At 35.0% G+C, this 121,806-nt stretch overlaps 1 protein-coding gene across 2 annotated transcripts; it reads right to left on the bottom strand.

Annotated features, from left to right (window-relative positions):
* Positions 1 to 4,647: 4,647 nt before the first annotated feature.
* LOC149791334 (uncharacterized) lies at positions 4,648 to 106,059 on the bottom strand. 2 transcript variants are annotated; one of them, XM_089969875.1, is made up of 7 exons: positions 105,948 to 106,059; positions 85,295 to 85,481; positions 46,387 to 49,120; positions 43,032 to 43,150; positions 25,075 to 25,218; positions 12,903 to 13,088; positions 4,648 to 12,069 (listed from the first exon to the last, which is right to left on the bottom strand). In XM_089969875.1, the coding sequence occupies exons 2-7, from the start codon at positions 85,466 to 85,468 to the stop codon at positions 11,896 to 11,898; spliced, it is 3,531 nt and encodes a 1,176-aa protein (XP_089826001.1). In that variant the 5' UTR covers positions 85,469 to 85,481; positions 105,948 to 106,059; the 3' UTR covers positions 4,648 to 11,895. The 2 variants fall into 2 exon arrangements, with proteins under 2 accessions (XP_089826001.1, XP_089826002.1); XM_089969876.1 differs by lacking the exon at positions 105,948 to 106,059 and adding an exon at positions 100,155 to 100,484.
* Positions 106,060 to 121,806: the final 15,747 nt, after the last annotated feature.

The following is a 121,806-nucleotide window of genomic DNA, read 5'->3' as shown; positions in this document are numbered from 1 at the left end:
AAATACCTTTGTCACAAACAACGTCAATAGCTTTCATAGATAATTGTTTTGCAATCGGTATTGCATTTGTGACCATTCTTCTAAACAGATCCTGAACAACATTACCAAGTCCATCACCATGTATCGCTTTGTATGTTGATAATTTCGAATTCATCACCCTGACCATTACAGGTCCACATTGAGCATCTTATTTTCTTGTCACTGATCTAATTGCATACCCTCAATCACTGCGGTAATCATCGGCGATTTCATCAATGAGAGACCGATAAACATTAATGTCCATGATACTATCTGTAAATAATCGTTCACAAATATCAGCTGCTTCAATGATAATATCTGGGGAATTATTACCGGCTCGTCTTCCGTCAGTCAGAATTTCTAATCGTTCAACATCGGCAAGGACATTATTGGAACATGGATTAATAAGACCACTTCCTCGAGTAACAAGACCACTTCCAGTTGCTCCTTCTTCCTCACTTGTTGTTTTATCTGGGTTTTTTCTTCCATGCTTTTGAGGCTGATTTCCTTTCTGAGTTTGCTTTTTCAAGTTGCTGCTTTATTTCTTCTTCTTTTAGTCTCCTTTCTTGCTTTACTTGTACAATATATGCATATACTGTACTGTTAAAGAGGTCAAAACTATTAGTATCTTCCTTAGATCTGATTTGAGGAGTATCAGTAGCGATGCTATATATGTCCCTGACCCAACCATCAGCTTTTAGAGTATTAACATATTCGGGTTTCATATACCTATTTATATCGCGATATCCACACACGGCAATATTAACTATTTGGTCTGGGTCTTTGATAGCGGTAATACCTTCGGGTTTGAATTTATCTATGATGTATGATGTTTATTCTGACTCTTGGCAGAGGTTGTGGTTGAACTTCAGGTTGTTGAGGAGGTTGCCCAGGTGGTGGTTCAGCTGCTTGAAGACGTCCAGCAATATCAACAGGTAATGTCTCAAGAACTTTTTGTGCTGCCTCAGTTGCTGTAACAATTTTCTTGGTTGGTTCGACAGTTGGTTTAAATAACTGTTCTGTACCACCTGCACATTCCATGAGACTCCTGACTCGCTAGTATTTGTTGCTTGACAGAATAACGAACGGGGAGATGTTTCTTGATTGCCTCTAGTCGCTCTCCAGCTAATATAGCTGTGTGAGATTCCATTATTGATATAATAATGATTTAATTACTCACACACAACAGCAGCAGGAAGGTTGACGAAAAACAATGAGTGTCAGACGGGTAAACAAACACAAAAACACAAGCGTCAAAAATAAAGTAACCCAATTAGAGAAATCTCGGTCGGTTAGAGGCTTCGGTTTGGAGTTATTGACCTTGTATTTTTCATTTTCGTAGGAAGCTTTGTTTTCGCGAATGGACTTTTCTAAATAGTGTTCTATTCACCCTCCCTGCTGCTTGAGATATCAAGTCAGGAGCTTCTGCAATTATTGATGGTAATTTGTTCCATGTCCATCAAAGGATGAGGAAAAAGCTGCTGCAGCCTTCATTTGTGGAAATAACACAACGCAAGTTCGCTTACCAAATGGAACATCAATTTTTACAGCCGAAATCAGAGCAATAGACCTTGCTCTGCAACATATAGAAAACAAACGTATTTTAAACAGTATCATCTTTTCCGACTCGCTATCAGTACTTCAGTCACTACACAATAGAAAACTGTTGAATCCATTATTGACAAACATACTCGTCAAAAATACCGACCTGAGTGTCTCCCACAATATAATATACTGTTGGTTACCTAGCCATATTGGTATCAAAGGTAACGAAAAAGCGAATCGCGCTGCTAAAATGGCCCTTACTCAAAAACCATCTGTTTTTAAAAATACCGTATACTGATTTTAAACCTAGTATTAGAAAGTCCTTACGTCAGAAGTGGCAGGCATCATGGAATGATGCCGTGAATAACACACTTCATGCAATCAAACCGACTCTAGAAGAATGGACTCCTTCCTACAGAACCATGCGTAGGGAGGAGGTAGTCATTGCAAGAATCCGAATTGGTCATACTTATATCACCCACTCCCACATACTGAAAGGTGAAGACCCACCAGAGTGCATTTCTTGCAATGAACCATTCACTGTTAAGCACTTTATGATAGTGTTTTAACCTGCAACCTACGCGCGATCGTTATTACATTGTGCATGACATGAAAGAACTTTTTGATACTATAAAAATACTCGTATTATAGAGTTCCTGAAAGCAGTAAATATTTACTCTAAACTCCTTATGCTATCACCTTGTGCAGTTTTATGCAATATATAATATACCATCCCGTTTTAATACCTTTTCATCATTTTTCATTAACATACAACGTTTACATCCCCCGTTGATCGGGAAGCTTTATTTTGCACCGGTACCATCTTACCGTTTTAATTTCAACCATTTCTTCTTTTATATCGCTGGTCGGTATAAGACCTTTTATAATTTTTAAAAGATTATACAAATAATATTTTGTTTGGCGCTAAATAGCCTAACAGAGCTGATGCGCCGTTAAAAATAAAATCAATTAATCAATATTCCATGTCCATATTGTACATTGGAAGAAGCTGAACTTGAAACAATTTGGCGATGTTGACTTTCATTGGAACTTTTTTTCCTGTGCTTTGCCATAGTTTGGCTATATGCCATGGTCAGGTCCGCTGCTATGACCACTAGGTTGTTTGCAACCTTGTACAACATGGCCAGCTAGTTCAACGTTCTAAGAAATCTCAAGAACAGGAAGTTAGTTCATCTAGCGCAGACAAGGTCTTTCCATGCAGATAGGTAAAAGCTTAATAATAATGACAGGTAAACATTACCGACATTACAACCATTTTTCTTCTCCAGTCAGTAATCTTGACCTTTTGATTCCATAATCAATAGGTTTCCTAATTGCCCAACGTGTTATCCACAAGCTTTGATGAAGCTCAATGGTCAAGAACTGAAATTTACGTGCAGCAATCAGTCAGACTTACTGACCCCAATTTGAGTAGGCTTCGTTTTTTTTACCCCAAGTCTAAGCCATCCACAAAAAGGCTGGGCTATGTCTTTGATACAGAATAGTATTGTGTAGAAACCATCTTTTGACCTTGACCATCAACCTTTTGAGACCAACATTGATGTTTCTTCTTGGTAAATGTAACTGCAGATGGTATAGTTCTCCATCTATTAGGCAGAAGCCACTGATCTTCTTTCAGTGAGCAACTTTGACCTTTGAACTCTAAATCAACATTTTTGTTTGTCACGATTGTATGCCATTTATAAAGGTTGGAAACTATATATAAATGGTGTACAAATCCTTATAATGCAAAACTCGCTTTTCTTCTTCCAGTGAGTAATTGTTCACCTTTGACCTTTTGATCCTAAAATTGACAGGCTTCTTCCCTACTGTAAGAGTATGCAATCTACACACATTGGTAGCTGTCAATGGTGGACAACTTGTGTGCAAAACCAATTTTTTTCTCTCGGTCCCATGAACTTGACATTCGACCATGAAATCAATACGGTTCTTTTATAACCCAAGTACAAGCTTACTGCCATCTACAAAATTTGGTAACTGAACCATGGACAACTTAAGTTATTAGACTTGGGGGACAGGGGACATTATAATATAATATATCCAAATTGTATTTTTTAAGGACTTTTATTCAAATTAGCTTTAACAAATTCTTTTTAAATTCACTTGTTCAATCACATTAGTCATTGTGCTTAGTTGGTGCCCATACACAAGTAGCTTTGAATTTCTAAATGCAAAATCAGGGAAAAAAGTATTTACTTATTTTCATATGGAACTGATTTTTAATAAATATTGAAATTTATTTTATTTACTCAGATTAAATAATAATATTAGTTAAGTTTTAATGCACTTTTGACACTGTTTATATGCATCATCTATGTTCAAGTAGATGCCAACCTATTTACGTTCATCTCCCTAACTTGTGGTACTAGTTGCATTTCTGAATTAAAATGCTGCAGTAGGTTTATTTCATTCACAGCTCTCCATGACTTTTCTCATTTTCCAAAAAGCCACTCGTACTAATATAGCTCGAAATAGATCTCCAAATTGATTTACAAATCTTGATACAATATATGCATTCTAAAAATGCATATCCCAAGTAAAACTCATTTATACATTATGCTAATCAAGATCATATTACAATGCTATATTAGTGGGACACCCACCCACCCCTTTTCACTTGAATGGACTTGCTTATCACCTACTGTTGATATCAAGTGTGTGACAGCTAACGATCTTCTCGATATCAAGTATGTATCATACCATCTAGTTTATATCAAGTCTACAACAAAATTAGACTGTAATAGTGCACTACCCACTACCCTGTAGATATAATGTGAATAACAGAGTTAACTAACCATGACTTTGTCAATATCAAGTTATTATACTAACCACCAACTTCATTGATATTAAGTGCATGACAGTTAACCATATCGCTGATATCAAGTCTCTAACCATTAACTGACCACCCTTATTTGTGATGGCATGACAATGATCATAAAAAGATCTCCATTTTGCTAAAAACACTTCAAGGAAGAAATAAATAGGTGAGACAGTGCCGATCATAAATGGATTTCCATTTTGCTAAAAACACTTCAAGGAAGAAATAAATAGGTGAGACAGTGCCAATCATAAAATGATTTTATTTGACATTTAATCTTTTAAAACACAATTCATATCAAAGTAAAAACGTATCTAAAACTTCTCAAGAGCCATTATGCAAAGGGAGGTAACCCAGCTTTGGCTTTAAGGAAAAGTTCATAGTTAATACTAAAGCACTGTTGGGATAAATTTCAAAAATTAAACAACTGTACAAAACTGAAGGTGAAATGAAAAGCAAGAACACACAAATCAAACTTCATTACAATGAACAGTCTGAAAGACAATACAATTCTCCAGAAGTGTTGTCTTACACTTTTTGTGGTAAAGAGGCCATACAAGTTTAGGCATAAAAAAATCAGTGAGTGTGTACTATGATCAGAAATTTTAATATAGCATTTGTAAACCAGTGGGAATCAATAACATGTTGATTGGGATCTATGTAATTATTCAGAAAAACGTTAACACACAACAATATACAATAATTTTTAATAAGGCTTAGTTTGGTTTTGTGGGATTTAATGCCATTTCAGCACATGATAGGCTATACACAGACCTGCCAACCCTGATGAGTCCATTTCAGTAAGGCAGTTGATTCTTTTCTATTTCACATGACAATGGCAATCATATCTCATGCCATGAGACATATACAAATTGGCATGTGATGTCCAATAAACATAATTGTGTCCTTTCAAGCCTGTATTAACAAGAATCTGAATATTCCTTTTATTCTTCTAATTATTAACTCTTTTCTAGAAGCTTATTTTCCATTTCGTTTCCAACTTGCATTGCTTTCTAGATGCCATTTAAAAAAATTCTATAATCAACAGTTTGATCATGCAGACGCTTCACATGAACAAATAAGTACAGCTTAAAACATCTGCTGTAAGGTTAATCTGGTTCCCTGACTAATTCACTTATTCTAAGATGAAACCCAGATCAAAATAAAACAAGGATGAACCAATTATCTGGATTTTTCAGCAATGATCATTTTTCGTAATTTTTACTAGTATGCTGCAAGTCTGTATTTAAAGGGTAATTTTCATAAGACTTACGGCAAAATCGTAAGAGTTGGCAGGTCTGTATACATGATGGTTGCTGAAGGAAGAACCTCCAAACCATAGGTAGGTGCTGGAAAGCAGTCTCACATGTTGGTCAAGACAAAATTCTATTTTCCAAGATAAGATTGGGTTTAATGCTGCAAAAGAAACTATCATCTAGTCTTTTCTTCAAATATAAGCCAATTTTCTTTAATAAAGTTAAATTATCTTAATAAATATCTGTAAATTTGCCCCAAAACATTATTTTATGCAGATATATACCATTCTGTCATATATCTTGACTAACATTTCGAAAAATAAATAATACAACTGACTTGGAAATATTACTCAAATGTATAATTGCAGCATTCTGATTGGTCAAAATATATCTAGTATCTTATTTTAAATCATGTAATGATTCTATAGGAAGACTTAACCTAAAAAAATCACTACTGTGCAAACGCATACAAAATTACTTTTATCACTGTATTTTATTTCCAGAACTGTTTGTATTCCTAAGATACAAGTTGTTTAGTTGTGGGTTAATGCCATTTCTTAATGCAAGATAGCCCAACCATGGCAGGCATTTTAAATGAAAGGATGTGAGAAAACCCCTGTAAGAAACAGAAACCCATGGGAAACCACAGGCAAGCTGTCTCACATGCTCACACTAGCCATGCCAGAGACTTGCGCCAATGCAAAATGAGGAGAGGTGATAGTGATTCATAAAGCCAAGCCCTTTAAACCACTTGGCCATCTATGGCCCCAATACAAGTTGAAATTCAACAAATGAATTAATAGATCAGAGTGGCAATCACTGATGTGATTTAAAAATGTATGATGAATATCACAGAGTTCACTTCATAGCAAAACTAATTATAGCAATAGTGAAACGGTGATATATAATGGTGACATTAAAATGCAATTTTTCTTTGATACAGAGAAAATAAACATCTTATTTGTTCTGTATTTGTTCATGTTTAAAATTTATATACAGAGCACAAGGATATTTTTCAGTCCTTGATAAAATGTACATGTGCAGAAAGTACAAGCACTGCTAAGTTAAAAGTTATGTAAATATACAATGAAAACTAACAGCCTTTTGTTGTGTCATGGTAGCAATTTTGATTCCCTCACATTGGCTCCATACTGGTACTTTTCAAGGATAGTTCAAGGACAGTCAAGGAGCTTGGTAATTATCTCGTTCTTTTATCTTACAAAGAAAGAAATCTTGTCTGACATATATTCCAAAAGACCATTCTATCCTTAGGGTACCTTAAAGTAGGAAATAAATTTCCTTTATTTTAAGCATTCCAATCATCAACATCCACCAAACATATTTAGATTTGTCAATGATATAATTGGCTAACAAAGTTTCATGGTTCCAGTCCATTCCAAATGATACTGCAGCATTCGCCGACTGAAAACATCACCATGTACAATCACTCAATCAATGATCGCACATGTAAACAATAAATAATGATATTCTATGCATGCATGACGAGTTTTTACTTTGCGAAGAATTAAAGGCACTTGTGTGTGTTTCTTAAAAAATATACCACATGATGCCTCCTGACATCTAAAAAATGTAATAAATATGAAAAGTATGTAGACCAAGCTGTTCTCTGTGTTCTTCATCAAAGAAAAAGTAAAAGAAATAACCATCAATAAAGCTAAGTGTTTGGATAAGGAAATATCACAACCTTGCAAAAAAAGTATTACATAAAATCTTGTTTAAGGCTTCAAAGTGATGGATGGAATAAAATGCTTAGAGACAAATAATTTTATTTTTATTTCACTTAGAGTAAAAATACATTTTTAGGATTAATGGATATTTGCTTGTACCATATAAATGCAATTTCTATGTCCTACTGGGCTATAAAACAAATCCAGCTGTTAAATATTTCTTGTATTGGAAAGTGCATGAATAGAATGTGAATTTGATTACAGTACGCTATTACCGAAAGAATAAGACAAATTATTTAAAGAGAAAATAAAAATAAATTATGGCTTTAAAAACAAAGACCAATCCGTGTCTGAGCTTATTAAGAAAACAATAACCCAAGTATAAAACTTCCAACATTTGCCAAGACAATTTCTTTGCCTTGTTATCAAACAAACAGAATGAAATTATATCACTAGAGAAAACTTGAATCAATAATTTCAAATCAGGCTGTTGTTGACTTTAACAACATTTTTTTAAAATATATATAAAATTCCAAGTAAGTTAAAAGTTTACTTTTCTATAAGAAAAGCGTGTATGCTATATAATTCATGTTCTATTTACAACATAAAAAAGTTAAAAATATATATATTTCCCCTATCTTAAGCAGGGGTTGTAACCCTAAATGTCTTGCTTTTGAAACATGAAAGACAACAGTACATCATGTTTTTATAATGGCGTACCAAATGCATGCTATATTTCTCTAAGTGAACAGTGCATTTATATCATAAATAACTCTAAAAGCTTAAGCAATATATTAATATTTACAACATGGCTCACAGCCGGAAAACAAAGGTGCACAAACTTACTGTAAAAACTGTAAGCTAATGTAGTGCACTATGGCAAATAAGATGGAAACAATGGAACATCCAACAGTTAAGGCACATTGTATGTCATTTGTACCAAGAATCTAATGTGAAAATATTGCTAATAAAAATTACATTATATAATCTAGCTTTATAACGATGTTTTCTGATGGCGTTTATGTCGACTTGCACCGCTGATTTCAACTGTTATCAGTTTCATTCACGAAAAAGGATTAACATCATGTTCTTTACTATCAGCCAACATAAACACACCACCAGACATTGAAAACTGAATCAAATATAAAACATAATGGACGGACTGACGGACAGATATCGGTAATGCTACTTGTCCTTACCACAAATGTGGCGCATAAAAAAAAACACATTTCAATTGAAATATTTTGATATTTTTTTTTTTGCTATTTAAATCTATCAGAACTATTGAATAGACATGAAATACATGAAGTGTGCAATTATACACAGATGAAAGCAATATGTTCATTTATAGCACAAAATTTAGACAAACAAATTTTTGCTGCAAAAAGTTGATTTTTTTTTTTTAATATAGGGCCAATTTGTGACATGTATGATGCAAATATTACAACTGTCAACCTAACTTAATGTAGTGATCAAAAAGTAATTTATGCAGTAGTTATGTTCATTACTTGCCCATAAATTATGGATATTTATTAGAATTGCATAAAACGTTAGAAGTCCAATTTCATTTCACATTTAGATACTATTTTTCCACAACACAACAAGAAATCAGATCTATATGAACAAGTGTTTCACAGAAAACAATGTTTGCCCATCATCATCACCAGCAGGATGAAGTATTTTTATCACAAAACAGGAAATATCAGCATATCACGGTACAAACATACATCTTAGCTACCAGAAATATGTATGCAGATATCAAATGTGAATAGTGTATAACATTTCATTCTTCCCAGCAAACTAACAAATTTATTACCTTATAAACTTTGCATAAACTGAAAATACAATGTGAATCTTTCATCTGCCATCATGTAGATGAGTGCTTACAAACAGGATGCTAGTTGTAGCAATTACCTCCCTTGGACCTAAAACACACTGCTACCAGACAACCTGAGAATTGTTTAATTAAAATGTAGCCTTCTTTTTGGGGATAATTTCCAGTGGTGTTCTATGCAGTTTTGTTTAGCAGTGGATATTGCCAGTAATCTTGCAGCTTTATTTACATCCCCATTTTAAGTCATGTGAACATCTTCGAGTTGGTAACCCCATTTAAATGTATTTTAATAGAAATTGTGGATTTTTTATCATCTGAGCAATCCTTTACCAAGAATTCAGTTTCTGAGGTAACAAATGCTGATGTTACATTAAAGTTTAAGCTGAATACAACAGGTGATGTAGAAGATTCTAGATTTTCAGTGACTTAAATATTGAACAGATTGCATTAACATTACTAATCACAACATTACTGCCTTTGCTGCCCACAAAGTGATACCTGCACAGGGAACGTTAACATTACTGATGACAACAGTACTGCCTCTGCTGCCTGCAAAGTGATACCTGCACTGGGAACATTAACAATACTGATGGCAACAGTACTGGCTTTGCTGCCCACAAAGTGATACCTGTACAGGGAACGTTAACATTACTGACGACAACAATACTGACTTTGCTGCCTGCAAAGTGATACCTGCACAGGGAACGTTAACATTACTGATGATGACAGTACTGACTTTGCTGGCTACAAAGTGACATTTGTATAGAGAACTTTAACATTATTGAAGTCCACAATGTGATACCTGTACAAAACTTTAACATTACTGATGACTACAGTACTGCCTTTGCTGCCTGCAAAGTGATATCTGTACAGAACATAAACATTACTGATGACAATAGTACTGCCTTTGCTGCCTGCAAAGTGATATCTGTACAGAACTTTAACATCACTGGTGATGACAGTACTGACTGCACTTCGCATTGCAATATATATGTATATACAGGGAACTTTAACATTATTAATGATAACAGACTGACTTTGCACTTGCACTCCACACTGCAATACCTATCAAGGGAACTTAACCTACGATGATAGTACTGCATTTGCTGCCTACACAGCAATACCGATACAGGGAATGTTAACATTATTGAAGTTCCCATAGTGATATCTGTACAGAACTTTAACATATGATGACAGTACTGACTTGCTGCCTGCAAAGGGATACCTGTACTAGACTTTAACATTACTGATGATGACAGTACTGACTTTGCAGTCACTGTACTGGGACCTTTATCATTATTCATGATGGCCTTACTGACTCTGCCGTCTGCGGAGTGACACCAATGTCCATTCACAGGCAAGACAAATCTATCTGCAAAGTGACACCAATGTCCATTCACAGGCAAGACAAATCTATCTGCAAAGTGACACAATGTCCATTCACAGGCAAGACAAATCTATCTGCAAAGTGACACCAATGTCCATTCACAGGCAAGACAAATCTATCTGCAAAGTGACACCAATGTCAATTCACAGGCAAGAAAAATCTATCTGCAAAGTGATACCAATGTCCATTCAAAGGCAAGAAAAATCTATCTGCAAAGTGCTACCAATGTCCATTCACAGGCAAGAAAAATCTATCTGCAAAGTGACACCAATGTACTTTAACAGGCAAGAAAAATATGTCTGTAAAGCAACTCCAATGTCCATTCACAGGCGAGAATACAAAATGCAACATAGAGGCTGAAATCACAAAAAAAAAAGAAAAAAGGAAGACATGATTTTTCTATCAGGATCTTATTTTGCTTACAAAATCTCATGCACTTATAAAAAATACATACAATCTGATTTCAATTTCGATAAGTATATCCTTTCACTTTAATGAGTAAAAGAGTTCACAGTTTACCCCACTTTTGCATTAAAACTGGATGTGTATTCTCAAATGTTTTTACTATTAAACCAACACCTTAACTTCAAAGACCTAATATTCTGACAGTCTATATCATATTCAAGTTGAAATAATGAAAATATTATGTGGTTCATCAATGTGCAATATCCATTTTAGCTTTCTGAGCTACTGGTTGGTGCAAAAAATATTTGTAACATGGGGCTACAAATAATTTAGTCTTCACTGTCTACCCGTGTTGAGGTTTGTTTACCTGTGTTGAGGTTTGTCTACCTGTGTTGAGGTTGTCACATGCACTACAAATAAAGCTCTGTTCAATAGGGACTTTGTTTTGCAGCCAAACTCTGCATTCTCAAAAGTATTTCAATGAGATGAAGTACAATACTGGGATGGCAGAATTATCTCCCTTGAAATATTCCTTGTTCATATGGATTTTTAAAATTAATTTTAGCATAATGCTGTCATGGCTGAAATACTTGGCTCCAAGGGTAACGTAATTTACGTAATACTGAGAACACTCATAATGTTTGATCTGAATTATTTTTAACTGCTTCATCAACATTATCCCTTGTGATCTGTCTTGTCACCAATTAATATATCAATTCAATCAATCAGCATTACTTCCTCTTCCTTTCTTCCTTCATGATACTTTTCCTTCTCCATCCAGATGTATTATTATGGGATGAATAGCATATCCATGATTAAGGGTTGCTACGGCAACTCTGTGTATGAGTTCAACCATTAATTGCTTCACATTTTGGCCACAACCTACAGACATTTAATCTCAGTCAGACGCACCATAGTTGTGATCATTTACACTGCTGAGCCCACTTTGGAAGGATCCTCCGTCTTGCATTTGTAAACCAATAGTTAATCTGGTTGATTGTGAGACCAGTCTGTTTGATCAACATTGCTTTTTCATCATCATTTGGATAGGGATTATCTTTGTGTTGTCGCAACCAGTCCAACATGATAGCCACTGCCTGAAATCACAAAAGTATCATGTTATTAGCAATTGTTTTAATTGAATTTCTAATTGTTACTAACAAGACTTTTATTAATTGCAGCAATACATGTCCATGAGAATCAAGGGTTGGTTTTGCTATTGTTGTTTTGATCATAAGAAATCCATTTTTCAAATAACCTAGAAAAAGACAGGAAACAAAAAGCATAACATTGGGCTTAAACCTATGACTCTTGCCTTCAGAACTGATCTGTCAAACCCATACTTCTAATCCACTCTGCTACTGGTGCGTACATCTTCCTGGTCAAGCATTCTGTACAGTTTATTTGGCTAAAAGTTCCCTTTTCTGTGGAGATCAAATGCCAGAAAAAAATCCAAATACAAATAAAAGGAGAACAATTAATGGCTGGAGTTTGATGAAACTTGAAAAAACGTGGTCTTATCAGAATCCAATAGACTATTTTTCTCTTCCTGCTATGCCTGTAGGTATACAGTTTGATCAAACTAGAAATGTGTCCAACGAACTGAGATACACCATCACAGTACCTAAATGCAAAACTTAATGATTGATGGATGGATTTATTCAAATAAGATATACAAAGGAAATACTATATGACTACTATTGGATAGAAATATTTGAATCCACTCACTACTGCAGATAGGGAAAGAAGTAAAATTACATTTTCCCTTTGCAACAAAATGCCTCACAGTACATAATTTACTTGTTTTGCCGCATTTGCTTTTTTTAAATTTGTATTTCTTTGCTGCCTTTTTTCAAACATGGCTAAGAGAATTCTTGATGTCGTGACATTTGAAGAAACTGACAAGGGAGACAACTCAATGGTTATTCACCTCTTTTGGCAGACTGGGATGTTTCTTGGACTCTGTTTTGCCACCATGGTTGCTACTGCTACTGACCATACTACCATTATCACTTGCACAGTCTGCCAGGTCATGGAGAGACTTGAATTGGGGGGAAATCATGCCCTGGAAATCCAAACCTTTCTTGGCCATCGGAGAAAACAGGTCACCTGGAAGCTGAAACAAAAGGCAATATATGTTATTGACAATCAGCAAACGCTTGCTAAGATCTAATGGTTTGAGAAAATTATGCACCCGCACCCCCACGTCAATATTTCCACCACCAAGTATCTGTCACAAATAACAACACTTTCTTGCTACATTTTCATATGTTAAGAAACTTTGACCCCGTAGTAACATAAAAGGTTTGCAAATGACTAAAGCTGTTCAAAAGGTACCCAAGTACCTGCCCATTCATAATTACAAGGGTATAAAATTTGCTATAGTGCACCCATTTAGTTCATGTAAGGTCAGATCTCAAAGATCATATCTGTCGATGTCAGGAGTGAGTGAAACAATAATGAGAATAGTTCAATGCTTGTATTGTGTGACTATTGTCAGATGCGCATTTATCCATCTTAGACCTACATCTACTGATCATATATTTTCAATGTATGCGACCATTTAGCTGTGTAAATCGAACAGTTCTCATACTTTCTTTTATAGTAACTGTACATGACAAATTTCCAAGAAAAATAGACGGGTTTCTTGAATTTGAGACCACATGTCACAAACTCATTATAGTTTGATAAAAACTAAAGTACCAGACCAGTGCATATTAAAAAAACATGGTGACAAATATTAAGTGAAACAGGCTTTTGTGATGTGACTTGTGGATGTTATATGACTGAAAAATGTTACTGAAGAGGGATTTTGTTAAATTTGAACATGTTGCATCAAGAAAAGGACCAATCAATAACACTTTACAAATTTTGCAAGACGAATTAGACAGTCGTGTTATACAGCATTCAAAATTTGTGGACTTGATTTCATGCTCTTTCAGTGAAAGTTAAACATGTAGACTATTTAAAGTGAATGATGTGTATAAATAATTTATCATTTTGTATTTTTGTCTGTATTCTTGTACTAATTCAGACAGATATAGATGATTTGTGACAAGAATTTTAACAAACTGCAGAACCAGGTTAGTAGCACAAATATGTTCTTCATGCGGCTTTCTGTAATTATGATATATAATAGATTAACCTTTTTATGTTCTTTACGCTTTTTCTTGCCACTTATATTGGTAATAAATATGGTCGTATCTCTCAGGGTGATTGGCATTTATGAGCTTACATTAAGCATTTCAGGTTTACATTTAATATAATTTCTGTTTGATCTGGGTAACCAATCATTAGAATAAATGGATACTCTACAGACTTTTCATAAAATCTTGACTGCAGTTCAATACTGTACAATACATTCTTGTTTTAACTTTTGCCAAATCAAGATTACTAATGAAATCTGCAGTTTGTGACTGAAAAAAACCTGAACTTGCAGTATCAAATTCTAGAAAACTGCAATTGCATGCATGGATGCACATACATTTTCAATAGATTCAGTGTCCAAGTTAACAATTGTTTCACTTTAACTGGACATGCATGACATGTCCTCATTCTTGTATAATCTAAGCATCTACTCTAGAATTTATTACAAAATTCATTATAATTTCAAATAAACTCACAAGGAAAACCCAGCTGAATGCATTAAAATTGTGCATCACATTTTCAAGCTCTATTTAATTCTATATTCCAGAAATTCCCCTTTTTTTCAAATGGTGGGGTGAACTTCCCTAAAATTTATCTATAATTTACCTAATTTATTCTAGAATAGACCCTGAATACTCTATGAACATAACATGTCTCAGTCTTGTATACCCTAAATGTACATATCTCCAATATGGTGCATACTGTATGTACATGACATGTCCCCAGTCCTGTATATACTAAATGTACCTTACATATCTCCAATATGGTGTATATCTTATGTACATGACATGTCACCAGTCCTGTATATACTAAATGTACATGATACCACTCCAATATATTGTATGTTGTATGTACATAACATGTCCCCAGCTCGATATATATAAAATGTACATTATATCCCCAGTTCTGAGCATAATGTATAGTCACTGAGTACAAAGTGCTCAAACAAAACCAACTTGATTTTCATACATGCTTCACAATGAAAAGTGCTACTGATCTATATAGCTTGGACAGTTGGTTTAAAATTAGTCCATAATTCAAAACAAGTTCACACCCAAGTGTTGTACCTGCCAGTGATAGCGAAAACTGTACAGTAAACCCTGACATGACATCACCACATGTCCTAGTAATATTAATACCTGTACAGTAAACCCTGACATGGCTATCAACTCTAAATATATATTGAAACCAATACAGAAAAATCTGTCCTGACTTCACAATATGTGCCATTAATAAAATGACACCTGTCCAATAAAAACTATGTTGACTTTACATGCCCCAAAAATAGTAATACCTGTCCAGTTAAACCTGTACTGACATAAGTACATCCCAATAACAGTAAAACCTGTACAGTTAAACCTGTACTGACTTAAGTACATGCCCCAATAACAGTAAAACCTGTCCAGTTAAACCTGTACTGACTTAAGTACATCCCAATAACAGTAAAACCTGTACAGTTAAACCTGTACTGACTTAAGTAGATGCCCCAATAACATTAAAACCTGAAGAGTTAAACCTGTATTGAATTAACTACTGTCCCAATGATACAGTGAAACTTGTACAGTAAAACTTGTAATGACATCCCAGTAATACAATGAAACTTTTAGTTGCTTAGCTACACATCCCAGTAATACAGTAAAACCTGTAATGACCTAAATAGCATCCCACTAGTACAGCACATGAACAACATGTAGGGTAAACCTGTCCTGCCTTTGCTACTCCACCCAGTGATAATGTAACACGTACAGTAAAATCGGTCATGCCTTTGCTCCTCCACCCAGTGATAGTGTAACACGTACAGTAAAATTGGTCATGCCTTTGCTACTCCACCCAGTGATAGTGTAATACGTACAGTAAAATTGGTCATGCCTTTGCTACTCCACCCAGTGATAGTGTAATATGTACAGTAAAATCGGTCATGCCTTTGCTACTCCACCCAGTGATAGTGTAATACGTACAGTAAAATCGGTCATGCCTTTGCTACTCCACCCAGTGATAGTGTAATATGTACAGTAAAATTGGTCATGCCTTTGCTACTCCACCCAGTGATAATGTAACACGTACAGTAAAATTGGTCATGCCTTTGCTACTCCACCCAGTGATAGTGTAACACGTACAGTAAAATCGGTCATGCATTTGCTATTCCACCCAGTGATAGTGTAACACGTACAGTAAAAATCAGTCCTGCCTTTGCTACTCCACCCAGTGATAGTGTAACACGTATAGTAAAATCGGTCATGCCTTTGCTACTCCACCCAGTGATAGTGTAATACGTACAGTAAAATCGGTCATGCCTTTGCTACTCCACCCAGTGATAGTGTAATATGTACAGTAAAATCGGTCATGCCTTTGCTACTCCACCCAGTGATAGTGTAATACGTACAGTAAAATCGGTCATGCCTTTGCTACTCCACCCAGTGATAGTGTAATATGTACAGTAAAATTGGTCATGCCTTTGCTACTCCACCCAGTGATAGTGTAACACGTACAGTAAAAATCAGTCCTGCCTTTGCTACTCCACCCAATGATAGTGTAACACGTACAGTAAAATCGGTCATGCATTTGCTACTCCACCCAGTGATAGTGAAACACGTACAGTAAAAATTAGTCCTGCCTTTGCTACTCCACCCAGTGAGTGTAACACGTACAGTAAAATTGGTCCTGCCTTTGCTGCTCCACCCAGTGATAGTGTAACAAATAAAATCGGGCCTGACTTAGCTGGCCATGTGAAATATGTACACTTAAGTCTGATAGAAAACCAATTTCACCAATAAAAGGTGGTCTCTTAAGACAGGTACAATCTCTTTTTAGATGTAAACATTAACTGTTAACCCATGCATGAAAAAATGATCTTTCTAATAATCAGTTCCAGAGTTATTGCAGGCACAATTACATTTTAAAAAATGTCATTTGTGAACTGTTTTTAAAATTCACTGCCACATTCAAGCTATATTAATACCTGTCTACAATTAAAGGACATGATTTTGTATTTCCCTAAAGTGTCCTTTATGGACAGGTTTGACTGAATTCGTACAAATAATATTCCTATCCAAAATCTTTCACTCACCAACACCTTAAGAAAACTACACATTAGTGAGGCTTACTAGACATTTGCAGCATTATCCTCACACAGTTATCCCTAACCTCCCACCAAGTATTCTCACTGTTATTACAAACCTCCAAGTATCCTCACTGTTATTACAAACCTCCAAGTATCCTCACTGTTATTACAAACCTCCCATCAAGTATCCTCACTGTTATTACAAACCTGTAAGTATCCTCACTGTTATTTCAAACCTCCCATCAAGCATCCTCACTGTTATTACAAACTTCCCACTATACAGCAAAGCAGCATTGGCCTTACTCAGCTATCCTCAACCTCCCACCATTGTACAACAAAAGCAATATTATCCTCGTTCAGTTATTACCAACCTCCCAACACTACAACAAATTAATATCATCCTCATTCAGTTATCAACAACCATCCACTATCGTACATGTACGCAAAAAAATAATAATCCCAAGCTCCACTCCCAGGCTATTAATTAAGGTGGGAATTAAATTCTGGAACTGTAGAGCACACAATCATATCCCAAGGTTTGACATCTTTATCTTCAACGGTGTAGGAGTTATTTGACATAAAACATTCATATCTGGATGGACAGGATAATAATAATCCCCATTTTACATTCAAAGTGTTGGAATAATAAACAAGAAAATGATAATATTGTGAATGATTGTGCTGTATCAATTTGCCATATCGACCTGGTGGACTTAATGATGTAGATGGATCACATGAACATGCAGATTTTAGCTCCAGATTATAAAAAAAAACAACAGTACTCCAGGTCTCTATTGTTTCTTCCAGTTATTTATTGATTTCCTAATGTTAAAGGACTGACACTACACAACCCCCCAACTTCTGTTAAGGTGTAAAGAACACAGGTAAAAATCAATGGTTCCCATGCTACATCCTGTGGGGTTCTCATGCTACAGTTTGTGGACAGGAAATAATCGACTGCATGTAAACTTTACTCAATTCCGAAACTTTGTGACGAAACAAGAAATGGTGTGTCTCACCAGCACCCCATGTTATGTGTATTTAATTAGGTATGCCCATATACATACTTATGTATGTATGCATACATCAGCACCACCCTAGCTACAAACTGACAGGTAAATTTTGTATTAGAAAAGGCACATCAAAGATATCAGGAAAAAAAGAATGTAAAACCTTTTTAAATGGGGCTGAAAATAGAAATGACCCATGGGAGATTAAAGCTTGTCCGAAAAATGTAAAAATATGACAATTAGAACAAAGGTTAACCAAGACTCATTAGAGTGGCTGAAGCTCTAATGGACAAGAAAGAATTTCTAGGAATCCAAGATACGCCACTTCTGTTTATTTCTTGAGCATGTAAAACCATCCCTGATCTTCAGAAACTCCAACATACCAAATTTTGGGTCCCCTGAGTGGTGGAGTGTTCTATGGCACTTGCCTTTACAGATCACTGACATCTCACCTCTGTCAGCATGGGTTCGACTCTTGGCTCTGCCAACAAGGGTATATGAGAAAGCATATAACTCCCCGCACGTCAGTGATATTTCATGAGGTTTTCCCAGGTTCTTCCTCCACCAGATATATTGGCTGCCATGTATAGCCTATGCTGTGCTGAACTTGGGGTTAAACCCACAAACTCAAATTTGGTAATAAAAATATTTTCTTATGCCAGAGTTACCTTTTCCCAAGGGCAGTTCAAAAGTCTTTCTACTGGCATGTTGACCCTGAACCCAAGATGATTCAATGTCAAGATACGACCATATGTAAATACTGACTAAATCTAAAAATCACTAAAATGATATCATTTAGGTATTTTTCACAAACTGGATTCAGTTATAGAAAACCCGAGTAATTAGTGATAACAAAAAGTAATAGCAATGCTGGAGTTAAGGACAGAAAGATTCGTAAAGGTCAGTGAGTTATTTGCTCGAATGTTGCAGAATGTTACGGCATTGTAATTGTAATTATGTGCAGTATGTATATTTACTTACTAGTATTGTTAGTACATAGAATTACCTTCGTATTGTTTAATTTACATGCGTACTTGAGAAATGAGCCATGATTATGTAGATTGCTAGCTCGTAGTCAGAATTAATATTGTAATTCGCTATCTGGTTACTTCGTGGTAAACTAGTGTATTTATTTATGTGATATTCTAGATTTTGCAATTGTTGAATTAAATTGTAACTTTGGAAATGGTTGCAGTGTAAATTTAAATAATATGGATATTTGAATATTTGCGTACACTTGTGGGAGCATAATGTACAGAAATGTGATTGTTGTGATATTGTTCAGAATAATAAGATTAAGAATATATTGATGTGACGCAATTTAGTGATGTCTGTCTGATAAGTAGGATACCGCTCTTTATTGCAACGTTGTTTTCTATAAGAATGTGTGTGGTTTTTTATGTGCACAAATGCGTGACCGAAGATGTAGATAGCCTCTATCTGATGATCGATTGTTGATTTAGTGTGAGCAAGATGGCTAACGAAACATGCGAATGTCCTTGTGTTTCCACAGGAAGCTTATGGGGACAGAACTAATGGGTAGTCAAGTCCTGAGTCTCAGAGAGACAGGATAGAACAAGGCAGTAGGCAGAGAACAAGTCTAGTTACTAGAGAAAGAGCGGGCCCCAAGTGGCCGAGTGGTCTAAAGCGCTCTTCATTACGGATCACTGCCATCTCACCTCTGTCTGTGGCAGTTCGAGTCTAAGATTCAGCCAATATGGGCTTGTGAGAAAGCTTGCCAGTAGCTTCTCGTGGGTCGGTGGTTCTTTCCGGGGTTTTCCGGGTTCTTCCTCCACCATTAATACTGGCCACCATGTATAGCCTATCGTGTGCTGAAAAATGGCGTTAAACCCCACAACAACAACAAGAACAACTAGAGAAAGAGCGAGAGAAGGGGGAGGAGAAAAGAAGAAAAGGGAAAGAGGATAGGAAGAATCACAGTACGGAGAACGCCGGAAGGAGGAAAGGAATTAGCAAAGGAGAGCACAGATGAGTAGAAACCAAGTACAGGGGAAAGCCATCTCACAGTATAATCATGTGATGAAATAGGTTGTTACATGGTCGAGAGGAAGAAGATTGGTTGAGAAATTAATATCGTTTAAATTGTATTAAATTGTTATTCTTTTGAATTTCACCTTTGTGTTCTTAATAATTTAACTGTCGGTATTGCTGACTGGGGGCTCGGAGCTGTATCTCTCTCTATCACTAATTTCAATTCCTACAAAAACGAGCCAGGATGGGAATTCCATAGTAATTCAAATAAATATTGAGAGCACCCCACCCCCAACTAACAGCATTCGTAGAATGCCACAATCTCACTGCACATGTCCTGGTTGAGTAAAGTTTTGACTTATCCTATAGAAACGGATGCCAAAAATGTACACCATAGTGAATATAATTTACACTGAAATCTTTTTTTTTCTGAGATGCTGAATATTTCTGACACAAAGTTTCCACTTTAAAAGCAATACATTACATCATCAAGCTCCTATTCTGCATCTATTAGTTTTATGTTTATTACATCCTTGTATTTACATTTTGTATTGTGTTTAGTACGAGAATGCAAATATAGTTCTTACAAGTTAAAATCAGTTTTTATGACAACTGAACATGAAGTTCTATGCAAATACCAGTAACATGATATTTTTGTAAGTATTTATTCAAGAACTCCTAAAACTTTCTAGTAAACGTTTCATGGCATGTTTAGCTTTTCTGTTTTATTTCATGGCAATTAACTGAACCATCAGTGCTGATAATCGATGCCCCAAAACCAAAATATAATTCTTAATCAAATAATAACTAAAATGATATCCAAGTGATCTTCAGTGATTGTGTTTTTATTCTGTTCACTAAAGCAAGGACTGTCTTTCAATCTGGTCAATGTTCAACTATTGTCCTTGACGCTTGGAGTCCCAAAACATGACTGCAAGAGCCTAGCTTATCCTGACCACATTTAAGTGTTCTTGATAATTTTCAATTGGCCTCTTGTCTCTGGCTGAAGCATTTTAACTAATGGTATGTTTGTACACCTATTAATTCCCAGGTCTGAATAAACACAATCTCTTTGCACAAGCCATAAAGTCTGGGAATGTAACTGGATTCTCAACTGCAGGCGTTGGCAGTTACAGCTGCAAAGATTAGGTTATAATCCAAAAGATCTGCAGTTTTTTCAGTAAAGCTACAAAAAATAGGGCACAATAATCTCTATTTTTTAAATTTTATTCCTGGAAGTTAAACTGTGAAAAAAATACAATGAAAAAAAAATCAGTTATTTATGTAAGCATTTAATTAAATTACTGGCTAAATATTTTACATCTTTTTTTTATTCTGATATTTTCATGTGAAATGTACATGTTTAGATTTTCTCTGGTGAAAATCATATTTGCATCATGAAATGCAATACTTGATTGTTTGTGTATGCACAACAAGGTAACTGCTGCAGCAAGAAAAATGAGGATTTTTTGTATCAGAGCAATGAATGGAAACTGCATGCCCTTTCAGACATGAAAATTATATTTTGTTAAAGAGAAATGACTCATCACCATTTGCTTCTTTATATAGTTAGGTCCCTTGACAACAATATCAAAAACACACAGTACCGCATTGTTCAATCACACTTATTTTTGCAGTGGTAAAATAGTTTATAAAATGTCTTGTACATAATTTACCACAACAGATTATGTCCTCCCAAGCCAACCCTGGTCTCAGATCATTTATACCTTTTAAAATCGATCAGCCCAAGCACCGAATTAAAACTTAAGATATTCTGGCTGGAAATGATGTGCTTAAGAGTAAGTCTAATCTCCTAAGCTTCAAATTAGAAGCATGTTTGGTTTATAATCAATAATTGTCGATAAGATAAAATAATGTTGTTGTTGTTCTAGGGTTTAATGCCATTTTTCAGCACAAGATAGGCAATACATGGCGGCCAGTATAAATGGTGGAGGAAGAACCATGGAAAACTTAGGGAAGAACCAATGACCCACGAGAAGCTACTGGCAGGCTTTCCCACGTACCCACGCTAGCTGAGCCTTGGACTCGAACCCACGCAGACAGAGGTGAGATGGCAGTGATCTGGAACGGTGAGGGCTTTAGACCACTCTGAGCCTCCAAATAATATTGTCTTTTCTTGCATATATAACGCATAACAGTCTAAAAACTGAACTAAACACTCTATCCATATATGGGGGGGGTGGCATACGTGAACTTAATACAGGTTATTAACACACTTTGGGTTATTTTTAATTAAATTAAATTAATTAATTAGTTTATAATATTAGGTTGAAAGATTCCACCAGCCATTTCAATATATATTAAGCAGGGCACCCCTAAAAAGACCTTCGGGTGATCATCTTTTCAATCTGGGGCAATTTATCAAACGTATATTGAAACCTGACTAGCGTACATCATTAAAACGATAATGTCCTTAACAGACATGTGTCTGTTATACAAAGGTCTAAATGACTAAGGTATGTGACTTGTAAATTCTTCAATTAATAAACACGTCCATTAGTTAAGTCAAAATGATCATATTGTTACCGATAAATGCCATCTTTTATGAGGTGTCTTTTATATGGATGTGTCCACTAAGGCAGGTTGAAATGTATACATTGTGTGTATGAGGATATTTTATAATAGTTTCAGGGAAATTTCAACTTTGTCTAAATATTTTGTGCAATTTTTAGTGTCTTCCTGGTAGTCATGGAGGCATATCACATATATGGAAGAAGTGAAGGCCTACCTTTTGTAATTGTGTGCTCAATAACCCCCTCATATCAGGACAGTAATCTCAGTCTATTTATCATTATTAATATTTCTTATCTTGACTGGTTCAGGGTCATGTACCTCAGTAAATAAGCTTCATTAAGAAAGAATAGCAAACCAGTCTTCCTAAGAAATGATCTTTATCTTGCATGCCACCAAATTTTCAACAAATATTAGTCCCACAGTAAATCTCTAAAACAAATTACCGTAAATGCTCTTGTACATTACATTTGATTAGTTCTGCAGTAAATCTTTGAAACCATACATTATACCTTAATATGAAAAGTTGTGATTCTTTACAAATATATGAATACACTCCATATTGTGAGACCTGAAGAGAAAAATATAAATTAAAAAAAAAAGTCTTCTCTCTTTACCCGTATAGCCTAACATGCAAGGTGGATGTGGATCATTTGTTCTACTTTTGTTGGTATCACCAGTGTAAAATGGTATTTGGCATGATATTAAGAAACTGAACTTGAGCCCAAAACAAATGAAATTTGTTTGAAATACTAATGTTACAGGTAATAGCAGTTAAATACACAGAAATGAGTCATATAACTCCAGTCTAAACGGAGACTCATAAATCTGTGAAGTGCGTGCTGACAGCAAGCCCTGCCCTATCAGATAATGTGTTTGATCAAGCGCTAAATTTACCTGCCACATCAAACAATTGGGTTCACCTACATTGTACCCACTAATCCCTGGCTTTGGACACACCATTGATTATATTCTTTTAAAAACAAATTTGATCTGTAACCTCAAAACATGATTTATGTGCCAAAACAAACAGCTTGTGTAATACCCCAATATCAAGGATCTTATATAACTTTCAATCCTTCAAGAGACACATATAACCTTCCACTGCCTCTAATAATATATATGTATGTATGTATGTATGTATGTATGTATGTATGTATGTTTGTATGTATGTATGTATGTATCTATTAATGCATATATGTACACAGACACAGACACAGACACACACACACAAAAAACTGACCAACTGGGCCATATATTACTGTCATATCAACTATACACAATTTTTTCAGTCCCAGACATTCTGAAAATGGCCTTTATGTTGCTAACAAGGTCCAGACTTTTTGCAGGACTCCAATAAAAAATCAGGAATCAAAATCTAAACAAGGTTTCCATAAAATGCAGTCTTCCAGACATGCCATGCTGCCATACAAGTACTACCACATTAAACTTGATTTGCAAAACTTTAAAACAAAGTTTTGACTATAATCTAAGTGTCTCCTTCACTACCACAATCTCAAGCTGATATGACTATCTGTTCAGAATTAGTGACAAGATTTTCAAAATGGCCACTGTGTCTCTCAGATCCGCATCATTTCATTTAAGACTAAGTGGACTACATACAAAGTCTTCCGGTGAAAGCCCCATGTCATTATGACTCTCTGCAAGTAGAGTTGTGCCAAGATTTTAAAATGGTTGATACAGTGGCCATATTGGATGTCAGATCAGTACCATTTTTAATTAGTTTTTAAGTGAAAATCCAATATATGTGACCATCCATTCAGGAGGAGTAGCAATAACTGCAATATGTTTTTCAAGATGGCTGAAAATTATATACCAGATCAGCACCACTTACGTTTAGGGCAACTAGACCATCATAAGAAGTATTTTTGTGAAAACTGTTGACATGACCATCCATGTAGGAAGAGTAGTGATAACAAGATTTTCAAGATGGCTGCTGTGGTGGCCATATTGGACACCAAAATCAATTAGGACCAACTTGTGATTATAAGAATGACCATCCATTAATGTGCTGTAGTGATAACAATATTTTAAAGATGGATGTCATAGTGGCCATACTGGAAGTCAGAGCAGCACCCTTTTCGTTTTTCACAAACTACACTATGAGATGAGTGTGTAGTTAAAGTTTCATGGTAATCCTCCGAGTAGTTTGGGAGTAGCAATGGCCAGATGGATGAGAGAGACAAAATAGAACAGCCAAAAGTCCATTCCGTAAACTGTTTTGGTCACTGAGAAGTACAGCTACAAAAATACTGACATATTTGGCAAGAATTATGGTATCTGAAAAGTTATGGCAACAACTTTATTAAATGGGCATATAATTCAAAATGTATACATACCATTCCGGACCTCATTGTAAACTTGGATTCTTTGGTTGGGGTTCCCATCTCCATACCCATTGGACCTGACACCATTTGCTGAATGCCCATAGATCCACCATGCATTGGATTGCCTCCCTGACCATCAATCCGTAATGTGGCTGGCTGAAAATCCAGAAAAAAGAAAAATGAATGATTACGAAACTGAAGAAAAGAAAAAAAATCTATTAATTTCTTTCTGGAAGCTCTTTAGAAGCAGAAAGGGATAAACTACTAATTTGTTTCAGAAAACTCTATACATATAGAGTCACCAAAACTGCAAAGCCAGCAAAAATGTAATGAGGCACTTTAACTTTGTCTAACATGTCTTCCATAAAACTCAGCCTCCCTTTATTATGATAAACACTATAATCCTTGTATTTGACTTGACATTCACAAAATGAATTGCCCACTGAACTTAGACACAAAAACACAGTGATCCCATTCAAGAGTGCTCTTAAAACTCACTTATTTTGACTGCAAGAACAAACTTTAAGACCTACTGTTTCCTACCTTAAATATTTTCAGCATGCTTTTTGTTTTCTAATTTCATGGTGTTTGTTTTTTGTAATCATATCATTATATGTTTTTTATGTTATAGGTGTTGTCTAATGTTGTAAAGTGCTTAAAGCTTCTAAAGATTAGGCACTATACAAAGTCTTCATTATTATTATTATTATTATTATTATTATTATCATTATTATTATTATTATTATTATTATTATTATTATCATTATTATTATTATTATTATTATTATTATTATTATGAAACAGTAAAATTCGTGTCCATAATGCTCAACTATGCAAGACTGGTTAATAAGTACTTGTGTAGTAGCCATGGGCATAAATGCCAGCTCCTCTGGACCTTTTTATAAGTGTAGTGGTTCTTAACCTTTTAGGGCGACGACCAAGATTGGGTTTGTGAATATTTGCCACCATCTACTGCTAAATGCTAAAAACCACTAGTGTGTAGGAAATTTCAAATTGTTAATCTCATCAACCAACTCAAAACAGCATGGCAACCTGGTTTGGGTACATGAACCATCGATTAAGAACCAATGCAGTAGCTGAAAACCTCAATGTTAGTAGTTTGTGGTAGTTTTCAGAATTGAAAAAATGTTTTCATTTCTGTTATTTAACAAAAAAATTATAAACATTATAAACAAAAGAACTCAAACTAATGTTGTAACAACAATCAATTTCAGATGACAATACTTGATTTTTTTTTATATTAAAAAAAGCTATTGTAGGAACAAAAATGAGGCAATTTAACCGTTTCCAATTTTCACAGTCACATTTATTAGAATCCACATTTCATGAAGCTTGTTACTTGTGCAGACTAAAACATCTTTACAGCACACTCACCCCAAAGGGACAGTTAGTTCTGGCTTATGTAGTAGAGAAAACAAGAGGTGTGTGTGTGTCTTTATGTAATTTAATTAAAGAGCTATTACAAAGCATTCTGGGTCTTGTTTTCCATGTGTCAGATTCATTTTTTCAGGGCACAGTTATGACCATAGCTGAATGGAATCAAAACATTTGTTGGAAACAAGCATTTTTAAAATCTAAATAGGTCTATATCTAAATCTTACATATATGTATGACCATGGACTATATCACTATACCATGTATACCATGGACTGTATCACTATACCATGTATGACCAAGGACTATATCACTATACCATGTATGACCATGGACTATATCACTATACCATGTATGACCATGGACTATATCACTATACCATGTATGACCAAGGACTGTATCACTATACCATGTATGACCAAGGACTGTATCACTATACCATGTATGACCATGGACTATATCACTATACCATGTATAACCATGGACTATATCGCTATACCATGAATGACCATGGACTATATCACTATACCATGTATAACCATGGACTATATCACTATACCATGAATGACCATGGACTATATCACTATACCATGTATAACCATGGACTATATCGCTATACCATGAATGACCATGGACTATATCACTATACCATTTATGACCAAGGACTGTATCACTATACCATGTATGACCAAGGACTATATCACAAAAACAGAAATAACTATTGAAATTGATGTACTTATTTAGCTGTGTGTGCTCAGATGAAAAATGGTTTATTTTTTATTTTTAGAAAAGTATTGTTTTACAGTTTTACATGGAGCTTTAAAAAATGAAATACTTTTTATATAAAAAGGACATAACTCGGAGGGTCTAGAAAAAATATTTCCAGGGACCAATCCTTGGAACATAATTGATAAAGGGATACTTATCCCTGTACTCAATGTAATACACTTATAATCTTAGGCAGGTATGTCCTATTATTTTGTTGCTATTCAGAAAATGTACCTTAAGTCTACCATTTGTCTACTGTTCTCTTGAGTAATAACAAGATTTTCAAATTAGCAGCTGCAATGGACATATTGGATGTCAAATTGGCACCAGTTTCATTTAGGGCAAAGTAGACATTATTATAAGTCATTCTGGTGAAAACTGATGTCATAATGATTGTCCATTCAAGGAAAGTAGGGACAACAAGATTTTTGAAGACATTAATATTGAATGTACAACTAGAACCATTCTTATTAAGAACCAACTAGGTATCATTATGCCAACCCCAAAAATATGAGCCTTTAAGGTCAGGCAACTGTCCCTATTTTTCTTTGCTGATCCTAGCCCCTCCCCGTCACCCGGGTAAAAAAAATGTAAAAAAAATCATCTTGACTTTGATTTGTGCATCTAACTGAGCTGGTTTAGCCCAATAATTTAAGAGCTTAGCACATTATATATACTAATCATTACAATGTATATAATGTTTAAATAAAAAATGTATTAACAACATTTTCAAAAATCCCAACATTATAATTATACACATCACTTATTCGTCCTATACCTTAAAAAAAAAATTTCAACTTTTTGCAGCAACCTACCCACCCTAATTTCAGTACACTAGGAAATACCCACATTTCTGGGGGGCCAACAAAGTCTACTGCTTAAAACCCTGATGAGTAGAGATAAAAACAAAATATCCGGCTTTTTAAAATGTATCTGCTTGTGCTGTTATCTGCTGATTTTCACGACATAGTCATCTGCTGGTGTGATGTATTTTCAGGGGTAGTATAAATATTATAACATTAAATTTCTTAACAAGGAAACAATCACATATGCCCAATTCAGTAATATTACTTTGAACAGAAACCTTTCATAGAAAACAGAGGGTTATGAAAGGAAATACTTTTTAAAAATGGGTTACGACTAAAGAATAATAGGTCCATGATCTTGAACAGAGTTCCACTGTGCAGGCCCTTCTGGTACACTCAATAAACATACTTGGCAGTATTTTTCAGGACAAAATTTGGCAAGTATCTGAATAAATTCCAGCACCAAACAAATAATTTGATTGCCATAGTCAAAAGACCAGAAATCAAGCGAGTGGGAAAATGGTGCAAGGAGACTAATATTTAAGTTTCAGTCAGGCAAATTTAAAGAGGATTTTATATATATATATAAAACAACACATTCTGTAATACTGTTCATATACTATGCTGCACAGGATGGATAATATTAAGTGTAAACTTCAACCAGTAAAATAGGGATACAGTAAGGATTGTTTCTTCACACCTCATTAAGTTCAGAAATTCTGCAGTATGGACTGGCAGAATCAAGACAACTGATCTTTAACAGAACAAAACCCTGGCTCTGGGTATCACATTACAAGACATGCAGGATGCTGGAAGCCATTTATTGAAAATTAGGTATAGATATTTAATTGGGGTTGCCAAGGGCACCTTGAATGAGAGGGCTGTGGACCTAGATCATGCAGATAGGCCCCCACTGTTCAGACCTCAGGGGAACAATCTGATTGACAAACCATCTGTCAATCACTTATACTAACCTTCTTTATTATCTGTAATAGAAGCCTACTTGTGGTCTAAACAAAAGTATGCCTCAATCAAACCTTGCTAATTTAAATTATAAGCTGATATAAACCGTTGTGTTTCCAAAATGTTTTGGTTTAGCTGACATGTTATGACACATCAACACAAGCAGGCTATTAGCATCCAGGCAACTGCAACTGGAATGAAGTCTCTAACTGAAGGGCAAACTAAGACAACTGATCCAGGCTGATCCAATGTTAGGATCTGATACCCAATTCTTTTGGTTGTGAGTCATGCATGCTAACCAACGACTAATTGGAGTTCCTTTCTCAAATGTACGCCTCAATATGACAGAACAATATACATGTACAAATGTACGCCTCAATATGACAGAACAATATACATGTACAAATGTATACCTCAATATGACAGAACAATATACATGTACAAATGTATACCTCAATATGACAGAACAATATACATGTACAAATGTAAAACTAATAAGATAGAATAATTTACTTGTACAAATGTACAATGACAGAATAATGTACATGTACAAAATAAGAGAACCTTAAATGTGCTGCTAAATATCAATCAATCAATCAATCAATCAACCAAACAACCAAGGGACTTTGAAGCATAGAATTTTGTCATCTGGATTAGAATATAAAAAATATACATCCTGATTAAGTAAATAATTTTGGAGAGAAAAAAACTTTACAAATTGAAATAATGGGCATTCAAATTCAGTTCAAGTCATGAACATGTAATAACAAATAAGCCAGACCTAATACATTTTTGTACTGTCCTCTTCAAGCAATTTTTGCTTAATTGAGTTAACAAGGTATTTGTCGAAGTTTAAAAAGTAATTTAAAAAATCAACAAGAAAAACAATTTCTGCAATGACCTGAAAATATAACTGGGTCATCTACACTTGAACACATTTATGCTTATAAATTTTTTGTGGCCTACCTCAAGTTGTTTATCATATTTGTTCTAGCAAGTTTTTTTGTTGTAAAAATAGTGAAATAATTGACAATTTTGCCATAATGGCCTGAAACTCAACTCAGTTCATCTTGTTTGATTTGTATTAAATTTCATGGCCTTAAGTTTAAATGTGTGTGATATCAAATACAACTGTGTGGACATTTAAACGGGGCACAATCATGCACCGTTTTGCTACATCTAAGTTCACATGTTGGCTGCGGTACTCAGGAAAGGCATAACCTTCGACTCAGTCTTTACGCTGAAACTCTGCTCCTTCTGCTCCAAAGAAATCATGTTCATTCATCCAAGTCCAATCTCCTTGCAAACTCATCTGCTAGTTTTCATGCCCCCAATTTTCATTGTACACTGAAATAGCTGATAGCAAATATACCATGCATTTGGTGTCTTCACTGGATTAACAATTCTTTCTCCCCCCCCCCCCCATCTGCACAGAGGGAAGACCTTCAGAAAATGCAAACTTTTCCTGTCTGTTCTTAAATCCTTTTGCCAATACACTCTTCTAAATAGAGTGTTTGGCAATCTAAAGGTTATCTAGCCGAGTACCAGAAATTTTTGATATACAATTACCTGCCTATATTTTCACAGGTGCAAGGGTGAATGGGTGACAGGTCCCATTAATTAGTAGGGACATGGGATGGCCATGTATCCACAAGACAGTGCTATGTAAAATATTTATCTCATTATTTTACTTCACTGTAGTGACATGAGCAAAGGTCACCTTGAGTAATGTTTGGACAAAAGTAATCTCTTATATTGGCAACAAAATATATTATGGCCACAAGTTAGATATCTGGTTCCAGAAAAAATTAAATTAAATTCTAAAATATAAACTGTAGGACTTTATATTAACTGAATACTTTAAATCAAATCCAACCTAACTCTTTAAAAGCTTCTGAACAACTTCCCATTTAAAAATTTTTCACAGTAAAATGGCAAGTATTGACTTTCAAGGTTGAGAAGAAACTGATACATTATCTACCAGGTATGACTGCAGATTTTCAACTCAAAAATAATCTTCATTTAGTTTTGATATTGTCACCTTATTTAAAAGGACTGTTAGATTCATTGGCAATTTTTTTTAAAAACCTGAAATAAAAATTTCTTTGTAATCATGCCATTCTTTTTAATCATTTTGCTTAATTAATAATTTTATATATATATATATATATATATATGCTTATGGAACTCAGATGGTTTATAGGTTGTTTCATAACAAACATTTCCGCACCCATCACTTCAGCGACTGCATTTCCGCAAATGAAATTTCCAAACCATATTTTGTCAGCGACTGCCACATCAGCAACTAACTATGTGAAAACTTTGATATTAATAGGAGTGCTACAGGCGAAGTGAAAATATTGCTAATTAATGCGTTTAGTAAACAAAAATGGGATTTCGGCAATTGAGCAAAGTACCAAATCATTTTAATGTGCAATAATTATTAAAGTCAGATAGAAGCTACAAGAAGATAAAAAAAAAGTGCAGTGCAAGTAAATATTGCTGCTAATTATCCTATGAAGTAAGATTCCGGCATTTGAGCACACTTTACTAATCCTTTAGTATGCAATAATTATTATCAAAATAAGCATGATAACACCTGTCACCTTTGTAGATATCAGAAGGAGGTACAAGTTGGATAGTAAAAAAGTGTGCAGTTCAAATGACCAAAGTATGGATGCTAATTGGCATGTAAACAGAGAGGTGAGAGTCTGAATATCAAACCAAATGAAAAATTATTTCATTTGCAATAATTATAGTCGAAATTGTCATAATACCTGCAAATAAAATTTTGTTAACTGTAAATCTTTCATATAATTGTCAATTTTATGTTATTTTGCTCTTTGTTTCAGTTCTAAATCTTTCTTATTGCCTTTCTAATTGCTTTCTTAAGACAGAATTTTACTTCTTGATTTTCATTTGATTTTTTTTTATTTGTCACCCATCTGCCTGTTGCAGGAATGCCAAACAGCAGAAACACGGGCGGTGGAAATGTTGTGGAAAAACAGGCATGTAACACAGATGCCCCAGTGCTAAAATGACCTAAACACAAACCTTAAACAAAATGTGTTGGACAGATGGATGTACGTACATATGTAAACCATGTGTACTTGCTTACAAGTCAAGTGCAACTGCGAGAAACAGATCCTTATCCACTGTAGCATAATGCACCAGCAGATCAGGGTCTATGTTTGTTCTACTGATTACTCCTACCAAACCTCACAAACCCAGATCTACCAGCACACTGTGCAACTGTAGCTCTGGTTCAGCGCAGTTTGCAGTTGGACTCGTATCTATATGTACACAGAGGTCCTCAGTTAGAAGGTAACATATTGACCTATTACTATCACAGAGGGCATTTTAAAAAAAATCCCAACCTGAGGCTGAATTTTAAGCATTAATCAAACCTCAAAATGGCTCATTTCTTACGGAGTGTATGCATTTTGGCAGTAGGTGCAAAAGGACAAAAATTAGCAACCAAAGGTAATTAGTTAAATAATTTGCTAGGGGTCGAACCCATGACCTCCCGCATACGAGGCAGATGCTCTATCATGGTATCCATGTATCCACTAAAGTTTTCTTTCTCTGCCCAGAATTTTACACAAAATGCAATGGAAAATTAAGACAATCATACAATTTTATGAAACATTTTAGTAATTTTTACAGTACTTGTCAGTTTGAATCCAAAATCAGTGTAATCTGTCTTAAAAGGAAGCCATCCAGAAAATTAAGTCAAAAGACACAGAACACCAGTTATTTTGCAGAAACCACTTTTATGCTGGTAATCTCTGACTCATTTATTCCAGTATCAAATGCAAGCCATCCAAAAGTCTGGTCAGGGTTTGTGACATAGACTTATAATTACTTGGTGAAAACAGTCTTCCTTCCATAACATTTCCATCCCTCCTTAACATTGTACCATGACCTTTTAAACCCATATTCAACAGGAATCTTCCATGTCTCAAATACAAGCCATCTGCAATGTTTAGTCATGGCATGTGGTACAAAATTTAAGTAGCTTGGTGGAAATATTTTCTTTGTTTAGTTTATGTGACCCTGATCACTGACCACTTGATTCCAAAATCAAGAAATCTGTTCTCAGTTTCAAATGCAAGGGATAAAAAAAATTGGTCAAATTATGTGACACAAAACAAATTTCCTCAGTGACCTTGACATTTGACCTTTTGACCATAAATTCAAAACGTGTTGTTATTCTTTTCTTAAATGCAATCAATTTACTGAATTAGGTCAATGTACATGATCATATATGTGAGTAAACAGAATACAGATCAGGTTATTGTGAGGCTTTCATCTTTGTGTCCCTATGACCTTCAGAAACTTGTTTAGAAGATATATGACTGTCAAAAGATTTAACACAAAACATTAACATTACTGCTAATACTGCTACTCACATAGCAATTTTTTTCTATCTAACCATTCAAAGATGAATTAAAAAAAATGTTTAGAACACAAAATATCCACATGTGTTGTACTTCTACTCTTAAAATTCTTTTCTTATGGATTGTGCAAAGTATCTGCCAATTCTTTTTTCTTTTTGTGATTTTATCAAATCTGCTGAAGTGTTTCAGCAAATCTCAAATGGTAAATATAAGCTCTGGAGCTACTTGACTCAATTGGTCTCATAAACAGAAAACACATGGTTTAACTTCAACACCACCATCTGTTACTCTGAACTGGAAAATCTTTAAACTTCATGGCACCTACAATGCATAAATGCTTCTCCAAAAAGATAAAAAATATATTTATAATTATTTTCCAAAATAAACATATTACCTGTCTTATATAAGCATCCACTGCGTATCTTACCATATTTAACTGAAGAATGGAACACATGTGACTGTTACATTTTGGTCAATATTTACAGAGTATTTTGTTTTTCTTCTTCAGACAATACCCCCCCACCCCTTGACAAAACCAGTAGGCTGGTCTCCAGATGTATTCCAGCTTTAATCTTTTCTAGAATTACATTTCATTCATGTATATTTTGGAAATATGTTAATTCATTAGGAATTGGCTGATAATTATTGTTTCATTTTTTTTCTCTGTAATTATCTATACACTAGAAAAAGTGTGAACAGAATACAAAAAGTTGTTGTTGTTGTTGTTGCTGTAGGGTTTAACGCCATTTTTCAGCACAAGATAGGCTATACATGGCGGCCAGTATAATTGGTGGAGGAAGAACCCTGGAAAAACCCGGGAAGAACCACCGACCTACGAGAAGCTACTGGCAGGCTTCCTCACCTAATACAAAAAGTAAATAAGCTATAAATTATCAAGTAAGATGTACCTATATGCTATATTTTAGGGTCTTGAGAAAATGTTATTTTGACTGGTTTACAGCATCTAACTTAATTATCTTAAGGCATTCATACATTTGTGTTAGAAAGATCTGCTTTCCACATCTGGTAAATATAACCTACAAACCAGTCACAGGAAATGACAGTACAAGTTACTGCAGTTCCTCAGCGAATAAGAACAGCTATGAATTCCATGGAAATGGTAATAAATGTTTCTCATAAACAACTATTATTTTTTTAAAAAAATGCATGATGTTACACAGCTGAGTCAATTGTATGTCAAGTTGAAATTGATTTATTTATAGGGTAATACCAGAGGCATAATTGTAAAGAATTTTTATAAGTTTTCTACTTTTTTTATTTCAATGTATGACAGCATCAGGAACAAGACAGATTTAATGAAAACTGTGGAATGGAGAGCAATTACCTAGTTTGACCAGCATGTATTTATTCATGTCAAGTGAACACTGAAGAACATTTAAACCAAGTGGGAACAACAATGCATAGTGGGAATATTAACAGTACATAAAATATCAAGCTGAGCTCAATGAGGTTTCAAACATTTTGTAATTCTAGTGCTGTCATCTCAATGATACAGTTTTAGGGGTCGGTGGCAACAGACTGCAACCCAGCTAAAACGGACACAATTACTTACCAAGTGTTCTTACAAATACCTTCAATAATAATATTATTTTTGTAAAAATTTAACATCTAAAAAAATTAATTTGTTATGGGCAAATCTGCGCATGAAAGGCTATATGCCACAACCAGTGGAGTAAAATGTTGCACCCAGAGATGGGGGTCCTCGAGTGGCCGAGTGGTCTAAAGCGCTCTCCATTTTGGATCACTGCCACCTCACCTCTGTCTGTGTGGGTTCGAGTCTCGAATTCGGCTAATGTGGGTATGTAAGAAAGCTTGCCAGTAGCTTTGCGTAGGTCAGTGGTTCTTTCTGGGGTTTTCCCTGGTTCTTCCTCCAACATTAATACTGTCCACCATGTATAGCCTATCGTGTGCTGAAAAATGGCCTTAAACCCTACAACAACAACATCAGCACCCAGAAATAAACCATCATGACTAACCTGTCTGTTCTATGCAGAATTCAAACCTGTACCCTTCTATATGTCATCATAACTGCTTTATTATGAATAAAAAAAAATATAACCTACACACAATTGACCACATATCTAATATAAAATTGCACTGTCCAAACTATACTAAGGGTGTGCGTGTGTGTGTGATTTGGATTTTTAATGCAGCTTTAACATTTTTCAGTCATATCGCTACGATGTCTGCAGTGTGGCAGTTTATAGTGACGTCTAGCACGGGGGAATCATGCTGTAGACATATAGCATGATGTCCCACCCAGTCACATTATCCTGACACCAGGCCGACCAGTCCTAACACTAACCTCTTAATGCTGAGCGCCAAGCGAGGCAGCTGTTAGTACCATTTTTGTGAGTCTTTGGTATGACTTGGCCAGGGATCGAACCCACGACCTCCTGCATACGAGGCAGATGCTCAAACCACTAGGCCATCAGAGCGGTCCATACTAAGGGAAGGCTTTAATAATGTTTATGTCATACGTTTGCCCGAATGTAATAATTTTTGACATTACCATATATACTCGCTTATAAGTTGATTCAAACTGCAAACAAAGATACTGATAAGCAAAAACATAACGTGCCTGCAAATCAGGGTCGGTGTTGTATGTTCTACTGATTACTCCTAACAAAATGCACAGACCCACATCTGCTGGCATATTATTCACTTGCAGATCTGGGTCTGTGCAGTCTGCAGTTGGGCTCAACTTATAAGCAAGTATTTCCCTATGTTAGTTCTTTCCAACATGCATGACATTTTTGTAAAAATCTGCCTACTTTAAGAAACATAATCTAAGCTTACTTTCAGAATGCTGAAATAAAAAGGAGTACCCCTCCCTAACAAAAAATTAGATGTTAATTCATGCTTGGTTTCTTGCCCCATGTATGCAGCTTCAATGCAAATGAAGAATTTTCCGCTGTATGATATCGGTAGATTGAATCTGTCTTGGTGTTGCGTGACCAATATCAGCTGATTCTGAATAGCCTTGCCTGCCAGCCGCTGACACTAGCGTAACTGTATCTGATCTGATTTTTGGGCCTGGCACGAACAAGGTATATACCAACATGTCTCCACCCCAACTTAGATGTTGTAAGTAAATGACTACAGTGTACATCAAAACAGCTAAAGAAAAAAGTATAAGTGATTCAAGTGAAGAATAATTCCATTATTTCTCAGTACTCAACCCTAACATTAGTTGCCAAATGTACATGTCGGGCAGAAAAAGTGAACATTATCTCTTAATGTACTTAAGGTCTATTTTTAAAGAAGAAAAAAAAGATTTCATTTTCAAAAGGCAGCTACAGAAATACACTATCATAAATTTTCAAATCTGGTTTAGTCTTCAATGGCTCTAATGATTCAGCATTCTGAAGAAACAAACCAACTTGACACTTCTACCCCTGGTAGTTTTCACCAAATCAACCATACCAGAAGTGTCCTATACTAAAGCATCACTAAATGTTAAACAGATTGTATTTCATAGTCATAATTCAAACTTACCAAGGTGCAAACAGGTTAACACCAGGCAATTTAAAATAAAAAAAAATCTTGTGCACTTGCAACATAATACATATGGTATACCAGACAGACCCAATTCAATCAAACCATTCAGTCATCCAGGTTAGCAGAAATCAACTATCTGAGTTAAAGGCAGGTGTTTCTGAATACCTCAACCTCCCACCTTGCAGGCCAAGATGTAATTTTAGTTCTGTTTCCATCAAGTGGAAAAAAGGAAAGTTAATTACACATGAAATTTGCTGAAAAAGAACGGAGCTATTTGGTCAGGAAAAGTTTTAAGTTACAAGACCTTTTAAAAATATGCAATCTGAATTCTATTAACTTAGGTTTCTCTACCCTGGATCTCTTCAAGATCAGTGAGCAAGAATGCATATAAATCCAATCCAATAGCAAACAGTATAGAACCTGATCTACAACCACCTAATGAAGAGGCAGATCCATGTCTATGCAGTTTGTTAGAACTAATCCATGTGCCAGTACATTATGCAGTCACTGATCAGGGTCCTTGCCATTTGTTAAGACTAATCCACAGAATGAATACAGACTGTGATCTGCCAGAACATCATGCAATGACAGATCATGTTCTATGCTGCTTGAAGTTGATATAACTTGTATGGTAGCATATACAGTAATAACAGTGCTTGATGACATGCCTATCCCTCACTTCTATTACTGATAATTAACACAATCTTTAACCTATAGTGCTATTTTCATAATTGTACATCATCAGCCTTCCTGGCAAGGTACACATTCTGTAATGCCTGCCTTTGTAGCAAGGTACAGGTTCTTTCAATAAATGAAGATCTTAATTTGGCATTTTTCATTTCAGAAAGTATGATTTTCTCTTTACAATAAATGACACCAGGATAATCAGTACTTTATATCGGAATTGGCAATTTATTTCTTATTAAAGTTAACTTACAGTACATTTACTGTATAGACTTTGCACTCATTCAAACCAATACCATATCTACTCGCTTTCAAGTCAAATTGCAAAGAAAGAAAGAGATCCTGATCTGCCATAGCATAGTGTGAATGCTGATCAGGGTCTAATTTGTTTGTTCTACTGATTACTCCTAACAAACTGCAAAGATTCAGATTTACCAGCACATTATGTGATGGCAGATCTGGTTCTGTGCAGTTTGCAGCTGGACTCATGTTATAAGCGAGAATATATGGGGGTGGGTGTCTTCTGCACCTGAAATTTGTTCTTTATACAGTGCTGTAAATCAAAAATATTCTGGAAGGATATAATTTAGGTCTTTTTCATGCGTAATAAATATCCATGAAATTAAATCCACCACAAAAAACTATCATTGTATAGAATGTTATGGTAAACACTATTGCCCACTAGAATTTTATTCCATGAAATTGCATGTCTCGATCAAATCATTCAATTTTATTCCATGTATATATCTGATTTTACAGTGTTATTACAATGTATCTGGATGATCAATTACCCAAACAAAATCTGTCACCCCTATTAATTACCAATAATCAATTTTTAACTATACCACAATATATACATGTATCATTGATAGATAGCTCAATTGTCTTCAAACTTGGTAAGTACAATTAATCTAGCGAAATTGGAGTCTCTGAATTTTTTACTTTCTCCTGAGGCATACACCTGTCACCAGGCAAAAACTTTCACTCCTGCACATGTCATGATAAATGATACTGGGGTAACCTTAGTCATTCATAACATAAAGTCACCTGTAAATAGGAAAGACTTCAGCACACAGCAGCCTAATTTGACATAAATAAAATGAGTATGCCATAAATACCCAAATACAAGACAGGACCTAAGAACTATGGCTACCTTTACATTACTGCCAGCAAGAAATTAAAACACATGAGTGGGTGAAGATTTTTTTTACCACTGGGTTTCTGACTTCTTAATAAAATGTATGCTACATTCAATCCTATGGCACCTGGATCCTAATATTTCATTCAGGTCACACCAAGCATGTAACAGTTGGGTACAATGGTAAATATATTTGCCTGTTAGATCCCACCTTTTTATTTCTGGTTCTGCTTGTCTTTATTGTTATAATTCCGATTACCTGTTATGATTCAGACAAGGTGATGCATCAACCTGCACAAGGAAAGCCTTACAGAGAGTCTACCATCATAGTGAATGGCCAAAACCTATCTCAGGGGCCCCGAGTGGCTGAGTGGTCTAAAGCACTCTCCATCACGGATCACTGCCATCTCACCTCTGTCTGGTTGTGTTCGAGTCTCGGGCTAGGCCAATGTGGATATGTGAGAAAGCTTGCCAGTAGGTTCTCGTGGTTCGGTGGTTCTTTCCAGGGTTTTCCCAGGTTCTTCCTCCACCATTAATACTGGCCGCCATGTATAGCCTCTCTTGTGCTGAAAAATGGCGTTAAACCCTATAACAACAATAACCAAAACCTATCTCAGCTGTATACTGCCACAAACAGTCCACAACAATGACAAAACTAACAAAGCAAGTGTGGCTTTTGACAAAGGCTGACCCCGAGTCTTGGGAAGATCTTGCACAGAATAGTTCCAATTTCTGCAACTTGTACTCAATTGAACTACAAACCATGAGCTTAGGGGAATTGCAGAGGCACTGAAGAAGCGCGAGCAGTATAGATCTCACAATTGCAGCATATCTTTTAACACATTAACCCCTGGCGGTTTTTGTCGTTTTTGCCTGAAATATGAGTAGGAAACACATTTTGAAAGCTATTTCTGAATACATCCTAACACATCAACTTCCATGTGAATTTCCAATAATCTAATGCCTAGTTGTGTTAGAAACATTGTTTTTCATTGGCTATTTGGCTCGTGCATGAGCAGAAAGGTAAAAGTTACTTTGGGTTGGAAAAAATCGGATCCAAAAAATGAGGTTTTTCTTTCTGTGCCAGTAGCTTCTCGTGGGTCGGTGGTTCTTTCCTGGGTTTTCCAGGGTTCTTCCTCCACCAGTTATACTGGCCGCCATATATGGCCTATCTTGTGCTGAAAAATGGCGTTAAACCCTAGAACAACAACAACAACAACAATTTTCTTTCTGTATTTTGTAGTGCAACTAGAACTTCCAGATTATTTGGTATCACTGTAGAGCTACATCTGTCTACCTTTCTACACTTTAGTGTATTCATACATGACCTTGACGCTACAGAGCTCGGCAGTAGGATACTACTTCATGCCACGTAAGATCGTCGCCAGGAGTTAATGTGTTAATGATCACAAAACCATAAGTGACATCTACTATTTAGTGTGCCACACACAGTTCATTCAAACAATGACATCTCCTGTTCAGTGTGCCATGCACAGTTCAGTCAAACAATCAAGACATCTGTTCAGTGTGCCACACATATTTCAGACAAACAACTGAGACATCTCCTGTTCAGTGTGCCACAGAATTCAGAATGTATACTGGTCTGATTGTTGTTGTTGTTGTTGTAGGGTTTAACGCCATTATTCAGCACAAGATAGGCTATACATGGCGGCCAGTATTACTGGAGGAGGAGGAACCCAGGAAAACCCCAGAAAGAACCACTGAAACACGAGAAGCTACTGGCAAGCTTTCTTACATACCCACATAGGCCGAACCTGCGACTCGAACCCATGCTGACAGATGTGAGATGGCAGTGATCCGTAACGGTGAGTGCTTTAGACCACATGGCCACTCGGGCTATATTGGTCTGATGAGCCTCACATAAAGCAAAGCAGTTAGTGATGTAACCATCATCTTCAAACAACATTTTTACCTTTTAAGTATTGAATCTTTACCATCCATCCCTATGTGAGACATACCTTTTAGGTACCAAGTATTGAATCTTTACCATCCATCCCTATGTGAGACATACCTTTTAGGTACCAAGTATTGAATCTTTACCATCCATCTCTATGTGAGACATAACTTTTATGTAACAAGTATAATCTTAACCATCCATCAATATGTGAGATGTACCTTTTATGTACCCAGTACTGAAGCTTTACCATCCATCCATATGAGACGTACCTTTCAGGTACCATGTACATATATGCCCCCCCCCCAAGAAGTATAAGCAATATTACTGCTATTATACGTGACAAAAAAATGTAATTTGGGCATAAAAAGTGTAATCTATATATTACATGCCAGCATTACATGTAAGAAAAATATATATTTTATCACTAACTGGGTTCTTCAGCTGGTCAAAAGTCTTGTCACAAAGGGCAAAATCCATATGGATTGGAACCAGAATACAAACACAAAATATCCTGAAAAATTATTTATATTCAGCACTCACTTTAGCTAGTCTACGTTTAACTTTTTCTGAATGATCGTGACCTGGAATTCTGCAATGATCATGGTCACCTGCGCAGAGTGCTCTTTTTCATTACTCTCGTATTCTTCTTTTTAAGTTTGTACAGCGATGTTGATCAATTTTTCTGATCTGCCCTAAGATTTTCTGTCATATAACTTCAACAATTCACATCGTTAAGTGTTTCACTTGAGATCTGGTGCCATTTTCTTGATAAATGCAGAATGGTTCACTAACTGGCTAGCTTATCAATAAAATGAATCTGTTAGAAAAAGTTCACTCTTGAAGAAATCTGTTTTCTTTTTTCTTGGAGATGGGTCATACACAGTTGCTATAAATAGCAAATATGTACTCTATTATTACGCAGCAGTCAAATTTTTACAAATTTATGTGTGGAATTAAAGAGATGATATATAATAAAATGACAAAAACAACTTTTTATTGCTTTATTTTTATTTTTTAATGCAGCAAAAAAGATAAATCCATATGCAGTCTCACAGAAAACACAATTTGGTGAAAAAAGTGAAATGATTTTGCCACAAGCATTATGGTTGGCATGTTTCAAGTACTGAATCTTTACTATCCCTCCCTATGTGAAATTTTATCATCCATCCATATATGAAACTATCTATTCATCTAACAGGTAGTAAATCTTTACCATCTCCTCTCATATGAGACTATCTTTCATGTATCAAGTAGTAAATCTTTACCATCTCCTCTCATATGAGACTATCTTTCATGTATCAAGTAGTAAATCTTTACCATCTCCTCTCATATGAGACTATCTTTCATGTATCAAGTAGTAAATCTTTATCATCTCCTCTCATATGAGACTATCTTTCATGTAACAAGTAGTAAATATTTAGCATCCATTCCTATATGAGACTGTTTTGGATGTGTCAAGTATGAAGTCTTCACCATCTCTCCCTATCTGTGCTTTATGATAGTGTCCCCTTTAGTCAGGCCACCTTGTCATTCTTTTTGCATGGTTCACATAAAACGAGATAACACAATTCACTCAATTTATTTCAATTTCTGTAATTGAAGACTCCAGAAACTGGAGTTCATTATTGTCAGAATTGTTATATTGGGATATACTGCGTATTGCAATACCCACTGCAGTATATTTAGTAAATGTTTACAAAATGCCAAATGATGATTCTGGGAAAACAAGGAAGCAAAGTTTCATTAAACTGCAATTTCTTTTAAATCTTTTAAAGATATCAATCATCTGAAAATATTATAACATGGAAGAATCAAAGCTACACGAGACAGGCAACAGTTTATCATCTCAAATCTAGCTTCATTCATGGATAGATCAGACATAAGTAAAGCTGGTGAATGTGGGCAGTCAGTTTTGTCATCCCACCTGCAAATTTCACTTCCTTGCCAGAATTCAATCATATAGCAAGGCTATCAATGGATGTTACATCTTTCTCAAAGACTATCAGAAAACCTACTGCCAGTTGAGGGAATTTTCATTTTTAATTGGTACCAACTCACACAAGACTTCACCATCCACATCATACAGGAAGGATGTAACATGCAGATCTATCATTTTCATGACATCCCCATTTTTCAGAAACATTTTTTTTTTGGGGGGGTCATAACAGTAATTGAAATAAATGGTCATAACAGTAACTGAAATAAAACAAATTAGTGTTTAATTATAAATTTTAGCTGTATGGTATTTATAAAAGTACTATAAAAATTAATTAATCAATTGCCACTATATCACGATAACGTACCTGCATGTACCACAACATACCAGCTAAACTGCACACTAAAACTGATCTGAAATAATGCAAAGAATAACTCACCTTGATGTAACTCTTCGAAACAGACTGATCAAACTTCTGGCAGAATTCCTCAATAGCACTTAAAGATTTGCTAGTAGACTTGGGGGGTTTATCCTGATCCTGCCGTGAATGGATTTTCTCTGAAAAAGTGCCAAAATTTTATAAAAATGTAATTCAGTACAAAATGAGATGAAGGTCTATTTTCTGCCACTAAGGATCCTTAAAAATCCATGGAACCACTTATTTCCATCCCTAGTCCTGTCCTGATGGAAGAATTAACATTCTGAAACTCTGATTCACATCTATACAACAATGTCATTAACATCACCCAATGGCTTCATGTCTCTTTTTACCATGGCTTCATGTCTCTTTTTTAAAATGATTACATGATAATATTCTAACACACAAGAACAGACAAGCAGAAAAGCACAAGTAATTTTTATAAAATAAGGGTTCTAAAGAAAACTCACTATAAACCACACCATTATCAAGTTGTATTTAAAACTGAATGGTTAAAGACGTATAATAATTTTAAATGGTCCAAAATAGGCAAAACATTTTAAAGTCCAATATTTTCAGTGTACACCATATCTTTCTGTTATCATGAAAACAGATGGAATAGAGAATTCTGAAACATGTTCAATTCAGTTAATTTCCAAGTCACCTGGAAAAGGATTATTAATGAATCTATTGAACCTGGTAAAGTTTTTGTCATCCATGCAATTCCTTGCAGTACCAAATGCATGCTAAACATGACTGGTTTCACTGTATGTGTAAAAAAAAAATACCCATTGAATAAACTACACAATTCATTACAATGTTATCTAGATCTGTTTTATCTAGCCCCATGCCCAACACCTATATAGAAGTACACAAAACTTCAAACAAATCTACTTACTGATAACGGCTACTAGAATTTAATCCTACATCTAACATGACTCCATGTAACCTTAGAAAAATGAATGTATTACCTACAGACTTCATTATTATCTTGCACTCCATCTACACAACTGTATGTGACCTTGGAAATTTTTTGTATGTGACCTTGAAAATTTTTGGTACCACCCACAATGTAGATAAATCATGATCATGCAGATACAGACATCCATCAAAGGGAACAAACTGAACTTCCAAGACAACAAGATCAGACCACTTCTTATAACTAGTTAGTACTTAAGCCATCTCTAATACTGTTAAGCAATACCACTGGTTAAGTTTCACTTATGACCAAGCAGACATCATAAAAGTCTTTTGCTGAAAAAATCTCAATATGACCATCCATTCAGGGACAGCAACAAAGATTTTAAAGATAAAAAGATAGTGACCATATTGTCAGACTGGCACAATTTACAAGCAACTAAGCACCATATGAATTCATTTGATTAAAACAATGAATATATAACCATTCATCCAGAATGAGCAGTGACAAGATTTTCAAGATGGCCACTAAGGTAGCCATATTGGAGGTTTGATCATAACCATTTTCATTTAGAACCCATCAGATATCATAAGAAGTTTTCTAATGAAAATCAAATTTTGATATGACCATCCTTCACAAAAAGCAGTGAAACCAAATTAGCTATCATCAATGCCATACTGAAAACAGACTGGCACCATTTTCATTTAGGATCAACTAAACATGGCCATCCATTCAGGAGGAGGGAAGGTAAGATTTTCCTGATGATTTTATGGCACCTATACTGGACACCTGAGCTGCACCATTTGGGATGAATGCGTGCATACACTTTCACAGCAATCCGCAAAGTAGTTGCAACAAGATGTGATAGCATGGTTGCACCTGAATACTGACTACAGCTGAAATTTTATACATCATCCCATGACCTCTTCTGGTTTGTAATATGTATATGTATACACATATACAATGATTCTGAGTGTCTACATGCAATACTACATAAATCCTGAAATCTGATATATATCTAAATCAAATTTCTTACGTTCATATTTAAAACAAATTAACGGAAATAAATAAAAATCTTTTTAAAGTATTCAGCACCATGTTTCAACTGGAAACAAAAAAAGTTTAAAAATAAACATACATAAAAACAAAACAACCAACTAAATAAATAATGACAAACGCTATGCATATCATTAAAAAAACTAACATTTCAAAACATATTCCAGTCTTTAACCGAATAAACCAAATAGCTCCCGACCCCTTCCCTTCCCTTGATCTTGTAATGATGGTTACAATGCCCCAAAACTTACAAACCTCAGCATGTATACAATCACATATCCCTCCATATACACACAAAAAGATAAAATACCGGTAGGAACTTTATTACTGGAAATGTTTTTTGCAACTAATACTAGTATTATGGATATAATGAGTACATCTGCATACTAATACTAGTATTAGGGATACAATGAGTACATCTGAATACTAATATTAGTATTAGGGATACAATGAGTACATCTGAATACTAATATTAGTATTAGGGGTACAATGAGTACATCTGCATAATAATACCAGCATTATGGATATAGTGATGAGTACTTCAGCATACTAATACTAGTATTAGGGATAAAATGAGTACATCTGAATACTAATACTAGTATTAGGGATACAATGAGTACATCTGAATACTAATACTAGTATTTGGGATACAATGAGTACATCTGCATACTAATACTAGTATTATGGATATAATGATGAGTACTTCTGCATAATAATACTAGTGTTATGGATATAATGAGTACTTCAGCATACTAATACTAGTATTAGGGATAAAATGAGTACATCTGAATACTAATACTAGTATTAGGGATACAATGAGTACATCTGAATACTAATACTAGTATTTGGGATACAATGAGTACATCTGCATACTAATACTAGTATTATGGATATAATGATGAGTACTTCTGCATAATAATACTAGTGTTATGGATATAATGAGTACTTCTGCATACTAATACTAGTATTAGGGATACAATGAGTACATATGCATACTAATACTAGTATTATGGATATAGTGATGAGTACCTCTGCATACTAATACCAGCATTATGGATAGAATGATGAGTACTTCAGCATACTAATACTAGCATTATGGATATGATGATGAGTACTTCTGTGTATTAATACTAGTATTAGGGATACAATGAGTACATCTGCATAATAATGCTATTATTAGGGATACAATGAGTACATCTACATACTAATACTAGTATTAGGGATACAATGAGTACTTCTGCATACTAATACTAGTATTAGGGATACAATGAGTACATCTGCATACTAATACTAGTATTAGGGATACAATGAGTACATCTGCATACTAATCAGACCAAGCTTTTTTTTTAAGTATTGTGTACCCACTTCAAAAATGAAATGGTCAATTCCTAAGCTACTTACCCATCAGACAATGATGAGCAAACTTCAAGGCATCCATGATGACACTCTCCACAGCATAATTTGTCTGATAATTTCCGGACGGAGGATTTCGATGAAGAAAATTCTGCAATAGTTTATCAAAATCAGTAGGCAAATGACTAATGAGTTGATATGGAAAGTTGGGGTAGCTAAAATTCATGTCAGCTATTATCAAGTCTCTTAACAAGGGAAACAACGGATGTGATCTGAATGCATTTGATTTATCCGTAATTAAGTGCTGAATAAACGTTTGTTGTGATGCTAACATTGGAGGTCTATGTGGAGATCCTGTTTTACAACTATTACAGTTAGGCATTGTGCATTGCCCGCTTCCCTGCATGGGCGTGGACTGCACATGCATTCCCATATTTGGCATCCTTGGCATCCTAATCTGACCTGACATGTCCTTCATTTGCGGAGTCTGAGGCATGGGGCAGTTCCAATTTTGATTGCCAATGCTTACATTTTCGTCCATATTTGGCATATTTGGGGCATAGCCCTGACTAGTCATGTTCATATTTCCAGCCATCATCCTATTTTGATCATATGATGAATCGTATCCCATCATGTTTGAACTGCCACCCATCCCCTGCACATGCATTGGGCGCATGCTGCCATTCCCACACTGAGCAGTGGATGATGACTGTACGGGATATCCTTGATTTGAGTTCATTCCCTGAAAATTTTGTTGATTATAGTTCTGATCCAGACTTGCTTGTTGTTGCCCCATCATGTCTCTATTCATTCCCATCATGTTATAGCCCTCAGGGCCCTGTCCAGAATTTGAAAACTGACAATTTTCATCAGGCATAGACCCCACTGACTTGTTGTAGTTGAAACTGTTTTGCACCATTGGGTCATATAAAGACCCCTTAGAGGAATCCATCCCTTGCATTTGACATGAGCTCTGTCCCCTAAATGGTTCCATCTGTTGCATGGATCCCATGGAACCATTGCATGTAGACTGAACAGGACAATTGGGAATATTCGCCTGTGAGCTGATACCTTCATTAAAATTATGGAGGCTCATATTTTGATTATTATCTACGCTAAAAGAATTGTTTGATTTTTGTGAATAGTCAAATTGCTGCATGGAAATTTGTGGACTATCAATAGAATTTGCGTGACTTCCTCTACGGGAATAATCACTGTAAGGGTTTATAGAGACTTGTCCATTATTGCTAGGTACAGTATATGGCGCTGAACCAGGTTTCATGTTATGATTTAAGCGTGGCATAATCTTAGATTGCATGGACTTTTGAGTGTTTTGGTACTCTTCTAATTCACAGTCAGGGACGTTTGTTCGAAATTCTGGCTCATATGGCAGGCCACCAGGAGCAGACTGCCTGTGCATAGATTCTGGTAAATCAGCAAAATGAACAGATTTTGGAGTGGACATCTGATTTTGCTGCTGCTGCCCCATTGAAATATGTTTGTTGGACACAACTGTCTGCATAGAACTTGAAAGACTTGAAGGCACTGTGGAAGCTGCAGAAGATCCGTAACTTCTAACACTCCCAGTATCTGACGTATAATACCCTTGATCTAATGGCGAATCTAGAGACCGCCCTCTTTGTTGATTTTGCATTTGATTCAAACTGCCCTGCGGGCCAAAACTGTTACCTTGACTACCAGTCATAAATTTCTGATTTCCTGAATACTGAGGTGAACTCAAAGCACATGACTGATTTGCCATCATTCCTTGTGAAAACCACTTGTTGTTCTGTTGCTGCAAGTTCTGCACATTAACATTGGGTGGGGCAGGGCGACCTAATCTCTGAAAGCCTTGAGGCATCATCTGCTTCTGAGGCACTGAGGCTCTGTTCTGTGGGGTCATGTGAAGGTCACCCTGGCTTTGACAATACTGAGGTGGAGGCTTTTGTTGTGAATTAGTTGTGCTATGAGGCATCTGTGGTGAGTGAAGTCCTGTTACTTCAGAAGTCTTTGATGATGAAAAGCACTGCAGTGGAGGGGTACAACGAGAAGAACTTGTGTTCGAAATTTGATTTCCTTGTTTGACAGAATGGGTGCTATGGTTACTCGTCTGACTGTGAATGCTGGCATTGCCTGATTGGCTACTTTGGTTTGAAATGTTTGAACCAGGAGATGCTACACCCTGAGAAGCAGAAAGTGTTTTTCGTGTGACTGGTGGTGTATGGGGTGCTTTGAAAACATGCCTCTGATTATTTATAAATGGAGACTGGGGACGATTTGTTCGTGTTGGGCTTGAAGGTCCCGAGTTTGACATATGAAAACGTTTACTGACTGGGCTGCTTGAACCACTGGATGTTGCAATAGTTACATTTGTACTTGATGCTGTGGAACAGGAGGGACTGCCACATGTCCTACTTCCCCACGTCACATCAGCACCAGAGCCTTTGCATGTCGGCATATGTACCATACTACTGTTTTGTGAAGTCATGGGTGTCTGAATTCCAGCGGCCATATTAGCCTGCATTATGGCCTCAGGAGTCATGTATGCGTGGGGATCAATGTCCTGCTCCATGAGAAACTCCACAAAGTCCAGCTCCATGCCCTCTTTCATCCCAATGTCCACACAAATCTCATCCAGAAGCTCATTTGGTAATCGTTCATCATCCATGTCTTCCGGTGGTGGGGAATTTGGTGTGTTTGGTGAACCAGGATTCTCCAGGGAGAGATTTGTAGTCACACTGGAAGCCGATGGGCTTGCTGGTGCTTCTCTGTACTCCATGAGCTGAAAAGAGAAATGGTATCACTACATGTCACTTGTCACACTAAACACTCAAAAGAATTATACCCTATTCAATGTGATGCTCATTCTAAGTATAAACCTGAAGGAAATTATTCTTCAGCTAATAATTTATGCTCTGGTGGCCTTGTGGTTAGTGTCAGCCTCGTATGCCAGAGGTCACGGTGTTCGAACCCTGGCCAAATCATGCCAAATACATCATCATTGTGATAAAATTGAATTTTTTTTAAAGCTATGTTAAAAATCCAAAACACAAACATATACAGCAAAACCTGTCTTAAGAGACCTTTATGTTCTGGCAGAAGGGGTGGTCTTTCAAGACAGGTTCCACTGTATTAAACTACAAGATATTCAGCAACATTTAATTTTGAAACAGAAAGAATGAACATAACACCAAAAACTGTTTACTGCATAATGTATTCCCAATTTATCAAAATCTATAATGGGAATAAAGATCTGTAATATAATAAACTTCTGGATGTAATGAAGTACCACAATGGATCTCATAACTCAACATGAATATTACTTGTTCCTAAATAAGTGACAGTAATACATTCTTATTTTTTATATACATTAACAATTTTTTCAAAAAGGACACCATGATGGCCATACTGGATGCCAACAAATTTTTAGATGGATCTCATGGTGGCCGTATTGTACATCAGATTTTTCATTTCCATTCAATACCTAAACAATATCATAACAGGTCTTTAATTGAAAACTGCATGATGATATGACCATCCATTCAGGAGTAGTGGCAATTTAACTGTGTAAAATTTCAAGGCAGTGCTCCAGTTAGTAGGAATAGCAATATGACACTTTTGCAAGACAACGTATCTTTGAGGACAGCTCATGACATCATGACAAGTGATTTAGTAAAAAACCATCCAGTCAGGAGCAGCTTCAATAGCAAGAGTTTTAAGATGGTCACTGTGGTAGCCATACTGGACATCAGATAGCCACCATTTTCATTTAGGACCAACCAGATATCATATGAAGTCTATCAGTGACAATTCCATGTCGATATAACCATCCATTCAAGAGGAGAAGCAATATTATGATATTCAAGATGCACACTTTAGTGGCCTTAATGGATGTACAACAGAACCATTTTCATTTAGGACCAAATAAAGCAATGGAAGAATGTGTGTGCAGTGTCAAGACAATCATCCAAGTAGTTACAGTAGATGGACCATGGACATTGTAGAACAGATCACAGCATACGCTCTCCTGGTCTATGAACAGTAGAACTATAAATTAAAAATTGTATTAAGCCTTTAATGGAATTCTCAATTAAAGAAAAGAATAAAATTTTCAATTTTTGCTCTGTTGGGCTAGATAAACAGTGGCCATCAAAAACTGATATATACACTGGATGACCTGGTCGTGGAAAGAAAAACTTCAACCCAAAATAATTTAATTTTCTATGCCAGTTATACTAGCACACTATGGTCCAGATCTCTTTATTTTCTATGCTACTTTCACTGGCACCCTATTGTCCGCAGTATTTATTTTCTATGCTACTTTCACTGGCACCCTATGGTCCAGCAGTATTTATTTCTATGCTTTTTTCACTGGCACCATATGGTCCAGCAGTATGTAATTGTATGCTATTTTCACTGGGACCCTATGGTCCAGCAGTATTTATTTTATGCTATTTTCACTGGGACCCTATGGTTTAGCAGTTTTTTTTTTCTATGCTATTTTCACTGGCACCATATGGTCCAGCAGTATTTATTTCTATGCTACTTTTACTGACACCCTATTGTCCAGCAGTATTTATTTCTATGCTGTTTTCACTGGCACCCTATGGTCCAGCAGTTTTTATTTCTATGCTATATTCACTGGTACCCTATGGTCCAGCAGTTTGTATTTCTATGCTATTTTCACTGGCACCCTATGGTCCAGCAGTTTTTATTTCTATACTATTTTCACTGGTACCCTACGGTCCAGCAGTTTGTATTTCTATGCTATTTTCACTGGCAGCCTATGGTCCAGCAGTTTTTATTTCTATGGTATTTTCACTGGCACCCTATGGTCCAGCAGTATTTATTTCTATGCTGTTTTCACTGGTACCCTATGGTCCAGCAGTTTTTATTTCTATGCTATTTTCAGTGGCACCCTATGGTCCAGCAGTATTTATTTCTATGCTATTTTCACTGGCACCCTATGATCGAGCATGTATTTATTTCTATGCTATTTTCACTGGCACCCTATGGTCCAGCAGCATTTATTTCTATGCTGTTTTCACTGGCACCCTATGGTCCAGCATTTATTTCTATGCTATTTTCACTGGCACCCTATGGTCCAGCAGTATTTATTTCTATGCTATTTTCACTGGCACCCTATGGTCCAGCACTTTTAATTTTCTATATTACTTATGCTGGAATCCTATGGTCAAGCACTTGCATATTATGCACAAATTATGCTCTACTTGATTTCATATGCAACATGCATGCAAAATTTGGCTGAATGGCCTTAAATGGTTTGTGAGATCATGGCAAATGAGGACAAAATCCTCAAAATATAAAATTTAATATTTTATATAAACCTTGCTCTTTGAAAAATTCAACGGCATCTCAGTCAGATCATCATCACTGGACAGATGACAAAAGTACAATATATGGTAGGGATACACTGGGATTATACAACACTGTGCCTGCAGGTGTGATACAGCAGTACCTGTATCCTATATATTTGCTTGTGCTGCAAATTCATATATGCTACATTATTTTTTTATAATTAATAATAGAAAAAGAGAATTATCAAGAAAAAACAATTACTTAAAGAAAAACCAGGTTAGGCCAAAAAAAAAATGTGTTTCCTGTTGTACTGTTTTTACAAGAAGTTTTTTTTAAAACAATATATGTTATAATGATTAGTATATATAATGTACCAAGCACTTCAAGTACTGGGCTAAACAAAATTAGATGCAAAAATCAATTTCAAGATTTTCATATTTATATATATATATATATATATATATATATATATATATATATATATATAAAATGATTAGTAGATATAATGTAATTTTAATTTTTTTAACACCCCTCCAACCAGTGAAAGAGGTGCTAGGGTCAGCAACAAAAAAACGGAGGGTCATCCATCTGGAAACATATTTTTTGGGCCTTATAATAGTTTATGTTAACTTGGCTAGATTGATAATATTCAAGTGTATTGGGTGATGGTTACCCAATCTTCTTAATTGCCTGAGAATAGTAACAGTGACTATTTATGTGATTGATTCCAGTCATAAAGGCCAGTTACAGGGTCAAATTACCTTGCAGGAACTAATTTAAATTCAAATTACCCAATATCTTGTCAAGTTGTAACAAAATTAATAAAATAGGCAATGTTTAGATGAAATAGCATGCATAAATAACACAATATCACCATGTTTATCTAGGACATTGGTGGCCCAAATGTCGGTGGCATGCATATCACACATGTAATCAAAACTATTTTAGTGTTACTGATGACGGAAGCAATCTAACTAATGAACAACCAAAAGATAAGAACAACAATGCATTTGCTTCTCTTGCAAAACAATCTATATAAAAATCAATAAGGCGAAATGAATCTTTTACACTGTTTTTCCTGATAATATTAAGGCACCACAGATGCATGACCATTCCTTTTAAAAATTGGTGGTGGTGGTGGAGGTGGTGGGCAGAGCAATCATAGTAGATCATTTGGCTGAGTTTTGGACTTTTATCAAGGGTCACAAGCACCATACCTGCCAATCACAAGGTATGTCAAAGAGAACGGCACTGACATTTTAACCATAGTGATCCAGTAGATCCTGTCTTGAAAGACCACTCCCTCTGCTAAAAAATAATGATCTCTCAAAGCAGGTGGTCTCACAAGACAGGTTTTACTGTACCTCTCTTGAGTGTCCCCTTTCAATTCTTAGCACCCTTTTATTCATGATCACAGTGCCTAATATCATCAGTTTATTTAAAATATTTTTCCCCCACCAACCAATAACATTAGAATGCTGCTATTTCTATCTGTATAAATTAAAATACAGTAATGGTAAGAAAATATGCTGCTCTGTATTAGTGCTCTGTATTAATGTCCAATGTTTAACAGGGACCTGAAAACATGCTGCTCTATATTAGTGTTAAATGTTTAACAGGGACCTGAAAACATGCTGCTTTATATTAGTGTTAAATGTTTAACAGGGACCTGAAAACATGCTGCTTTATATTAGTGTTAAATGTTTAACAGGGACCTGAAAACATGCTGCTCTATATTAATGTTAAATGTTTAACAGGGACCTGAGAAGGATGAGGGAATATAAGATCTATATAATGCCTATCTATACTTCTGAATATATCCATCAATAATACATCACTATGGTGATATATGATAACATCGCTAATAAATCCACTATTATGGAGCACGCTGAAATAGAACAAATTAGGCATATCTCATTAAATTATTTCCCAGATAAAAAAAATTATTTTGCTGGTTTTAATGGCTCGATTAACACATTATTGGCTATATCATGCCAAGGAAATGGAAGCTAAATGCTTTTCAAAAAATTATGGAGGCAGCCAATCTGGGCTGGTCTGAGTGGTTAGTGAACCCATGACCCTTGGATTACAGACTTAATGCTCTACTCTCCACACTACCACCACTCACACCAAACATTTTAAGAAACAGGGACTCGATAATATTAAATATTTATCAAGAACATGTGGGATTCCTGTTGAAACTGCTGCTGCTCTTTTCTCTTCTGCATGTTTCCTGACATGGACAAAATCAGGGGCTTTATAATGGTATAATTATTAAAGGTTTTTTCAACTGAACATTCTTCATATCTATTTAGCCCTTTGACTATAAATCAGGCCTTCCAAACACATGTACTTCAGACCAAGTGGGACAACAGAGCATATAGTGAAACATATACCACAAGCAGTTTGACCAAGAAATAATTAGTACCACTACAGGTGGGCTGGATACAGAGTGGCTAGGTTTTGATCACAGGTCCCCTGAAATTAAATAGTTTTCTTTAAGTTATTGTACTCTTATAAACAGGTACAGTGATGAGAGAATTCCACAAATACCTTCCACATTTCTCATCTACACTGTACTTATTTCTGTACTGAGATTATCTTATATGGAGCCACACAATTGAGTACTGCCATTTTTGCAGTGTGAAGGAAAAAGCAAAACTTACAAATTCATTATCACTCCTATTTTTGTCCCCTTTAGTTACCTCAATATTCTAGTTCTCATTCATAAACAGAACTGGAAACCATTTAAAATTAGCTTTGTTTGAAGAAAGAAATTCTAACTGCATGGCTGATACTCCAATTGCTGATTACTAAAATGTAAATAAATTTTATGGTTGAAATTCATATTAATCACTAAAGAAATGATCATTTATTTGCCACACTCCCTAATACACGTTTGAATATACCCAAGCATGCAAGAAATAGGCATTTTGACATCAACAAGCCTGTACAAATGGTACATTATTTAACTGCCTTTGTATTGGCAAAAATTACATGTTTTAATAGAGCTATTTTTGGTCAATAGTACATGATTTAAATTCACAGACCTGTTATTGGAAAATAGTACATGATTTAAAATGATAGACCTGTTATTGGTCAATAGCACATGTTTTCAATTGGTAGACCTGTTTTAATAAGTCATGTTAGTAAATAGTAGTGGCAAATGGTACATGTTCTAACAACCCTTATATTAGTAATGGAAAATGGTACATGATTTAAAAACAAGTATACTGTATTAGTAATGGCAAAAGGTACATGTTTTAATAACCCCTATTTAGTAATGGTAAATGGTACATGTTTTGATAACCCTATATTAGTAATGGCAAATGATACATGCTTTAATAACCATATATAAGTAATGGGAAATGGTACATGTTTTAATAACCCTTATATTGGTAATGGCAAATGGTGCATGTTTTAATAGCCCTATATTAGTAATGGCAAATGGTACATGCTTTAATAGCCCTATATTAGTAATGGCAAATGGTACATGTTTTAATAACCCTATATTAGAAATGGCAAATGGTACATGTTTTAATAACCCTATATAAGAAATGGCAAATGATACATTTTTAATAACCCTTATATTGGTAATGGCAAATGGTACATGCTTTAATAGCCCTATATTAGTAATGACAAATGGTACATGTTTTAATAACCCTATATTAGAAATGGCAAATGATACATGTTTTAATAACCCTATATTAGAAATGGCAAGTGATACATGCTTTAATAACTATATATAGGTAATGACAACTGGTACATGTTTTAATAACCCTTATATTGGTAATGGCAAATGGTACATGTTTTAATGACCCTATATTAGTAATGGCAAATGATACATGCTTTAATAACCATATATAAGTAATGGCAAATGGTACATGTTTTAATAACCCTTATATTGGTAATGGCAAATGGTACATGCTTTAATAGCCCTATATTAGTAATGGCAAATGGTACATGCTTTAATAGCCCTATATTAGTAATGGCAAATGGTACATGTTTTAATAACCCTATATTAGAAATGGCAAATGGTACATGCTTTAATAGCCCTATATTAGTAATGGCAAATGGTACATGTTTTAATAACCCTATATTAGAAATGGCAAATGAGACATGCTTTAATAACTATATATAGGTAATGACAACTGGTACACGTTTTAATAACCCTTATATTGGTAATGGCAAATGGTACATGCTTTAATAACCCTATATTTGAAATGGCAAATGGTACATGCTTTGATAACCCTTAAACATGTATTTGTAATGGAACATTTTTAAGAGACCTTTATTGGCAAATGGTAAATGCTTTAAATTAATAGACCTGTTATTGAAAAATGGTACATGCTTTAATAGCTATTATACTGGCAAATGGTACATGTAAGCTTTCAAGACTTTATTTGATCAACGGCAATTGTTTCAATGAAATTTGCTGGATTATTTAAAAAAACATTGTTTCTTTTGTAATAAAGCATGATATAGTCCAGCCAATTATCATATAAATAAAATACAGGATGATTTGTCTATTAATACCCCCTGCCCAAATGGCTCATAGGGATATGGTGAATGGTTTAGGAGTACAACGTTAGAAATTAATGGTCAACAATCATACAAAATAAAACCAATAAATTAAAAATCATGAAAAGCACATGTGGATCACTTATCTATGAAGCAAATCTCATTGTCATATCTTTTGTCATTTTTGCCTGAAATGCGAGCAGGAAACACATTTTGGGGGCTTTTTCTGAATACATCCTAATAAATTGACTTCCATGAGATTTCTGATTAACCTAATGCCTAGTTGTGTTAGAAACATCGTTTTTCATTGGCTATTTTGCTCACACATGAGCAGAAGGGTAAAAGTTGGATTTGTTTTTTTTATTTTGCTTAAAGGACCTATCATTTTCATATCCAGACCACTTTTTATTCCAGATACTCATCTTATCATACTTTTTGCAAAGGTTTGCTCGTCTGTGTGCAGTTCAGACTGGTCTGCCTTGGATCTCATGCCAAAAAGCCTAAAATCCAGACACAAAATTGGATTCCAACAACAGGCAAATTTTTTGTGCAAAAAAATCGGGTCAAAAAATATCTTTGTCTTTCTGTATTTTGTAGTGCAACTATAAAGTCCAGATTATTTGTTACATATGTCTACTTTCTATAACACCACCCACTTTAGTGTACCTTAAATGACCTTGACACTAAAGAGCTCAGAAGTAGGCCACTACCTCCTGACACATAAACAAGGTGCCTGGGGTTAATGAATTAACACATTAGCCCCTGGAGGTTTTTGTCATTTTTGCCTGAAAATCGAGTAGGAAACACATTTTGAAAGCTATTTCTGAACAGATCCGAAAACACCAAATTCCAGGCGATCTTTCAATAACACACTGCCTAGTTGTGTTAGAAACATCGTTTTTCGTTGACTATTTGGCTCGCGCATGAGCAGAAGGTAAAAGTTGGAGTTCTTCTCTTTTTTTTTTGCTAAACGAAGTTATTCTTTTTGTATTGAAACCACTCCTTATTCCAAATGCCTATCTTATCCTACTGTTTGCAAAGGTTCATGTGTCTGAGAAATGGCATATGTGGTCAATACCACAAGCGTCAACAGACTGAAAATTTGTAGACCCCATGGGACACACGATAAAAACTACCTAGATCACCACCCATTTGTAGCCTTATCTTTGCTTAGCAGGCATGAAAAGACAAACATGCAACTGATATTGACCCAAGGGTACATTCCAATAAATTTCCCCATTCCCACCCTTCCATATGGGGTATAACTCTTAGATCACAATTTAGCCACTATTGAATTTGATACCCAACCTTTTAACCATATATACACTTACTAAGAGCACAGAATAAGTTTACATAAACAACTGCTTTTGACTACAGGGTTCAACCCTACCCCAGGACACAATCTGGAAACAATTACGATCCCCACTAGAAAGCCATATACATTTACTGAGCATAAAAACAAATGTATACATGCAAATGACTTTGACCATGTGGTCCATCCCTAACCCCTGTGTCAAAACTTGCAGACTAGCAGGATCCCTCCAAAATAACCAGATAAACTTGTCATGCATAACCTATCATGGCATGTGGCCTAGTTTTAGCCACTTATTTACATTTTAAGGTGTGGCTTTAAAATCTGTGTCCTGCATGCTCCTCGGAAGATGCAAATGCTTCAAGAAACACACTTACTAGACTGGAAAAGCCAAAATATTTATATTTCCATATCTTTTGCATATGCATCCTAATATCATATGCATTGTATAGCCATCTTGATATCATATCTATATTGAATAGCCATTCTAAAATCGTTATGTACTATACAGCCATACTACTATCATTTATGTATTGTAGTCAACCTAATATAACCTATGTATTGTATAGTCAACCTAATATCATGTATTTTATAGTCAACCTAATATCATGTATTTTATAGTCAACCTAATATCATGTATTTTATAGTCAACCTAATTTCAAGTATATATTGTATAGTCAATGTAATATCATGCATGTATTTTATAGTCAACCTAATATCAAGTATATATTGTATAGTCAACCTAATATCATGTATGTATTGTATGGCCATCCAAACATCATATATGTATGCTGTAAATCCACTATGACCATCTTGATATATTTTTTATATTGTCATCTGTACTGTATAGCCATCCCAATATCACATGTATTGTTAGTCAACCTAATATCATCTATATTGCATAGCCATCCTAACATCAGGTGTGGCTGCACGCAATATGAGAGAAATGTGCTTGCACAGGGAGTCCTTGTCAGTGTGGTGCCAAATCAGAGGAGAAAATGGTTGCAAAAATCTGACAAGGTAGCTAAAATGAAATAAAACCTTTGTTCTTGCAACTGGTTCTGCTAATATCATATGCATTGTATAGCCATCCTAATATATGTATGTACATGTATTGTATAGCCATCCTAATATCATGTATGTACATGTATTGTATAGCCATCCTAATATCATGTATGTACATGTATTGTATAGCCATCCTAATATCATGTATGTACATGTATTTTATAGCCATCCTAATATCATATGAACATGTATAACCATTCTAATATCATATGTATTGTATAGCCATCCTAATAGCATACGTATTGTATAACCATCTTAATATCATATGTACATGTTTTGTATCGCCATCCTAATATCATAGTATAGTATAGCCATCCTAATATCATATGTACATGTATTGTATAACCATTCTAATATCATATGTATTGTATAGCCATCCTAATATGTACATGTATTGTATAGCCATCCTAATATGTACATGTATTGTATAGCCATCCTAATATCATTTGTACATGTATTTTATAGCCATCCTAATATGTACATGTACTGTATAGTCATCCCAATATCATTTGTACATGTATTGTATAGCCATCCTTATATCATATGTACATGTATTTTATAACCATCCTAATATCATACGTATTGTATACCCATCCTAATATCATATGTATTGTATAGCCATCTTAATATAAGAAAAACCAGCATACCTCTTTGATGGATTCAGGTGGCATAATGGTATATACATATGGTATAATTCTACCCCATTAGTTTGTTAAAGTAGTCAACTTTACAGTTAGGGCTGTGTTTCCACAGTTATCAAATAACTGCAATATGATATTGATTTGGTGCTGCAATTTGACAAGTTAGTGAGCCTAGAATCCACTTTCATCATGCGCATTTGCTCTCAAAACAATGCATTAAGCCATCAAAGAGGTAAGCCTACTCTCATTCTGGTACGGTTGTGAGTGACACTGATGATGCGTGAAGCAATAAAAATTAAACCAACCGTATATCTGCTTCATATATCTTTTTCTTTGGTGTTCAAAACAAATTAATAACCACCTGTTTGTTGCTGAAGGACTGGCTTATTTGGATATTGCCACTTTTTTTAAACAAACATGCGGCTTTCATGTAATATTTTTGATCTGTTTTGAACAGCAACATCAGAAAGGGGTTTATTGATAAAATCATGACAATTGGACCTCTGACTTCATGGATATGCAGGTGACAAAATTTGTGTAGTCATTTGACTAGGAATGTAAATGTTGAGTAATGGGTCAAATTTCTTTAACACTAGTTTTCTATAAGCAGACTAAAGACACAAAGAATATTATTAAATATCTAAAACTGGGTTGAAAGGATCAGAAGAAAGATTGACTAGGAATTACACTACTGCCATGGTGTTCATTTGTGGCGTCTTTAATCAACCCAGCTATTCTAGAGGTCAGAAACAAATTGATTTCATTTTCTTTTTCTGAAGTATTGTTTGCAACATAATTTTCACTGCACTATGAAAATGATGAATCATACACTAATAATATTGGCAGATTCACACTGGTAATGGTAAAATCTGGCCTTGTACTGACTTTTCCAGACCATGCCATTATGAAGAACTGCTAGTTGTGCAACCTTGGTGGAATCTGTGTTGTGACAGAAAACATCTGAAAATGACAATGTAACCAAAATGTATCCCATGTGACCTTTGACCCAAAGATCCCCAAGAACTGAAAATTATGCATGATTATCTCTTGCTATTTCCCATGGGGCAAAACGAGGACAATAAAGTGGCAGCAATTTTCAGTGACTGCTATCACAATATCCACACAACACTTCTAAAACAAAAATCAAAGGAAAAATAACTTCACACTCAATATATATGTTCAATATTTGCCTCTCAAACCTCCATCTATTTATGCAAAATGTATGTGCCAGTATGACACCCTTGTTGATACAACAATTCATTAATAATCAGGATGATAATTATTGTTGTTATAAAAAGACCATATGCCAATTACATAAGGATGAGACTATCAATTTCAATGGGAGGTGGAAGTCACAGCTCAGCTTGTATCCCAAAGCACTCATAGATACTTCATTCTAGAGGGGCAATAATAACCGGTACATTTAAGGAAAGGAAATGGGCATGGAAGGGAGACATTTCTGTGTTGTATTCTATTGTAGTGTTTTGTATTGTATTATGTCTTGTATGTATGTATGTATGTCTGTGTGTGCATGTGTGTGTGTGTGTGTGTGTGTATGTATGATGGGCTTACTTTCATTTACATAAATACATAACTTATGTGTGTATGTATGTATGTATGTATGTATGTATGTATGTATGTATGTATGTCGCAAAACTAAGAAATGAGAATTATTTCATATTAAACTATTTAATGCAGTTTGATATAATGCCACAGATTTCTTGGTTTTGGTTTGGTGCTTGATGAAACACCAACAGAAGTAGGTTATTTAACACTGAAGAAATTGGAGTAAAATACCTTACCCCAAAACACCATGTTAGCCAATGCAGACTGGTCTGATGACAGGATTTGAACCCATGAACTTTTGGTGCAAGTATGGAATACTAACAACAGAGCCACCTGAATACATTAAGCATTTTTGAACTAAGTGTACTATTATTGGAACATTATTATACACCTGCTCCATGTTTAATGTAAGCACTATTAGTACATAGTTACTTCAGGATTATTAAGGGGTCTCAATGGCAATGACTTTTAGTCAAGGTGTGGAAAACTGTGCAGCATCTACTATTTTCATATTATACTGTAAGTGTGACCTCGGATCTTTTGACCCAAGAATCAAAAGATTTCTTTCTTATACCAAATGCAAGACAACCACAAAGTTTGGTCAAGTAACATATTGCAGAACAAACTCAAAATCACCATGACCTTTGCTCTTCTTGTCCCAAAAATCACTGGCCACCTCCTTACCCAACATGCAAGCTGTCCACTAACTTTGTCAAAGGTATATGACCGAAAACTTTTGTGCAGAAAGAAGTTCTTAATTTCAGCAACAGTAACTCTGTACTTTTGACCCCATAATTTAAAAGTGTCTTTCACACCCAAGCTAAAAGTCCTCCAATGTCGGTGTCTAAAATATAGAGCTATTATCTGAAAACTATTTTTCTTCTCTCAGTCCCATTAATCTTATTCTTTTAACCCCTAAATCCTGTTCCTAACTCCATATGCAAGCAATCCATGCATGTTATTAAAGGAAGTTATAAAGAACTAAACTTATTGTGCATTTTTCCTCTTTTAATCATGATGAACACAACCTTTGTTTGACCATATATCAATAGATTTTTCTTTCCCAAAGTAAAACCAATTCACAAACTGTGGTCCAGCTATGTCATGCATAACTAACGTTATGGTGCAGCAACCATTTTTCTTTCTTTCAGTGTGACCTTGACCTTTTAAATTCTGGTCTCAAAATGAACAAGTTTATTCACTGACCCAAGCACAAGCCATCCACAATGACTTGTGGAAAACTAAAGTTATTGTGTGGAAACAAAAAAGGTTACTGACAGACAGATGTACTGATGAACATTTGGATAATGTTACAATATACACTTTGCCTCTTGACCCACACAAACATATGGTTCCTTCTCTCAAAAATGTTCTTGCTATATTTTTACAAGTTACAATATGGCTTTGCCTGATTAGTGTACAGCCAGCCTATATACAGCCAATTAGCATAATGGTTCCCATGTGAGAGGTAGGATATCAGACCATCCTCTTCACAAAAAACATACTGCTGAAAACATTTCCCTGACTGCACATGCCTGGCTGCAGGAGAACAACATCACTATGGAAACAAGGAACCCCCAAGAATGTAACCCAGCATCTAATTACAGACACCTTATATCATGTGGCATTTGATAATTAGAACTTTTTAACAATTTAAAACAGGCGGGACAAGTCATAAATGAGAATATTGTGGACAAAAATGTGAAACAAATGCACGAACAAATTCTCTAATATATTTCTATTGAAAAGATTACAGCATGTGGAATCCTTAAATGTCCACTTAAAAGAAAAATATTCTTACAATGTTTAATAACTTCAAAAACCATACAAAATCTTCTGAGACAGCAACAGTTTCTTTCAATAATTCTCAAGCTCTGAAAACAATATTTACATTTTTGAAAGAAATCTCTCTCCTCTTTAATAATGTCCAACCTATAGTTGATTTTGTTATCCGACAACAGATTTGGAGACAATTTACATCTTAGAGGTGAAGTAATGTACATCCTCGAAATGAAGGCAAAGACCAATCATCAATCTTGTTTTCAATGGCATAAAGACAAACATCTATAATATCGCAGGCTACCAAAAAGGCAGTTTAAAATTGCCCTAGGGTAAACAAAATCTAGTTCAATTTACTCTTTGTTTAAAAGGTGTGCAAAAATAAACTGCAGGATGCATGATGAGCAAGGTAACCTGGAGAAAGGTGATCATGACTTATTGTGACCCTAGGGTTTCTAAATATTGTTCTTAGTCGATTGAATCTGTGACTAAGTGAAAGATAATGGATAAAGGAGGAATTTGAAAAGAAAACAACCTGTCTAATAGTGGAGATATGATTCCACACTATTACACCTGAGGGTACTGAAAGATGGGCTAGTCAAGGGCACTTGGGCTAGCGTCATTTAATCAATCCTCAAGATTGATTATCTGTGTTGATCCTGGTTTTATTAATATGCTACTTGTATCCTTACATACATCCTTGTTTAGTCTTCGTGACAATAAAGGAATTGAATCGACTTGGATATACAAATTTGTAAATAAAGTCAACCAGAGATTAACTAAGCACGATGCCATTTCATTGTAAAACAGAAACAAATTCTCTCTCAAGTACAAAGTATATTTAATTTTGCTATTAAAAATATTTGTTAAAATATCAAAAAAAAATTGGTGACTGTTCATCATTGAAGATAAAAATAAATCCTTCCTTTTTTCTCCATATTGGTATTTAATGACCCACCCCTCCAGCCAAGCTGCATTTAAAACACAATTTACCGTATATACTAGCTACAAAAGACAAGTCAAGCTACCAAATACACAGACCCAAACCTGACGATTTTAAAAGTTTGTTTAAAACGAGAAAAATTAGTTGCATAAGTGAAAGTGGCACAAGTGTCTTGCTCATAAATTGCTTTAGTTTTTGTAAAGAAATCCTTTGTAAACGGAAATTGTAAATTTGGATTCAGAAATTATATAGAACACTGTGACAGTGATTTCTAAATAACTATCAGATAATTTTTAATTCTGTGCATATACCTGTATATTCCTTCAATCAATGGAATATTCTTAACAACCACATGTATACTGGCATACATATTCCATCAATGGAATATTCCTAACAACCACATGCATACTGGCATACATATTCCAACAAGGAAATATTCTCAACAACCACATGTATATTGGGATACATATTCCATCAATGGAATATTCTTAACAACCACATGTATATTGGCATACATATTCCATCAATGGAATATTCTTAACAACCACATGTATACCGGCATACATATTCCAACAAGGAAATATTCTCAACAACCACATGTATATTGGCATACATATTCCATCAATGGAATATTCTCAACAACCACATGCATACTGGCATACCTATTCTATCAATGGAATATTCTTAACAACCACATGTATACCGGCATACATATTCCAACAAGGAAATATTCTCAACAACCACATGTATATTGGCATACATATTCCATCAATGGAATATTCTCAACAACCACATGCATACTGGCATACATATTCTATCAATGGAATATTCTCAACAACCACATGTATACTGGCATACATATTCCATCAATGAAATATTCTCAACAACCACATGCATACTGGCATACATATTCCATCAGGGAATATTCTCAACAACCACATTTATACTGGCATACATATTCCATCAATGGAATATTCTCAACAACCACATTTATACTGGCATACATATTCCATCAATGGAATATTCTCAACAACCACATTTATACTGGCATACATATTCCATCAGGGAATATTCTCAACAACCACATGTGATCATAAAGAATTTTGACATTATAATTAGCTTGTGAAGAGTCTGCATTTCTGGTGATTTTGAGGGTTTGAAGTTGTTCCCTTCTAGACTAATTCATCATTGTTTAGTTTAATGTTTGCACTGTTTGCTTACTTTTCAAAACTGCTGCCAAACATGCAGGGCAAACTAATATTTGAATACCCATTTACTTTCAAATAACTGCAAGAAAAATATTCTGATATGAATGATAGGTTATTCAGTTTAGCTTTGCAACTACCATCTCTATCAATAAACTACCATCTCTACCAATAAACAATGTTCCTTTTAGTTCTACAACAAGAATGGCCACAAAGTGATTCACTCGTACCAACTCTTTATGTCTCTATCTCATTGCAATATATAGTAAACATGGAATAATTATGTTTAATATTTAATGTTATTCAAGTTAGTTATGAATCAATTTAGAATTAAATTTTATAAATATTATAATGAGCACTCCATACATGTCATTTATTTAGAGTTAATCAAATATTATTATGAATTAGGTTACACTCCTAAATAATACAAAAACAGACTTGGATCAGTATGAGTATTTCAAGTTCTGTAAATAGTTCCATATTTGTTCCATTTTCTGAACAACTGTATACCTTTAACCAACAATAAATTTTGTGTTCTACTGAATAATCCTAACAAACTGCACAGACTCAGATCTGCCAGATGCCTGCAGATCTTGGTCTCTGCAGTTTGCAGATGGACTTACAAGCAAGTAAATATTGATTAATATTTGTCCGTACTTAAATATTGATTAATATTTGTCCGTACTTTCCTTCTTTTTTGACTACCTTTCACACGCAAACCCATTTTAAATTGTATGCATAATATCCAATACTAGGTACTCCATTATCATGTACAGCACTAGACCAAATAATTAAAAAACTATGGGCAGTTTTGGCTACATTGAAAATAAAAACAAATTAGAGACAGCAGTTAGGTACACACACCCCTTTTTTTTCCTTGGTATGTACTTCAATCATGGTAATATTTAATTGTTAATTTTTTCTTTATTCTAGATTCCTCTGCTCCCCTCCCGAAACCTACCCATGACACAAAATGAAGGATAGGCTGGGGAAACAAACCAGAACCACGTACATTTTATTTTAGTATCAAGAGAATAAGTTAACAAATTGAATTTTAGATGTGCGTGTGTACTTATCTGTCTGTGTCCTATAATACTCTAGTTTTACTTTTCTTCTCAGAGTGGATTTGGAGACAATTAACATCTTGGAGGTGAAGTAATTAATGTACATCCTCAAAACTTGACAATGACTAATCATCAATCTTGGTTTAAATCGCATGAAGACAAGCATCTATAATATCACAGGCTATAGAAAAAGCATTGTAAAATTGCCCTAGGGTAACGAAAATCTGGTTCAATTTACACTTTGTTCATAAAGAAGTGTGAAAAAATAAACTGCAGGTTGTAGGATTGAGTATGGTCACCTGGAGAAAGGTGATCATGATGGATTAAATGACACAGAGGCCCTAGGGTTTCTATGAACTGTTCTTAGTCTATTGAATCTGTGAATAAGAAAAAGATAAGGGAGGAATTTCAAAAGAAAACAATCTGCCTCGGCAGAGATAGGAGCCTGGAGTCCAGGCTATTTCTTCCTTGTCTGATGAACTGTGTGCTAGCCCAAAGATTTTAGTCCATACTATTTCAGCCAAGGGTGATGAATGGTGGGCTAACCTTGGGCTCTTGGGCTAGTGTCATTTAATCACTCCTGTAGGTAATGATGATCATCCTTGATTGTGGTATTATTCTTAATGTGCTATTTGTGCAGTGTCATGCATCATTTTTAGTGTCCCTGACAATAAAGGAATTGAATCTAGCTAAATATGCAATTAAACTACAAAAAAAAATCCCATAAACTACAACTGCATAAACTCAAGGCTTTACCAGCAGATGCCACTTCACTGAAAAACAAAAACAAAAAAATTATAAAAAAAAAGATAAGGAATGGCCCCACTTCCAGGATTAAACACTCAAATTTCCAAATTTGAAGCAATACATAGTATGAGATTTCAATATTGGAAGAGTTCCCATTTCAAAGACTTCAGTTTATGCTACTGTGTTGTAAGTTTTCACGATTTTCTGTTTTTTTTATTGTATATACTGTGTTCAGAAGCGATTGTGTGCATATTCCCACATCCAAAAGATAGCTTTCTGCATGGGGACGAATGGATCATATTTGAATTAAAGCAATCAAATATTTTCCTACTTCTGTGTAAAATCAAATGAATTCCTGGTGGGGCTCAAGCTCTCAAATGACTGATGCATGCACCAGAAAGCAATCAAAATCACTTCTCAAGACCACCAGGGGATTTCAATACCAGGACTGGGTGAAAAATACCACTGGAAAATTCATTACTTCTGGATCATGCCTTGTTAGGCTCCAGATTTAAACCAGGACCACTCAGCTTGATATCTGATTGACTGATGTCTATTACTGATCAATTAATTGATATTGACTATCAAGCCTTACCAATCTGTGTAATAAGACCATCAATAAAACAATAATACTGTGTGCATTATCTAATAACTCTGAATGACACAATACAATCAAGCAACCATGCTGTATATCACAATAATTTCTGACATTAGCCCTCAGCAATACTGGATACTGTTGTTGGTACATAAATATGCTATGATTTATGAACTCCATACTAGTGGTCTACTGTTTTTCTAATTAAAGATCACTGCACAAGTAATGTTTATTTAACAATACAACCTTTAAAATAACTGCTAATAATGCTTCCACCATGACATGCTATGGCAAAATTTCAAGTTTTTCTTTCTTTCATATACATTTTGACAGGTAAATTTATACACATAGTACAACCCTTACAATTAATGGAGTTGTTTCCCTTCAAAGACGGCATACAATGTGGATAGCTCATTGTTTGTATAGTCAATTAAAAATGAAAAAAGCGTTAGACATTTATTCAGTTCATAAAGGAAACTGACACTTAATGTCGGTAAAGCACCTATCATTAATTTAATTGCACTGACTAACTGGATTGAAATAAAAGGATGATCCGTTCTTGGATATCTCAGTTGAGTAAACATAAAATAACAAGGCTATTTAAAACACCACAACTAATTGTAACAGCTTTCTCTTTGGAATGGCTGCTATTTCAGTCATTCAGCCAAAATATGCAGTCAAATGATAAACCGAACATGTGCACATGCAATACCTAACAATGACCACTTATGGACACGTCAGATTCAGGCATAACTGGCTGACCAGACAACATGACAGATTCAGACATAACTGGATGACCAGATAAAAACAAGACAGGTTAAAGTATAATGTGATGAACAGATAAGAACAAGACAGATTAAAGTATAACATAATAACCAGATAAAAACAAAACAGATTAAAGTATAACATGGTGACCAGATAAGAACAAGACAGATTAAAGTATAACATGATGACCAGATAAAAACAAAACAGATTAAAGTATACCATGATGACCAGATAAGAACAATGCAGATTAAAGTATAACATGGTGACCAGACAAGATCAAGACAGATTAAACTATAACGTCATGACCAGATAAAAACAAGACAGATTTAGGCACAACAGGATGCCAAGATAAGAAAGATCATATGTTTAGATCATGAAACCTAGCGCTTTGAGAGGAAAAAAAAAACAAACAGGAAAATGCACTTGTCCTAAACTGTCACCTTGTAACATTTTACTAAAATGACTCTGACAATGAATCATCATAACTATATACAGTGGAGCCTCGTTAATCCGGACACATTCATTCCCAGTGAATACGTCCGGATTAACGAGCTTTCCAGGTAATTGAATCATGCACATTTTTATTTTATGATGTCATCACACCATATACATGTACATGTATATGCTAGCTATAATTGTCCTGTATATTCACTAATGGTTGAAATAAATTAATGAATACTTCTACTGACGTGTGTTTATTTCATATTATTATAACATGTGATTGTACATACATGTACAGTAAATATAAGTTTAGACAATGAACACTTTGTTCATGTCGACACTCTCTGCTTCTCCCTCATATAATTTGCCTTTGATGCCCCGCCGATTCTTGGAATTTTGTAGCCAACCACGAGAATAGGCAAAGTCAGTAATGCCGAGTTGGTCTCCGAGCATCTTTGCCTTGGCAATGAGCATTTTATCGGTGACAGCGGCATGGTGGGTCCACGTGTCTGAGAACCAGAAGAAGACGGGCATCATCGACTTGTTGATATCTGGCGTGGCGAGCGCAAGTTAGGTCTGCTGAGTCGGCAGGTATGGAAAATCATTTGTCCGTGTTTTTTTTTATGATGTCCACAACTGTCGACATGCCAATGACTAAGGATGAATAAGCCATAATATGCTGGTGTATATCTTGAATGGTAGCTTTTGGGTGATCTTTGTGCTGGCAAATCTTTTTTATGCTGGCCGGTATCTCTACTCGTCTACGCTTGCTTGATGGTGTCGCCATAATATATGTAAAATGTACAACGAATACAAACTGATATCTCACGTTATGGTAAACTAATGAAATGCAGTCATTTCTATTAGTCATATTTTACAGCTGTTATTGTTGCTAATGAGCTGATAATTGACGTCCACATTTTATTCTGATATGAAGCCCTACACTGTCCACAGCTTAAATCAATTAACTGTATTTGTACAGCCATCAATAAACTATGATTGTTACATACAATTGGTAAACAACAAAGAGGCTTAATAACACACTTAATTTATTACTATATGTTATGTCAAAAAGCGTGGACAATTTGATCCCAGTGTGATTATTTAATTATTAACACCCCCGTCGGCTACTAGCTAAAACAGACATTGTTTATACAATCGCTGGTTACAACATGGTCATGCTACCTAGTTTTTCCACACACATGATTACGTGATTACTGGATAACTTTAACATACCACTAGAATTTTAACAATCTGAGATTGATACATTTGTACACCTCCAAATTTGTGTAGGTGAATCTGTATTATCCGACTGACTGTATTTTCATATACGATTTTTCTATTTTTCTTATTTTTGGACAGATTATTTCCGGATTATCGATACAAGTTTTAAAGTAAATTTACACTTTGGTCCCTGATTTTGATTTCTGGATCCAGAAAGCAGATTTCTTGATTAACGGAGCAAATTAACGTTTAGGAATTCCGTTTCCGTTGAATTATGTCCGGATAGCGAGGTTTCCAGATAAACAGAGTCCGGATTAAAGAGGCTCCACTGTATATGGACAAAATTATGTTTTGAAAGATTAGAAAATGAATCCATGCTGTACCAGCACCAATGACCCGACTCCAACACCCAACCCTGTCATGCACAAATTATGTAACAGATGCAGACTCCCAGTACATAAGAATACTAGGCAAGTGGACGTAAACACCCAGTTATATGCATACATCCAATCGATCTCGGGTCCCAAGTGGCCGAGTGGTCTAAAGCGCTGACTGTTCCTGATCACTGCTATCTCACCTCTGCCTGTGTGGGATTCGAGTCCAAGGCTCGGCTAGCATGGGTATGTGGGAGAGCCTGCCAGTAGCTTCTCGTGGGTCAGTGGTTCTTCCCTGGGTTTTCCAGGGTTCTTCCTCCACCAGTCATACTGGCCACCATGTATAGCCTATCATGTGCTGAAAAATGGCGTTAAACCCTCAAACAACAACAACAACCAATCGATCTCTATTTAGAAATAGAAGGCATCTATAATTTTAAATTGGTACCTATAAACCAGATATACAAATTTGATACTCTACCACAATTAACTACAACTGACCACAATCTTCTATGATCAAGCAAAACACACAAAAAACAATTGACCAGTATATATTTAATATTTTATAAATAAAAATACAATTATTATAATTAAATTTAGAAATTAAATGTTTTCCCATTTGGATAAATTGCTTTATTCACTAGTACTGTAGCAGGGATCATCCTAGGCTTCGCCAATGTCACAAATTGCGATTGGTTTTCTTATTAGCAACAAAATATACCATCTGGCAATTTTTTGGGTGACAACCTTTTTGGCTGTTTAATTTTTTGTACTTACAATCATGGATCTGGAGTGGAAACATCTTAAAGCATGGTGAATGAATTCCTAATTCCTAAAAGTCCTTTCAATTCCAATAGTTCCAAGAAATCCAAATATGTTCCAATGAAAAATGCCCCTTCTGTGTTGAAGTTTCAAATGTACACAAAGATTTCCAAAGAATTCAAATAGTCATTGAATATATTTAGTTAATACCTTGCAGTTATTCTAGTGTGTCATGCAAAAATAAATCTGCTTGGAAACCAAGTTGGGAGATTGAATCTGAAAACATGCAGACTGGGACCTATTTTGGCATATTTAAGCATCATTTTCACTAAATACTCACAGGTTTTTCAGGTCAAATACATGTGAAATTCTCAAAGGACATAATGTTTCTCCCTGTGGAGTGCGTTATTCACCCCCAACCCCCAACATGCCCCCATTTCATATTCTGGTCAGCTGTGCCCAAACTGCACAATAGCTAAATGTGGCCTCAAGCTACCATACATCTGATAACTATTTCCCACATTTGATATCCCACCAATTGTTTTCCTATTGTTAACTCATATATGCAAATAACACTGCTTAGTAAATAACATATTTATTCCAAATTAGCATTTTGGAGGCACATAGACTGTGTGATATGTTTCTTTATTCCTTCTTTTAATTTAATGCTTATATATAGATACAGTCCATTAATGCCAGGTGTTGATTCATGCAACTTTCATCAGTGGGAACGGAGATCCTAGTTTGCTTTTCTAGAAAAAAATCTACAGCATTCAGTGATCATTCTTGGGATTTAGGAAGCAATTTACTATAAGCAAAGCATGTAAAGTGCGGAAAAAAAAATTTCTGAACTCCTGGTTAAAAGATATGTACTTTGTGAAGTTTGCCACAGAAGAGGAGGGGGCATTTAATTCCTGAATGCATCAAATCGATGGACACATTATATGTTACTTATCTTACATTGCAAAGTACGATCATAGGGTTTTGGCATCAAAAATAAATTTACTAAAGTTCCTACAAAACTATTATTTGGAAAACAATATACATAATACAGACTTGCTTAATACCTGACATTTCTATTAAAACAACGAGAGAGAGAGAGAGAGAGAGAGAGAGCAGATGTCAGGAAAGTCAATATTTTACATTTGATAATGCATTTATTTCAGGTGAAAACAGTCATTACCTATGCACTAACAGTGATATGGGATGCAAAGATCATGGAAGTAGTACAAAACAGTCATGTAATGATTTTGTAATATTATGCCTGTATTGTTTATTGTCAATAAAGTAATAACTATCCAATCTTTTTCAATTTTCAATGCCTATTACATTAACAGATGTGAAAAAATATTCACTACTTGATCTGGCAACATTTTGTTTTTAAATTGGTGACAAAATATTGAGGTTGGCAATTTTTTTGCCGACAACTTTTTAAAAGCCAGGACTATCCCTGCTGTAGACATTATACCAAGCATTGTATCAGCTTTATAAATTTTAAGAAATACAATTATTGTAATTACCACTCTGGAAAATGGATAATTTGACAGTCATGTGGATATGATGATGATATCATACAAGAAAGAACTTACCTTTCAGTCATTATATATGGCATTGTTTAAAATTTGTATGACACCTTACACCATAATGTTCATCATTTAATAAAATATCATCATTAAAATATAATATTACACGCATATCAATCAACCTTTTAAAAGCTATGTATATACTTGTCATACACAAGTGTGGTTACTTTCATAAATTATCACAGTACCTGTACGCTGTAGAATATTCATAAACTGAACTATGCATATGATCACAAAGCAAGTTCAAAGACACATCACACGGCATGATACTATAGAATTTTGCTGTCACGAGCAAAGTAAAATGATGTGGAAAAAAATTAATTTTAGATAGCATATTTCAGCAGAATTTTTTTCTTTCAACCATATTTTGGTGAATGTTTGAAAACACACCAGAACTCATTGAACTTCAATATCTTATGATAAGCATTCAGATGTTTTATCGATTATATTTAAATAGCTGGATTACTTACGTCAGGGTGAACACTTAATATTTCCTATTATGTGTCTGTTTTGAACAGTATATATATATATATATATATATATATATATATATATATATATATACCAAACATAGTGGGACATCATGATACAGTCTGCGGCATGATGCCCCAGTGCAAGACATCACTATAAAACTGTCACACTGCAGATATCATAGCAATATGACCAAAAAAGTATTAAAGCTACGTTAAAAAGTCCAAATCACACACACACACACAAACCAAAAAGAGAGGACAGCACTTATCATTGGAGTCCATGTTATATATATTTGGGTACATAAGTCTATTAAAACAATTTATGTAGAAAGATGGCAATATAATGACAAGTTGATTCATTAACCCAGTGTGATATGTTTACGCATCATGAGGTTGTACTCAGCTTTCTAGCTGTGTACTGTCAACATCATTTATGAAACACCAATGTGGGTGGTACAGTAGAGAGATGTAGCTCCAAAGTAATACCAGATAATGGAGACTTTCTGCTTGCCTTACAGTGCAAAAGACCTCATTTTTGACACCATGATCTTTTTATGGCAAAGAGTACTGGTTTTTTTAAACTGTGCTTGTTTCTGGGTTTATATACTCTTTAACCAAAGATCTAAAAGCAGTCTGGTCTGAGCTGCACACTGACAGTTGAAACTTTGCAAAAAGTAGGATATATTTGAGATTAGGAGTAAAAAGTGTCCAGGACATGAAAATCAAGGGTCCGTAATGAATTTTGAACCTCTACACATGCACAAGCCAAACAGCAAATCAAAATCATCTTTTATTCGCTTAGACATCATGCTAAACGAAATTCTCTCTGAAGGACATCTATTTGGATGCTTTCAGAAGTAACCCAAAAATGTGTTTCATGGCATACCAAGATCACAAAGCAAGTAGAAATGTCAAACAGCATGGACCATACATGCCAACCTCGCATGAGGTATAGGTATAATTTTTGCTAAGGCACAAGAAAGCAAAGTCTGAGCACAAAAAGTACAATCTATATATTTGTACCCCTCCTTTGTTGAGCCAATGACATCATAACTAAAACTGTATGTTTATAGTTACTACTAACCTGGATCTGTACATCAAAATATTTGGGAAAAGTTGGTAAATTCCATGTGAATTAGAGCCAGAATACCAAAATAAAACATAATGAATTATTATTCATATTTGACACTCACTTCAACTAGTCTACATGCTTAACCTTTACAGACCACTCGGGTGGCCTAGTAGTTAGAGCGTCCGCCATGGAATGGGGGAGGGTGTTGGTCCGAACCCTGGCCAAGTCATGCCAAACACATAAAAATGGTACTAACAGCTGCCTTGCTAGGCTTGATGCAATGTATTATTGTTTAGACTTGAGCTTACTTATCTTATATTCAGGCTTGATCCAGTGTATCTCTTTTTTAGGCTTGATTCAAAGTATCGTATGTTCATACTTGATACAGTATATCTTATATTTAGACTTGATCCAGCGTGCCTTATTTTAGGCTTGATCCAGCGTAGCTTTACCTTTAACTTGTTGCGTTTATTACTTTATGTGTATGACGTTTTGGATGGTGTTTCCTTCATATTTATTTATTTAATTATGCTTGTTTGTTATTTCTAGTTCAAAGCCGTACTTTTAATTTGCGCCATATAGCCAGTATCTTGCAGCCATCCTCTTAAACCATACTACTACTAGTACTTGAACTATTACGGCACAAAAACCGCTACAGTGGCCTAGTGGTTAGAGTGTCCGCCTCGGAGGTGGGAGGTTGTGGGTTTGATCCCCGCCTGAGTCATACCAAAGACTTACAAAAATGGTACTAAGAGCTGCTTCACTTAGTGCTCAGCATTAAGAGGTTAGTGTTAGGACTGGCCAGTTTCATGTCAGGATGATGTGACTGGGTGGGACATGTTGCTACATGTCTGCAGCATGATGTCCCAGTGCTAGACATCACTATTAACTGCCACACTGCGAACATCAAAGTGATATGATTGAAAAATTGTTCAAGCGAAGTTACAAATCCAAATCACAAACATTCGCTCCAAATCATCACGAGGTCCACAAATTCAAAGTGCTAGACCTGAATGCTGTATTGCATCACTCTTGTATTCCTTTTTAGAAATATGTAAAGTGGAGTTGATTTGTCCTTCATCTGATCAGAGAGGATTTTAAGTTTAAAATGATCCCCTGCTCTAAGAAGTTTCATGCACAAGTCAAACCATAAAAGCCTGTTTGCTTAATATCTGGCACCATTTTCTTTTAAAAATAGACTAGTCCACTACCTAACAAGATATCAATATAATGAATCTGCAAGACATAGCTTCAAATTAAAGAAGAAAAAAACATGTTTTCCTGGAAGTAGGTCATTTACAGTTGCTATAAATAGAAAATTAAGAAATTACGTGTAGGACTACGCTCAACAAATTAGCTCTTATGGTATCCTCATATAGCAGTCTTTATTTTTAGAATATTCTCAAAATTTTATGAATAGAATTTAAAAGATATTAATATAAATGACAAACAAAACTATTTATTGTTTTTTTTATAAAAAAAAATTATATACCAGAAAAGTGTAATACATACACCAGCGAGTGCAAGATCTAATTTGGTGAAAAAAGCGTAATAAGTACTCTAAAATGGGTTATGGTTGGCTTGTATGGAATACTGAACAGGCAAAGATTAAAAGAATCTACAGGCATTAATGAATTAAAGTGTTATAATTTGTTCCAAGCAGGAACCAGCACATGAGCAATGTCACGTCATCTAGATTTCATGAAATTGGATTATCCCAGATGGTCATGCCCTCATCCACACAAAAACATAGGTGACGATACCAAGAAGCACAGGAACTCTCTCAACAGACAAGCAAAAATCTAACATTTGGCTATATACAAATACCAACTGTACTTATATTTCGAAATGCAAGATACATACATGAAATTATAAAATGACACCTACAAACAAGATAAATTATAAACTGACAACTATAAACTTGATTGCCAAGGTATATACAGGAAATTATAAATTGACAATGACAAAGTTAATAAATTATAAACTGACAACTATAAACTTGATCGGCAAGGTATATACAGGAAATTATAAACTGATGCCAACAAAGTTGATAAATTATAAACAGACACATAAACTTGATTGCCAAGGTATGTTGCTGTTGTTTTTGTGGGGTTAACGCCATTTTTCAGCACACGATAGGCTATACATGGTGGCCAGTATTAATGACGAAGAACCCGGGAAATCTCCGGAAAGAACCACCAACCCACGAGAAGCTACTGGCAAGCTTTCGCACATACCCACATTGGCCGAATCCGAGACTCGAACCCACGCAGACAGAGGTGAGATGGCAGTGATCCATAATGGAGAGCGCTTTAGACCACTCGGCCACTCAGGGCCTCAATTGCTAAAGTACATACAGGAAATTATAAATTGACACCTATAAACTTGCGCAGCAGCAATATAACCAACATATATTTGACACAAGAAGCTACATATAACACTCCCTCCTGCATGTGGTTATCATAACCACAAAATAACAGGTTTTATAAATTCCACCTTGGGGTTTAGTCAAAAAGTTTGGCAAACAGTCTCAAGGACAGACAGACAAACGGTATGATAATATCCCTGATGTGAAAGCATGGGGTATGATAAAAGAAACTATAGAAGTAAACATATGAATACTGTCTAATTTTAAACAATGTGTCTAGACCAGTGGTTCCCCACCTTTTTTTTTTTTTTGCCATGACCTTAAAATATTGTTTTTCTGAGCCTCGTGACCCAGTTTTCCATGCTGAAAAGTTTTGCCACCCTAATAAAAAAAATTCTGGGAACCATCCACCACTTCGTTATGACCCTGATTTGGGTCACAACCTGGGTGTTGGGAATTACTGGTCTAGACAGTATGAGGTTCCTCTTACCCTTCCCACCCTATTTTAAATATTTTGGACATTAATGTTGGGATGTGTCAGAGCCTCGAAAAGTTGGAATTTGCCACCAGTGTAGATAGCGGCCACCCTATGTCACCATATCATGATGGCAAAATTCCAACTTTTCAATAGGCAATCGGTTCTGACCCCACACCCCAACAATAAAGTCTACATATTTAAAATTGGGTCGGAAGGGTCAGAGGAAATTTGGACTAATTGGACATTAACTTGAAATGATACACAATGGTCTAAACAATAACTTGAAATACTATGCACAGGTCTGAACATTACGATGAAATGATGCAGATGGATAATTACGTTAACTTGAAATGAAATACACGAGTCCTAATGTTAACATGAAATGATGCACATGGGTCTGAACATTTAACAGAAAAACATTAAAGGAAGCAAAGCTACTTTCTACTGGTACATCTTCAAAAGTTGCTATATATTACCTGCCCGGTCCTAAACAATTTCCAAACACCTAAGCTATTCCACCCATTACAACAGTGTCATACCCACAAAATGACCTTACTATTATGCCATTATTTTTGTTATTATTGTTATTTTTAATTTTGTTTCTGTTAATCTGACAGTATTCTTAGTTACATATCAAGGATTTGAGTCATAACTAATAACAGTATGCAAATCACAGAATTAAAAATAACTTTACCTATGCTATAAAACTCTTATATTAATTAAGTCTTATATTACCTCTTCTAAAGACACTGGACTATCTCGACTATTTGTTTCTCGTGATTTCTTCACATTCTTTGCCATTCCAGGGTTATATTCATCATGCAGGTTCTCTTCCTTTATCAGTAATTTTATCTCTGACTTAAAACAGACATGTTCTTTTTCCTCTTTTACCCCAGTGTGGGTAATATCACCCTCGGGGTCGACCTGTGTGGAATCAGGACTTGCAAGATATTTCATCTTTTTATTCCCAAGCTTTTTTAAGCCCCCCACCTTGCACTCTAAACAGTCTGTTGTGAAAGTGAACCGTCTGAATTACATTAAAACCATTAACACTGCCTCATCTCCTGGTGGGTGTTTACATGATGCCAAGGAAGACAGTACTAAAGTTTATGTTGATTTTTTTTCTCCCAAACAACATTAACATTTCCTGTGTCTTGCACATACTTTCCAATCTACATGTGTTCAAATACCCACTGGTCAAAATCACTCAACCATGCTCAATATTTTATAGTCTCCATGAATGAAAGCTATAAATCACTTCATCTTTTGAAATTTCCTCCACAAAATACCATGGAAATGAAGTTTAACAGACACACATTTTATATCCTTTTTCTGTTCAGAAAAATCACAAAACCACCAGTTTTAAAATAAATAAAAAAATCTGAAATATCTCCAGTTTTCTTTGTTGTGCAGTCTACATTCCTAGACATCCAGCCAGCAAGACCTTTTCTCCCCTTACACACACACCAGCTGCTACACAAAGCAATTTAGCCATTTGAAACCAGTGCCAAATGTTCTGATTGGTCAAGTAAGTGCATAGCAAGCCAATCAAAAGCTTTGGTGAGAATTATAAAGGAGAAAAAACACCTGGCATTAATTTAGCCTTTGATGAGGTAAATATCTTTACATAGGAGTGTTTGCTTTGAGTTAGCAAGCTGTTGGTAATCCCATGCACTCTGTGGTCACTGTGCAGATTTTGCTGAAAAGTAAACAATAAACTGCCTTGTGAAATAGAGCACAGTGTGGCTCCAAAGTAATCAATCAGTCTGATGTTAGTTAACACTGGTGCCTAATTGCATAAACTGAAGCCCCAGGCATGGGAAATGGATCTTTGATTATTTTCTGGGTCTGTTATTGAACTGGCAGTAATAAATGGTATGAAGGAAAAGCTATTCATTGGGTAAAAAAAAATCTGAAATTTGAAATTGAAACTGTTATGAATCTGTAACCATGGAAACAGCAAATCAGAAGTGGGATATTACAGTGGAAACTTGGAAAGACCTTATTCACAGTGAATTTACATTCATTATAAAACTTCATGATTAGTAGTGAGCTTTTCCTTTGGACATACAATAATAACAATGAGTTTATGCTAAACATTTACATTTCATTAATTTTATTATAAATTAAAATTGTCAATAAAAAGAACTCAGTGTTACAAACTCTATGTGATGGGTGTCAGTTAACAATTTTTTTTTTTATAAATAGAAATTTTTATTCACTTCCTGTACAGTCTGTAAGAAATAACCATAATTAATTTCATTATTGAAATATGTCAGATCCAAAGATATATGGTTTAAGTGTCGGGATTTGCATATGTGCAACCGAATGTTAGTCCCATATAAAACATGTGTGAATGCCAAATCCTCAAATATGATGGATCGCCTCTTTATTATGCAAAGTTATAACAATGTTGATCATTGTTACTTTTTAAATGAAGGGCTGCTCTATCATGGTATTTGTGATGCCTCTCTTGTGGAAAAACACAAGCCTTTTTGGAATTAACTTCCCCAACCAAATAATAATTACACTTTTCTCTCTCTCTCTCTCTCACACACACACACACACACACACACACACACAGACATATGAATGACAAAACATTTCTGAAGGGAATGAATATTTGTACTTTTTGCAACATAGGCATCAAAACATATTACCACTATCCTTCTGCACAGGTCACATTGACCTAGTTTCACAGTAACTGTACCGAGTTTGCTAAGATCTTCATCAGCTTTCTTCACTCTGGCATTACATAGCAAATTCAGAGATGCAAGTCAAACAAAAGCATATCAATATGCTTTCCCAAGTTTTTAAAGAGGTCACAAGGTCTCAGCGGTCAAGGCACTGGACTTGTGACCAAAAGAGGTGGGGTTATTTCCACCACTGGATCAGCCCAGATTCAACACCTGTGTGTCCTTTGTTACAGCGCTTAACTCAACTTGCCTTAGTAAGGTATAACCTTCAAAGTGTTGTTTTACCAAAAAATTACAAAATAAAGTTAGGTTTTTTTACTGACCCATCTACAATTATTAGGAAATGGATCAAAATTGTAATGAAAACTATTTAGGCATCAAAATCAGATTACAGTGCCCTAGTTTATGGGCAAGTTTGCTTTAGTCCATAAGATCACATTTTCTTGAATGTGTAAGTTACCTCTGTGGCACACAGTTGTGGCAACCATATGGTGCACAAAAATACCTCTGAAAATATAGTAAAAAATTCTTTACAGTTGACTTCAGACCAGCTTAAGCAAATCCCATGCATACAATAGTGTTACAGAAACAGAGATAAATGCAAATATGTACTGTAATCAGTGGAGCATTACAAGTCAGTCACTTTGACCTACTTTTGACCATTACCTTTCAAGATGAATACATCTAGTTACATTACTGTACAAACAATGGCATTTGAGAAAATGAGCTAAGTGCAGAAATCTAATGCAGATGCTTATATTGCCAACGCTGTCAAAAAAGTTGTTCCTTTGTCACATCTATGCTCTTAACACATTAACCACTAGCGACGACTTAACGGGGCAGGAGGTAGTAGCCTACTGCCGAGCTCTGTAGTGTCATGGTCATGCATGATACACTAAAGTGAGTGGTATTATAGAAAGGTAGACAGATATAGCTCTACAATGATACCAAATAATCTGGAATATCTAGTTGCACTACAAAACTACAGATAAAAAAATCCTCATTTTTTGGACCCGACTTTTTTCTACCGAAAATTCGCCCGTGGTCGGAATCTGATTATGTTTCCAGATTTTAGACTTTTTGGTCTCAGATCTAAGGCAAACCAGTACGAACTGCAAACAGACAGATAAGCCTTTGCAAAAAGTAGGATAAGATGGGTTTTTGGAATAAAGAGTGGTCTCGATACAAAAACAATAGCTCTGTTTAGCAAAAAAAAAAAGAATTCAAACTTTTACCCTTCTGCTCATGCGCAAGTCAAATAGCCAATGAAAAACAATGTTTCTAACACAACTAGGAGTATGTTATTGAAAGATCACTGGGGATTTGGTGTTTTCAGATCTATTCATAATAGCCTTCAAAATGTGTTTCCTACTCGATTTTCAGGCAAAAATGACAATAACCTCCAGGGATTAATGTGTTAATACAAGACAAAAATGACCATAAAAGTGTACTAATAATAAAACACATTTGTATAAAAATAAATACTGTATTTTGGTACATATTCTGTTAGGTATGCATGAACTTTTAATTAACCTAACTATAGTTTATCAGTATACAGTCCCTCAGGATACCACTGCCCTCTTATAATGTTAGTATGGTGGTCTCTTGCTATAACCCCCTTATACCACTATCCTTCTAATAATATATGTATGGTTGGTCTCACTATAACCCCCTTATACCACTATCCATTTGTAATGCAGGTATGTTTGTCTTGCATTATAACCCCCTTATACCACAATCCCTCTTATAATGCAGGTATGATGGTCTTGCTCTATAACCCCCTTATACCACTATCTCTCTTATAATGCAGGTATGCTGGTCTCTCACTATAATCCCTTTATACCAATATCCCTCTTATAATGTAGGTACACTGGTCTTGCTTTTTAATCTCCTTATACCAGTATCCCTCTTACAACATAGATGTGGCTATGGAGCTCCCTAAACTGGCTTTTGGTAATAAGAAATGCAATTACATTGTTTTTAACACATATGCATCCTATACATTTGTGTTTAGGACATTAACATGATAAAGCCATGTTAGAACATCCCTAACTACATGAATAAGTCTCCTTCACTTATGATGCAGATCATTCATATGGTTCCCACGAATTGTGTTATAAAGAAAGTACTGCATAATCAGCCATAAAGCATCGAAAGTAGCACAATAAATATTAGTCTGGTGTTTAATAGTCCTCCATGTGGATAAATGCAACTTGTGTGCTGAATCCAATTTTGTTCTCTCTATCATTATGAACTTGACCTTTGGTCTTTCAACCCTAAAATTGATAGGCTACTTCCCTACCCAGGTGCATGCCATTCACAAAGTATGAGTCTGGTTTGTGAAGTACAATTAATGCTATTCGTCAGAAACCATTTGTATTCTTCTAGTCACCATGACCTTGAACTTTGCATTTTTTATTCCCAAACTAACAGTCCTTTTTTATCTCAAGTACAAGCCATCCACAAAGCCTGGTAACCACAGATGCTGGAGAACTCAAATTATTGCAAACAGCTACAGGTGAAGGGGCATCATTTTTAATTTTTTCAATCACAGAAACCCTGACCTTTCACCTAGTTTCCTAAAATGTTAATCAGTATCTTCTAACTGTAAGCCATCCATAAAGTACTGTAACTTTGATGTTGGAGAACTTGAGATATGGCAGAGAAACCAATTTTCTTTTTTCAGTTGAAGTGACCTTTACCTTCGAGTTTTTAACCTAAAACATTGATAGGGTTTCTTCCCCAAATACCAAATGCAAGCCAGCCACAAAGTTTGGCAATTGTAGATGGTGGACAATTTGAGATATTGTAAAGAAATTAAACTTGTGAGAGCCAGCTGGACATCACAATATGCATAACTATATGGAAGGCATATAAAAATGATTCAGGACCTACGTTATATGAGGAGCATGTTATATTGAAGATGTTTATTACGAAGGACTAATGTCCTATTTCTACCTGTTGGGAACACATTATACTAAGTACTACTGTACCAGTTTTACCTGTCAGAATAAATTATAATGAGGACTACTGTGCTAGTTCCACCAGTCAGAATAAATTATAATGAGGAATAATGTACAAATTCCACTTGTCAGAATAAATTATGAGGACTACTGTACTAGTTCCATCTGTCAGAATAAATTATAATGAGGACTACTCTAGTTCCAACTGTTGGAAGTACATTATAATGAGGAGTACTGTACTAGTTCCACCTGTTGGAATAAATTATAATGTGGAATACTGTAAATAGTTCCAACTGTTGGAAGTAAACTATAATGAGGAATACTGTACTAGTTCCACCTAATGAGCGTAAATTATAATGAGGACTACTGTACTAGTTTCACATATTGGAAGCAGATTATAATGAGGACTACTGTACTAGTTCCAAATGTTGGAATTACATAATAATGATGAGTACTGTACTACTTCAACCTGTCAGAATAAATTATAATGAGGAATACTGTAATACTTCCACCTGTTGAAAGCATATTATAATGAGGATTACTGTACTAATTCCAACTGTTGTAATTACATTATAATGATAAGTACTGTACTACTTCTACCTGTCAGAATAAATTATAATGAGGAATACTGTACTAGTTCTACCTGTTGGAATCAGATTATAATGAGGACTACTATACTAGTTCCATCTGCCAGGATAAATTATAATGAGAAATACTGTACTAGTTCCACCTGTCCGAATAAATTATAATGAGGAATACTGTACTAGTTCTACCTGTTGAATCAGATTATAATGAGGACTACTATACTAGTTCCATCTGTCAGGATAAATTATAATGAGAAATACTGTACTAGTTCCACCTGTCCGAATAAATTATAATGAGGACTACTGTACTACTTCCATCTGTTGGAAGCAGATTATAATGAGGACTACTGAGCTAGTTCCAAATGTTGAAATTACATAATAATGATGAGTACTGTACTACTTCGACCTGTCAGAATAAATTATAACGAGGAATACTGTACTACTGTAATACTGGAATTACATAATAATGATAAGTACTGTACTACTTTGACCTGTTAAAATAAATTATAATGAGGAATACTGTACTACTTCCACCTGTTGAAAGCAAATTATAGAGGATTACTGTACTAGGTCCAACTGTTGGAATAACATTATAATGAGGAGCACTGTACTACTTCTACCTGTCTGAATAAATTATAATGAAGAATACTGTACTAGTTCCACCTGTTGAAAGCAAATTATAATGAAGACTACTGTATTAGTTCCAATTGTTGGAAGTACATTATAATGAGGACTACTGTACTAGGTGTACTTACTGGAAGCAAATTATAACAAGGACTACTGCTCTAGTTCATGTGTTGGAACCACATAATAATAAGTACTTTTGCATTAGTTCCACTTGTTGGAAGCACAATATAATGAAGAATACTATAAAAGAGCCACCCACTGGAAGCACATTATCAGGACTGGTGTACTTGATCCACTTGTTGGAAGCCTATTATGAGGAATACTCTACAAGAGCCATCAGTTGGAAGCACATTATGAGGACAAGTGTACAAGTTCCAATTGCTGGAAGCACACTACAATGAAAACCAATGTACATTCGGCCAATGTGGGTATGTGAAAAAGCTTGCCAATAGCTTCTCGAGGGTCGGTGGTTCTTTTCGGGAATTTCCCAGGTTCTTCCTCCACCATTAATACTGGCCGCCGTGTATAGCTTATCATGTGCTGAAAAATGGCGTTAAACTCTACAACAACAACAACAATAAAACCAATGTACTAGATCTACCTATCAGAAACATTTTTGCAAGGAAATCTTTCTAGATCCACCTGGTAGAAGAATATTATGAGGCTACTGTACTATATCTACTTTCTGGAAGCATAATATAATACTACTGTACTATATCCACCTGCTGGACACAAATTATGAGAATACTGTACTAGATTCACCCATTGGAAGCATATTGTAATGAGAGAAATGTATGAGATCCACCTGTCAGAAGCACATTATAATGAGACTACTGTATGAGATCCACCTGTCGTATGCATATTATAATGTGGGACTACTGTTCGAGATCCACCTTTCATACATATATAATGAGGGATTACTGTTCTAGATCCACCTTTCTTAAAAACATATTATAATGAGAGAAATGTATGAGATCCACCTGTCAGAAGCACATAATAATGAGACTACTGTATGAGATCCACCTGTCATACATATTATGAGAGACTACTTTTCGAAATCCACCTGTTGTACACATATTATATTAAGGGACTACTGTAACAGATCCACCTGTTATACACATATGATAATGAGGGACTACTGTTCTAGACCCACCTGTTGCACGCATTTTATAATGAGGGACTACTGTTCTAGATCCATATGTAGTACACATATTATCATGAGGGACTACTGTAATAGATCCACCTGTTGTATGCATATTATAATGAGGGACTAATGTTCAAGATCCAGCTGTCATACGCATATTATAATGAGGGGCTACTGTTTGAGATCCACCTGTCATACACATATTATAATGAGGGACTACTGTAATAGAGCCACCTGTTGTATGCATTTTATAATGAGGTACTTATGTTCGAGATCCAGCTGTCATACGCATAGTATAACGAGGGGCTACTGTTTGAGATCCAATTGTCGTACACATATTATAATGAGGCACTACTGTTCTAGACCCACCTGTTATACCCATTTTACAATGAGAGACTACTTTTGAGATCCAACTGTCATACGCATTTTATGATGGACTACTGTTCGAGATTCACCTGTTATACGCATATTCTAATGAGGGACTACTTTCGAGTACAGGTAAAGTATCGCTTTGTATCAATTCTTCACTTGTTGTATTGATATGCATATCAATATGGCAAAAATAACTGACACATTGATGTATAATTTCCAAATTAATACGTGCTGGTGAAGTCAAATGTAAAAAAGAAACAACTTCATGCTTACATTATGAAAGCTGTTGTTGATGTCCTTCCCCTTCAGATGTTTTTCTTCTCCAAGGATCAAACCCTGCATGGCATTAAAGGATTTCTCTCTCACATTTTCATTTGCATCCACCACCATCTTGGGGCTGGAGCCAGGGCTGCTCTTCCCCACTTCCTGCTTCACACTCACCGCCATCTTGTCATGTTGGCTGGAAGAGTTAAAACAAACAGTCAATGGAGAGAATTCAGCTCTCACTTGGGATCACGTTACAGCTGACAGAATAGAAATATGATGGGACAAAGTGTGGAGAAAGTCCCCATTTGTTGATATACAAAAGATTAAACAAAGTTATAAAGGTGAGAATCTAGCATTCAGTAACACACACACCCACCCCCAAAGAAAAAAAGTTTCCGGGCAGCTGACAGTCCCTATTTTTTACTGCCAACAATAGGATCCTCCCTCTCCCCCCGCATTTAAAAAAAAATATCATTGTCATATATATGTTCATAAAAAAAATTTAAAAAATCCCTACCTACCTACCCTACTTTTAAAACCAATGCAATAGGAAACCCAAATAATTTTGGGGGCTAACATGAATTCTTACAAAGTTCTGACCAACATTAACTGCATTCTTGTGACAGCCACAATGAAGCATCCCTATCACTGGCCTTTTGTTTCTCTAGCCCTGGCAAACATTTATAAAGTTTTAAATGCATGTAATTCTAACAATGGTGAACTGTAAATGTAAATGTGCATCCTTCAGGATCAACATCAATGATTTTAAAATGATCCTAACACTAAAAAGCTGAAAATCTTTAGGGTGAAAAAACCTAAACCTTCTAAATACAAGTGCATATTTTCTTAAAATGACACCAAATTCTATAGAAAACATTTCAAATAAACAAAAAGAGCCAAATCCATTAAAAAAAATATCAGTTTGTTTTTTAAATACACAATGATTTTCAAATGGAAAACCGTTTCCTGCATATCATCATCAAAAGGTGCTAATCAAGTTGTCTTCAGAATATATACATATCTAACTTTGGAAGTCATATCACTGAATAATGTTGATACACTTAACAAGAATTTGTTCTACTGTCTGTGGTCACTGGCAAAACACCCTCTATTTCAAGTTCATCCTTCATGTAGTATGTATGAGTATGGCATAGCTGTGTCCTATATGTGCTAAACATGATACCATTTCATTTCTGCAATTTGTACTACATGTCACTGACTCTAATGCATTTGGTTAAACATTCTGATGATTGAGGATTTTTCATCCTACATATTTTGCCAAGCATATAAAACATACAGATTGACAATTAATTTAAAACTTAAAGTCCTTATACAGGATGTTTCCCTGCAGAAACAATTGACTGCATGCTAGCTGTTTTTATTTGCCCTTTCATGAACCTTGATACCAGACCAACCAGGTCACCAACTGTAAAGCACCTATGTTGTTTTTATTTGCCCTTTCATCAACCTTGACACCAGACCGACCAGGTCACCAACTGTAGAGTACCTATGCTGTATTTATTTGCCCTTTCATCAACCTTGACACTAGACCGACCAGGTCACCAACTGTAGAGTACCTATGCTTATTTATTTGCCCTTTCATCAACCTTGACACCAGACCGACCAGGTCACCAACTGTTAAGTACCTATGCTGTTTTTCAGACTAGATGCAGATCATACTTTGGTGAAATTAAGAAATTGCAAAATATCAGATTTTTTTATTGTTGTTGTGGGGTTTAATGCCATTTTTCAGCACACGATAGGCTATACATGGCGGCCGGTATTAATGGTGGAGGAAGAACCCGGGAAAACCCCAGGAAAGAACAACTGACCCACGAGAAGCTACTGGCAAGCTTTCTCACATACACACATTGGCTGAATCCGAGACTCGAACCCACGGGGACAGAGGTGAGATGGCAGTGATCCATAATGGAGAGGGTTTTAGACCACATGGCCACTTGGGGCCCCAATGAGCTATTATAATATTTTTAAAGCTCCTGAAATGTCATGAACTTGGTTCATGAACAATTCAAGTACTGTGATATACCACTAAGATATTTCATAAAAATGTTTATGACATTTCTTAGTATCATTATATTTATAAAATGTTCATAAAAATGTATTGTACAAACTTCTCACAATATTTGTGAAATAAAAGTAATGATGAATATAAAAAATTTTTTTAAAATGATATGATACTGTATATATGTTCATACCTGTGTATATAACCTGAATAGTTCTGGATTAATATAGGAAAATATTTTCTGGCCAGCATGAATAAAAAAAATGTACTTGCTATAAAAGCTTTCAATAACTTTGTTTTAATGTTTTCGTCCATGACTGTCATAAACTGCATATTCTATCAACTTAGAACAATCACTCATTGCTAATCTGCTGTAAAACCCGGCATATGTAAACAACAATTATCCTGATTGGATGACTGTGAAAGAAGACGTGATATGATTGGTTAATATACGCGCAAGATTTCAGCAGATGATCCTCCTTTTCTCCCACAAACAAGAGCACACAAATGGTTCTGCAACAAGTAAAAACCCTGAACAAAAAATTTGGACTCCATTACAATGGACAGATGAGAATATTGTTAATATCATTTCTTTTAAATAGAAGCGAAGAGAAGCGATTATGAACAGTATGAAAAAAATGATTTGGTGAGAGCAAACTTAGGCAGAAAAGCATACACAACCAGGATCATCAAAACTACGGTATCTTTTTCTTGGTCATTCATGATTATTTCAGCGAAAGTTACATGGATATTTTATTGGTTAGATGTCATCATATTTGTTTTAACCAAACTTTATCAGACAAATTTGCTCTTCGAATTTTTGAAAATCACTGTACATTATCATACCCCCCTTTGATCTCGATACAAGACATATTCTGTTTCGTGACATCACTATTTCTATGATCTGCAGTAATTTGGTAAATTAAAACAAAAACAACTAAACTAGTTAATGTGTCAAATTGTACATAATACAGATGCAAATAACAACATGATGAAACCAGAAGCAGTGATACACCACATGTGAAGTCGGAGTGGATGCATTAGTGTCATTAGGGCCTACACCAGTGACACAAGCCTGAATTTTATCAATAGAAAACGGCAAAAAAATTTTGAAAGCATGAAATAACCATATCTGTACTATATATATCATTATTTAGTAAGGGTGTAACGATATACCGATTTACCGGTAAATTGCGATACAAAATGCCTGAAACGGTATATCGCGATACGAGTTTAGTAATACCGGTATACCGGTTTTATTTTCTTCCCCAACATTAGCCAGTCCATAACTAGTTTTGAGCACACCAATGTCTTTTATTGCTCTTACCGTAGTTACCAAAATGGCAGCTTCTGTGTATGAGCTAGTGAAGAACCCAAGAGCAAAGAGTTCTGTTTGGAGTAATTTTTCACTAAAAAGGGAGTTTAGCACTAATACAATTGACAAAACTGTCGCTGTGTGTAATATGTGCAAAACTGAAATCAAGCACGCAGGCGGTACGACGAACCTCTTGACTCATTTACGGCGTCACCATCGATCATTACTTTCCATAAGTACTGTGCAACAGAGTGACACAACCTCTAACACAACAGCCGAAGGTTCCATTAAAAGTGTACGTATTGTTTCAGATCGACAACCAAAGATTGCTGTTATGCTAGGTGCACAGACTAAATACAAATCTTCATCACCAAGGTCCACAGCTATCACTCGTGCCATTGCTAGTTTCATCGTTCACGATTTGCAGCCGTACAGTGTTGTATCAAACAAAGGATTTTTAAACATGGCAACGGTGTTAAGTAATTAGTCTCTCAGGTTCAAACCAAGAAAGGTTGGGAATCACTGATATTATTAATTTACTATATTATTCATTTTTCTAATCAAAGTAGGATATTTATCAATGTGATAATTTGTGATTATGTGTTGTTTTTCTTGTGTTTATTCCTTGTCATGTTTTGTACTACAAGAAATGAATCGTTAGATCATTTTGATTTGAAGACTTTCTAATCAGGCAAAATAATTCTACAACTCTTGTTTCTTGCTTGTAGAAGTTATCACATGTTGATATATTTTTTATTTTCTAAACAAGTGATGTGATTATTACAGTTACTGGGTGTTTTGGTTGAATTAAAAGCAAGATGGTTTCATTTTCTTCTTCATATTGTATTAAATGCAAGGAAATTGCTCATTATTTCAGTACAAAATATACAATATCAACATTCCAGTCATAAATGCTATCAATGACCAATATGTATTGATACGTATCGCAATACAGACATGCCATATTACAATATATTGCAATACATATTTTCCTGGCAATACTCACCCCTATTATTTAGTGTAATGATGTTCTCAAAAATTGTCATGTGTGACTTGGATTTTTAATGTAGCTTTAACAATTATTCAGTCATATTGCTACGATGTCTGCAGTGTGGCAGTTTACAGTGATGTCTAGCAGTCTGGGGCATCATGTCGCAGACATGTAGCATGATGTCCCACCCAGTCACATTATCCTGACACCAGGCTGACCAGTCCTAACACTTGAACCTCTTAATGCTGAGTGCCAAGCGAGGAAGTTAGTAACATTTTTGTAAGTCTTTGGCATGACTCAGCCAGGGATCGAACCCACGACCTCCTGCATCCGAGGTGGATGCTCTAACCACTAGGCCACCAGAGTGGTTTAAAAATATTGTCATATTTTATTGATTAAAATATCTGTCTCCAGTGAATATACCTATGGCTAGTCAGCTTCAGTTAAAATACAACTAGTGACAAAATTCTCCAAATAATATAAATGCTCAGTAAGTGTATGTCTAAGAGATTAAATAATTTTGAGTTGGATCATAATCATTCCAGTAAATAATGTGGGGTACAATAATAATGTGCTAAAAGCTGAAGACAATGTTTATCAGAGGTTATCTGTAGTTAACTAACTTTCAGATCAGACAGAAGAAAAGTAAAATTATTAGTGGATGAAGTTTTTAGGTTAAGGAAGAAAATTTGAAAACTGGAGGATCCTATGGCCAAGATGGAAGAGACATTAAATAGTGACTGCTGCAGCCATGTTTAAAGATCCAAACAGTAATTGGATGGAACAGCTTAAGTTAAAGATGGAGACATTCAGTAACGGCAATGGGCAGAACTTGATTAAATTACTGGCCCTGAACGTCTTCACAAGTGAGTTATCTGATGGGTCAATCTCTGGGAAAAAGATCGGTCATGCCAAATACAGTCCCCTGACAATGACAGAACATACAAAATGTGTTGCTAAGAGTAAAACAAGAATACTGCTTGTCAATTTACATGTTCTTTGTTGCATATTAGAAATTAAATACCATTTTTAAGATAATATGTTGCATTTTATACTGTTTTAAAAACTCCACGTCTAATGTTATTTTATGATTCAGGATGAAATGTTACTTTAGGTAATTATGAGTTTGTCAGATAATCAAATTTTGTTATGGGAAATGTTCACGAAGTCATGAATCATTGAGAAACTATGTTCATCATAGTTCATGAATATGTTCATGAACATATTTATGAATGACGATAACCCAATTTGTTAACTTTTAAGAACTGTTCATGAATTCAGCTCATGACATTTCATGAATTGTTCAAGAACAGTTATTTAGTGTTGGTTCATGAACAGTTCATGAATTCAAAATTTCATGAATTGACCATTTTCAGTTCATGCATATTCATGACAGTTCATGCATATTCATGAAGTTTCATGAACCCAGTTCATGAATAATTCTTTAACAGTTCATGACCATTTCACAGGGGTCCTGAACTAACGACAATGCAGTTCAGATTCACATTGAATACAATTTCACTTTGATCGGGCAACCAGGTAAAATTGTTAGGATCGATGGGTACCAAGTACAACTTTCCAAGAAATTTTGGCATCTCTATCCACTACTAGTTGTGACATGAAAATTCCATGATGACCACTACATCTGGTCTGTGTTGGAAAGATTAGGAAAGAATGTCCATAGTGGAAACATTTATTTTCCGTAATCACTGTGCGTGTACTTTAAGGTTTAAGTCGTCTAAATTTGCTACCAAATTAGGAACGATTAGGTCTGGAAATTCGCTTGACCATGAAATAAGTGGAACAATCTTGGATATAATTGCTGGTTGTGAATGATGTAAGTAGTATGGAAAGACAAACTCTTTTGTCAATGGAAGTGCTAATTTGCAGTTTTCTGAATTTGCCCAATATATGATGAACCTTGTCATCTACAAGCTGTGGTAGGAAAGTTTGCTTGGGAGAAAATTACAATGTTAGCAAATCTGCTTGAAACAAAGATGAGCAGGAGGAAGATGACAACAACGCCTGTGCAATACAACATTAAAAGTCTATACTATTTACAAATGTAAAATAAAAATCATCTCAAATTGTTTCCCTGCATACAGTACAACTTTTAACACATTAATTCCTACAATGAAGCTGAGTCTATGTGATTTAGTTGTGGACTCTCAGAATTTTATTTGGGGTTACATGTTTTTGGAGCCAAGGATCCTTGGTTTATAGTTTTCATCACCAAGGCAAATTGCTGTACATCATGCTAACAGCCTTTCTGAATGATGTGCTGAGGTGAGAAACCTGTTATGGTCTGAGCAGGTATCAAACCTGTGAACCTTGGATGACAAGTCCAATACACATCCAAATAAGCTAGAGCAGCTCGCCTTAAGAACCTCAGTTTTAGGTGGTGATTACTGCAGCTACCCAAGAGAGCCTCAGTTTTAGGGGTGAAAAGATAACTGAATGTATATAATTTCAGTCAGGAGAGGAGTCTAAGTTGAAGGGGCGAAACAATTCAGATTCATATAATATTTCAGTTTGATAGACACCATGATATAAAACTGATACCGTATAAAGGTTACTTTAAAAAGGAAATTCGATGATGCATCTTGTTTCATACATGCAAAGGTTATGTTGTTCACACCAATACAAGCATTATATATATTTCTATGTTATGTTCATACTAATACAAGCATTATATATATTTATATGCAAGTCCACACTATGTATATGTATATATACACAGCAAAATAGAATATATATATATATATATATATATATATATATATATATATATATATATATATATATATATATATATATTTCTATGTAATAAATCATTATTAAATACCATATTATTACTGTTGGATGCCATTAAAAACTGTCCATAACATTACAAGGTTGTTGTTTTTTTACAATACCTACTTGTACTATGCTGCTGAAAACACTAGGTTAACCACCAGTCAGTTTTATGCGCATGACAAGACAATGAATCATTCAGAGATTACCACTTAACTGTAAAGAATGTGAACAGGTATTTGCATAATTCTGTAATATGTTACAATGAATCAGAAAGAAGGAAACACTGTTGAATGACCAGGCAAACTAGGCATACAACAAACAAAAGAGACAGTTACAGTCTTAATAGTCTTATGTTAGGTGTTTAGGCTCTAATAAACAGTAACAAAAGAAAGAGTGAAAACAATTTATTTCCCTGGAAAAACAATGTAAAAATTGAAAAAATAAGAACTTACAGTTTTAAGAATCAAATCCAAAAATAATCCAAGAATAATCCAAGAATAAAATTTTAAAGTCCTAGTAATGAAATGTTCTAAATGAATTCAAGTTTTGAGTCCTGACGAAAAATTAAAAATGGAAGGCGATGACGTACACTGTAGCTAGTATCGTGCTGTTATGTCTATAGTTCTTTGTTGTTTCACAGTCATAAATATTCCGGTGTTTGAATTTCCGATTAAAATTTAAATAAATGTCTTTGTCCAAGAAATCTATACAAACACTCAAATATTTCTTGGAAAAAGAATTACTCTTTTAGAATCCAAACTGAATAAAAATGTTAACTCCAAACTGTCACAACAAAACAAACATCTATACGTCCCAATGTTCAGAAGTCCAACTGAGAAATATCTTTATAAACAAAGGTTTCACAATAAGCAAAACATATTCCCGGATGAGGGTAACCTGATTCCATTCTAGAAAGGCTTGAAAGGAATCTACAAATCTAATGGCATGTAAACCAGTACAGCCTCAATTTCACGATTATTATTCACACATTAAAAAAAAATTTAAAAAAAGAAGCTTAATCAAGGCCAAGAACTAGGTCAGCATAAGATACAAAGTTTGGTGTTTACAACTAACTCTTAGATCAAACTAATTTCTGGAAAATATCAACTTCCTGGTAAACAAAATTACAATTTTTTTGACAAAATGAAATTAAAAAATAAAAAGATTTAAAAACTTTCAATCAATTAAATAAAATCAAATATATATAACACTCCCCCCCCATGAAGAAAAAGAAAGATCTATATGATACAGCTTTCATTTTACCATAGATTAATTATACATGATGTTAAAAAGAACTCGCACAGTGTATATGAAATAATACATTGTTATACATGGGAAAGTGCATCTGTTATTAAATTATCTTTTCCTTTGATGTGGTTGATGTAAATATCATATTCCTGTAACAACAAACTCTGCCTTAATAGTTTTTGATTTTTATTTTTCATCTTGCTGATGAAAGTAAGGGGGCTGTGGTCACTAAACACAATAATCTAAGGAGAAGCAGGACTAATGTAAACTTCAAAATGTTGTGATGCCAATACCAAAGCAAAATATTCTTGATTGTTGAATAATTTCTTTGGTGCTTATTTAATTTAAACACTGGATGATCAATACCACTTTCGTCTTCTTAAATCAAAACTGCTCCAACCCCAATATCAACAGATTAACAATTTAAATGATTGGCTGAAATTTGGAGTTGCAAGAACTAGTGCGCTTTTAAGCATGACTTTTAACTCATCAAAAGCCTCTTGACATTTTTCAGTCCAAAGCAATTTGTTTTTCTTATTTCAATAAATCTGTCAGGGGTTCAGCAATAATAGAAAAATTGAACAAAATTTCCAATAGTATCCAGCAATACCTAAAAATTGCATCAGTTGCTTTTTATTTACAGGCACAGGGAATTCAGAGATAGCCTTGACCTTAGTATCTATAGGTTTAACTTTTGTCCATGTCCGATGATATGTTGTAGAAAAGTTACACCAGCATAGCAGAACTCACTTTTGGATAAATTGTCAAACTTGCATCTGTAAGACTGTCAGAGAATTTCTGAATTGTTGCTGTTCTTTCCAGGTGTCATTGTAGATGATGACATTATCAATGTAAGCATACAACTGTCTAGACCAGAGGTAATTATATTCATGAGACGTTGAAAAATACCTGGCGACCCTTTCATTCCAAATGGCATTACTTTTATATTGATAAAGTCCATCTGGAGTCACAAGTGCTGAAATCTCCTTTGCCGTTTCCATTAGTGGAATTTGCCAAAATCCTTTCAGAAGGTCAAATCTGTTGACATACTTGGCATTTCTGATCTTTTCAATACAGTCATCAATTCTTGGTAATGTAAATGAAACTGTTTTTGTCACACTATTCACCTTCCTATAATCAGTGCAGAAAGTTTTATCTGGTTTGGAACAAGTATGCATGGTGAACTCCAGTCACATTTACTGGGCTCTATAAAATCATTCTCCAAAAAATACTGAATTTCTTTTCTGAAGTATTCCTGTTTAAGAGGGTTCATTCTGTATGGGTGTTATTTCACAGGTTTGGAATTTAAAATTTCAATGTCATGGAGAATTTTGTTCATTCTTGTAGGAACATCTGGAAATAAGTGCTCATACCCAAATAATAACTCTACGTTGACTTTTTTCTTGCTCTTGCAAATGTGAAAGTTTCTGGTCCAAATCTTTCATAATTTCTGAATTCCGAAGATTTGTCACTCCAATATCAGTAGAATCCGATGATATTCCTTCACTTCAATCTTCATTGAGTGGGACAGGTACAACTAAATTAACTGCATGTTTAACCTGGCTACTTCTTTCAATATACTGGTACTCCTATAAGCACTAATATTATAACTCATTCATTTTCTTCTGGACTTTGTAAAGGCCATAATATCTAATCTGAAGAAAGTTTTGAAGAATGAGCAAGACAGACAGAACTCTATTACAAGTCTCAAAAGTCCTCTCCATTGTAGTTCTGTCGAACCATAATTTCACTATTGACTTGAACTGCTGAATGCCAAATTCAAGCACGAATGGCTGGAAAGTTCCAGACCTAAAAATTGACACTTGACCTGACTGGACAGATTCGGAAAGGTCAAACTGAGTAAAAACCTTTATCAAAGCATTTACTATTATTTTAGATTTAATATTCCTCAGAGGAATTGCCTCTGGGAATCTTGTAGATGCACACATAATGGTTAACAGGTATTGGTTACCTGGCTTGGTCTTAGGTAAGGGACCAACACAATCGACCATAATTCTACTAAATGATTTCATCGAAGGCAGGAATAGTCTGCAAATGAGCCTTAGGTATCTTCTGATTGGGTTTTCCTACCATTTGACAAGTATGACAAGATCTACAGTATTTACCAACATCACTTTTCATTTCTGGCCAATAGAAATGAGTCCAGATCTTGTGACAAGTCTTATTAATCCCTAAATGACCAGCCAAAGGAGTTTCATGGCCAGACTAAGTATTTCCTGTCTGTAAGGTTTTGGAACTACAATATGATAGTTCACTGACCAATCATCACCAGCAGGAACCTCGGGAGGTCTCCATTTTCTCATAAGAATTCCATTTTAATGAAGTAACAGACAGGAACTTCAGTGGCCTCAGTTTCACTAATGGCCCTTTGAAACGAACAGTAGATCTCGGGATATTTTGCCTGTTTGACGACAAGTAATTGCCATTTATCACCCATATTAGATTAAAGAGAATGAGTAGTTAAAAGAGGGTCAATGTGATCAATACGTTCTGACTGATCTGAACAAGGAGTTGATAGTGACCTCATCAAAAGCCTGATTAATACATGTGTCAGCTAAAGGAATACTTTCCTTATCAACATCATTCTCAAGAACTTTCTTTGCCATAGTTCTGGTAACTGCACAAGCTGGGAAAAAATCAGGGAATTCTTTTTAAATTGGATCGACTTTCTGACCCAAACAAGGCTTGTCAGTTACAAGTGGATTAACCACAACCTTGTCTCCGGCTAGGTCATTGCCTAGAAATAAATGAATGCCCCCAACGGGTAAAACAGACACTGAGCTGACTGTCACTGGTCCTGAGACTAAGTCTGATGACCAATTTACACAAAAGACAGGAACATTAACAAAGCTGCACTCTACTACCTGAATAAGAACACTCTCATTAGAAGAAGACAAAGTACCTGACAATAAAAGACTCTGCGAAGCTCCTGTGTCCCTTAAATTTTTAATAGGGATAGGATTGGCTGAATCACCCACGAGTGATATAGAACCCTTTGATATGAATGGTTCATAATTCTCCATAATAAAATTAGACTGGGGTTTATTAGACCCAACAAATGTATTGCTTTCAATACAAGACTGTGACCTTGACCTCTTAGAAAAAAGAGCATTTGGAATAGGTCTGTCTTGATTCTGATGCCTATTTTTCAATTTGTAGCAATCAGAAATAATGTGTCCTTTCTTCTTGCTATAGGTACACATAGGAATAGACAAGGATCTCGAGTCGAGCTTATCTTAAGCTTGATTTTTATCAGTTGTGCCAGTTTGAAATTTAGAAGGGCTTGTATTAGGCTGAAATACTTGTATGCCATAAGACTGCTGGGCGAAAGTCTTATTTACAAAAGAACATTTATGAGCTAAAGCATACTTGTCAGTGGCACGAACAGCATTTTCCAAGGTTTCAATCTTATGCTTGTCAAGATAAATCCTAATATCACTACAGACACGGTTCTTAAACTCTTCAACCAATATGAGTTGTCTGAGACTTTTGTAATCTTTATTAACCTTTCTAGAAGAGCACCACCTATCAAATTGTCGTGCTTTTTCCCATGCAAATTTGACATAGGTCTGGTCAGCTTCCTTTTTATAGTTTCTGAATTTCTACAATACACCTCAGGGACTAACTCATAACCCATCAAGATACAGTCCTTTAACAACATCCTAGTCAGCACTCCGTTCCAGTGACTGAATTGTAAATATTCCGAGCTTTACCAGTGAGTATACATTGTAATAACAAAGTCCACTGCTCTCTTGGCCATTTAAAATTCTCAGCAATTCTTTCAAAATGAAGAAAATATCTGTCTACTTCTTCTTCCAGAAAAGGAGGTACTAACTTGACATTTCTTAAAACATCAAAAGTAGGGGAATATTTTCCTTTTGCCAGCTCTAATTCTTTTAAATGAATTTGAAATTCCCTTTCATCCTTCTCTGATTGTAAGTGCATTTGCTCTTTTTGTAACTGCATTTGTCTTTCTCCCCACACTCTTTTTGCAATTCTATTCATCTTACTTCCATCTCTTTCTGAAACTGCATGTCTTCCATCTCTCTCTTTCTGAAACTGCATTAATCTTACTTCCATCTCTCTTTCCATTTGTATATTTTCGATCTGAAACTGAACCTGTCTTGTCTCTAATTCCAAGTATTTTTTGCTGTACTTCCATTTTCACTATTTCTAACCCCTCCTGTGTAAATTTCAAATAATTCTCTACTTTTGATGATATTTTAGAAAAAGCTTGCCAATTGCACAAACAATTTTAAAAATTAAGGGAATTTCAATTTCAAAAAAGTTTTCTGGAATATTTTAGCCAAAATTAAAAATTTCTGCATGAGCATGAGCCCCTAATTCTTATGTTACGTGTTTCGGTTCTAATATTCAGAAAAAAAAGAAAGAGTGAAAACAACAAGCTTTGAAATATTTGATTAAATAATTTATTTTCCGGGAAAAACACTGTAAAAATTGAAAAAATAACTTACTGTTTTAAGAATCAAATCCAAAAATAATCCAAGAATAATCCACAAATTAAATTATAGAAGTCCTAGTAATGAAATGTTTTAATGAATTCGAGTCCTGACAAAAATTCCAGGCGATGACATATACTGTAGCTAGTATTGTGCAGTTATGTCTATAGTTTTTTTTTATTGTTTCACAGTCAATAATATTCCGGTGTTTGAATTTCCGATCTTTTTTTATAAATAAATGTTTTTGTCCAAGAATTCTGTATGAGCACTCAAATATTTCCAGGAAAAAGAATTAATCTTTTAGAATCCAAATAATCTGAATAAAAATTATAACTCCAAACTGTCACAACAAAAACGAACATCTTTATGTCCCAGTGTTTAGAAGCCCAACTGAGAAATATCTCTATAAACAAATGTTATACAGTAACTTGAGATGTAAAACAGATTCCTGGATGAGGGTCAGGCAATCACATTCTAAAAAGGCTTTGAAGGAATCTACAAGTCTAATGGCAGTAAACCAGGGCAGCCTCAATTCCATGATTATCATTCTTACATTAAAAATGAATTTACAAAAAAAAGAATTTGTTTGCTTGACTCTCAATGAAGGCCAGAAACTAGGTCAGCATAAGATACAAAGTTCAGTCAAACTAATTTCTGGAAAATATCAAATTCCTAGTAAGCAAAATTGCATTATTTTGACATAAAACGAAATTAAAAAATAAAAAGATTTTAAGACTTACAATCAATTAAATTATACCAAATGTAAATTAAATCAAATATACATAACAATAGGAGGTTGTAAACTTGAGAAGGCACTTTATAAAATATACCCAAAACTTAAGAATACTTTGGAAAATCAGGCTGCAAATGGAATTTAAATGCTAAGCACTTGTTACAATAAATACATTATCTTTTAATAATACAGGCAATAAATTTGAATGACATAATAATAATAATAATAAACTTTTATTATACAAGTGTAAATACAGTACTTGAAATTTTGATGGCTTTAGTAACTGGCCCATATAAAAACATGACTTAAGCAGTGTAACCCCTAGAGGTGCAAAGCTGAGAGGTGTCAAAAATGGGGGTTTGACAGTAAAAAAGCAAACTTTGGTATCAAAATTGGGGGTGAAATAAAAAAAATGTGGGGGTCTCTGAAGCACAAATGATGGAAAATGGAAACACTTCTTAAGTCCCAGCAATCACAGCATTGTTTTTACTCTGACTTTTCTCCATAAGGGTGCATTTCATTCTGGTTTTATTTACATTTTTGTAAAATAAATAAAGAACATCAATTATTTCATGGACTTTGTTTAATATTTAATATCCAGAAATAATTATTAGTTTACTTCAGTATTCTCTAAGCATTTGTATTGATGTGGATAATATATTTTGCATTTTTATATATATGGCACAAACATATGGTTTCACCCTTACTCAGTAGGGTTCAGAGGAGGATGTACACCTGCGGTGCACAACTCAAATGTAAATATGGGCCAGAATTGACCCTGACTGCAGCCAAATGGGCCACAATAAAAGCATCAAAATATGTTAAGTAAAAACACAGGCCAGGTGTCACACAAAATTTGTTGATGGACCAAATGTGGCCTGTGACCCACATGTTGTGCACCCCTGGCATACATGTATGAAGGTTAACATGGTATAATGTGAACGGGGCTGACAGGAAACAAAGTATATAATTTTTAATTTGGTCTTCTGGGACAAAAAGCCTGTTCTCATAAAAAAAATATTTTCAGATCATGCAGAACATATGAATCAAAATATTTAACTGATAAATTTTAAAATATTTTAAAACATTTGACAAATTTGTATAATTTTAAGGGAAAAAACAATCATCTATTTTCTAACGACATAAGAAAAATCAAGGTGACTTGCAGAGAACAAAATATTGTTATTTCATAATTAGGATCATTACTATTTCAAATCTACTCTACAAGGCCACCGTTTAGTCTGAATAATTACTATTTTAAACCTATTACACAGCCTACCTTTTAATGTTCAGATTGTACCACTTGGAGTCTGGATGTATCCCAGTAAAATCAATTCTTTTAATGTTCACACTGTTCCACCTGGAATTCGATACTGTATATCCTCTGTAAAATCAATTATTTTACTGTTCAGGTAGTACCACCTGGAATCTGGATATATCTCTTCAATAAAATCAATTCTTCTAATGTTCAGGTAGTACCACCTGGAATCCGGAGGTATATCCTATGTGAAAATGACACTTTTTTGCCTTACTGTCCTACAGTACTGACCTAATGTTGGGAGTGTAGATTCCATATCATGCACTCAATAAACTGTTTGCAGGTGTTTAAACCCATGGCAAAATTTCTTTGATACTGTAAGAGAGTCAACACAAATCAACACATGGATAATGCATCACATAAATCTCCACTAGCTCAAAACCTGGCAATTCTGACTGGATGTACATCATGTTCTGACCCTGTAATAACATGAGGGCACAGCCTTATCTCCATGATCTGGACAGTCCAAATCTAGGGACACGTGAGGCACATACCTTGAATCCACTCTAGCTATATCCATGGCTATCTACACTCCCAGCCCATCTGAGTCACACCTGTACCGCTGGAGCAGATAGGTCAATTTACACAGCCTACCTTCTTTCAGTTGATTTAGAAATCACAGGATTTGATACAACAAAGGTCACCAGTGATCTGTTCTGTTAGTGATGGATCTTTACCATCAGCTGAAGAAATACTGACAGCCACAAAATTTCAAAGCCATGATGATTTTTTTAAATCCTCAATATTTTTTAAATATATATCACTGAGACAGGGAGCATATTTTCAGCCCATACTGGTCCCTAAAATATCCATAGCACACTACAAACGGACTTGAAACATAACAATAGAAAAATAGTTGTTGAGCAAGGCTAGTCTTTTAAATAAGGACAGAATGAAACTTTACAACAATCTAATTAATATTTCCTATTTTAAACAAAATCTGAACAGATTTTAGAAGCATTGAACTGGCCAAAGTATATAAACTGTTCTTTTTCTAAGAATAAATATTCAAGTTTCCAGCATTCTTTAGTCTCAGAAAACTGTAACAAATATGGAAAGATATGTTTAAAAAAAAAACACAGACAGGATCACAATTCCAAGTTTTATATATTTTTTTTCCCTTTTGCTACACAGTCATTTATCCTTTAAATAAAGGTTGAAACATGCCAAAAAAGCATGCACCACCTGATTATTTTTAAGTAGCAGAATGAGATCTGTGGCTGAGTGGGTTATGCAGGGTTTTATTGTAGTTTAACAGGTAGAGGTCGTTAGTTCCAGGCGGGGTACCTATTCAGTGGGTCAGAAAACTTCCCCGCCTTAATTCCTGATTATATCTCTCCTGTCAGTCATTGTGAAAAGAAATCCCTCCCTGTCCCATAATCTTAAACAAGTCCTGAATTCAGGTGAATAGGGGACTCCAGACCATTTACGACCCATTCACCAGGAGCGGCACACAGTCATCAAAGATCTCTGTGCATTGAAAATCCAATGAAAATTATTTACACTCTAAGCTTAGGCATGATAATTGTATTGATCAGGTTGAATCTATAATAATCTTTTGTTCATTCAAAATACTTACTGTAAGATGCATGGTAAAACATTTCCTACCAAGCTAATAGCTTGTCGCATGGGAAAAAGGTCATGACAGATTAAGTTTCTCTTTGGAAATCTATTTGACAGGCTGTAACCCCATAACACTCCAGTTATTCATAAATAAAGCCATTGAAATTCCTGCCTGTCTTCCTGTGCACACAAGAGAATAAACAGTCTCAGGATAAAATGGAGAGCCGTCTGTCAGTCTCTAAAACTGTTCACAACACAATCAAACATGGCCTCTCATTAAGATGTAATTTCAAAGTATTATTAATAGGGCCAAGAAGACATTATCATTTTCTCTATAACCATAAAACAGAAACTGAAACTTATACAGCAATCGTTTATAAGTTACTGGCCACAACAAGTTAATAATTTTGCTAAGAATGCACAATTGTACTGCACGCAACCTATTCAAAAATGTTTATAGACCCTGAGGAAAGCTATCAGAATTTTTTAAAATCTTTTCCTGGGAAAACTGACAAAAACATCTTTTAATTTTCCAGCTCTGTTGTAGAAGGCAATTCACTATACCTTGTCAATGAAAGAAAGTTGTGAAAGCATGCAAACGTGAAATTCGCCTTTCGATCAAAATTTTTAGACACCAATAATTGATTAAAAGTTGTCTTAATATCAATGTCGGCTAAGATCTAACCTATGCAGCTTCCCATAATCTGATTAAATTCAATCATAGCTTACAAACTACATGACTGATACACACATTGTAGAAACAGATCGAATAAAACATAATTTTGCTTGCTAGAGAGGAATCTCTCACTGGAATTTTCATGCATCCAAAAAGGTGTACTTTTAATGTAGATTTAGGCATCAGGGAGAACCTTGTTTGTCCTGTTTATTCCAAAATCAACATGCTTCTTCCTTACCCTATATGCAAGCTATCCACAAAGTTTGGCAACTGTAGCAATTAAAGAACTCTATTTGCTAGCAGAAACCTTGACCTTTGGGCCCACAATGATAGTATCCATCCTTACTCATGTTGCAAGCTAACCAAAAGTTTGGTAAATGTATATGGTGGACAATCTGAGTTATTTTGTGGAAAAACCTTTCTTCTTCATTCAGGGACAGCGAAATGGTCTAAGGCATGGGTCTCAGATCAGGCATTGCTAAGTGAAGAGACGTATTAGTGGCTTTCCATGGGCTGCTGGTTCTTTTCCTGGGTTTGTCTGGGTTCTTCGTCCACCACCACCAAACATACTGACCATAATGTGTAGCCTATCATCTGCTAAAAACAGCAATGTATCCTCTAGAGGTGCAGGACAGAGTACAAAATTCTCCTTGGTGTCAAACTGGGTGTCAGACTGAGTAAAAAACAAACAAATTTTTGTATCAAAAGGGGGGGGGGGTAACATTAAAAATTTGGGGGTCTCTGCTGCGCAAATGAGGGTGAAGGGAAACACTGAACAGCATTAAACTCCACAAAACAAAACCAAATCTTCTTTCAGACAGTTACCCTTTACCTTTGAGTTTTTCAATCCAAAATCAATATGGTTCTTCCTTGCCCCAAATACAACCATCCACGTCTGCAAACTGTAGATGATGGACAACTTGAGTTATTGTGGAAATGAAATTGGAATCTGACGGAGAGACGAAAACATAATGCAATATGCTAAACCTTATGGAAGGTATAAATCAATGGGTGGTTACATTCCCTAGTCTTTTGGGGATCTGGTTAGGAGCTGATCTCATTTCGGCAATGACTGATCAAAAGTTGATGGTTGATAGAACAAACATTTGAGCATCACAGTCAAGATTAAAGTTACTACTCTGTTTTAGTATGCCAGCTCTTTTAACAATACAAGAAAGGAAACTAGGAGCCATACAAATAGAAAAATTATACTTCTGATTTAGTGTGCAGCATAGAACAAACGTTGTTCCAAAAATTGGAATCTGACGGAGAGACGAAAACATAATGCAATATGCTAAACCTGATAGAAGGTATAAATCAATGGGTGGTTACCTTCCCTAGTCTTTTGGGGATCTGGTTAGGAGCTGATCTCATTTCGGCAATGACTGATCAAAAGTTGATGGTTGATAGAACAAACATTTGAGCATCACAGTCAAGATTAAAGCTACTACTCTGTTTTAGTATGCCAGCTCTTTTAACAATACAAGAAAGGAAACTAGGAGCCATACAAATAGAAAAATTATACTTCTGATTTAGTGTGCAGCATTGAACAAACATTGTGAGATGATTTTAATTTTAATCGTCATGAAAATATTTTATTTTAAAATCTAAGATGCTATGCATTCATAATCCTGAAGCAGATTGTGGATAGAGAGAGATAAATTCACTGCTTGATTAATTCCCAATCTGTTTTGTAATGTTCTAAAAATTTTGGCTTTTAAAGTGAATTGGTTCACTTTTATACCGCTAATAACGTTGTCTTAAATATTTAAGAAATACCGCTTTAGAGCTGTCATCTCAGCCATCATACGTCAATTTCATAAATAAAATATATGAACTAAATATAAGCATACCAGAAAACTGTCAATCATCTTTCTTAACACTAGACTAAAAATATGAGAAGAAAAAAAACCCAAACCAATTTGATTTTAAAAATCTATTTCTTCTTAAAAACAAATGATTGTGTAATACAGTCTGCTTGACAAGTTCCAGGCTTGTATCTGGAGCTGCCTTGGCCCAGTGGTGAGCATGCCAGACTCCAGAACAAAAGGGTGGACCAGTGTGGACCAGCTAGAGTGGACAAGGTACTTAAATCACATTTTATTGCACTAAATAACCAACATCAAGTTTCTATATAAAATGACCATCCTACCAACAAATGGAATCTCACAGCAACAAAGGTTTAATGCACTTTCCATGAAATCTCATGCGCTAAAGGTTCAATGAGGTTACATAGGTGGTACAGTTTGATATGTAGAGTTAATATCACTAATTGTAATCCTATGCAATTTTTAAGCAATTAACAATTTTCTGGCTATAAGTAGCATGATATTATCAACTGCAGTAAGCAATATCGTGTAATCATAATTACTTGCTGATCTGAAACACATTTACATGTTCATTAATACAGACTTAAACTTTTACCAACTTAAAATTCCTTCCAAACTAAACAATAAACAAGCATATACTTAAAGTTTGGGATTGTTTGCATGTTTTACCAAAATTTTATGACTTCAGTTTTACAGCTAGCTTCATTGATTTAATGCGGCATGTAGATTGTTTCTTAAGAAATAATAATAATAATTATAATAGCAACAACAATAATTATAATAACAACACGATGTTATTACAATTTACGTGACAAGCAAGGTCAAGGAATGTTCATTTGTTTGACTGAAAATATTTCCTCCAAAATATATATATATATATATATATATATATATATATATATATATATATATATATTACTTTTCCACTCCTAAATCCCATGACTGTATATATTAACCTTTAAAAGCAAGTCAACACAATCATGGCTACACTGACAGATGGTGCTTATAAAAGTGGTGTTTTAAAAGTAAAATAATATATAATTTCATATAAATTTTGGTCGAAAATACTTCATACACAAAAATATAAAATGTCAAATTTATAAAAATTACTGTAAATTAATAAAGTACGTTTGAAAGAAAAAGACCCCATGCCTGGTCAAAAAAGAAAATGACCCCAAGCCTGGTCAAAGAAGTCATTTCCGTTTTCTGGCAAAATGATTATGTGTATTAATAAACAATACGGAACAAATAATGAAAAGAAAAAACTGAAGTTTTAAATATAACATAAACATCTGAATGAGTTGATATCCAATGCACAATACAGACCTCTGTTTACTTTCCAAACTTGTCAATTCCACAATGTAAATAAATACATGTGACTTTGTAAGTATTCCCTGTCAATTGTATACAAGTATCTGACTAGTGACATCAAGTAAAATGCTTGAAAGAAACACTGACAACACGCAGGAAATCAGACAAAAAGCCTGCCTTACATCAGCAGAAAATACACTCGTAACCTCCTAACCCAATTTAGGCTTTCAGCTCTTAACTTATTTCTGACCTGGGACATACCTTCAGTTCGCGCACCTTGCACCGCCGCGCGATTTGTGGGCGCAGTTGATTATGCTAAAAAAAAACAACCTCGAAGAGATCGGGTTGGGTAGCATTCAAATTTTGGTCTCTTACCTTTTGTTATGGAGTTTGGGGTTTTACCTCAATGTAAATCCCTCGAAATTTTACTCTCACATTAAAATTCCTTCTACTCACTGTTTCCCAAGTTCAAAGATGGCGGTGACGGGCAACTGTGACGTAATCAACAAGTTCTTTTAACCCCCCGGAAGTGCATGTAGATTGATTCCCCAAAGCCCGCGAAAACGTCACAATTACTTAACAGCTTAACTGCAACATGGGATATATTACAAACAAGATCTGCCGTATACGGTTTTAATGGCTATGTAGGAAATGAATTAAAAAGCGCACATTGACGTGTCTGCGAGTGTGAGGAAAACAGATAACACCTGCAAACTCCATACGTGAAACGACTGATAGAGAGAAGAACAGGTAGCCGCTATACTAGTGTGTAACAGCTAGGTAATAGTCTATTCTTTGAAAATAAAATCGGGACTAGAATACTCTTATGACATATCTCTCTCTCTCTCTCTCTCTCTCTCTCTCTCTCTCTCTCGTGCGTTACAGAATATACTTTATTAAATATTAAGAACGCCCGATCTGCATTGTATGACATCCATACCAATATGGTGATAAAATGAAATATATTTTATAAGCGTATAATTTTCACAAATTAATACGGACGGAAAACTACGTATTGAATATATTCAATCCTTTTCTTCTCTGTCCCATCCACATCATCAAATAAAACATGGTAAAGTAGCCAATAGGTACAAAAACGGGTTAATTATTGTTGGTTAAATATATTGGGATATCTTGAGTAAAAACAAAAAACAGTGTCCTAGTAAAATACACATCCCAGTAAATACACATCCAAGTAAATATATATCCTAGTAAATACACATCCTAGTAAATACATATCCAGAAAATACAAATCTTTGTAAATACATATCCTAGTAAATACACATCCTTTTTAAATACATATCCTAGTAAATACATATCCTAGTAAATACACATCCTAGTAAATATATATCCTGGTAAATACACATCCAAGTAAATATATATCCTAGTAAATACACATCCTAGTAAATACATATCCAGAAAATACAAATCTTTGTAAATACATATCCTAGTAAATACACATCCTTTTTAAATACATATCCTAGTAAATACATATCCTAGTAAATACACATCCTAGTAAATATATATCCTAGTAAATACATATCCTAGTAAATACACATCCTAGTAAATACATATCCTGGTAAATACACATCCAAGTAAATATATATCCTAGTAAATACACATCCTAGTAAATACATATCCAGAAAATACAAATCTTTCTAAATACATATCCTAGTAAATACACATCCTTTTTAAATACATATCCTAGTAAATACATATCATAGTAAATACATATCCTAGTAAATACATGTCCTAGTAAATACACATCCTAGTAAATACATATCCTGGTAAATACACATCCTAAATACATATCCTAGTAAATACACATCCTAGTAAATACATATCCTAGTAAATACACATCCTAAATACATATCCTAGTAAATACATATCCTAGTAAATACATATCCTAGTAAATACATATGCTAGTAAATACACATCTATGTAAATACATATCCTAGTAAATACATATCCTAGTAAATACACATCCTAAATACATATCCTAGTAAATACATATCCTAGTAAATACACATCCTAGTAAATACATATCCTAGCAAATACATATCCTAGTAAATACACTTCCTAGTAAATACATATCCTAGTAAATACATATACATGTATTAGTAAATACATACCCTGAAAATACATACCCAGAAAATACATAACGTCTAAAACTATTCATGAGACTAAAAAGTATGCATAACATATCGAAATTTGCTATTGTACTGTGGCAAAATCATGAACCATATTTTTTCAAACTCTGGATATAAATTTATTTATTTAAGATTGAAGTTATATATATATATATATATATATATATATATATATATATATATATATATATATATATATATATATAAGACTGAGGTTATTGAAAAAAGGAAATAAATATATTTATTTAAAGCTCAGGCTTACATCTCTCATTCCATAATTTGTTTAGTATTGACATAATCACTAAATTTAAAAATGTCACATGCATGTATATATATATATATATATATATACACACACACACACACACACACACATATATATATTTTTTAGAGAGAGAGAGAGACATAGAGTATCTCTTAAAAAGTATCTAATCTGTATGATAATGTTATTTATTCATATTTATAAGAAAAGTATGTATTTATTCAAATATTGATGACAGTGATCTTGCTTCTTGTCAATCATTCTCTTGCAGAATCGAGAGATAGCACTTTCCTTTCTGTTTAATGTACATTTTTTAATTTTCTCTCCATGTGTGTGTGTGTGTCTGTGTGTGTGACTCTTGTGGTAACTTCGTTCTTGGGGTTTTTTAAATACAGAAGCTAGATTGGTAGAAATTAAATTTAAATATCCTCTCCGGAACGTTATACTTATCTAGATATACTTGTTGAGATAGTATCGAGATATTGATTGTAATCAGATGTTAGTAAAATTATTAAAATATGACTATCTCTCTCCCATATATATATATATATATATATATATATATATATATATATATATATATATATATATATATATATATATATATGTGTGTGTGTGTGTGTGTGTGTGTATGTATGTATGTATGTATGTATGTGTGTGTGTGTGTGTGTGTCCACACAAAGTATGGCCGCCACTAAAGTACAAATAAAGATTTCTTACCTGCAGTATGATGGTTCTCAATTTCTGTTCCGACATCAGAACACAGTTTATTGTCAACAAGAAGCAAGTTTGATATAAGCATACTTGATTGCTGCTCTTTCTTCCATATGTCGATCTATTTATTTACATGTTGATGACACGGAGCGTGCTTCTTAGCATATATGAAAAATATTTAAAACAAAACTCTTTACTCTAACGAGTAAACACTAATATATGTTATATGAATTGGGTCTTTACATGTCTACAAAGGGAATGTATGATATGGGTGGGACAGCGCAAGATTACCCATTAAGCACACTAAGCACGTGCTTAGGGCACCAGCCCAGCAGGGGCGCCATAAAAAATTCAAATTAATTGTTGATGATAAAATTGAATGAATTATATATGACCATTTCGATCTGCATGTACGAGTATTTTAATTTGGAACGATGACAACACCGATATTTTCCTGCCTCTTTAGCTTTTGATATTTTTTTTTTTGTTGTTGTTTCACATTTTGTTGGACGAGGGATACCATAATGTGTTCAGTGCCTGTGGCCTTGGAAAGCCTTAATCCAACACTGGGATGGGTTTATTTTCTTATACCCAGGCTGCTAAGTAGTTAGTAGGGTTTATAAATTGTTAAACATGTTCGTATAAAATAATGGTTACGACAAAATTATTTCGTATATATCGTGCATGTTTGTGTGAAGATTTCAATGTACGTGTCGAATAAAGGGCTGGCTTTTTACACGCAACTCTTGTTTCGGCAAATTTTCAAGTGTACTAGCATTTGAAAATTTCTTTATTTGTTATGGCATTTGCTGTTTTGCTACATACGCGGTGCATAATCCTTTCAAAACTATCACAAGTGAAAAATTATATATGTTTTGTGGTTTCGTTTAAGGTAAGCAACGCATGTTGACGTTGCCCAGCTCTGGGCAGGGAGTATGGGTTCTCCCTTTTGTTGCTACAAAGATTCCTGATCATAGATAAACATTATTACAATTCACTCCATGTTCACCACCCACCCACTCCCAACAAAGTTAGTATAAAATGGGGGAAAAAAAGAAAATGTGCACCCTATAATGCTAAGAAAATGTATGTTCGTCCCTCGAAAGTTCATCTCAAATACACCAGTATGAATTTAAAAAGCGAATGCAAATGAATTACTAGTCTCGTGTTGTAGTATTAAGACCACGTGTTTAGAGTCATATTATGACACAGGCGTAATTAGAAACTCTATAGATTCTGTCAAAACTCGTGTGATAACCATCTATATCACTGTATTATGGCTTCATTGCCCAGTACGTGATAATCATCTATATCACTGTATTATGGCTTCATTGCCCAGTACGTGATAGTCATCTGTACCATTGCATGATGCCTTAAATGCACAGTATGCGATAATAGTCGAAAGGTACGAGAGCTTCACTACCCAGTATTTGATAACAATCTAAACCATGGCGTGGTAGCTTCATTACTCAATAGGCGATGGCTCTAGTCAGCGTTATTTCCCAGTTTATGGCTGTAGTAGATGACATAAAATTGAACATTTGCACGATAAAAATTGCTATCATAAACATATTTGGAAATTGCTCACCATGAAAATTCCAAACTTATTAGGCTACCCCCACCCCCAAAAAAATGCGAGTATTGAGAATTGTTTTCAGCATAGAAAATGCCGCACCCCGGTCACCTCGAAAAATGTATACAAGCCAGAAATTATCAAAAATGCCTTCGCCAGTCCCCATGTTGACATATGCACGCTTATCAGAAACATTTCAGATTCAAATTTATGATTAAAGCCTGCGAAAAGCTACTGATATTTTGAATATTTTATTTTTTACAACATTTTGCTTTTTAACTACATCTGAAAACAAATAGCGTTTGTTTGTTTTGAATGAATGTAGAAATTCACACAATGACTGTTTCGGATCGGTAGATCTGTAAAGTGTTATGGTGGCAAATCAGACAATATGTAATGCCCTGTATCAGAATGTTGCTAGTCCGTTTCCATAAGCACCAATATGACACAAATGTCAAATTTATATTCTGGCTATTCCACTACATTTCAGGTGGTTACCAGAGTTTAATTTCGGTTTATTTATCCATCCCCACCCCCACCTCAACCCCATCCCACCCACCGAGACAAAGTTATCCACACACAAATTCCAGCCTATCCACCTAGACTGAGTTTATCCCCACCCCAATTCAACCCGCCTAGACAGATTTACGTGAAGCCTCGAGTGATCACTGCCGATCACTGTCATCTCGCTTCTGTCCGCGTGGGTTCGAATCTCAGGCTCGGCCAACGTTGGTATGTCAGAAAGCTGCTTTTATCTTCCCGCTGGTAGGTGGTTCTTACTGAGGCTTTCCCGGGTTCTTCCTCTGAGTCTACCATTTATACTGGCTGTCATGTATAGCTTATCCTGCGCTGAGTGTGTGTGTGTGTGTTTGGGGGGGGGGGGATTTGGATTTTTAACGTAGCTTTAACAATTTTTCAGTCATGTCGCTACGATGTCTGCAGTGTAGCAGTTTATAGTGATGTATAGCACTGGGGGATCATGCCGCAGACATGTAGCATGATGTCCCACCCAGTCACATTATCCTGACAACAGGCCGACCAGTCAGAACACTAACCTCTTAATGCTGAGCGCAAAGCGAGGCAGCTGTAAGTACCATTTTTGTAAGTCTTTGGTATGACTCGGCCAGGGATCGAACCCACGACCTCCCGCATCCGAGGCGGACGCTCTAACGACTAGGCCACTGGAGCCGTCGGTCTTGCGCTGAAAAATGGTGTTAAAAATAAAAACAACAGCAATAACAACAACAACAACGTTAATGGTGGATCCCCATAATGTTTTGAAAAGTATTGTCCTCTGTGTTCTTGGCGTTTCCTAATACTGTTCAAACGTGAATGAATTTCGACCAATGGTAAATATCTAAAGAAGACAGAGATAACATTCTTCAATATTTCCCTACAGTAAGTCTGTTTTGACGTCTTTAGTGAAATTCTACTGAAGACTGAGATAAACTTTCCTAATATTCATAAAACAGTAAGCCTGTTTGACGACTAAAGTGATCGTCTGCTGAAGACAGAGATAAACTTGTCTAACATTCCTGCAACACTAGGCCTTTTTGACGACCTGAGTAAATATCTACTGAAGAGTGAGATAAACTTGTCTAATATTCCTAAAATAGTAAGCCTGTTTGACGACTATAGTGATCGTCCACTGAAGAATGAGACAAACTTGTCTACCATTCCTGCAACAGTAGACCTGTTTGACGACCTGAGTGAACGTCTACTGATACTGAGTTAAACTTGTCTAACATTCTTAAAATAGTAAGCCTGTTTAGCGACACTATATCGTCTACTGAAGACTGAGATAAACTTGTCTAACATTCCTAAAATAGTAAGCCTATTTGGCGACTCAATATCTTCTACTGAAGACTGAGACAAACTTGTTAACATTCATACCATAGTAAGTCGCTTTTGACGGGTACATCATTTCAGTGACAGAAATAATGACCCGAAAATGTCTGTTACGTGAATGTCAACATTGTTGTTCAGTGTCTTTGTTATGGGGAAATCTCGAAACCTTTAAATTGTTAATTTACTAAAGGTAACGCTACAATCGAATGTCTCTTCAGTAATTCGAATTTTGATGGCAAAACAACTTGATGAAAGTGCATGTGATCCAAAATATAAGTAATATTTGATGTAATTTTTAACCTTTGTAGATGGGGGAGCGATTTAGTAGGAAAAATGACATCTTTGCGTTTAATTTAAGAAAGAAAACAATGATATTATTTGGACAGAGTGACGTTATTATGTGGGGTGAGGTCGGGGGGAGGGGGTCGGATAGATATGTTCGATCATCATTTTAAGGAAGAAAATAAAGACCAACCTTTTCCATTTTGTCCCTGAAAATGTGAGTTATTTTACCTTGAAAATGGCGATATGAAGGAACTTCCAGCCCCCCTCCAATAAATCCGCTGACGATATTAGTTTGTACATAATCCCTGACAAGCTGTCAAGTAGCAGGATGGGCGTGGATAATAGGGTGAATATATATATATATATATATATATATATATATATATATATATATATATATATATATATATATATATATATATATATATATATAATTGTACAATACAGGATGTCGCATAGGCAGATCGGATCAACCATGATACGGGGACTATTACAGGATGTCGCACAGGGCCGGCCTTTAAAAACATGAATGAGGGACTTCCAGACTCGTTTAAGAAGACCAGCCAAGTAAATGCATTTCCTGTTTACACAACGAATTTAACAATAGCAACGCAAAAACCACCAGGTCGATGAGCTAGTGACAATGCACTTTTTATCCGATAAAATCGTAATTCCTTCCCCTGGGCTATGTAAGGTTTGTACATGCATAATGAAAAATCAATGATACCTAATTTTGTTTATTTCAGTTTCCAGTTATTGCAAGTGTTTCCTATTAATTGCGCTGAATTATTAATTAGACTGGTTGCTGCAGACGCCTGTACTTGACCGCATTATGTCTGATCGACTTTGTGCCTTTTTTCATCAACCATGCAAAATGGTATAATCAATGTTAGTAAACCATACAGTACCTGTTTAGAAAGCGCATAAAGCCCGCAGTTTCACGATATTTTTTATATTCGATTTTTCTTTATCTCCAATATTGAATGATTTTTTTTTTGTTTTTTGTTTTTACCCAATACCTGCTGGTATTAATGCAGTACTTTTAAATAAGTTTTAAAATTGGTTTCAATAATTACGATGGGGGAAAGGCATAGAATCCATGTTGTGTAAATTAAATCAAATGCTAATATCTAGTCGGGCAATGCTAGTTTTAAGTAGAGCGGTCACATGACTTTATCCGCTCTGGGTCTAGAGCTCTATATACGTAGACATGATTTTTTTTGGCGGAGAGTAGAACGAGGTGATGAAACATTATTATTCTTATTATTGGTGTTGTTGTTGCTATTGCATTTGCCCATATGTAGGTAAGTTTAAAAGGACGCATGGAAACAATTTTGTCTTAAGAACTAGGAGTGTAAACAGGCTTTAATCATGACACAGTGTGATGTATACATACTATCTGCACCCCGTACAAATTAATTTTTGCTATATCGCATCAAACGTTTACCACGCAAAACGCTTAAAGATCAACGTATGGATTTATCCGAAGATTCGATCATCTAAAGCCATTTTGTTCTCTCTGACAAATCAAGTTCGATTATAACATGGAATGGAATTGTATGCATAAGTGTACTTTGTTTATTTTAGATGAAAAGTCGTGCTTACTGTTGACAAAGAAGATGTGAAAGAATATTGGTGTCAAAAATTAAGTATGACAGTTTCCATAGACATACAGCAAAACTTTGGGTCGATTTCTACCACATTGCAGGGAAATCCACAACATCACGCCTTTATTACAAGACCTTATTGACTGGCAAAGACCGAAAAAGGAACAATAATTAAAATTAAACTTATACTATATATATATATATATATATATATATATATATATATATATATATATATATATATATATATAATTGCAACAATGGCTTACAATTGAATAGGGTCACTCTCTCTCTCTCTCTCTCTCGTTTACTAGAATCCCACCTAAAATCCAGTTTCCAATTAAGTCAAACCATGAAACCGATAGTTTTTTTCTTTCACTGTGAAACTTATGGTTTGTCAGTATATATTACATATTCAAGGGGAAAATAATTTACTGATAGAATGGAAATAACCGCATAGATGTTTAATTAGCCGGAAAGCTTGTCGTTGGACTTCGTTATTATTTAGTATGTCCGACGGGGGCTTTTTTGGTGATGGTGGTGGGGTGTTTGTAACTAGTTAATACTAATATAATAAAACGTTCAGTACTTACAACAGTTGATGATATTGGAAACAGGTACTACAGTTATAATACTTAACAAGAGAGGTAACTCCAAATTAGGATCTTTAAAACTTACGCGAATAAGTGCCCCTTTTAATAGTGCAATGGGCAGATTAGGCCCACAACATTTGTTTCACTAAATTGCGGCGACTTTATACTATCCGGCGTTTGGTATTTCAGACATTACCAGAATCGTTGTCTATGGCACAGAGTCGACAGGATATCAAAATATTCTTTATTTTAAAACTGAACATATGGAATTATTTTTACTCTTAAAAAGAGAATTCAGGGACCTGAGGAAATCCTCAAACGTTCTCCAGATTCTTCTCATGGAAAATTTAAGATACTATCCCCGTACTTTAATCCATGATATCTGCTGAAAGCTGGTGGAACAATTAATTGCGACCAACCAACACAATACAGTATATATTTTGTTAATATCAGTTTGAGAAGATATTTTGAGATGATGAGCAAAACTGGGGCTTGAGCGCATATTAAAATCATACAATATCAAACACACAGTAGACTACTGACCCAGATGTCTTATACTAATTGATAAACGAAGACAATATTATTACTTTTAGGTTTTACAATGCGTTGTCCCGTCAATGGATTTGGAATATAGCAATATGGTCACAACCTTTATCACCTAGCACACAATATTAAAACAACACAACCACGAGTACCATTTTGTTCCAATCAACCTTGTTTAATATGTACAGTATCAGACTATATATTGGCAATGGGAGTGTTATCATATCAGGTCATTGTAAATAGTTGCATCATGTTACATAATGTGGGTCAATATTCAAACGAACTCGACCTAAATATATAAAATAGCATACTAAATTTGAGCCGAAATGTATAATGGCCTGTAACACACACACACACACACACAGCGCTGTTGTTGATCTATTATAAAATGTTTTTTTAAGTAAGTGCGCCGGTGGGAGGGAGGAGGTTGGAGGTTAGCACTCGTTTCGAAAAGATTAGTTACGCCTTAAAGGGATTTAGAAAGCGGATGAAACACTAAGTTGTAAGCAGAGACCAAGTTCCTGTAAATCATATGCCTTTGTTATAATCTAGGTAGCTAGAGACGAAGAACTTTACTGTAAAACAAAATACGAGAACATTTATGGACCACCTAATGTTTTTAAAACATAAATATCAACGGGTCTTAGTCTCGTAGACGACTGTGATATTTCAGTCCTGCACTTGAGTTTCTCGATCACTTTTTTATTTCTTAATTGTAAACTGAGTAGAGCTCATGCAGGTTATGAAATACTGCCCACGACAAAATATAAACAAACATTCCCAGAAATGTCTTGATTGTCTTCTAATGTCACGCAATCTCCTATTGAATAAAGTGTTTGCTGTTATGCAGAGCCAGAAACATATCTTGCTGCCATCTCAAATGTACCAAGGAAGACCCATCTGTGATACTTTTTCTTGCTGCCATCTCAAATGTACCAAGGAAGACCCATCTGTGATACTTTTTCTTGCTGCCATCTCAAATGTACCAAGGAAGACCCATCTGTGATACTTTTTCTTGCTGCCATCTCAAATGTACCAAGAAGACCCATCTGTGATACTTTTTCTTGCTGCCATCTCAAATGTACCAAGAAGACCCGTCTGTGATACTTTTTCTTGCTGCCATCTCAAATGTACCAAGAAGACCCATCTGTGATACTTTTTCTTTACTTTTGGACATTAAACTTACAACTTTATATTTAAACAATCGCACTAGCAATACATGCAGATTTTAGAAGGCACATTTGTTTTTGCAGATTTTTCTCAACGCTCTTTGTACGTCTTTTTCTCATACTAAATGCCTTTTCATTATTCAAACACTTTCAAACGCCTTTTCACTATATCACTGTCTGATTCAAACTCAAGAGTAGACTACAGGAAAGATAACACCTATCTGTCTTTGTATGTTATGAGAGGGTAAGAATAAGTGTTAATAACTGAGTTATATGGCTCAGTCTTGATTTAGCCGAAGAGTGAGCACCTGCATTTTCTTTTCTTTGGGTTTTCTATAAAAACTGAGAACAAACTTGGCCTCTAAAAGGTAGAATATTAAAAACAAATACACTCCAGTTAGAAGAAGAGTTCAAATAGTGATTAAAACATTGCACGCCAAGAAATATGTAAGAAAACATAAAATAAAAGTAATCTTATGGCTAAAGTACCAGATATTTTTCTTAATTTAGTATGTTGTATGGCTAACATATTTTAAATTGACGGAAAATCCTACGTACACAAAATTAAAAACAAAATTAAAATGTGCTTGTAAACAAACTTAGTATGCGAAAAAGGCATTTAGTATGCGAAAAAGGCATACAAAGAGCGCTGAGAAATATCTGCAAAAACAAATGTGACATCAACCTGAGAGTGATAAGTATCGCAGGTGCGATACATAAACCAACCGAAGACAGATCCCGCACCCCCAGAAAACGCGTATCATCCGAAAAATCTGTTATTACATAGTAGTACGTCTTCATGAGCGTATGTTAAGGCTAGTTACTTTAGTTCTGACGCCATCCACATTCCCGAAATTAGCTATTTGAAATTAGATTAAAAAAGCATTGGTTCCTCTTTACATATCAACTAGTAAATCTGGTCATTTATGTAATTTATCACCAGGAGCTATCACAGTCACGTTTTCATCTGTTCCTTAGTACTTTTTATCGAAAGTCTCGTTCCACAGAAAAGACGGACAGCAGATAACCACGTAACAAACAAATCTTTATATGATTGTATACGATTTATATAAGATTTAGTGTAACCGACATGTTACTACCGTGAATTTCTCTGCAAATTACATTGGGGCCCCAGATGGTCGAGTGGGCAAAAGCGCTCGCCTTTACCGATCACTAGACCTTTTTCTCGGGCCCGGCCAGTGTGGGTATGTGAGGAAAATAAATAGTAGGTTCCCTTAGGTCAGTGATTCTAACATGGGCTTTCTCGGGCTCTCCTTCACAAGTTATACTGGCCACCATGTATATTCAGTCACGTGCTGAAGAACAGTGTTAAAGTCCAAGCAATAACAACAAAAAACAGCTAAATTATAATATAATGAGGTTCACATAAGTCAAGTTTTTTTTTTACACGGGCTTTCAAATACATGCATTCTTATATAACACCTATGCTATTTATTAATATATTGTACATAACTGATCACAGATGATTCTTTTGAAAATTAACCCGAGCATCGGGCAAGAAATAAATAAGCATTTTACCAACATCAACATCTACATTTCTTTTCTATTGATTTGAAAGTTTTATGTGGCTAAGATCGCTACCATACAAAATATTATCGTGTTTACTTCTCAAATCAAGCAAGACCCAATGACTGTCTTGCATACACTGTTAATATTTATGTTAAAAATTTTGTGTGCATTTATTACTCATCGAAACAATATCTAGTGGATTCTGTAAACCATTGTCTTAAGGTGGCAGGGTACAGTTTCGTAAATCGGCCCCTGGCAAATTTTTTAACTTAAGGCTATGGTGTGACTTTTTCAGCTATTATTGTTTACTATTTATATATAGGATATATTTGTGAACTAGGTGTTTCGGGCTTGTGTTGTTCTTGAAATTGCTGTCAGGCATGTACACCTTCCATAGTTGCTCTGTAGTATGTTGATATACCAATAGTCGGTTAGGAAGAAGAGCTAGCGTCCCATAGCAGTAGACACGTGGGTTCAAGGAAAGTAGAATATCTCAAAAACGGATTGGATGACAACTATTCTGAATTGCATCAAGCTATTTAGTAGACAATGTTTTTCAAAATTTTCATCCAGGGAAAGGGCTTGCGTTTGCACTGTCAGCACCACATGCTGTCAAAAATGGCCTTTGGAAGTGAAAAATGCATGTATAATAAAAGGGGTTGGGGTGCATAAACTTCTTCTGCTATGAACTGCCATTGACTTCTCTGGTCAAGTGAATAATATTCTTATGCTTTGTTTTAATATAGGTATCTACAAATAAGGACCTTTTTGACTTCACTTGTGTATTTGATTTTTTATGATTTTTTTAATACTAGGTCGCTGATTGCGGCATTAAATTTGTACATAAAAAACTGGCACCTGCCCCCTTAACTGGAAGCTATCGGAACACTCCAATGTTACGTAGAGCATCTATAGTCACTGGTTTTTTTTTTGTTTCTTTACTAAATTCTTAAACGTTTCAGGTTTACTTTTTCCACTCTTTTCCAAACAGTATCGAAAAACCTATTAATCTTTTCCTGAGATAAATAAGCGTGAGGTTAGTTAAAGTTGTATTGGCTAATATACCTATGATTTTTGTTTTTCTGTAGCTCTTGAATCTGACAGGAAAGCAATTCACTTTTTGTACCTATCACAACCAACTGCGCGCAGGTGATTCTAAGGTAATGGTAAAAAACTGCAAGCAAATATTTTCAAAGTTCGTAAGTTTGGTTACCGCGCTCCATTACTTTAACATGTGCAATGTTAAATAAGAAGTCCAGAAGAAGAACATAAAATACATTGAAAAATAGTCTGTTAGTATCAGGTGGTCCCGGTGGTTTCGAAAACGTCTTTTCTACCCATGAACCTGTATAGCGTTTGTGCATTTCCTGCAGTTGATTTCTTTATTTAAGTTTCATTAAACCCTGTTCAATCAAGACAGATGCGTTGTCCCAATGGTTAGCGTGTGGTATTCAGGGTGTGGATTCGAATTTTATCATTGGACCAGCACTATTTGAACTCTTCTTCTTCTTCTTTTTTTTTTTTTTACAAATTATTGTTATAAGGATATACACTTATTCCCATCACAAGCGAACATAAATATCTTTTGCCTTTTATGAAGTTATTTTTCAAATTCTTTACAAACTATACATTCTTCTAGCTTTTTGTTTTTGCTATCTTTAGTTTAATTTATAAGTAGATTTGTAAGAGCGTCAATGCAGTCCTAAACAAATTTTACGTGCAAGATGATTTACAAGAAGACAAGTTAAATCATTAGATATTTTTAACTTCATATGAGGGGAAACATAATCGAAGGAAAGTCAAAACATTGAATTCGACACAGTTTTAAACAGAATCAGTATAATATATAAAAAAAAAACTTCACTAAACCTTAAAGGCACAATAGTGCAGCTGAGAGTCAGTGTAGATGATTTAAACCAGTGAACATATTAAACAAAAAAGATATCAGCTATTTCCATAACGATTACCTCTTGAACAGTTTTTTCCTTGCCAACTGATCGAATAACTGTTTGTATAAGTACCATCGGTACTAATGTAATGATAACTCATTTTACAGTTTTGATTACAGGGACAACTATTTGAAAAACAAACAAACTGGAAAATATTTTTTTTTATATATTATAGATTCCTCATTGTTTTGTGTTGGTCTTTTGAAATCTAAATGTTGGAAATTTATCAAACTAGCATACCATGCAGATAAAGGGAACCCTAGCTTCAATGACAACAAAAAATTTGAGTGAAGTGATCAATTCCGTATGATTTTATTCCGTTGTCTTTGAGTTCATCTTGCAAAGTGTCCACGTTGTTGATTGGAAGAAGTTATCTGAGTATTGATTTCAAACTGTATTTTATTTAATATGAAAACGACTTGAAAGTTTAAGAAGTTCTAGCGCCCACAACGGTTTCTTGCGTCTTCTTGATTTGTTTATCGCCCATTTTGTCCAGCTCATTTTTCTGATTGTAAGTTGAATTTGCAATAACTATGTTCAGTTTTATTTGTATTCTTCCATTCCTGTCCCTATTATATCTCAAAATGGACTTTGTCATTTGCTCCTTTACTAAAATAATTACAACATATATCATGGCGAAGGTTGTTCTGAAATGAATGATTTATAAGACTTTATGATGCTGATGGTTATGCTGATGATGGTAAAAAAACAAATGCACGATCAAATTCAAGTTGACTACCTATGAGACAATTCAGTGCTGTAACTTATATTGTAGCAAACTTCGATCCAAATGAAATAAAACTGGATGAATTATTCGCACATTCTGATAACTCTAGACACCGAAAGAAACAGATATAATAATGGTAAAATATGCATCATATCCAAAGGCAGAATCAATGGACCTATTTATTGAAGGATGATACAACATAATGGCACAAAACTGTTATCACCTAGTCCAATAGACAGAAGATCGAAGGATCATGTATATTTTTAAAATGTGACCGGGCGGGTGAGTTGTCTAAAGCACTCGCCTTGACCGATCACTGCCATCTCACCTCTGTCCGTGTTTGTTCTGGTCTCGAGACTGACCAATGCGAGGTTGTCAGAAAGCTTCCCGTGGGTTGTGGTTCTTACTCGTATTCTTCCACCAGTTGTACTGGCCGCCATGTAAAGCTTATGATGAAAATGACGTTAAATTCAAAACAACTACTGGCCACCATGTAAAGCTTATGATGAAAATGACGTTAAATTCAAAACAACTACTGGCCACCATGTAAAGCTTATGATGAAAATGACGTTAAATTCAAAACAACACTGACACTTTTGCTACCGAATTTGATACCGAGGATTCAGCAAATCAAGATCTTGAGCTTGCTACATCTGGGAAAGCTAAATATTCTTAGGGACTCAGAAGAAACGCGGCGTAAAAACCAGATTGAACATATGTTTTGTAGAAAGACAACTATAAGAAGATGCTGAAAGTATAAATAATTAACTGGTGGATTAAAAAATGCAAATACTGGCATGAATGACACAAAAATGATAACGGCGCAAATTCAAAACTGTTCGAAAACTTTTCGGACTAAACAAGCTCTTCTTTAGGGAAAAGAAAACAACAAGTTACATATACAAAACAAACACTTTAACACAAAATCTACCATAACTAATGGACTCCTACATGTTAGAATCATCGGGAGCAATTTGCAACAAGAGATATAACCATATAAAGTTGTGCAAAAATAATAGACGATCTGGTGTCTATTACGGAGCCCTAGAGAGGACACGAGATATAAAAATATTATTTCCTTCCCTCGAATTAATATTTCGTTCCCTCAAAATTCTAATTTGTTCACTCAAATTCCTAAGTTAATAATAATTATTAGAAATTTGAGGGAACGAACTAATATTCTGAGGGAACGAAATGCTAACTTGAGGGAACAAATTATTAATTTGAGTTAACGAATATTAACTTCAGGGAACAAATGAACAACTTGTGCAAACGAATTATTAT

This window comes from Sinohyriopsis cumingii, chromosome 9 (assembly GCF_028554795.1).
Source record: "Sinohyriopsis cumingii isolate HCF-2022 chromosome 9, ASM2855479v2, whole genome shotgun sequence".
In the NCBI taxonomy this organism is placed as follows: Eukaryota; Metazoa; Mollusca; class Bivalvia; order Unionida; family Unionidae; genus Sinohyriopsis; species Sinohyriopsis cumingii.
This window is presented reverse-complemented; position numbering and strand designations above follow the sequence as displayed.

Coding starts and splice junctions, on each gene's coding strand:
- LOC149791334 (XM_089969875.1), bottom strand. CDS start 85,468: ATGGCGGTGAGTGTGAAGCAGGAAGTGGGGAAGAGCAGCCCTGGCTCC. Junction 49,121..85,294: donor TCAACAACAGCTTTCATAAT/GTAAGCATGAAG, acceptor TTCTCTTTTCAG/CTCATGGAGTACAGAGAAGC. Junction 12,070..12,902: donor ATCCCAGTCTGCCAAAAGAG/GTGAATAACCAT, acceptor TTGTGATTTCAG/GCAGTGGCTATCATGTTGGA.